We start from the raw sequence: 144,179 nt of genomic DNA on the forward strand, positions 1-144,179 counted from the left end.
ACAAAGTGAGGCGCTTTCTATTCCAATAACTTTCCACCACATTTTTAAAAACTATGTTGTTTTTTTTTGCAGATGGTGAGCTATTCGGCACCTGCGTTGAAATCATAATTATGCGGCCAAAGAATTGCTTAATTTCTGTGACAGTCTATAGGGTCCTGTAATGAAATATCAGTCTACTAGATAGAACAGCACCTCTTGCAATTGACCTCCCAATCATAAAGGCGCTAGACCCTGCTGTGGGTGTGGTGAGTGACATGCTACAAACGAACGTGCAAGCCCGGGCCGAGCCGGCGTCGAATTCTGCCGCATGTAGCATCACGCCCAGCCAGATAAGTGCTCCGCAGCGTGCCAGAAGAATGCAGCCTTCTCTTGGCTCGCACTTCCGGCCCCCCAAACACAATTTTTTTTCTGAGTGACGAAGCTGAAACATCATGTGTGCCCTGCAGCAAATCTTCAAACCACAGCTTCTCTTCCTTTTTTGTTGTCTTTCACATACATTTCCTGTGCTGCTGCTGCAGGTAACGCCACGAGCCGACCAGGCTTGACTGAACATCCTTGGAGTTTCACTTCGAAGCGGGGAACACTTTGCTTTCCTTACAAGGAGGCCTTCAGCAGTGGATCCGATTTGGGAAATCTCTTTACGGAGCCCAGGGGTCGGGCCAGAGGCACAGACATCTACTCCACTTCCTTCAAGCAACTGGTAAGATAAAAAGTCTACATTTTCTAAATTTGCAGTTCCCAAGTGAGCGAGAGAGATGGGAACCTTCGTATGTATCTTGTACAGAAGCTGTGTGAGTGATGGAATGGGGGCTATTGGACAAGGTACAGTACACTGCACTACTACCCCGACCCCCCTCCATCCACTACTTGAGTTACAGAGGTAAGAAAGCTGGAAAGATTTTCATGCAGTCCCATGGCCAATCTGTGTTCATTGTTTGCAAATGTGTGGATTCCTCCCAACAACAACCAATGTGAGTGTTGCTAATCGCCTCATTTGACACACTGTGTGCCGCTGCAGTGTTGCCAATGCAAAGTTTTACGACAAAGCTTTCACTTCACAATTCTTAGTTGTACATCCCAATAAATGTATGATAGTACCTGCACTGTCCTTACATTTTATGTCTAGTAGATAGTTGTGCGTCAGGAAAATATATTTTATTTTGTTACTTGTAGCATTATATAGTGAGGACTGGCCCCTGAGGGCATGAGAGTGCTTTGCTTGTAACAAGGTCATACATAAGGACAGTTTGCAAGATGCTCCAACACTAGATTAACAATCAAAAAAGGTAAAGTGCAGTAAATAGTTGGGCACCTATATACGAAAAGTAACAAATAATAGAGCAAAATATAGAATATACAAACGCAGAACTAGACCATGTTACATATGCACAATTTGACGACACAGAATCCAAGACTAGGAGCCGGAGAATGGCAAAGTCACAGTTGAGTTACATCAAGTGTCGTGATTGAAGATGATGTTCGGAAAAAAAGACATCAAAGTTGAATTTTTCTCATCAATGTGTCCTTAATGAAATTCACAATCCCTGCGACGGGACCGGTGTCATAGTTTGGATGACTCTGTATCAAACCAGAACGCATAGGACTGTGGTATCCAGTACCCACAGAAATTGTAAGGTGGAGTAAGACAAAGGCTTAGATCAATTTCCTGTTCTGGTTCTTAAAGTTTAAATTAGAAGGAAAAGACAAAACTGACTAAATTTGGAAATCACTCCTGATCTTGTTGCTCACATGAGATCATTTTATAGTTTACACCTATTTGGAGTTAGTTTTGTAAGCGCCATAGAACGGAGTGTGTGCATTCTTGAGTTTGAATCTGCAACTTAATGGGCTTTTGGTAGAGATGGTCCCTAAGGTGACGGGTTATTGTGCCAAATCCATACGGGTCTGGGGCAATCCTGGTATATAGATGGTCTGTTTATCTCCACCACCTGAAGTCTAAACGAAGCAGTATCTAAAGTAAAAAAGAATTGCAATACAGTGAAATGGTTCCCTTGAAAAGCATAATTGAAAATTGAAATGGACATTTCTATCAAATTCTCCTATGTTTGAATATTGACCGGTTATGTATGAGTTGACTTGAAACAAGTAACACAGTCTACAACTATGCATAAAAGTATATGTTTTTCAGATTAAAAAAATTGCTAGAGTTCATTCCCTGAAAGTGCCTAATCTCAAAATAATGCAGCCATATTTATCCTCAAGCTAACCACCTGAGTCGAGAGCATGATGACCCTTTGGGCTCATTCCTGATTTCATTTTGTCTACACTCTACTGTATTCTCTCCATTGTTTTCATATTGTCCAGCTTGTCAATTCAAACAATAATTGCGGAAATCAAATTTTTATTGGAGGGAGTTTAAAATACAGAATTGTGGTACAGTGACAAGACCAATAATCAGATATTGAGGTGTGGTGTGTCTTTAAAGGCAAGTGATCCACAAGGCAGATGATGAATAGTTGTCATCTTCTGGGCAGGCACGCCCTCTGTGAGTGCAGTACTGCACCTAGCGACCAGGCAGAGATTATCCAGTGGCTGTGATCCTGAAGATGGTCTTCACGGTGTGAGAGGATGGACTGCCATTGGTGGGGTGTCTGATGTTAGATGATGAAAACTAATGAAGAAAGCAATGTTAAGGTTGAAATTGTGCATCGTCTAGTTAAAGTTACAAATTAGGATCCTTCTTATAACCTCTTCACTGTCTCTTTCTCGGTCCTACGATGCACTGGATGCAGAATAATAGTGATGTGTGGTGACTTGCATGCACAGGACGTGATACATTAGCTAAATAGTACACCCTCCAAATATAGGTAACGGGTATAGTGTAAACGAACAAACAAACGCTTCATGGTTGCTGCGCTGCGTGATGCAGTAGTAAATTTGCCCTTTAGTGTCAGAACAGTAGTAACAGTTACTCCACTAAAACCCTGTGGCGATCATGTCCACCTGAGGTGCCTTTCAGCCTTGTGGCTGACAGCACCTTATGTGTCTAGGGCTGCAAAGGATAGTCCAAGGATGGAGGGCGGAAGGATGTGTGACGTTGCGAGTTTGAGAAGTCTGGCGACTCGCAACTTTTCAAAAGTTTTCTATTAAACCTTCACGCAAAGTGTGAAGTATGCAAAGCTTATTCTTTCTTAAGCTAACAGGGGACAGCTCCTTCCTCAGAAAGTAAAATAACACCAGACAAACATGAAGGCCTATAGTAAGCTACAACACCTTCTTTCCCCATGAATCTCTCTGTTCTCCTCAAACCCCGGCACATCTTGTCAGTGATAAAAAAAAGCTGTGCTTGTGGTTTGAGATCCTCTACTTCATGTCTACTCAGGGCTGGCTTTAGCGCTGGCGGCACCTGGAGCGACAATTATTTTTGGCGCCCCCCCCCACCATGGCCACCTCCTTGGATTCTCTCACTTCCACCAGGCAAAAGTGCCCTTCATCTGTCCAGTCATACATTATTGCTAAAAACAGCGCCCCCCTCCACAGGTCAGCGGCCAGTGCGGCCGCACCAGTCGCGCTGCCCTAAAGCCGGCCCTGTGTCTACGGCTCTCTGTTATTTCATGCATTAACTGTCTCAATTCAGAGCTATTAAGAAAATAATGTGGATTTTTTCACCTATCAATATATTTATTCCAGGACCAGCATATTTACCTCTTTATTAGATGGAAGACAAAATCAGATCACATGCTCACACCTCACACCTCCCACCACCACCACCCTTTACACCCAGGGCAGCGGCCTGACCATAAAGCTGATCTCACTAGTGTTTTCTGCCTGTGAGAGTCTTTTCTCTTACATCCTTATTATTTGCATACAGTTTGTGCAACAAAAAGGCATTTGAATATAAGTAATCACAGAGCCAACTTTCCAACAACTGCTCACTACTTCCTTTTATTCTGGCATGGTATCTTATTCCTTCTTTTGACTATTTCAAAATGGAGGCTCCTTCGGCCAGCTAATGGAATATATACCCACTGGGCTGTCACCAACACATCTTAAGTAAAATGTCGCCAGTTAACTGTTCCAAATTTGGACCCACTCATTGTGATGGCATTTATCATGCAGAGTGCCAGTACATGGTCAACAGAAGGCACCTCAGAAAACCCCCGTTCCAAGGGAGCACTCACACTCTGCCTGGTTCAGAAGTACATTCTGAAGAACCCACAGAAGAAAAGGAGTCTTTGCTGAAAAAGCAAATTGTTCTGCTAAATTGCCCAATTTTAGCCGCAGTCATTGCTACTCCCTTGCTGCAGTTATAATCACCAGACCGTTTTCGTGGCTGTAGTTGGCATGTGGAGCAACCTTTCAAAATGGCCTCTCTTTTGACATTGTTCCTTGTTCTTCTTCACAATCCACCCCTCCCTCCCCTGTGTAAGATGGCCCCAATGAGCACAGTCCTGCGGGGCTCAGCACTGAGTGCACACCCTGAGCAGGTTCATCGTGCCCCTGCCTTGCAGTCCCATTTCACTAACTCCTGTAGCCCACTTGTACGTCAGTCAGTGCGCGTGGCCAATGCCAAGCATTCAACTGCTGTAAAGCTCACTCAACTTGCAGCCGGCGGACACGTTGGTGCTACTTCCCATTGAATAGAGGATGACGGATGCTGGGGTCGCTGGTTAGCTGACAGATATTCAGAAGATACCCCAGGGTAGACCGCTCCCACCTAAATTGTTCTGCTACTTTGAAGCAACAAAGAGCAATTGCTGATGTTACAAGTGCTCCACCGCTTGCTTGGCCAGCCAGCCTTCAGTGCAGCAATTACATTCAAGCACAGGAAGTGCAGTAGAAGGGTTTCACATGGCACAGTAGTCAGAGAGTTAGCAGCACTGCCAAAACCTTGACCACGACCCACATTCTGAATTGTAGTTGTCACAGTTTTACACGTAAAGAAACCGACGAGAAACCGCTATTCTACAAGAGCCACTTTTCCATAGAACATTATTTAAGTTTATTTCTAAACTAAAACATACAGGGATAGACTTATTACATTTCATAGTTAACTTTTTTCGTATTGCTACTTTAAATGTTTTATCAGAGCTGTTCTTTTCACTTAGAAAATGCATTAATGTTTGAAGAAACTCGTGCACCACAGTTCCAATCTAGAATAATCAGCCAGCCTTTTAAGTCTTTGCACAGTCCCATGTGGGCCTAAAGTTCTTGGGTCCAGGATGAATGCAGGACCATTTTAAAGAATATATTTTTATTTAATTCATACCATTGACATAGAGATAAAACAAATTATTGCAATGCTCATGTAGGAGGTACACCGGTACAGAGCATCATAAAATAGCAAATAGAATTGTCACAAAAACTAAATCAGTGCTTTTCAACAGATAACAAAGAATTGGAAGGATACATCTTAACTATCATATTTAACATGGTGGTATGCTGTTTGTCATAATCAAAGATAGGATACAACCTTTGTATAGCCTAAATTCCTTGCTAAGAAACATCTACAACTCTGGTCTCCGGTCACGCAGTTTTTAGATACTAGTGCAAAAAATCCTTCGCTCCCACTCCCTTGGTGCAAGAAGTTGTTCAGCCTCCCTGACTTCCCTTACATTGACAACGACATCGTTTAATATGTTATTTCTGTATTATTCATAAGATTACATCTCTCTAGTATATCAAGTCCTTCTTCTTTTATTAAGACTTCCAGGAACCAGCCCTTTGTATTTCTTAAGGTATTTTGTTTCTCTCTCCCAAACAGAATATGTAATGTTTGTGTTCTTTCCTATGTCATTTTTGATGTTTAACCCTTTCGCTGCGGCGGCAATTCCCCCGCAGCGCTAAGAGGCGGGGGGGGGGGCGCGGCGCTCCGACGCTTATGACTGAACCGCTCTGTCACGCCCCTCGGGTGGGCTGTGCTTGTGACGGAGCGGTTCTGTCACGGCCCCGCCCGCTCAATAGAACGCGCAGCACAGGCAAGCGGGTCGTGACGGAACCGCTCCGTCACCAGCACAGCCCACCCGAGGGCGTGACGGAGCGGTTCCGTCATAAGCGTGGGAGAGGTTAATTGTACGAAGTATTGATGTTTACTCAATTTCTTTCAATAAACTTATTCCTTTGAAACTGAAGAACACCCAATTTCAGTGACATAATAGCAGAGAAAAGCCATTGTCTTACAACCTATCTTATTAGACATTTCTAAGATGCGGTAAAGCACGGGGCTTGTGGCCAGGGAGTTCAAGTCTCCCCTTTCAGGGGTCTGTCAGACATTTCATACCCTTCTTCTATATCATCAAGTACCATTTGAACTCGTATTTCGTCAGCTAGTAACTAATCACAGTCATCTTTATATCACAACTATAATGAGGGACCCTGCAGCTGCATCCAGTGTATCATTATTCTTAGTTTGGCTAGCAACACCAGCGCCTGGATACCATCACAGGTAACAAGTAGCGCTCTCTACAAATCTACTGGTTGATTGATTGAAAGAGATAATTGTATGGCAAATTTTACTCTTTTTAGGTTTTGGGGTGTAAGCTCAGTATACAGTGTGTCAGAGAGCAATGAACGTTTATCACCAGTATCGTAGTCAAGGCAGTTATCACCCGGCTCCAACAGTCGCCAACCACAAGGCATAACCATACCATTCGAAAAAAGTCTGCTGAAAAATTGTGGCATCTAGGAGAGTCACCTTACTGTGCTGGGTAGATCATGCTAAATCATTCGAAGGGTAAGGATGGCCTGATATAATATTTTGAAGTGGGTCAGGGGAAACCTGGTATCCATTGGCACCCATTTATGATACTCCCGTGCCCAATTCCTCTATGGGTCAGTGAACAGACTATTGATATCCTGTTCCCATCCTGGTTTTATTTTCAGGAGTTCATGCATCAGGTCTTGCAGCATTGCTTCTTAAATTAAAGAGATATGTCTTCCCCATCCTGAAGTCCCACAGTGGCATTCACTGTGAATGATTTTATGGGGTATTGCAAAAAACCACCCCAACATTTTCATGCTGCTGCAGTCATTTTAGCAAACATTAATAATTGACCCAGACCAATCAGCAAACTTTTTCTGGCTTCTTTGAATGTAATACATTCTTCCCCTTCATTTGAGATCCCTAGCTCTCGGCATCCTCCCTCTATCCATCCCGCTGCCTCTGAGGTTTGCTTCAATTCACAAAAGCCTGGGTGAGTCCATGTTTTCATAGTGTCTCACTAGGATTTACAGGGGGAGCCAATTTGTTGGAATTTAATGCCCTCCCACACCCTTGCAGGTGTAATGCTTCAGCATCACATAACTCAGTGTAGATAGTTCACTTCCTTTTGGTCCTGACGAATCGCGAGTCTATCGACATAAACGCACAAAACATGTTGACCGTCCAATAAATCTCAACAACTGACACAATAACAGGGGACATCATTCCCCAAGAAGTGTCAGTTACACTGTTTTTAATTGAGGCAGGAGACCCCCAGAATAAAAGTTTTTCCAGGTACTCCCAGCCTCATTTTTAACTTATGATCACATCTACACTTTCTCTGGCCCCATACCCGCACTTCACCAAATGGCTGTTGGAAAAAAGAACTCCGAATAAGTGCCCCTCCTTGAGGTGAGCCCGTTGGGTATTGCACCGCCGACCCAACGAGGAGCAGCCCAGATGATGAAGCATGACACCTGCAAGGGTCAAATGGACTCCCCCTGTAAATCCTAGTGAGACACAGTGGGTCCCAAACCTCTAGTGACTTTTCATGACCCCCTACCAGAGGAACAGCACCACATTCCTTTTTTTGACTTCTTGATTAGGGCATCTGGTTGTGCTGGACCTCCCACTTCTGACAAGTGGAAAAAGCCCCCAATTCCTCTCCCTACTTTGATAATAATTCCATGTTTTCATAGTTTACATAAAGGAGCACTTTCACCATGTTTTAGCCAGGACCTTTTCTAAAACTGGAGCTCTCTCTACAGGTGTGTGTATTCCTGCCTACAGGGCAGGAACTGGGGCAGTACTGGAGTGCATGGATCTTTCTCCAGTACAGTGAGCGAATCGAAAAGCCATGCTCAGATTTGACTTGGCAGGGAGGAGACGGGTGGGGGGGGGTTTGTCCAGGCTTAAGTGTAGGGACGCATTAACAAGCCTACTCGCCTGCCTTTAGCCAAGGGTATGATGACAGACTGCTGGCTGAGAGAGATTCAATCAATCAATCAATGATTTATAAAGCACTACAAATCACACTTGAGAGTCTCAAGGCACTGGAGTTGCTAGCTGCTTCGTGGTGCTCTGTTCATTCAAACTGGCAGGTCTTGAGTCCTTTCCTGAATTCCCAGAGTGATGGGGTAGTCCTGATGTGCAGGGGAAGGCCATTACAAGCTTTTGCCCCCAGGCGAGAGAAGGAGCATCCACCACTGTGCTTTGGCAAATCTGGGGGGTGTCTGCGAGGAAGAGAGACTGGTGGCAGATCATAGGTGTCTGGTCAGTTAGTGGAAGGTTATGAGTTTGTTGATGTATGCTGGACCTTCACATAGATTCCAAGGTTTGAGATTGCTATGTGTGACATTTTCATAGTTTCAGTGTAATTATGAGTGACATTTCAGCGACTACGAGTGACACTTTCTCGTGAGCAAATTGAGACAGTGCTCTAAGTCTACCCAAAACCAGTTAGACCGGCCATGTCGCAACCAACCTCTTCTAAATCCCCTTGGCAGGTCTACTCTTCCTTGTGTTTAGTGTTCCAACCTTGTTAGGCCCTGCTCTCTTTTTAGGCATTAGGTTCCAGATCCTAGGCACAATCTTACATTCCCTCTCAACTGCTTTAATGCACATAAAAACAGTCCATCATTTTTGGAAAATATTACCCCCATCTTGCATTGCACCACACGGCCCGTAACTGATTTCAATAAACACCTGGCCTGCTTGTGCCTTAAGGCAGCTGAAGTCCGTGGCGCATGCTAAGCAGAAGAGCTATAATTTATAAAGCACATTGAAGCAGAGTGAGAGATCTGTCACTCCAGGCACTGACTTACTTACCTTGTGAGGCGAGCAGCAATTCGGTATGGGCCAACTTGTGCCCGCAAAGACTCCCACAGCAAATTAACACTACCCAGGCATGAGAATCTCTCAGGTTTAGCAGAACTGCACATACAGTGGTGTGTTAGGGGCTCCATGGCCGCCGTGGTCCATGAGTTTGGGTCAGGACTGGTCTGGTCATGGGGATCATTCATTTTTTACTCTATAAATTGCAGTGCGAGCAGTGCTGTCATTGCCAGTGCAGCCTCCCACAACTTTATCTCATGAACTCAACTGCAGCCACTCTGTCACCTCGCGGCTGTCTCAGTAGTAGCCATTGGGCACTGCCTCTCCCGATGTCAGTCATGAATGTTATCAGTAATGCCGACATGGTGTTGGGAATGGTTGTTACATTGTAGCAGCTAGAGCTGCCAAGCAGCTCAGCCAGCGCCCCTAAGCCTGCCAGAAGCAGCGCACATGGCACCCGGCCACTCCAGCTTTAGCATTGGTGCATGATTAGTAGTGCTAAGTAGGGCTTGACAGCCGAGGAGGCGCTATGCCTATTATCTGGACAAGACCGAAGTCCTCATCATGAGACCCACCCCTCAGCTTGGGATGACTCCTGGTGGCCTGCTGCATTGGGAACCCCCACCCCCACGGACCATGCACGAAACCTCAGCATCATACTGGACTCCTCGCTCACAATGAACCGCCAGATTAACACTGTATCCTCATCACGCTTCCACATGCTTCGCCTGCTTTGAAAGACATTCAGATGGATCCCCACCAAATCGAGAAAGACAGTCACCCATGCACTTATCAGCAGCAGACTCGACTATGGCAACCCACTCGACGCCGGCGTCATCCAGAAACTCCTCAGGAAACTACAGAATGTTCAAAATGCCACAGCCAGACTGGTCCTCAATATCCCCCGCCGCAGCCACATCATCGAACACCTTCGAGAACTCCACTGGCTCCCAGTCACCAAAAGAATCACCTTCAAGCTCCTCACACATGCCTACAAAGCCCTCCATGATGCAGCACTGGCATATATGAACCATCGCCTCTCATTCCACTTACCCACCATAAACCTCCGCTCTGCCCAACTGGTCCTGGCCACCATCCCACGGATACACAAGACTAGAACCGGAGGAAGTTCCTTCTCCTACCTCGTCGCCAAGACCTGGAACACCCTGCCTCTCCACCTAAGGCAATCCCCATCACTGACCCAATTCAAGAAGGATCTCAAAGCCTAGCTCTTCGACTGAACCCCAGCACCCAGACAGATCAGCAGGGCCCCTCCCCCGCTAGCCGCGCATTACAAACCCTTGATCGATTATGCATGACTTTGCATTTTAGTGTGGTGATGCAGCCCATCACATCAAAATGCGCCAGTCTAGTGCCTGATGAATGGTACTTTATCAGGGCTGACTCCGTTGTGCAGGGCTTTATATGCGTGGGTCAACATCCTGAACCAGAATCTATTTAGAACTGGAGCCAGTGTAGCTTCTTGAGGTGCATTGTGATATGGGTCTATTTGGGGAGGTGGAGGATGAGTCCTGCCGCTGAGTTTTGTATTGTCTGTAGGCTCTTTAGGAGATGTGCGGTGATTCCTACATAAGGTGTGTTCCCATAGTCCAGCCTACTGGTGACGAGGGCCTGCTTGGCTGCCCTTCTGGTGTTGATTGGGAGCCACCTGAAGAGCTTGCAGAGCATACACACAGTGTGGAAGCAGGCAGTCAGACTGCATTTAACAGTTTCTTCATAGATATCTTGCAGTCCAAGATGATGCTGAGGTTGCGGGCTTGGTCTGTCGGGCAGGGGATAGGCCGAGTTCAGCAGGTCACCATGCATTGTTCCATGGCATGGTGTTATTCCCAACGTTAAGGACTTCTGTTTTGTCTTTTCTGGACTCTATCCAGTCAGTCCATCGAGACCAGAAGGCCCTGAATGCTTCAATGTATGGCCTACCTTACCGAAGTATTGCAACTTTGAGAACCTCCTATATTTCCACAGTCGGACATCGACTGAGGGTTACCCAGCTTTTTCCGATGGGAACCTTGATTGTAAGACTGTGTTTGTTTGCAGAAGTTAACGTGATACAATACTGTACCTTTCGAAACAAATGCAACTTCCACTTGAACAATGTTGTGTGTACAAAGAGCTGTGATAATCAGGCTACAAGCAATTGAATGTGACACAAGATGTCCTTTTTACACATACTTCAAACCTCTTAGTATGCTGATGGGCACTTTGCTTTGGAGTAATTTTAATTAACAAAGATTTTGTTTTACACTATAAAAAAATATATTTTTAGCACACAGTTGCATAGTTCCCCTCACGTTGCCTGGCTTCCTGAACTCATACACCAGGCATCAAAAAAGACAAAGGACACAGTGATGAGGCTAAATGAGGAAATATTCAAAAGGGAAGCAAAACATAATATTGAAACTGTGACCAAAAAGAGAATATACACAGGAAGAGGATGAACCAACACATGGGCTTCAGAATGCAGAAGTCAACAAACAAAACTTACCCTGCAGCTTTGAAGAACGGCCAGAAAATTATCTTACCACTTTGTAAGAAATAATAGAACAACTCACCATGCTCACCAGCTAACCAAAACAACACTAGTGAGTTCCAAAATGATAAACTACAAGGAAGTAAAAAGCATCGATGTAATGGAAATTGACTAACATCTATATGCCATCCATCACAGACTTAAAGGGAAAACATCAAACAAGGAGTTACAAATACAATTGTTGTTACCTTACTCACCCCTCTTTCCAAAGCATGGGCATTGACATATCTGTTCATGTGTTTACAGAGAAGATTGGCCTAGTGCCTACACCATCATACAAGTTAAATATGTTCACATGCACTTGTTTCCTCTCTTTTTTAAGCATGCTTGAACATTTTTTTTTTTTTTTAAATATATTTATTGCGGAAACATAGAGGACATGAACAGGCAAAACCTCCCGTAAGCATCAATAGGCAATATTTAGCAGTATGCAACATTCAGGATCGTACACAGCCTCGTGGCCCACATCCCGGAGGCCGGGCGGCGTAATGTCAGTGGATGGCACAGTTATAATCATAGTCGTTTGCATACTGTACACGTGCATCTCCAGTGTCCGCTGGTTTTCAGGTATGTCCCTTCCTACGTCCTCCATGGCGCGCTACCCCCATCCCTCTGGATAGATACATTTTGTAATAAAAACACAGTCCAACACAGAACAACAAACAAACCCCCCCATACGTGGCATCAGTAATAGAGTACGTGCAATAGCCAGGTCATCCATTCAAGGCCCAATAAGGTGCAGACATCACATTCAATAGCGATCCTCTGGGAATTCAGACAAATCACAGGGGTTATATAATAGGGAACATTAGTGCGCGCCCAACAGGGCATTACACCGGACCAGGTCCCTCCATCTCCCCTCCCTCCGCCTCCCCCTCGGATCCAGACCCCTCAGGGGTGAACAATTCAGCACTAGTGGCATCAGTTGTCATCTGGCAACCCCTCCGCACACATCAACCTCCAAGCCAGCAAGTCTTCCTGGAGCTTTTCATCGCGGCGCGTGCACTGCATATGCGTCTCCTCAGCCAGGGACCACTCCCTAACATCCTTAAGCCACATGGAGACCTCAGGGGCCCTCCGCCCCATCCAAGTAATGGCCATTCGCCGCCTTGCTAACACCAGTAACAGCTGTAGGAACTTGTAAGACAAATTCCTCCCTTTAGGCTTAGGTACCAGGGCCAAGAGACAATGAAGCGGATCCAGGGCAATCCGGAGGCTCGTGACAGGGCCAATATGGTCGACCACCTCGCTCCAAAAGCTATGGACCTGCGGACACTCCCAAGCCAGATGGAAGAATCCAGCTCTCTCCGCCCCACACCTGGGACAGCTGTCCCGCCTATCCACCGAGATGCGATTCAAGGAGACCGGGGTCATGTATGTGCGATGCACAAAAAAGAGGATCAACTTGAACCATGCATTACACAAGACTTTCCGGGTCAGTAGCCCAATTCGTGTGCGCAGTCCCGGCTCCAGAGTAATCCCCAGGTCCGTCTCCCAGGCCGCCCAGGACGGTGCGATCGGCGGCGTCGAGTCCCGTCGCATGGCCGAGTACAATAAAGAGATCAGCCACTTCCCTCTGCCACAGGAAAGAAGGATGTTGAGGGTGTGAGTCAGTGGGGGCGCCTCTGGGAACTGAGGCCAGGTCGTCCGTGCCACCTTCTGGAGTCCCCTGTAGTGCAGGTACTGTCCCCTGCTCAGGTCAAAGGCCTCCGTGGCACGCTAATAAGACACAAAGGAGTCGTCTGGGTACAGGTCCACCAGAGTCTCACATCCGCCGTCTCGCCATTCCCGGAAGGACATATTTGCCTCCATCCGCAGTGCCGGGGCCAAGATCCACACTGGCAGCTCCTTATGAAATGGGGCCCGCCGCAAGACTTTCTCCACAAATCGCTGCCAAACTCCCCCTGCGTGGCGCACCACATAGGGCAGGTCCTCGCCCACTCCCCTGCCTTGCATCAAAGCCACTCGTAAAGTCTTCTCGTCCGCCCTGCCTGCCAGTAGCTGCAGCTCCCAGTTGTCTGTATCTGCGAACCACCCCGCGGCGGGTAGGAGCTGCGCCGCATAATAATAGAGGTCAAATCTCGGGGCCTCCAGACCTCCCTCCTCCCAGCTTCGGACCACAGTATGTAGGGCAACTCTGCTACGCCCGCCCGCCCAGAGTAGAGATGTGAGCAGCGAGTTGAGCGTGCGAAAAATTCGCGGGGGGAGCGGGCATAAGGTATTTTGCAGGACGTACAACATCCTGGGCAACATCACCATCTTAGCTACCGCTAACCGCCCCATAAGGGAGAGAGGGAGCGTGTTCCAGAAGGACACAGACTGATGCAGGGAGTGGAGCACCCATTCAGCATTGCGGGCCAGCAGGAGTTCGTCCGACGAAGCCACCTGAATATCGAGATATCGGAACGCCTCCAGCTCCCACCTCAACCCCACGCCCGGGAGGTTCACATTCGGATCCGCAGTACAACCCGCCAGCGGGAAAATCAAAGACTTCCCAGGGTTAATGCGCAGCCCGGAGGCCGCGCCAAAGCGGTCCAGCAGCCGCATCAAGGCGGGGAGCGAGTCGCTCGGGGAGGTCAAATAGAACAGAGCATCGTCTGCATAAAGGGAGATCACATTCACAGTATCGGCCACCCTAATGCCCCATTGCGCCATCTCAGTACGAACGGAGACCGCCAGAGGTTCTATTGCCAGGGCAAATAGGAGCGGCGACAGGGGGCACCCCTGTTGGGTGCCCCTACCCAAGGACCACTCCTCTGAGCGGGCCGAACCAAGCCGAACCCTAGCTCTGGGCGCCCCGTAGAGCACTTGGATCCAATTGCAGAACACTGGCCCCAGTCCCGCCATCCGGAGCATTTCCAAGAGATACCCCCAGCTGACCGTGTCAAAGGCCTTAGCCAGGTCAATTGACACTAGTAGGTGGGGATCCTCCCTCCCCCGCACCTCGTGGAGGATATGGGTCAGGCGCCACAAATTCATCTCAGTATTGCGACCAGGGATAAACCCACACTGGTCCTGATGGACCAAGTGTGCCATGTGTGGGGCTAGGCGAGTGGCTAATAGTCTGGTGAGGATCTTAACGTCGGTATTGATCAGAGTGATAGGTCGGAACACCGCGGGATCGCAGCTGTCCCCACCCGGCTTCAAGATCATACAGACCTCCCCCTGATTCCTGGTGGACGGGAGAACACCGGTCTCCAGGGCCTCATTATAAACCTGTTGGAGGAGGGGGGCCAGGACATCGCTAAACGAATGGTAAAATTCAGGCGGGAAACCGTCTCCACCCGGCGCCTTAGCCCTCGGCAGGGCGGCCAACGCCACATTAATCTCCCGAAGCGTCAACGCAGCATCTATTTCCTCAGCCGTCTCATTCGAGAGGGCCTGGAAAGCCAATCCTTGCAGGTAAGGCCGATAGGAGGCCTCCGTGATCAAAGGGTCAGCCGCATACACCGTCTGCAAGTGGGAGCGGAGGATCTCAAGAATATCAGACTCCGAGTGCACCATATCACCAGCTGGAGCCCGTAGGGCAACTATCCGCTCCGGTGCGAATTCACGCCGAAGAATCCAGGCCAGCAGACGACCAGACTTGTCCCCCTCGCGGGGGAGACGCTGTCTATACTGGCCCAGAGTAAATTTGTCGAGGCGGTTAAGAATGTCATGGACGGACACCTGGGCCGCCTTTTCGGCTGCCCGATCCGAGTCGCCGGGGTCAGGTAGAGTCTGACAGCGCCGAAGCATATCCTCTGCACCCCGCAGGTCGCAGAGCAGTTGCTTCCGGACCCCATATGTAAGGCCCATACAGGCACCGCGTACCACCGCTTTTAGGGCCTCCCACTTGGTGGAGTAGGGTAAATCACCGCTCTCCCAGTTCAATTCTATGTAGTCCGTCAGGGCAGTCGCCACATGGTCCTTCCCCACCTGGTCCTGCAGAATGTCCGCTGGCATGCGCCAGGTGCGGGGACGCGCAGCCTGGTCAGACCATTGCGCCATGCATGTCAGTGGGGCATGATCCGACAGAAAACGGGCTTGGTGGGTTACCGTCAATGAGAGAGGCGCTGCAATATTGGCCGCAAGGACGCGGTCCAACCTACTATGGGTGTTGTGCGTTGGGGTGTAACAAGTATACAGCCTCTGCGTGGGGTGGGCTGTACGCCACACATCCACAGCCCCCAGATTCTGCATTACTTCCCTAAGGCACGCTGTCATGCGCGGCTTCGTGCCGGAGGGAGGGGGATGCCGATCCAGTTCCGGATCCAACACGCAATTAAAATCCCAAGCCAGAGGAGGGGCGCATCGAGGTCCGAGACAACAAGGTCCTGAAGGCGGGAGAAGAAACCAGGGTCGTCAACATTTGGTGCATAAGAATTTAAGAGCAGAAAATCCCTACCATCTAGCTTAACCCACAGCAGCAGGTACCTGCCCTCAATGTCCGCCTCAACATATTGAATGGCACAGGGCACCCCAGGCGCCACCCAGATTAGGACCCCCCTGGCATAGGTGGAGAAGGAGGAATGAAACATTTGGCCCCTCCATTTTTTGGACAGTCGCTGGGCACCCTCCTCGTCCAAGTGTGTCTTCTGGAGACGCGCAACGGAGACCCCATGAAGCATGTTTGAACTTTAATGTGTTTAACAGTTGTATATTCATTCCTGGGCACTATCGTACCATTGATCAACATAATATACCAGGAAATACCCCCATTAAGTAAACACCAGCATTAAGTCAACACCAGTGGTATATAACGGAGGGCATGGTCATGCCATGCCTGCCTACATGTCCTGAATTGCAATTAGCAAGCATAAGCCAGACTGAAAGCAGATTTGTATACCATGGATGCTCACAATTTAGCACAGAAAGGCCTGTGAGCGTAAGCAATGTAGAGATGAGTTGAAGGCAGGCTTAGAATGTTGAGTTTTGTCTTAAATGCACCAGACTAAAGACATGTAAAATAACTCTCCATGTGTGGTGTGGCTAAAGGCGAGTGCCTGGGCTGGCAGGATGCTACAACTGGTAACGAGATAGGGGCTATGAAGCTCATGCACAGAAAGCGCTCTTCCAGAAAGTTTGCCGTGGTCCAGTAAACTGCTTGTGCATGCCACATGTGCCGCAGTCAAAGTGCAGAATCAACACTGGCACCGGTAGAGTCTCAGAGCAATGCCAGCCTGTATAAAATGCTCACCAGAGCATTCATTCTTGTCAGCTACAAGGTGAAAAGAATTACAGCCATTGTGGCAAGCCCAGCATTTTACTGGGGTGGTCTGTTGACATGAATGCCATAGATATCCACAAAGATTCCAATAATCATCATCTTTGTAAGAGGGAGAGCACTTTACCAGGGTGGGCAGTGGACACAATGATCCATACAGACATATGCTTACACTCATACTCACAAACAGGCATGTTTGAGCATATATGTGCACATGTACACACACACCCACTACCCACCTCTGCATCAAGATCTTTTTTCCGCTATTACTACTGCTCTCTTAAGCTGCCATTCTGACACTTGTGCTGGTACACCTGACACCTCTGCTTCCTCATGTTGCAGCTTCTCACTATGTATACCCCGTGAGGATGGAGAGATTACAGGATACCTTGGGAGAGAGGGCAGTGCCTGGAATGAGGGGGCAAACTGGAGTGCCTTGAGTAAAAGGAGCCATTTAGTGTGCTTTGGGGAGCTTGGGAAGCTGGCCATCTCTGTTGCCAGGAGAGGTGGGAAAAGGAAGAGCAAGGGTGCTCTCGGGAAGTGGCCCATAGTTCCCACAGGTCGGAGAAACTCTGGGTCTACCAGAAGCTACACCTCCAGCAAAAGGATTCCTATTTTTTCCTTTACCTATAAAGACTACCATTCGTTTTCTTTTATTCTTGCAATGCAGGTAGCAATAAGATACTCAGGGGCATATTACCAACAACTAGCGATAATTATCGCTATGTTGGTTTAGCGGCGATATTTTTATCGCCGAGCTGCGGCGATTTTTATCGCTTAGGAACCTTGCTATTATCAAGGTTTATCTCCTAAGCGATAAAAATCGGCCGAAATGCATGAATATCGCTGAAAAGTCAGCGATATTCATGCATTACCGAGCTAATGCTCTTAGCCATGTTATCCACCTACCATTGGATAACATGGCTAAGAACTGCTCAGGGGCAGGTGTTAGCTTTTGGAGATATTCGCGCTTAGCGCGAATATCTCCAAAAGTTGGTAATAGGAGATAGCGATGTTAGTGACTGTTTCCAGTCGCTAACATCTTGGCACGCCCACTTTGCATGTCATTAGTGATAAATATCACTGACATGCAAAGCGGGGCCCAAGATGGTCGCTATCTCCTACTAGCTGTCGCTAACTGGTGTTAGCGACAGCTAGGTAATAGGGAGATAATTTTATCTCCGCTTTCTTGGCTTTTAAAGCCAAAAAAGCGGAGATAAACCCCCTTGATAATATGCCCCTCAGTTTTCCCATAGCAACCTCCTGAGGAGTCCCTTTTCAGGAACCTCAACATAATACTTTGCATCAAGGCACTTCTGCGTTACACCCTTGATTGCAACCTATAAGCACACATACAATAGGTTCTCCATTATTCAACCTGGACAAGGCTTTTGCAAAGTTAAGAGTGTGGCTGAAGGTCATCTTGACTTCAGGAGAAATAAGAAACATAGCAGCAAAATAGAATCAGAACATCACAAAGCCAGTATGTCAAGCCCTTTTATGAGTGAAAATGCTTTTTGATTAGCAAGTTTATTTGTGTAGGTAGATGAGTAAGTGAGTGCAAGCGTGAGTTAATGGCTGACTGGATAAGCGAGTGCATTGGGGTGTGAATGAAAGAGTGTGTGCAGGAATGAGTGACTGAGTGCATGGATATTTCGATTATTGTATGTGTGCATGAGTTCAGTTAAAAAATAAGTTTATTTTGACCGTTTGGCCTTTAAACTACATAGTCATCTTATCACAGAATAAAAATAACATTATAAAAAAATCATAAAAGCCTAAAAACCAATTTCATTATATACTCATAAAAACATATTTTGTAAAACACATTATAAATCCCGGTGAAATACCTAAAAATTACAATATATCAAATGATTACAGACATTCTATTTCTATTAATTTATCACCCCTTAGACCACCCTATTTTGTATAATTGTTCCATAAGAAATCTTTTGGCTACTTGTATAAATTTCGCCAAGGCGATTGCACTCTCTAAGCTCTGCATATCCATAAGTAGCTCAATTGCTTGCAACCTTGTGCTTGTTCCATATTTTAAAAAGAATGGCCTTAAAATCAGCCGCCGTACAGATATCAATTTTGGGCAATCCATTACAAAATGAACGCTAGTACATTTTAAAGCTAGCCCACATGTACATTTACCATAATCATCCTTTAACATATTTTTTACTTTCTAATTTTTACGGGCAGGATTAATACCTATTCTCACTTTTAATAATTCCAATCTCATCCTATGGTCTGGTACAGTATCTAAATATGGGTATGAATTTTCGATACTCCAGGTTTTTATCATAAATTGCACAGACTTTTTTTGCTTCAAATACTCCATATCAATCTGTCTGGATTTTTCATTTCCCAAGTTTTTTAGGACACTCTTCCCTTCGTCAATACACAATGATTCTGGGTCAATATTTGCTTCCAAGGTTTCACAAATAGAGTACAACTTATTTCTGGTAGCTATTGCCCACTTCAATTCACTTTGTTGGATCTCCCTCCTACACCAACTCGACACTTTCTCCTCTTCTCCACCTCCCAACCTTTTCCAAAATCTGCACAGATTTACCTGAGCTTGTATATTCCATGCTGGCCAGTCCAGCTCTAGCCAAATAGCCTGTATCATTGAGGAGCTAGGCAAGGAGAGAAGATATTTTAAGCATTTTCCTTCCTCCTTCTCCCAGGCACATTTCCCCCCCAAGCACAGGATTTCCGCCCCATACTTCATTTGCGGGGGAATCATAGCCTTAAATGCTTTCAGCACTGGTCTATGAGATATGTCTCCATAGATACCATTGAATTTTTTCAACCCACAAATACCTGCTAAACCTTTTGTTTTTTGGGCCTGAAGGTGCATATTCCAGTTTAACGCACTGTCAAACCATACACCTAAATATTTATATTCATTTACAACTTCTAATTTTGTTTGGCCCAGAGCCCAATTATAATCTTCATTTTTCTTTCCAAAGCACAATATTTTTGTTTTATCCATATTTACTATTAAGTTTTTGGATACGCAATAATTTTCAAAAACATTTAGCTTTCTTTGCAACCCTATTTCCGTTTGGTCTAGAATAACTAAGTCGTCTGCATATAGCAGGCAAGACAGATGCTTTTCCATCTACCTAGGGCTTGCTGCTCTTTCAGTTATTAATAGTTTTGGTAAATCAGCAAGGAAAATAGAAAACAATAGTGGGGCCAAAACACATACTTGCCTTAGCCCATTATTAATTCTTATCTCTTGGTTTAAGCCTCCTGCTGTATCTTTAATAACTTGTGCCCAATTTTCATTATGCAGACTTTGAATTACTTCATGTGTGCATGAATGAATGGCACAATGGGTGAGTGAGTGCATGGATATAAGAATGAGTGATGAATCAGCATGGCAAGTGAATGGTTAGGGGGTGGGAGGGACAGCAAGAAGCTCCTGTGCTAGCTAGGTTCCCGCCCCAAGTTTAACAATGTAAGGGACATTTCTTTCCCAGTCAAGACCTGTCATTTACTAATTTAGGGCTTTCAGGGAGCTGTTGTTCCAGTAGAACTGGACTACCACACACCACAACAATGTGTGGTCACAGTAAAGCTCAGTTATGGACAGGCTGTCATGTGATATGGATTCCGTGGAAATAGTACCCGACTCCTTGCCTTGCTGAGCGGAGTCCCTCTGTTTTTCATATGGAAATTCACAAAGCACCACTAAAGTTATGTGGGTCTAGTAGTCACTTGCTGTGTTAATGTGCTACAATTGGAATGTATGGCTGATTGTGTCTTAAAATGCTATTTCACATTGGAGAGGACTGTCTCTGTCATGGGTGTGTTACTCACTGAAATATTGAATGTGAGATTTCTAGGTGAAAAGGCTGCACCTTTCTGTCCTAGAGTTGAATTGTTTGGCTCCAGGGCCAGCGCAAAGAGTTTGCAGCACAAGATGTAGAGAGCATTTGCTATCTCCAAGCCGCCTGGTCCTATGTGGCACCTTCTCACGTTGTTAAGTTGCAATCAAAATTAGGTGAGTCGAATCTGGTCTTTGCCTGAAGACAGGCAGCATTGCAGAAGCTGGGAAGACTATGTGGGTCTCACAGTGAGTGTGGTTTGGCAGAGGACAGGAGACCTCAGTGGTGTCCACTCTGGTCCCTCTTCTTCTGACACTCAATGCTCAGTGTCTCATGGTCTGCTATTGAGCATCAGAGCGGTCTCCTGAAATCAAAACAGACTCTGAAGTTAGTGGATCGACCTGCTTACGTACTACTAAACGAGCTGCCTTATGAATGTTGTTGTGGTGAAGGAATTGACCCTGCTTAGCTGTGGGTGAAGGCTTTTCGATCTAGTGCTTGCACTAGAGCACCATCAGCTGCTAAAGGGGAATGAAGAGAAGGGAAATGTCCTCTCAAGAGGTCCAGCCTTCTGGTCATGTTTCTTGTTAGAGGCAGATTCCTTGGGAGCAGCATTTGTTTTTTAGAAGTCCCCCTTTCAGGAGCACTGGCTCTGTCTTGCAAGGAGCACATAAGTTTATGTGTCCAAATGAAGTGAGGTGAAATTCTGTAGTACAAGGACAGCACTTTGAACTTTTACGTACTATAATCACCTTTTTTAATTCACTTTGAAATAAAGCCTCACCTTGGTTGTGCTTTGTATTATGCCTGAACTCCTCTTTCTGTCTCTCTACACCAAAGGGTCTCCCCGTATTGGCTTAGTGGTTGAAGTTGGTCTGATGGATAGGTGTGGACTTGGGTAGCCTTGGATAAATGGTGGAGTTCATAAGATCGACAGCATACCAAAAGTGCGCTTTGCACTTTTAACGACTACGATCATCTTTTTAAAATTACTTGGAAGTAAAGCCTTACCTTGGTTGGTTAATTTGTATTTTGCATTGTCACACCTTTCTGTGTTCCAAAATCAAAGGGATTCCTGTAAACATCCAGAAAAGGAAGTGGGACTATGGTGATTCGTGTAAGTGGAAAAGTAAAGACAAACTTTAATGTCCTAAAACCAAACAAAAGGAAAATGTTGTTTAAGAATCCCTCAAGTGTAAGTGTAATAAACAAAATAGCTTAGGATGAGTAGATGTGGGTTCCATGAAATTAGTTTGTTGGTAAGCCAAGGAAGCCAGTCATATATAATTATTGGAGACTCATGTACTGGGAGTAATAGTTGCAAGAGACATACTGAGTTAATGAATACTTCTAATGTACCATCAAAGGTGTAAAAACAAAAACGGAGGACAGGATCTTGAGGAACTGGATGATATACTAGGGCAATTGTTGGATATCCAAAATCGTGTTTATTATCAAAGTCCTAAATCACAATTAGGTGTACAAATAGTTGCCATATTGGTACAGAACCATCCACTCTCCCTTCATGAGAGATCTTCTGAGGATTGTCCAGCCTTAACAACTCCTCCACATATGAGTTTAAATTATCCTATCCATTATATATTTGTATCACCAGCATTAGTCCTTAAGTGTTCACACTTAAGTGTTAGAAAGTGGGAGGAGAGTGACTAAATACATTTAGCGATATCCTTAGGGATTATTTATATTAATCTGCATTATGATCTCAACGTGATCCCCAGAGGGTAAGTATACCTGTAATTTAATGAAGAATGTTTATGAATTGCAGAAAATAATTGAGAGTTATATGGGTGGAAACAATATGAGCAAAACTGAGTGGTATATAAATGTAAAAGTGAAAAAGTTGGAAGAATGCTTTTTGTGGTCGATAGGTCACAAGTAGAAGGAATCAGTTTTTAATTGCAAATCTGGATGTGAATGGCTAATTTTCCAGTGCTTTAAATAGAAAAAGTTAATGTAAAAGGAATTCCGAATATATTAAGTGTTCCCATTAACAGGAATACATTGAAAGATATTAATAGTGAAAAGGGACTTCAAAACATAACTTTTCATAACAGTAAAAAAAACTGTTGTGTGCATATAAAAAATGAAGTAAACAAAAAGTGATTAATGGTAGAATGTTTGAATTAACCTCAGCTACTGGTAATTAGAATCAGAATCAGAAAAATGCTTTATTCGATTTTAGCAAAATCATAAAATCATAAAAGCAGCAATTACACAATGTAATTCATGCAAATACCATAGTTAAAAAAGTTACAATTATTCTGTTACAATGACAATACTATTCCCTTTCAATATTACAACTAGCAGGTTATAGTATTTCGCTTCCTCAGAATACTCTTTAAAAAGCCAGACATAATTACAGTACAGAATTCATTTGGCAATAATTGTAACGTTAAGTAAGCTGGACGACATTGCCTCCATAGTCCCTGCTTCAAGTACTGCTAAATCCACCTTTTACGTTCATTCTCATAATATTTACAAAATAAAATCACATGAAAGGTGGATTGCACTGAAAGATTGTCACAGGGGCAAAATTCCCCGACCAATCATTTTTTGATGGAAATTTTACCAGACTATGGAATGTTTCGAATCTGAACCTGGTCAATATGTATCTGTCAAAACCCTTTATACAATAAAGCAGGTACGGTTGGATGGTATAACAGACCAAGGTCATCTGGTGTTGAATCACAGTTTTTTTTAGTAATTTCCCCTGACAAGTCTAAGCAGTTCAAAATGATTCATGCATAAAATGTTCAGTTCCTTTCTGGATATCATGCAGATTGACTCAGGATTCACATACAGTTCCGGTATATTTAAATCAATTAACGTTTTTCTGACATAGTCTAGCCTTGGAATGTTTCTTGAATGGTCTAATAACATTACATCCTTAATGATTTCTCGGTTTAGGCCCAAAGTAGCTGAGGACCAGACTCTATGCCAGAGTAAAATAGGTTGTAATTTAATAAGGTCTGTAATATACTCGATTCCTATTTCTGCATGACAGTTAAAAACTGTAGTTCTTTGAGGAAGCGCTAAAATATACCTTAAAAAGTTATTTTCAACAGTTTGAATGGACCCTACATTTTGGATACCCCAGATACCCGCCCCATAATGTGCTATACTTCTGCATTTTGCTATGTATATTTTGAAGAGGATCTCGGTGGTCTATTTTCCCAGTTTTTGTGCAAAGTTTATTAGTGCTACAATTGAACGTTTGAACAGTAGAGTCCTGCTCTTAATTGCGGGGCCCCAGGAGCCTGACTCCTCAAGAAGAACCCCCAAATAGGAGAATGTCCTAGTATGTTCAATTGAGACATCACCTACTTGGAGAGTTCTACATTTGGACCGACCTTTCCCACACATCATCACAAAAGACTTATTTGCGTTGAGTTTTAGGCCCCTATTTCCCATAAACTCAATGTATTTGGAGAGTGCTCTCTGGGTACCTATCTTAGTTCTGGCCATTAGCACTGCGTTATCCGCGTAGGGAAGGGAGACGATCTGCTTGTTGTTATATTTTGGCGAGTCTACTACCCTGGCCCCTAATTCCTCCTCCAAAGCGTTCGTATATATGGAGAAGAGGAACGGGGCCAAGACGCAGCCCTGTCTGACTCCCCTCGACACGCGGAATGGCTGGGTGCGTTCTCCCTTCTGGCCATATCTCACCTTTGCGGTAGCTCCTACATATAGTTGTCTTAGATATTGCACTATACTGGGTTCCACCCTTTTGTCCTCTAAAATTTCCCATAGCTTATTGTGGTCTACACAGTCAAAAGCAGCCGTGAGGTCAACAAATATGTCGTATAGACACCCTTTCTTTGCTTGTGTGCATTTTCCTTGAAGAAGGACAACATTTAAAACTTGCTCCACAGTGCCCATCCCCTCCCTAAATCCATATTGAACAGGACTCAGAATGTTATGATCGTCTACCCAGGTTAGTAATTTATTCAAAACCACCCTACCTGCGATCTTCAATAATGAATCAAGGAGTGATATGGGCCTATAACTGGCCGTATTCTCCCGGTCCCCCTTTTTATATATGGGAATAATTATCGATTTAGACCAGGTTTTTATAAACCCTTTTGAACAGCAAGCCATTAAGACACATGTCAAAAGTGGGGCCCAGAGATCAGTTGTCAGTTTAAATATATCATTTGGTATCCCATCAAGACCTGGCGCTTTCTTTCCTTTACTCTTATTAATTGCCAGTAACACTTCCTCGACAGTGAAGTCAATTAGGATCAGAAAATGGTCCGTTTGACACACCTCCAAATCTCTATCTTCTAAATACCTTACAGTATTATCAACTTCTTTGTTGTATACCTTCAAGAAGAAGTCGATCCAGGTGTTTTCATCAGTCGCAATTTCAATTCTCGAAGTGTCAGTTTTAGAAAAGAAAGGGGCGTTCACAGCCTGCCAAAATAAAGAAGAGTCTTTACATTGGGCCGACTCATACAAATTATCCCATGCCTGTTCTTTAATTTCTTTTTTACGTTGTTTCCTGGCTGATTTATAGGCCTTCCTACAGGCTCTGATTACCTCACCATCCCTTGTTGATGTACCAAGTGCAGCCTTAAGAGTGGAATATGTTTTGGTGCACTGGCTGTCAAACCACCCATTACTCTTACTTTGTGTCTTTTTTGTGTGTAGAAAGGGAACTTTGTATAACCACAGTAATCTCCATAAAGGCATCTAAAATCTCAGCATGTGGGGTCTCTTCGTCTAGACATACTAGAATTATTGTCAAAGCCTTTGATATTATGTCAGCATTCATTGCTATTAGATCTTTTTTCCCCCCACCTTAATGAATATCCATTTTGGCGGGGCAATATAATTTTTTGAGACCATGCCAAACACTCTATGCTAGAAAGATCATTAATATCTAGTAATTTTAAGTTCAGGCTAAGGGGTAAATGATCACTAAGACCATTAGGGTGAATCATACATTTTTTCACCCGATTCGCATATCTAATAGGGAGGATAATAAAATTGATCACAGTTTTAAAACCTCGACCTATATGAGTTGGACTAAAATTAACAATCGGGGCACACAACATGTTTACAAAACTAAGATCATACATGGCCATGATATCAGTAAATGTATCCCCTTTCTGTATGGACAAAGTGTTTAGAATGACCATTTTCTTCAAATTTATTTTCCTCAAGGCCACACACATTCAAATTACAGACACTTGTATTGAAATCCCCTCCCCATATCAAAATTACATCTCTACCCTTTGGACTGATTTGATCATTTAGATCTTCAATAAGTGTTTTTATCACATCCACATAGTTAGTCTTATCTATATTATTATAGAAATGTATGACCAACAGCTTTACAGGTGAGTGTAGGTAGATGGAAGCCATTTGATAATGGACTGTGCTTTTTAACATTTTAATACTCTGCACCTTTAGTTAGATTTGTGTCTCCCGTGAGCTGACCGCACTGCAGGGATGTGAAATGTTTTAAAACCATCCAGATGTTTTTCATTTATAGCCCAGGTTTCTTGGAGGCATATTATATCACAATTCTGGATGAAACCACTCCAGACATCATTAGAGACTTTGACTTTAGACTTGAGGCCACAAACATTCCAAAAAACTATTCTAACAGGCCCAGAGACTGGTGATGGCCTGGAAACTAAGTCACAGGCCTCGTCATCAGGGATCTTCTTTGCCTCATCCTTATAGGGATCTCCGCCTGTTCGCCAGCCTCAATAGGTAAATCCCGGGAACTCCCTATTCTAGCGATGTCTTGTTCATTTAATGTTATTGCTAAAGTTGCACCTTGGTCCCCATTTCTATGGGGTTCGGCGCAATCATTGTAGGCCTTGTCACTAGTGTTACCAAGAATTACTGTTTGTGGCAATTTACCTTTGGTCCGGAGCTCTAGTTCGACCCTGTTTAGGTGCTGTATACCGGGTACATTCACTTTCCTTCCCAGGCCTCCCCTATTATGAATTGTATCCCAGAGTCAATCCACATCCTCAAGCTGTCGCAGGGAGTCAAATCGATTATTTACCGCTACATTATATATCAGATTATTGTCAGTGTGGCGGTGTCCCATCATGGATTTTTGCCTCCCTAACATGTATGGGCGATAAAAAAAGCCCAGTGGAAGGATATTTATTCTATCCGTTCTAAGATCAACTGATCCCGCGCAATTTAAAATTTCATAGACCAGTGCAGGAGAACTCAGAGTCAGAACCACACAGTCCCCCGTCCAGTTCTTTCTCTCCCAACCCACCCATGAAACCCGCCTCACTATTTTAAATGCTTCAAACATTTCCTTTGCTAGGCCAGTCTTTAGTCCCAGATGGCGAATGGACTTGTTCCGCAAGGTAACCCAAGATTCTTTATCAGGATCATTTGTCGGCGGGACATTTGCCAGTACAATAGTATAGGGGGCCGTGGCAGGTGGAAGATTTAAAATACTTAATTCTTGGGACACTGTTTCAGCGTAGGGTCTTATTAACCTCTCATGTGAGTGTACATTATTGGGTAATGCCCTGTCTTTATTACTGTTTTCTGAGCCTCCTACCCCCTCTTTTCCATCATGTCTGTTTTGCCTTGAAGGAATACCTTCTCTAATAGTTTTAACCAGGCTACTGGGGCTGTAAGCTCCCTGTGTCCGATTGCACAAGCACTGCCTACCTATTTTTTCTTGACCCTCCTCTGGCATTGATGGTCTTGGTGCTAATTCGCTAAGTTTGTCTAGTTTGTTCATTATTGCAGCTTGCTCTACTTCTAGCTGTGTTAGTCTTTTCTCTAGTGGGCCAATAAGCATTTGGATGGTGGAGGCCAATTCTGAGAAAAGGGACTTAAAATCGGGGAAACTACTATTATATTGACCTTTGATATTATATTTAGAATTACTATGATTTTTTGCCTGGATTGCCCTTTTGTTCCCTCTATTTGCCCCTATACTGAGCTTACTTTGCTCCAGCACTACACCAGGTGCCGTATCTTTGGTTATCTCAGCCATTGCATGTACCACAGGTGGTAAACTATTAAGTGGGGCTTTCTTTTTCTTCATGCAAGTTCTCTTTGGTGGTGGGAGTGTGACCACGTCTTGGTCATCTGACGAGATCTCATCCCCACCTTTAAAAATACAGCCATTATTTTGCTCAGTTAGGGTTTTACTAGTATTTTGTGTTGCAGGAAGCGTTACCCCTTGGTAACTAGCATTTCCACTTGAGTCCCCTGAAATCAGTGCTTCTTTGTCCTTAATCAGTGCATCTTCTACGCAAGATATTTGTTTGTCAATAGCCCCCGCTGCGCCCGTCAAATAGTTCATTATGTTATGTTATGTTATGTTAAAACCGCACTTTTTGAGCGCACGGCTACCCGGAAAGGGTGTCACGGCGCTTTAGCAAAGAGGCCTGAACAGAACCAAGAAGACCCAGAGGCAAATACACTAAAGGCGCACAGATTATGCAGAAAAAAGGACGGTCTTCAGCTCCTTCCTGAAGGCCAGAAGGTTATTAGCCTTGCGAAGTGAAAGAGGGATCTCATTCCAGCAACGGGCTGCCATGAACTGAAAAGACCGGCCTCCCATCCGCACTCGTTTGATCACTGGCACCTCCACTTTCGCCAAATCAGCAGATCTCAATTTCCTCCGGGGAACGTAAAAAGCAATACGCTTCCTGAGGTAAGCAGGGCCCGTAGAGTGGAGGGCTTTAAATGCCAGCGTGAGGATTTTAAACCTGATTCTGCAAGGCATTGATAGCCAATGCAACCTGCCACGCAACAGAGAAGCACTGACTCTCCGCGGAAGGCCAAAAATTGCTCTGGCCGCTGAATTTTGAACAATTTGTAATCTGGACACCAGATATTTAGGTAGTCCTGCAAAAAGTGCGTTAGCATAATCTAAACGCGATCCCACAAGCGCTTGAACAATATTCTTGCGGTATTGTAGGGAGAGCAATGGGAGAAATTTTCTCACCATCTTGAGAATGCCGAAGCATTTCCCCGCTAGACCCGTGATGTGTGGACGAAAAGAAAGATCGTCGTCAAACACCACTCCCAGATTTTTTACTTGGGAGGATGGTTTCTCCGGGGGAAACAAGTCCGGGGGCCACCATGTCCTCCAGCCAAGGTCAGGGGCACAGCCAAAAAAGAGCAACTCGGACTTGTCCGAGTTGCATTTCAGGCTCTGGTGCTGAAACCATGCAAAGACTGCACTCAGACAGTCTTTGATTCTGCCGCCGTCAAAAACCTCTCCCTTCCTGCAAGTAAACAGGAGCTGGGTGTCATCAGCGTATGAAATGACCCGGGCTCCAAATGCCTCCGCGACCTTCGCCAAAGGGGCCATGTAAATGTTAAAGATGGTGGGGCTCAGGATGGACCCTTGAGCCACCCCCACCTCTAGCGAAGGCATTTCCGCAGAGAACGGTGGAGCCCAGATCACCTGTCGACGGTCGGCTAAGAAGGATTGAAACCAATCCAACACCGTCCCCCGCAGTCCTATCTCCCTGAGTCTTAAAAGGAGACCTGCGTGTGGGACGGTGTCGAATGCCGCCGACAGGTCCAGCAGGACCAACATAGCCTTTCCCCCATGATCAAGCGTCTCCCTGATGGCGTCGGTCACCTCCACAAGAGCTGTCTCCGTGCTATAATTGGCACGGAAACCAGATTGGGAGTCATGCAGCAGTTTGTTATTCTCAATAAAGGTGGTAAGAGTATGCTGAACATGCTTCTCCGCCACCTTCGCCAAAGCAGGGAGGAGGGAGATTGGTCTATAGTTGGCCAGCTGTAAGGGGTCAAGCAGAGGTTTTTTGATCAACGGGAGAATGAGAGCATGCTTCCACTCTCTAGGGACCACTCCAGAACTCAGAGACATGTTAAGCAGGGGGTTCAGCAAGCAGTTTACAGCTGAAGCCACATTGCTCAGGCATTTAGCCGGGCATGCATCCAAGGGGGATCCTGATTTTAGACGGGAAAGCAGCTCAAGTGAGGTTTCACATGAAAGCGGGGGGAACGCCGATAACGTGGGCCCGGCCTCTGCTTCAGCAGGTGACAAGAGCTTTTGATCGCTCTCCAAGGCCGCAACAACCTTCAGAGGCCCCACCCTGCCAAATGAATCCTGAATCTTTAAGATCTTGGCAACAAAAAAATCAGCAAGCTGCCTGATCCACTCCTCCGAGTGGGAGTGTACACGGGCGCCAGCAGCAGGATCCACAAATTCCTTCACTATTCGGAATAGTTCCCGGCTCGTATTGTCAGCTTGATCTATTCTACGCTCGAAGTAAATCTTTTTGGCTTCGGCAATCTGTTTATGATATAGTTTTATAGCACCCCTGTACTTCAATTTCTCCACAGGATCGTACTTGCGCCGCCAGAGTCTTTCCGCCTTTTTACAATCATGGCGCATCTTCCGTAAAGTGGAGGTGAACCAAGGAGCAGAGTCCTGGCAGGGGGCCATCCTGGCTGGCTTCCGAGGGGCAAGCTCCTCAAATCTTGCCTGAAGCCAGTCTTGGACTAACGACAGGTCAACTTTTAGGTTCCCTGTCATAGTACAAGGATGTAAACAGAGTGCGTCAGCAAGCATATCAGCTGTCACCAGGTGGAAAGCTCTTGATTGACGAGACCCCTCCTTGTGAGTTCTATGCCTAGTCTGACACTCAGATAGTAAAACAAAATTTATTAAAAAGTGATCAGTCCATAGAACCGGAAGAGGGAGGGACACCTTAATCGGCACTGTAGAAAAGATTAGGTCGAGCGTATGACCTTTGACATGGGTGGAACTATCAATGAAAGGAACAAGCCCAAACATCTCGGTAATATCCCGTAGTTTGGACGCTTCAGCATCAGTTGTTGAATCCATATGCAGGTTTAGGTCGCCCAGCAGCACACAATGTGCTGAGCGCATACAGGGTACTGACAGCGCCGCCTGCAAATCCTCAAAAAACGAGCCAATCGGCCCTGGAGGTCTGTAGACAAGAATCCCTGTGCAGGTATGTGAGGCTGACAAATGGAGAGTAAAACCAAGGGCTTCACATCCAGCGATGTTATCCACAGGGAAAGAAGAACATTCCAAGGACTTGTCGACAACTAGGGCCACTCCGCCACCTCGGCCTCCCGTTCTGTCCTTCCTTAAAATAGAGTAATTGGGGGGAAGGGCACTCGCAATGTCCGGTTCAGAGCCGGCCCCCAACCAAGTCTCTGTCAAAAAAAGACAGGACATTTTAGAGAGTGCAAGGAGGTCCCAAATCTCCACCGAGTGACGCGCCAGAGATCTGGTATTCAGCAAGGCGCAGTGACATTCTAAGGGGGGAGAGGGCGTAATGCGGGGTGGTAGAGATACCGGACGCCATGTACACACAGGACATCCTTTGCCCAGTTGACGACCGCCAGGGAAAAGAGATTTGCAATCAAGCCCAACAGGGCGTAGCGCAAATAAAGCGGCAGCACTGTAGGTAATCATCCTAGATCACATACCCGAGATGCCAGAGTCCCGCCTCACACGCCTCCGAGACGCTGACGAGCGCAGACGGGCAGGACTCTGGCACGACTCAGGCGCAGGGAAGGCGCACCGCTGCGCTGGTCCAGCGAGCTCTAAATAGCGTCGTCCCGGCGTCCCAGGTGACCTGGACGCTCAAAGATGGCGCTCGCACTACTCCCCTCTCAAAGATGGCGCTCAACCCAAACCCTCCCGGTAACCCGGATCCGCCCGACAGCGGTGGTGTTCACCAGAATTACAGTGCAGGTAAGGGCCAGAATGATTTAAGAGCAGGGAGGCAGGCTAAAAAATAAACGAGCAAAATCCAAAAAAACCGAAGGTTTTAAAATATAGGAGCAAACAAGCGCGCGACCAGCGCGGTCCAAAGCGAGGCGCCAAGAGAGATCTTGGCCTCAGGAACCCTAAGCAGGCTCACCTTGCAGCTGGCTCGCCCTAAATAGCGTCGTCCCGGCGTCCCAGGTGACCTGGACGCTCAAAGATGGCGCTCGCACTACTCCCCTCTCAAAGATGGCGCTCAACCCAAACCCTCCCGGTAACCCGGATCCGCCCAACAGCGGTGGTGTTCACCAGAATTACAGTGCAGGTAAGGGCCAGAATGATTTAAGAGCAGGGAGGCAGGCTAAAAAATAAACGAGCAAAATCCCAAAAAAACGAAGGTTTTAAAATATAGGAGCAAACAAGCGCGCGACCAGCGCGGTCCAAAGCGAGGCGCCAAGAGAGATCTTGGCCTCAGGAACCCTAAGCAGGCTCACCTTGCAGCTGGCTCGCCCTAAATAGCGTCGTCCCGGCGTCCCAGGTGACCTGGACGCTCGAAGATGGCGCTCGCACTACTCCCCTCTCAAAGATGGCGCTCAACCCAAACCCTCCCGGTAACCCGGATCCGCCCAACAGCGGTGGTGTTCACCAGAATTACAGTGCAGGTAAGGGCCAGAATGATTTAAGAGCAGGGAGGCAGGCTAAAAAATAAACGAGCAAAATCCAAAAAAAACGAAGGTTTTAAAATATAGGAGCAAACAAGCGCGCGACCAGCGCGGTCCAAAGCGAGGCGCCAAGAGAGATCTTGGCCTCAGGAACCCTAAGCAGGCTCACCTTGCAGCTGGCTCGCCCTAAATAGCGTCGTCCCGGCGTCCCAGGTGACCTGGACGCTCAAAGATGGCGCTCGCACTACTCCCCTCTCAAAGATGGCGCTCAACCCAAACCCTCCTGGTAACCCGGATCCGCCCAACAGCGGTGGTGTTCACCAGAATTACAGTGCAGGTAAGGGCCAGAATGATTTAAGAGCAGGGAGGCAGGCTAAAAAATAAACGAGCAAAATCCAAAAAAACCGAAGGTTTTAAAATATAGGAGCAAACAAGCGCGCGACCAGCGCGATCATTAAGGACATATTGTTTGTTTTTGGCTTGTCTAGTAGCACTCCCGCATTGGATTTGTTTAATTTTCTTTTACCCATTACTTAGAAGTTAGTCCTCTCTCATAAGTTACTGGAAACAGAATATCAAATCCCAAGTGCCTTTTACCATGTATATAACCCTTACTTGAAAATTGTCCCAATGTCCCAGTGTTCTGATGTAAGGAAGCCAAGAGACAGGGCCCAGCCCAGCCTCTTCCGGGCTGTGACGGGCAAGGATGGGCCCGCCCTTGGCCTGGGCTTGGGCGAGCCTGCGTGCGTCCCGTGCAGCGGGAGCAAAAATGGCGAACCAGTCAGCAGGCGACTAGCAAACGGCAAGTAAGCATCCCGCCCCGCGGGAGCCCGCTCAGGGTTTTGTTTGGCCGGTGGCGGCTGGCGCAGCTCCTCGCGCGAGACCGCACTGCCTTCTGGGATATGAAGTCCGCGGTCAGCGCTTAGGAGCAGGTAAGGCTTCGAGTGGGGCTTCAGGTTTTCAGCTGCAGCAAGAAGGTCTCCCGACCCGATCCCAGGGAGAGCAACGATGCGGGCAAAAATGGCGAACCAGTCAGCAGGCAACCAGCAAACTGCAAGTAAGCATCCCGTGCCGCGGGAGCCCGCTCAGGGTTGTGTAGGGCGGGTGGCGCAGCTCCTCGCGCGAGACCGCACTGCCTTCTGGGATATGGAGTCCCCAGGCAGTCCGCAGTCCTTGCTTAGGAGCAGGTAAGGCTTCGAGTGGGGCTTCAGGTTTTCAGCTGCAGCAAGAAGGTCTCCCGATCCCAAGGAGAGCAACGATGCCGGCAAAAATGGTGAACCAGTCAGCAGGCAACCAGCAAATGGCAAGTAAGCATGGTAATTACTCGGGCCGTATCCTAGTCCATCTTTTTTTGTACACACATACTTGGGCATAGCTTTCACACTCAGGGTGTCGCATTGAAGTAAACAAAAAAGGGCTGGGTGGAATGCACAAATTAATCTCAGCCACACCTTTGTTTGATTAATGTTACACCTTGCTCACTGTGTCACAGGATCCAAGCTATACCTCACTGATGAGACCTAACAAGACCGAAACCAGTCTGGTAATGCTTGCATTCCTTTCTGGAGGAGGCTCTTGTCAGGCAGTCTGGGATGGACTGTTCCCATGAGGAGCAGGGTCATTTTCTGGTTTGCCTAAGTGTGCCTTTGTGTTGAGTGGCACAGTGGGTAAAAAATTGTGGTTCGGAATGCTACTAGGAGCGATTGCCAGTGGTCAGACATTTTGCAAGCATTCCTCCTGTCACCTTCTGTGTGATTAATGTTAAGTTCTAAGTGGCCAAGACTTGTTCACTGTGCCATACGATTTAAGCTATATCTCACAAACCAGGCTAAAGAAGGCTGAAACCAGTCTGGGGGTTGCTTGTTCCCTTATGGAAGGGGCCTTCATCTGGAAGTTTGGGATGGATGCTTCCCATGAGGAGCAGAGCCAGTACTGATTTGCATGAGGCGGGCCTTTGTCTATAGTGGCACAATGTGCGTAAAACAATGAACTGGAAATCTATCCAAAGCGATTGCCTGTGGTTAGACTTTTCGGAAGTATTCCTCCGATCACCTTTTGTGGGATTGTTGTGTAAAAACCGACCCCATCATTTTATAGAGCTGAGCTCCCTTGCAATTTGAGCTGAGCTCCAGCACATATGCAGCCACGTCCCTCTATACATAGTGCTGAATCCCTGCAAAGATGCAACAGAGGCCTTGCACGTACAGCTAAATCTTTTCACTGAGCCAGAGCTGAGTTCCGACATACAAAGCACTGAGACCCTGGACAGACAGAGCAGAACTTGTGCAAGTGTGTAGCTGAGCTCCATTGTAAACAGAGCTGAGACCCTGCATAGACAAAGATTGAGGTGACATAATTCACGTTCAGAGTTGAGCTCTTTCAGCATTCATTCCTATAATGTAAAAGGTGAGATCTGAGGGCATTGAGAAATGCAGGCCGGCTAATATTTTCTGGGAGTATCATACACCTCTCACCCAGATCAGTCTTGCACATGGCCTGTTTCTGGTTGGGAGTGAAGAGAAGGTGGAAGGGAGGATGACAGTGGGAGAGAGGGGATTGAGAGAATAGATTAGAGAGAGAGAGGCACGGTAGACACTAGTGAAGGAGAAGTGAGCATGTGTGAGATAATATGAAGTGAAAGGTGAGAGAGGAGAAATGGGCTGTGATGGGAATATTAGGCACTGAGGGGCCAATTACGGCCCGTAAAGGCTCCGACTATCCTGGCCGCATCGTAATCACCCTCTCGGTTTACTTTCTGACCGCCGCATTACAACGCTGGCGGTTGGAAAGTAAACCAGCTGGTCATTCAGGCTGGCTTGTGACAGGCTCATGGAGCCAGTCAGAGCCGGATTGGAATCCCAAAGGAGGACCTTTCTGCCCTTGGGATTACGATGCGTAGTTTCTGACATGAAAACCCTGTCGGAAAGCGTGTTTGGGAGCCCCCAGTAGGGTCCTCTTGTGCGTGCAACTTCCGGTTGCCTGTTGATCCCTGCACCTTGTGTCTGCCACGGGGGGCAGGGATGAACAACACATCCCATTTCTCAATGGGAACTTGTGTTACAGCCAGTTTACGGCCGCAACACGAGATGCCATTGAGAAATGGGAATATGTGAAAATTCTAACTATTCCAGGCCCCCAAAGCAATTAGAATGGCTTGGACATTGGGTATTAGTAATTTTTAATGTATATTCAATTATAAACATTTATTAATGAGTTGTTATGTTCATCTCTAAATAAAATTAACAGCACAACCATGTGGCATAGTCATAGATGCCGGTGTTGAGAATTAAGTGCTGGTGTCAAGCACCGGAAACCACAGGCTCAAATTAAGCACTGCAAAGTACTAACCATCTTGCAGACATAGGATGCTCGCAGGTCTGGTGGACACTCTCTGAACTCCCAACAGTGCTCCGTATCTCAGTAGAACGCATGACAAAGCCAAGAGATCTGGCTTTAATGTGCTACAGCATGAAAGAACAGCAGTGTATTTATGCTGTTTGCATGCGCTAACACATTAAATTCAGGCCTACTGAATTTTCTATTGTGTATTCTAATACTGGCTTTGAGGATGTCTCACCCTGACTGTGTCAAATTTTAGCCCCACCACCACTGCTTCAAGTATTAGCTGCCCAACCCCAGAAGTCGAGTCCAGTTAAAGCCCTGCTACCTCGGCATTTTCTAGTCAAGTGTATTCGAGCAACATTTCCTTCAGTAGTTAAAAGTCACCTGTGAGCCAAAGCTATACAAGGAGTAACTGGTGTGCAGCAGTTTCACCCTACTCTTGCAGAAAAGGCACATCCGGTTTCAACACAACTCGGGGAGAAAGTTTGCAAACTAAACAATGGCCAATAATGGGGGAGTGGACACCATGACGTATATGTACAAGCCCCTATCGCCACCACAACGTCACTTATATCGATGTAGTGGTGGCGATAGGGGCTGCACCATATTTACAAGGCAGCGTTAAGCCACTTAACGTGGCTTAATGCTGCCCTTGTAAATAAGGCCCCCTTTCACTCTATGGCTAGCGTGAAAAGGGTGGGCAGTGGGTGTTGGGGTGCCACCCATTCATGCCCCCTATGTTCAAGGGTGGCTTACATAGGAGGCAGCACCAAAATTAAGACCAGGTTAAACCTGGTCTTAAGTTGGCGAAATGAGGAGAAATGCATTACTTCTCCTCGTTTTTGCTTTTTCCATGTGTGCTGCCTTGTGCAGCACAAGTGCAAAAAGCAAAATGCCATGGATTGTTAGTGTACAGGAAGGTGCCCCTTCCTGTACATAAACAATCCTTTAAAAAAAATCAATTTTGTGACTTTCATGTGTGCTGCATGAAGTAGCACAAACGGCAGTGACAGAATGGCATTGTAGGATTGTTTATATGCAGGAAGGGACACCTTCCTACACATAAACAATCCTCCCCTGCACGCAGACATCCTTGCACTATGGTGCAATGGTGCCTGCGAATGCTATCGCATGGGGAAACACAAGGCTGCACCACATTCTTGTAAATATGGTGCAGCCTTGCGTTTCAGAAGTTGCAGAGAGAGACTTTAAGCCAGGAAGGCTAGCGACTCTCTCCTCCACTTCCTTGTACATATCCCCCATGAATCTTCACTTGTGGAATAAAAACTGCGAACTGGAACCTAGCCTATATTGCCATTGGCATTGAAAATACACATCAGTCTTACAAATAGGATGACATAAAATATGGCCGACTTGTGGCTTGACTTTACAAACCCTGTTACAAAAAAATCGATTCAGGAAAGTAATGTTGAAAGTATATTCCTGTATGTTTGCTTTTTACCGTCAAACACTGAAATGTTTACTTGGCAAAATTAGTTGAGAAATGGTGACTCACTTCTTGCTATTTCAGGAATGTGCTGCTACCTGAGAAGCTCTGTTCTGACTGGCAGTGACAGCTCGTCATCGCCCTGAGGGAGAGGCGAGTCTTTTCACGCTTTCTATAGCACTGCGTCACAGCCCAGAGCTCAGCTCTCCAAAGCAAAGAGAAGCCAGGGATTGTTGACAGAAGATGGAATATGGACAAAATAGATCTCTTTTAATTTATTATGATTTTATTTTACCCTTAAAATGAAAATATTTGAGCACACATAAATAGTGAAAACAAAAAAAAGAGTTTACTTGAATTCTTTATCCAGATGGGCCTCTCGATTCCAAAGACAGTTGAAATAATGTGTGTAGTGTTCAGTACCGGGTACAGCACTTTTGCTGCGTCTAAGCACTGTACATATTTACTGACCTCGGAAGGATGGAATGCTGAACTCTCCTACATACACCACTGATTTATAGGCCAATGCCAACATCAGTCACATGCATTAATTCACTGAGTAACCTCAAAGGAAGAGATCTTGGGGTTGTACCTGCTGGGTCTGTTTCCAAGGCCTGGGGTAAATGTCCAGTGAAAAATGCCTTTGTGCAGTAAAAGGGACGGCAGCATTTCTGGACGAGCCAGTCATCACCTACCGGTCCCCAAAGGTTCAATCGCCAGGCCATGGTATGATTTTGAATGTCAGTCACGAGCCCGCCGAGTTCTCCTCCTCCTCCTGGAGCACAGACACCAGGTGCATTTCCAGACCCTGTGCTGACTGTACCACTAGAAGACTACAGCCAGAGGTTACACATCTTTTGAAAGAAGAAGTGCAGAGTTGTCAGATGTTTGCAGTTTAGAGGTGGCAAAAAAGAAACAGCCCATGGACAGCACCATAGGATTTAGGCGATTCTGGGATGCAGCAATTCTTTGTAATAGTGGGTATTGCATTCAGCCTATGATCTTTGGCCACTGACTCTTGCTGACACTTTGGAACCCTTACCTGGTCTTTTGGTTCGTGCTGCCACTCTGCTTGCCCTTCAGAGCGGACTATTCCAGGATTCACGTAGCGCCTCGCCGGACCCGCTTCACGGGTCCCGCAGCGCGTTTGCTCCAGACCTTGGGAAGCTGCTGAGAGGAGCGCGGGGTAGGCGTTAGTGCCGGCGGGGCTGCGAGCAGGAAGGCAGGGACTCCAGTGACCAGGAGCCCCTGCGTGCCCAATTAGCCACACCTAGGCTGCTCTCCCCGCTGGCCACGCCCCCCGCCAACGGAGCTAAAAGCGGGCTTCTCCCTCGGCTTACTGGGACCCTCTTGCTGACACTTTGGAACCCTTACCTGGTCTTTTGGTTCGTGCTGCCACTCTGCTTGCCCTTCAGAGCGGACTATTCCAGGATTCACGTAGCGCCTCGCCGGACCCGCTTCACGGGTCCCGCAGCGCGTTTGCTCCAGACCTTGGGAAGCTGCTGAGAGGAGCGCGGGGTAGGCGTTAGTGCCGGCGGGGCTGCGAGCAGGAAGGCAGGGACTCCAGTGACCAGGAGCCCCTGCGTGCCCAATTAGCCACACCTGGGCTGCTCTCCCCGCTGGCCACGCCCCCGCCAACGGAGCTAAAAGCGGGCTTCTCCCTCGGCTTACTGGGACCCTCTTGCTGACACTTTGGAACCCTTACCTGGTCTTTTGGTTCGTGCTGCCACTCTGCTTGCCCTTCAGAGCGGACTATTCCAGGATTCACGTAGCGCCTCGCCCGCAGCGCGTTTGCTCCAGACCTTGGGAAGCTGCTGAGAGGAGCGCGGGGTAGGCGTTAGTGCCGGCGGGGCTGCGAGCAGGAAGGCAGGGACTCCAGTGACCAGGAGCCCCTGCGTGCCCAATTAGCCACACCTGGGCTGCTCTCCCCGCTGGCCACGCCCCCCGCCAACGGAGCTAAAAGCGGGCTTCTCCCTCGGCTTACTGGGACCCTCTTGCTGACACTTTGGAACCCTTACCTGGTCTTTTGGTTCGTGCTGCCACTCTGCTTGCCCTTCAGAGCGGACTATTCCAGTATTCACGTAGCGCCTCGCCGGACCCGCTTCACGGGTCCCGCAGCGCGTTTGCTCCAGACCTTGGGAAGCTGCTGAGAGGAGCGCGGGGTAGGCGTTAGTGCCGGCGGGGCTGCGAGCAGGAAGGCAGGGACTCCAGTGACCAGGAGCCCCTGCGTGCCCAATTAGCCACACCTGGGCTGCTCTCCCCGCTGGCCACGCCCACCGCCTATCAGCCTATGATCCATCAGCATCGGTGTATTTAGGTAACTCGAGCTTCCGCTTCGCGGGAGCGCGCCGGGAGAAGCCCGGGACAAGGGCGGGACCGTCTGTGGCCGTCAGGGGCCAAAGGAGGCCGGGCTGGGCCACCTCTCTTACATCCTATTGTGGACCAGCTAAGGTACTGTGTTAAACGAGGAAAACATCCTGGTCCACTGATATTTATTGTTACCGAACTTACTGATACAGAAAAAGGTCTAGACCATGCCTATCTGACCTAAAGCAGGACCTTGCGGAACAATCGAAACTGTTTATTGCTGTATGGTCTGTTTTTTCTTATTATTAGTTTTGTTAGTACTGTGACCTAGCTCTATTATATTATCCAACTTATTGAGTGCCATCCTTGACACTTGTTAGCATTTTCTATTTTATAAACATGCCTAGAAAAGCGGCCCCTGTGACTTCAGAACCACTTAATACTTTAGACTCTTTTTTAGTCCAAGTGGTTAAGAAAATAAATAACGAGAGAAGGGAATCTCTAGGCTTGAGTCAATCTCCAATCTTGTGCCCACTGAGTCCTGCCCCTGATGCACAACTGTCTGGGACCCCACCATCTGATCCCACGACTCATATACTTGACACTATTCCCCAAGACATCAGCAATAATGAAGAAAATTCTGATTTGCTAGTTGACCTTTCATTAAATGTAGTGTCTGACTCCGAGCAACAGCAAAATATCGCTGCGGAAGTCCCTTCACCTTCGTTGCCTGTTGCCCGGCCAGTGAGAAATTGCAGAAAGTCACAAGCTAAACGTGGGGGTAAACAGACAGGAAGGAAAAAGCCTTCCCCATCATTTAGACAGAAAGGGAATAATGTGGAGCGCGAAGACTCAGAAGAGTTTAGACAAATCATTGACGATGACCTATTTAACAGGATCTCGGATATGATAGATATTAAAATTAGGACTATCATTAAGCCACTTATTGGGAAAATAGATAAACTAACAGCAGAAGTAAAAAAGATGGGTGGGTCGCAAACCAAGCTGGTTAATGATTTGGATAACTTAGCTACTCATGTTATCAAACCAGTAGTCATAGCAGAGGAGGGCACGGGTCCTGATACATGCCTCATGGAAGGCCATTTACAGCCCACTCTGGCAGGGCAGCTACCACCATTTGAGCCTAGCCAGGATGTAATAAGAGAGTTGCCAACCTTACCACCCGCTGTGTCAGCACCACTGAACTTAGGGGAGGATTCAATACAATTTATCATGGCAGCCTCACCCTTAGTTCTGGTATTGGCGAACGTCCCTGTCCTATCTCATGAGCAAAAAGAATCCTCCCAAGGACTAAAAGATAAAGCTCTATATTGGCTTACCAACAATATGTATATGGCACCCCAGGGAGTTGACCAGCTAGCGGGGGAAATTGTCATGACAAGGAGGGTATCATGGATTGGGAACAAGCCAAAAAAATTTAAAGGGGACTGCGTAGTTCTGAATTTTGCCAGCGCAGAAGTACTCCCAAACATCCTTGCTAACATCTTCCCACCTCAACGCAGAAGCGGTTCCATAATCCCCCTTACCCTGAAATTCTTTTATAACAAAAATGAAATTGTGACTTCCCCTAATATCTCCAGGCCTAGAAGGAATGCAAGAGTTACTTACTGGGGTGGGGAAACTAGACCAAGATTCAATAATGACCGTCCCCACCCAATGATTGGTCTTGGGACAGGGCAATACAACTTCCCGCTTGGACCAATGGCTAGAACTCCGGGACCAAATTGGCCCAACATAAATAGGTGGGGAGCAAGTACCCCGGGATTTGATAATAGAGGACAGGGAAATGGATTTATGGCCAGGCCAGGAAATGAACAGTTTTTGATGCGCCCTAATACGCCACAGCCTATGTGGAACACAGTAGTGAACGGTTGGGGTCAGGCGGCCACCCCTTTTGATTGGGGTTTTGGAACAGGGAACAGGTATGGTGTCTTGTCCAACCTAAATGATTGTGACTGACATACAGAGGTTACTAATCTGGGAAATAATGTTATAACCCAACAATTAGATTGGAATAGCCCACACACTAATGGATTAAATCCTAATGAGCCCATCCTTCAGACGGGGCAGGAAGACCAAATTATACCTAGACATGACCATCCCCCCATGTCATATCTGTCTGAGCACTGTGTGAACCAGTGCCTTGCCAGAGACAAGCCACAGAGCCCATTGAAAGCGGGTCCCAAAGAACCAACTCAACTACCACATAATAATGCAGGGGCATCTGTGCGGTATCCTGAACCTAAGATAACCAGAGACTCCTGTAAGTTGATAAGTTGGAACATAGCAGGGCTAAATGGCAAGCGACAGGATAAGGCATGGTCAAACTTTGTTTTAGGCCACCACATCATCGCCCTCCAGGAAACCTGGGACATCTCTGCCAACCTTTGGTGGGATGGGTTTATTAGTTTTACTAAAGCAGCTGTTCCCAGTCGCATGGGGAGGGCAAAGGGAGGCCTTCTAATTTTGTTCTCACTAGACCTAAAGGGAAGCTGTAGGCAGATTAGTACCAACTCGCCAAACATTCTGATGGTAGAAAGAGTGACTAATAACATCAGCAGGACTATTTTTATAAACTTCTATAATTCAGGGAATTGCGACCATAGAGGTCGAAACATCACTGATTTAGATAATATTCTAAATTTGGTCAGTCAGAATACTAAGTCTGATATTGAATACATTTTATTAGGCGATTTTAATATCCACCCGTGTAACTTAATTTGTATGAAAAGTAGCATTGAATGGGATGATGGCCTAGAGGGACCCCACTTTGAACACACCACAGAGGGAGAGGAGCTGGAAGATCTTCTTGCAAATTTCGATTTGCATGAACCAGACGGTGGCATTAGATTGCCAACCTTCACTGGCATCCCTCAAGGCACAATTATAGATTATATATTCATATCCCTGGGAATCCTAAACCGGGCTATCTCTTATCGTACAGTACAATCACACTTTAGCGACCACAACCCGGTAGAATTAGAAGTAGTGTGGGGAGGGCATATGGGACCATCGCCGTTGACAGTAAGGCCTGCCCACCCCCTGAGGACTTCTGACCAAGGCAGACGCATGAAATGGGCAAAGGTGGTACCGGAAAATTTCTACGCAGAAAATTTTGTTAAAATCAAGGACCAGGTTGAGACTTGTAAAAATCCCTGTTCCCAGGGCCAAGAAATCGTTGAGGCATTTGAGGGAATATGCAGGCAGGTATCACAGGATCTTCTAGCAAAGACAAAAAAAGGTACCCCAGGAAATAAGCGCTGGTTTGATACAGCATGCTCCAAAGCACATAGATCATTGCTGGTAGCCCTAAAAAATACCCCTAGGGTAAAAAGTGAGATCACCAGACTTAGGAAGATCTATAAGCTAGCTGTTAAAAAACGAAAGGATATCATCAAACAAGAAGCATGGGATAGCCTCCTTTCAGTGGCAGTCCTGAAAGATAGTAAAAAATTCTGGGAGATCATTAAACAGCCTTTTTTTTCGGATGACAGCAACGAATCTATGGACTGTGTTGTCTCCGATGAAAAATGGCTGTCACACTTTAAAAATGTCTATGGGGATACTGGTGACGCGACTAATGATGTCCCGTTGAAAACCTCAGTTATCCACCCCATTTTTTTTTAACCGAAATGAGGTGGAAAAAGCCATCTTGGCCACTAAAAAGCATAAGGCACATGGCCCTGACGGTGTTCCCGCCGACTTTTTCATGTACTCACCAAAATTGTGGGCTGAAGTTTTGGCAAATGTGTTTAACGCTGTTAATGGTAATTCTGCACCCGCCTCCTGGGATACCTCTACCATTGTCCCTATTTTTAAAAAAGGTTTGCGGGATGATCCAGCCTGCTATAGGCCTATATCCCTTTTGGACTCGTCAGTAAAAATTCTAGGTAGAGTTCTTTTATCCAGGCTGAGGGAGAACGTTGAGAACTGTGGTGGGTTATCTGAAATTCAATACGGCTTTAGGGAAAGAAAGGGTACCATTGAACAGTGCGTTAATTTACATCTGCTCATCTCCAAATATACTGTGGCCAAGGAGGGGTCCATGTATCTTGCATTTATGGACCTCTCCTCGGCTTTTGACCTAGTCAACCGGACAAAGTTGTGGTCCATCTTGTTAGAGATGGGTATTGATGAGGCATTGGTCACCTTTATAGTTACCCTGCATCAAGAACTCTTTTCTAGTGTACGCGTAACAAATGAGGGCAGGTGCACCACTCCCTTTAGATCATTAAGGGGGGTGCGGCAGGGCTGTATTTTAGCCCCCTTGCTCTTCACCATCTATATCAATGGCCTGGGCGCACATCTGGGGGGCCAGGAAGCCGACGTCCCGCGTGTAGGAGCGATTAAGATCCCGGCGCTCCTATACGTGGACGACGCCGTGCTGATTGCCCGCACGGGTGTTGGCCTCCAGTGCCTTTTGAATGCCTTTGGTTCGTTTATGGAGCAACTGGATCTTAAGATAAACGTAACCAAGTCACACACAATGGTGGTGGGTCGAGAGTGTCGCAAGAAGAGAAATAAAACATTTACATGCAGGGGGGATATGGTTTCTAGGGTATCTACATTCCCCTATTTAGGCGTATTGTTCGACCAGAAAGGGTCCTGGGGTCCGCAGGTAAGAGCCAAGAGGTTGGCTGTTATTAGATCATCATCAGCGCTCCTGGGCTTTGCCGGCAGGTTAGGGGCTAGGCCTATGGAAGCTATACTAAAAATCTATAACAGTAAATCTGTAGCTATTGCACTATATGGTTCTGCATTGTGGGGATTTGTAAATGTAGAACCAATTCAGAAAGCGGAGAACAGATTTATCAGAACCCTACTCTCTGTTCCCCAGTCGACCCCAACTTATTCTATCCACAAAGAAGTGGGCCTACAGTTTCTTTCTGATAAGCTGAGTATGGCCCCCTTGATCCTTTGGCTGAAAATGTGGATGAATGAAGAACTCCCACTGAACCACAAGATCATGTCTGACGTGCTGTCCCTGGATAAATCCAACAAGATTCCTTGGTTGGCTTATCTGACCAGGGCATTTTCAGACCTAGGCCGTCCGGAGCTTTTCACCTCCCCTGAGAATATTAAGATCCAAGACATTGATTTTGTGAAAAAGTCCTTTATGGAAAGGAAGGAAGCATGCCGCGAAGAATGCGAATTGGTAAAACCGGCAGTGAGGGACCATTGTTTACTGGCTAACTCGTCATCACTTGCACCTTACCTTGGCTTTGTAACAACTCCCTTCCATAGGTTTCTTTTAACCAAATTCAGATTTAATTTGCTACATTTTTATTTAGGCTCTTTTAAAAATTGGCAGAAGCCAGAATTAGCTTTGCCCTGTAGCTGCGACCAGTTTTCAGTGCAGGATACGATGCATTTTGTTATGTTTTGCGGGTTGTTCTCAGAGCCAAGGAAAAAATATTTGCTGCCTATATTTAAAAAGGCCGGCTTCACCCAAGTGAGACCGGCTTTGCTCTACCTACAATTATTACCCAATCCCTACGTTACTTTCTGTATTGCTAGTTTTCTGGTAGCCGCCTCAAGGGTGAAAGCTGTCTGTCAAGATTAGTTTTAGAGTAAAATGTTCTTTACCATTTATACCTATGTGCAAATGTTACACTTTTTTAATTGTTTGTTATATTGTTATTCATTTAATGTTTTCTGTGTAAATAGGAAAATTTGATATGAAATGTATTTTATTTTTCCTTCTTTGTATGGCTTTTGAGTAAGCCGAATAAAGTTATTCTGACTGACTGACTGACACTGGATTTATGCAGCAGGAGAGCACCAAATCATGTGACAGGGATGAGTAAATTATGTGGCAAGAAAAGGAAAACTATGCAGCCTAGTGCATCACATTTTGTGTTGGTATTATTTCGTCATTTTTGACCATGTTAACAGTACCTTAGCAAAGGCTTCATCTCATTAGTACCAACTAAACACCAACATACAGAAATATGCTACTGAAAGATGATAAATCAACTTTGGTGAATGGCGTTCCACTGCGCAGCAACCCATGTAGTTTCTTTTCTAGTAGCTTTGATCCGTTTGAGCTGGAAACAAATTGGTTTGTTTTATATCTCCAAATTATGCAGCAGATGATTGATTATGTGGCAAATTCGGCAAATCCATAGTTATGCGGAAATCGCTTGGACCGCAGGATCACATTATTCCAATGGCCCTACATTTAATCAACTATCTGTTGCTTAGTTTGTGAATTTCTATAAAACCGTTGCTTCTAACGGATCAAATACACAATGCATCATACGTGGTGCTGTGTAGTGGCAAACCCATTGCAAAGATGAACTGGGCACCTTTCATTTGGTAAATGGTGTGCTCAAGTCTTGAAATAGTATTATTGAGGTGGCACTTTTGCCCCAACATTATTAATGCATGCTAAAATGTAAACTAGTGAAATAATTCTGCCACATAATTGGTTGTCATGTTCTGTATAAATTGCGTTTTCTTACAGAACAATTTAGTCAACTCTGACACATAATTAGTACCTCCGCTGCACATTATTCCAAGGCCCAACCTGTGAGCAAGGCATTGTATTGCAATTGTAGAAAACCAAGGGGCAGTTTTATCAATAATTTGCCCTGGTGCAAAGTCACAAAAAGTGACGGATTCTGTAAGTATTTACAGATTTGCACTGAAGAGTAGCCCTAAAAGTTACTCAAATAGAGCTCTTTGTGCCGCATTGCGTTACTTTGCACAGGATACCACCCATGGTGTTTGACACAAAGCCCTAGGTACTAGAATTGGTACAGAACTGTGCGCCAAAAATAAGTATTCTTGAGGCATGGACTAACAAGGAGAAATGCTTTTATTTCTATTAACCTTGCACACATTTCATGGGTACTTCCCCGCACAGCACACGTACAATCTGGGAGTCTTTTTGAAGTATGTCTTATCAGAGTATTTTGCACTGGAAGGGTATCACACACAAAGTTTAGCAAACCCTGAAAGAGTGCCAGTAGGCAAGAGAGCACCAGTACTATATCTCAGTGGAAATTATGCTTCTCTACTCTCCTACTAGTACAAAAACAGCAACTTTAGTTGTTTCAGTTAGTGGCGTTATGAGTTAGCAAATCTCCCCCTAAGTTCTCAACAACTCTGACTAAAATCTTTTATGTAACCAAAACTGATAGAACAATGATTTTTTTAAATGAATTATGAAAACATGTAAAGGTTATTATTTTAAGGGTTGATCGTGCTGTCCTTTTTCTCCAGTGCACTGCTTCTTTGCATACTGAGGAGCAGATTTACTAAATTGTAGCACAACGTAGAACAGCAGCCAACGTTGTTGCATTGTGTTAGGGGGAAAAGTAAATGTTTGCTAAATATGGCCTACTGCTGCTTTCTTCCTCTGCGCTGGTGCAAAGACAGGCTGTCTAGCACCACGCACACATTTTTTTGCACCATGGTTTCCTGGCTAGCCATTTACGGGGTAACTATTTGTGAGTATATAATCACATAAATATAGTGACTTGGCTAATGAAAGCGAGGGGTGTGTGAAGTTCCATAGAATTCTTTTGAAACCGTCACTAAGTTCTATGGAAAGATTGGAAACTTCATGATGGTGGCAACATTTTCTCCCTACCACTTGTGCACAGAAAAACTCTGCAAAAAGAAGGAACTTGCAGAGGAAAACATGGGAGCCTATACCAATCTTGTATAGCAAACAATTGCAAGAGGGGTCAGTTAGAGTGAAAAAAAAATCTGTGCAATGAGAGCTACCATGCAACACAGAAAAAAAAGCTTGCAAGTGCAAAGGTAAACCTGAAAACTGTGCACCCTTCAGAAAAGATGAAAATATAAAACTTTCCAAAATCTGCTGTTGAGAAAAAAAGAAAGAAATTTTTAATGAAAAGACAGCGTTTTAATGTATATTGGCCTACCAGCCATTCATCCCTGATGATGGAAAGAGAAATTCTTTCCTGGAACTGTCCCAGACTTGAACACTCCAAACAGTGACACCACTGTCAGCCTTGAGTCACAGGCCAGTGCCCACAACCATTGTGCTGTCTTCTCTGTTCTTTTTCTGTCTTTAATCTTAGGCCAGAATTTACAAAGATTTCAGCCGACCCAGCAGTACATCAAATACTGCATATCAGCATTGTGTGAAAAGACAAACGCCGCTTTTAGTGTACTATTGTGCTTACCTGAGCGATTGGAGACTATTGGGGACTTCTTTGCGTATGAGTTTGAGTTTGAGTTTAAAATATTTCTTAAGCGCACGTATACACCTAGCGGTTTCATGGCGCTGTACAGTACTGAACCCCGGAGGAATCGAAAACCAGAGCATGGGAAAGGAGGTTGAAGGGGAGAAGGCTTGTGTGAATAGGAAAGTTTTCAGTGCCTTGCGAAAGAGTGTATACAGGGGACAGGATCTCAGGTGGACCGGAAGGGAATTCCAGAAGGCAGGGCCGAGTGTGGAAAATTTGGAGCCTCCCCACTTTTTACGTTTGAAACGGGGGACTACAAGCAATTGTTGGGTGGAAGAGCGCAGCTCCCTGGGAGGGACATAGGAATGAATTTCAGACATGATAAAAGCAGGGGCTGAGCCGAACCGGGCGTTGAAGATGATGCATCCTAGTTTAAACTGGACTCGTTCACGAATGGGGAGCCAGTGTAAGGTCTTAAGGAGGGGAGTGACGTGATGTGACTTAGATAGGTTGAAGACCAGGCGAGCCGCCTGGTTCTGGACCAGCTGGAGGCGTCGCACGCTGTACGCGGGCATACCACAATAAAGGGCGTTGCCGTAATCCAGGCGGGAGATAACCATTGCCAGGACTATAAGTTTGAGGGGGGGGAGAGAGAAGAACCGAGAGACTTTGCGAATAGTGCGAAGTGAGAGGAAAGACGAAGACACAACAGTGCTAACTTGAGAGTGAAGTGAAAGTTGGTGATCCAGTTTAAACCCAAGAGTTTTTACAGAGGGGGCTGGAATTGGGGGAGAACCCAACGAGGGGGGCCAAAAGGAAGAGGACCAGGGACTGGAGCAACCACCTGTCAGCACCAACTCCGTTTTGTCGGGGTTGAGCTTCAGGTGGTTGTAATTCATCCAGTCCCGGATGAAAGTCATGACAGACTGAAAGTTAGAGATGGACTCTGGGGAGGAAGATAAGGAAAAAATTAGCTGGAGGTCATCCGCGTAGTTATAAACGGAGACCTCCAGCTGTTGGAGGGCAAAGATAAGGGGAGCAATATACAGGTTAAATAACAGCGGGGAAAGGGATGAACCCTGGGGGACCCCACATTTAACCGGCTGGAAGTCCGCTGAAAAATCACCCAAGCGCACAGCTTGGGTGCGGTCACTCAGAAAGGAGGACACCAGACCAAGGCCGATCCTCCGATTCCCGCCGCTCTGACACGGGACAATAAGATGGAATGATCAACCGTGTCAAAAGCGGCGGAGAGATCGAGGAGGACCAGGGCCTGGGGATGGTTACTGTCCAAACCCTCTCTGAGGTTGTCAAGAACCGATAATACAACGGACTCCGTGGAGTGTGAGGGACGGAACCCCGCCTGCTGGGGGGCTAATACCCTATTCTCCTCCATGAAGGTGCTGAGCGTTCTGGTTACATGACGCTCCAGCACCTTCGCCAAAAAGGGCAGGAGTGAGATGGGGCGATAGTTGACAAGTACTGAGGGGTCCGCTCCGGTTTTTTTTTAAGATGGGTAGGATGACGGCCGATTTGAGGGGTGGGATGACAATGCCCTATGATAGCGAGCTGTTGAGGAGGGTGAGAGGGGGCGAGGCACAAACAGAATAAATCTGTTTCAGAATATGTGCAGGGCAAGGGTCTAGAGGGGAACCGGATTTGACCAGCGGCAGAAGAGAAAGGAAGGATTCTTCTGTAAGGAGGGGGATGAAGTTGAGGCAAGCTGTGTTGGGGGGACAATGGGGAATGACAAAGGAAGGGGAAGGGGGGAAGCTTTGATGGTGGAAATTTTATCAAGGAAAAAAGAATTGAGGGAGTCACAAAGATACTGGGAGGGGGAAGGTTTGAGGGAGGCCCTATCAGAGTATGGTGCCTGCTTGGGGTTCCGTGTGTCTACCACTGCCTCCTGTGGCCGCCAAACCATCCCGGACTTCACCAAAGCCCTCCCAGTGGCTGCATTTAAAGTGCTTCTTGTCTGAATCTGAGCACCCGTTATTACTATTGTGCTTCCCTGAATGATTGGAAACAGCTGGGGACTTCTTGCCTCCAGACTTTGGGCTTCATCTCGGATTGGAGCGATGCCTGTGTTGGGTTCTGAGTCTCTCCTACGACGTCCTGTGGCTTCCCGCCAATCCATAGCATCACCTGAGCCCAACCCTTCTCACCGACGCGGACCACTGTTTTTTAGTGTTGTTCTTACCTGAGTAATTGACGACAGCTGACGACTTCTCGGCTCTAGAATACGGACTTTATCCAGGCCTGGTGCCGTATGTGATGTCCTGAGTCCTTCCAACTCTCACCTGCCCATAGCTGGCATCATTTGACCACGTCCATGGCTACTTGTCAAGTCCTTCTTGCCTGATGACTCGCTCGCTGAGGTCAGAATCTCTACTTTTGGCGGCTGTCCCGCGTGTGAAGAAGGCTCACCTTGGGGGCCGCTCTTTCAGTCTGTTGGCCCCACAGATGTGGAATGCACTACCGCTCCCTTTGCGGGGGGCGTCTACTCTCCTTGATTTTAGAAGAGGTCTCAAAACCTGGCTGTTTTCCCAATAGGTCTGCCAGCAGTTTCGTTTTTTTCTTTGTTTATCTTTTAACCTCTTTTAGCTGTGTTGTGTTATTCTGAAATCTGTTGCCCTTTCCTAAAAGCGCCGGGACACTCTTTTTGAGTAACCGTTGCGCTATACAAAAGAATAAATAACATAACATAACATAACATAACTGATGTGGAGCATCACCGTGCCGCCGATGGCTTGACAGGACAACATGCGAAGGTGAAAGTCCAGGAATTATACATCTTTCAGGCGAGGCATATTAATCAAACTATTTGCTGGATTTGTTAGCTACATGCTATAGAATGTATGCCTTTAAGAGCTGGTAAATTACTAAAGAGCAGGTACAGGAATCATCAAGAATTGACTATGCTTGCATCAAGTTCCATCTTGCCAAAGGATATGGGAAAAACAATGCTAATTTTAGCCCCTCTCTATTAGCTGTATCAATGGACCTCCAAAGATACAAAATCCCAAACCTCATTAACCTAATTCTGACTGTTTCATACAAAATGTTTGGGTTGGCTGAGAGGACCCTCGTTATCTGTTATCAGAGACTCGCTTCCTGTTCTAGTACGAGGTCTTGTCCCACGGTCTCACATGATGCTTGAGTGGGATCGTGAACGTCCCTCCTTCAGCTCTGATTATTCTCAAAAGCCCCATACACCATGAAGTTAAATGTTGCAGATACAGAGCTACAGTAGATTCGGGTCAAGTTCGCGCTACCTAAAAATCTGTAAAATAAAATAAAATAAAAATAATGCCCTATATATATGTGGATGGGTCGATTAAGGACATTCCTTGCACTACTTCGTTGTTAACCTGCATGCTGTTCCTCCAAAACACTGTGAAGGGTATTCTGGAGACATCAATTATTTATAATAATCAATATTCACCAAGAGCTGTCTTAGTATGTATGCATGATGATCTGCGGGCAATACATAATACATTGCCAGAGGACGGTAGTGTGATGTATTCCTATAGGTTCTGTATCGATCCCCCTATTCCTGACCCTGTTCTGGTTAACAAGTTAACTAGCAGCCATCCCATGAGGCAGAAAACCCCCATGATGAAGGAACCGTTATCTGATTAAGCCACACTACGGCACAGGAACGTGTTATCTGATTAGGTCATAACGCTTGCCATCTAATTAGACAAGCGATATTCCTCCAGCCCCTGATAAGGCATACGGAGTTCTCAAAACAAATCAAACCTATGACAACCTGGGAAAAACCCTGCGGCCATTGTTTTGATTTCACAGAGAACTTCAGCAAAAGAATGTGCTAACGACCAGGTCGTATGACATCCTTATTGACGTATCTATGTCCATCCTTACGTCAATCTCGGCACCTTAAAGGTATAAATATTACCGATATTGCCCTATGCAAACACACGCGGTGGTGACGAGATCGGAGCAGCCAGACTTGCCGAAGCCCAGAGCAGAGCAGACCCCGCTGGCGCAGCCCCGCCTTCCTGACGCGCTGAGAACGAGACGCTGCTTTCTCCTGCCGAGAAATCCAGCTCCGGCGCTTCCGGGTAGCCCTCGCAGGCAGCCTGGAATATCGAGACCAGAGACGAGAGATACCATCCCTCATTCATCCTAGACTCCAGGTACAGAACTGAATAACCCCTTGCAGAGAATTCTTGAGTCAGTCACTTGGCAAAACAAACTTAACTTAAACTGCTACTTTCTATTCCCGCCCACGTATTAGGCTTAGGTCAGGTACATCTGGGATAGGCGTAGTTAGAAACACCAGTTGAGTACGATTAGTCAAATGTATATGTGTATGTATCTATTTTATCCATTTTAACCCATCATATGGCTTAGAAACCATATCAATGTTTTTACAGTATTATTTTATACTTCTGCTTTTAATGTATGCACTTTACTTAACCATAAGTATTGCAATAATATCGATCCATTTCTCTTGTATGAGAAAAGAGACTGATCAATAAATACCATCTTTTATTGAACACGCCCGTCTCTTCCTTTTCTCTACAATCTGGTGAGACTAAGAATGCACGTACTGACTGAGTAAAATAAGTCGTCTTTTGTTTTCACACGACTCTAGAGATACACTCTTGATTAGGGGAGAGCAAAGTTGTCATGTTCTATGGTTGTCAGAAACTAAATCCCTTCTTGTCTATCCAGGGAGGTTCAACTCCTCCTTGCCTATTCGAGAAAGTTTCTAGTGAACTCTGAGCTAGCTGGCAAACCCAAAACTTTAAGTCTAATATCGACAATAGAAGACCTAGTTAACGTCTGGTCTAGGCCTATACTATTGAAGGTATTATTCCAATGCGCAGAGCCTATTGGGATAATAGGAACTACACTACATGGCGCCCAACGCGTTTGGATAGGCGATAAAACTAACGTAAGACATTTAGAGTAACTCAGTCGTGCTTTTTCACTCAGACCCCTTTTTTCCCATAATACTCCAAAGACGTCTGGAGTGGGTGAAAGGTAATATCCGCCAGACCTCGCAGGAGGAAACTCCTATGTATGGTCCTTGGTTTAGTCAACGTTGAAGGATACACTGTTCCAAAATATTGTGCATCTAATCTTTGTTTCCATAAGAACCTGATCTGCAAAACAAACTAAATAACCTTCTGGACAGTACAATGTCAGACACTGAAGGAGAAAGAGAGGCAGTTAGAATAATAACTGAACTCGCAGCAGCTGATAATGCACTGCAAGACGCTGACCCGGATATAATACTCATCGCGGTCAACATAAGAAAATCTATAACTTTAAAACTTATAGAAAATGGACTGACACCTAGAGGTGGCACAGTCATATTCGTAATTGAGGCACACGAATATCGGCAGACAGAGGTATTCTATTCATGGATACACTTTCCAGCAGCAAATGCTGTAACAAAGGTCTTCCACTATTACAAAACAGAGGAACCTCCTAATGAGTACACTCCTTTCGAGGAGGTGGAAGTACCACTTAAATTTCAAGAGCATCTGCTCTTATTTAATGGCGCCCTAAAACATAATAATCACATCACCAGGCTCGGTCCATTAGGTAGACCAGGAGCAAGGTGGCCGGTCCTAGCCGGATACACACCACATCCAGACATCGATGGGATGTCTGCAGCAGAGCTTTTAACACAGCTAAAACAATTAATAAAATTACATAGACAATTAGTCCAATATGTGATGCGGACTTCAACAATTCAACCAGCAATTAAAATTCCACAGCTGACCCCTCATCAGGGGAACACAAATAAAATTACACCACAGAACATACAATCCTGCCTAGGTAAAGTACCAGCTAAACGGGAACAAATACCATTCTGGTTAGCACAAAAAATCACCCAAATAGAAGCGGTGTTTCCAGACACCACCCCGTTAGAAAAACACAGGATTCTGACTATCTGTCTTCCAATGGGAATCGCACCACACGTGGAGGACTGTGACACTTGGGGTACAGTCTTTGCTTCCATCTACACAAAAACGCACGGTGTTCCATCCATTTCGGTAATACCAGATGTGCTAAAACAAATTCAAGACGAATACGGTCCAGAACCCGCTTTAACTCTTGGTATGAAATTACTAAAAGACTTCAAGCAGGTCTCGGCTATATTATTAGCCAACATAAAGGGAGAAGCAGCAAACGTGGCGATCCGCCAGAGGTTAAAGGAGACAGATATAGCAGACCAACCAGCTGAAATTGCCAGAATTATAGAAAAATCCTATGAGGAACTAGGTAGAGATAGTTTAGGTGGAATACCAGTAAAACCACAACTGATTGAAAGTCCTGGAAAAATATTTTTTAATAATAATTCAACATCACAAAAAAAGAGCTGGGATGGAAACAAACAATCCAATCCTAAAGAGAAGAAATTCCAGTCCAGAGGAAGGTCTCCTCGGCGGAGAGAAAAATCTCCGAACCAAAGACACAGGTCACCCCAAAGTGACCCCTCTGGGAAAAGATATAACCTTAGAAATAGGGATAATATAAAGAAGCCTTATAGATATCAAGACATTGATACACGTCCCTCTCAATCTTTTCAGACTTCCTTGCAGAAATCGGAAAGAAGAGGACGATCAGAACAAAGAGAAGAGCACGCCAAGTCCAAAGACAAGGAATCTGCTCATCTAAAAAAGAAACTACAATTTCCAAAAAAGAAGGTAGCCAGTATCAAGGTAGTTAACAATGCCGAGAATACTGAGGACACAACTGAAAAACTGAGAATGGGCTCAGACAATGCTAGACAGCGCAGCAGAAGTGAGCATAGCTCGCAAAGTCCTTATGAATCTTCTGGAGACAGTGGACACGAATGAATATCTTCAAGTGGAAACTGCAGACACCAGAGTTAGCAAACCTCATAAAATATATGAAATAACTTTACGTATAGAAGGGGATAAGACTAGAAAAATAAGGGGACTATTTTGGGATAATCTCTCCAAGGGCTATGACATCCTTCTAGCTGAAAAAGACTGGCCACCAGAGTTTGTCAGGGAGTGCCCTCATGGCGAAGAAATAATTATGCCTGCCTTCTCAAATCATATCCCAATTCATAAAAAATACACACTTGCCAGAAAGTGGGCAGTAGCTCAAGCTCCTGCTTTATATAAAAATCATGTAGGATGGGATGAGGACTCTCCTCCTCACAAAATCCAGGTAAAATCACAACCTACTGCACAAAGACAGTACCCAATTAAGCAAGAAGCTAAAAAACAGGTAAAAGAAATCCTAGATCAACTAGAATACCAGGGGGTGATTGAAACTTGCACCTCACAAATGAACAACCCTTTGTTTCCGGTCTCCAAACCAGACAATTCATATCGTCTAGTTTTGGATTACCGACACCTTAACTCATGTTGCAAAACTTTTGCAGTACAAAATTCGCATAGTGCTGCACTAATGAATAACATAGTGCGCAAAAAATACAAAACAACATTAGACATCTCTAATGGATTCTTTTGTCAAAACATAGCACCAGAAAGCAGATATTTGTCTGCGTTCTCAATAAATGGCACTCAAAAACAATTCTGTCGGTTAGCCCAGGGGTACAAGAATAGCCCAGGGGTATTCTCAGCGAGAGTAACAGAATTACTACAAACAGATGATGACTTGGATACTCACTTGAAGAGAGTGAACACCATAATACTTGGGTTCGCAGCAGAGGGTTACAAATTCAACTTTAAAAAATCTAGAATTGCCCATCTAACAGTCCTGTTCTTAGGATACGAATTATCAAGTGAAGGCAAAAGCCTGGCTGACAATTTCCTAGAGAAATGTGCCGTACTCCAAGCACCTAGAACACTAAAAAACCTACAGTCAATTCTAGGCTTCCTAAATTTCGGAAGAACATACATTGCAAATTACGCAGAAAGGGTCAAACCCCTTTATGATCTAATAAAACCAGATTTTAAAAGAACCAATTGGACTCAAATACACACAGAAATTTTGAGATCCTTACAAACAGACATGTTAATTAAAACAAAATTAGAAACACGTGATAACACACGCAATCTAGTGATTCGAGTCATCCCAGGAAGATGCGGATTCACATACCTGACCTCTAATGAGGGAGAAAAGGTACCAATTGCATTCAAATCACACTTGTACACAGAAGCTGAAAAGAAATTCAGCATTAAAGAAAACATTGTTCATGCAGTTCAAACCGCAATAGCTAGAGAAAAAGATCAAGCGGACGGTAGACTTATCACAGTCAGAACAGCAGAATCAGCCTTTGAGGCATTAACAACACCGTGTAATTTACCAACAACAACATTGAATCCGGAATGGATACAATGGGTGAATTCAATTACAACCGACAAAGTATACTACTACTTTGATCCAGAACTAAAGGAATTGAAAAATCTAGAATTTAAAAGAACATTCCCTCTGCCTATCGACATTCTGCCCTTACGACAATACGCTTGTGTAATCTATACAGACGGACATGCTCAACCCTCCGTTTGGGGAGAACAAGCATACAACCCCACATGTGAGATTACAAAAGAAGTGTGGCGCGGAGGTAATCTAAGACCTCTATTAACAAAAACACACTCAGTAGAAACTAATTCTCTTGCTGCAACAGACGTGGCATACGAATTTGATCCTAACTTAAAAACACAAGAATTTCTCCAATATGAATTTGAATGTCCTCCGCCGACCGAAATTCTGCCTCTAGAACATTACGGCTGTATAATATATACAGACGGATCAGCACAACCCGCAGTAGGGGGTAAACAAGCTTACAGTGCTGCGTGCGTGATTGTTAAAGGTCGCTGGCACGAAGGAAAATGCAAACCAGCTATCACTAAGACACAATCTCTAGGAGATTGTACAGCTCAGCGAGCTAAACTACTGGCGTTTAAGATGGCGCTTGAAAATACCGATCAAGAATTCCCCACACTCATAGTGTGCGATTCGTATTACTGCGTTCAGTCTTACAATGAATACTTGCAGATCTGGCTTCAGAATGGCTTTAAGGATGCAAAAGGAGGCACAATCAAGCATAAGATGCTCTGGGAACAAGTAGTTCTATTACAAAAAGAACTACCAAAGACTCACGTGATACATACGCTGAGTCATCAACGTGATGGCGTTCACGTTGCAGGGAATTCATTGGCTGATGAGGCCGCGAAGGCAGCTGTGCTAACGGCTTCCGTAGCTGCCATCACACGGTCAAAAACAAAAATAGACAGCGAAATATTACAGGCTGTCAGCACTACAGAAAAGGATTCGATAGAAACACTCCGAAAGGCTTTCCAGTAAAATACTCATACATAACTGATGCAAACAATGTTCCTTTTGCTCGAATCCCTGGAGTGGGGGATAGGGCAATTCCAAACATGGAACATAGGTTAGGACTGATAATAGCGGCACACGAAGGGCTTGCTTCTATACATGCTGGCGTCTCAGCCACAGTATCATTATTAAAACAGAGATACTGGTGGCCACAAATGAGAAGACAAACAAGGAACTATGTTTTAGAATGTGAAATATGTCAAAGAATGAAAGTATCAACGGTGAGACGTCCAGCGCAGACGCCCCTTCTAATCTCGGATAAACCATTAGCCTGTGTTTACCTAGACCACTGTGGTCCCTTACAAAGGGATGGTAACTATAAATATATCTTGGTTGCAGTGGACTCATGCACGAGATTCATATGGATGTGGCCCCAGCGAACGGCTGACGCCAGAACTGTTATAAAAGATTTGCGAGTCTTTATCGGCACATACGCAATTGGCATGCTGCATTCGGACCATGGTCCTGCTTTTAGCTCTAGAGCTTATAAGGAGGCCATGGTCAGCATGGGCGTTACATTGTGGTACTCTTGTCCATTTCACCCTGAGGGGAACGGAATTGTTGAAAGAAAAAACCGTGACATAAAGCAATCTATAACGGCAAAGGTATTAGGTTCGGGAGCTGGGTGGGTCAAACATCTAATAAGTGTCCAACGTAGTCTAAATAACCTGCCAAGAAATTCTCTGAAGGGATTCAGTCCGTACGAATTATTGTTTGGAACTAGGATGTTAGTCTTAGACCTCGACAGTCAGACTTCAGTGGTGAAGGAAAAAAGCTTTGATATCAAAGATCGTTTGGCTATTTTGCAGGACTTAAACGAAACAAGAAAAGACCTGAGCAACATAAAGTTGAAACAGCAGCCAACAACCACTGAAGAACCACCACCTGTCCCAGCAAGACCTGTCTGGATTCCAAAAGTCGGGGATCTAGTCAGAGAAAAGATCGCGGTAAAGAAGAAATTTGGGCCTTCTTACAGAAAAGCAGTTCCTGTCTTGTCCATCAACGGGACAAGATCAGTTGTACTACCGCCACTTGCTGGTAAAAAGGAGAACCGAGTTGTATCCATCGACCTGGTAAAACCACAATCATGTGGCCGATAACAAATAGTAGGCCAAGTGGACTCCCGATAAGTAGTAGAACACCAAGATTTGCTACAAACACAGAGGTTCAATCTAAGAGGCTAATCACATTCGAAACGCCTACAGAACTACAACAAGGACTATGCAACAATGCAATGGAACTTAGACCTCTGAAAACCCAAATAAAAACATTTAGCAGAGACACACCAATCTATAATGAAGTAACAAACGACTATGCAAGAAACAGTAATCCTGAAGCAATTGGAACAATTGACAGAACTGCATCCGGCTACTTCATAAACTTCGATGATTCCTCTGAAGGCTTCACTGAATCAAAAACACAGCCATCAACAAAAACCTTTAAAGATAAAGTTAAAGTACTTTTGAAACAACTGAAAGAAACATATCTGATTTCTCCATGGATTGAATTTTGGGTGGGTTTTGGTGCATTTATCCTCATACTTTGGCTCATCATGGTACTAACTTTGGGACGCTTCATTGAGGGAAAATATGCTAAAATGGACACAGCAAGTCAGAAAATCAACTTGATCCTCAAACCACACACATCTTCACACGTCGAGAAAAGAGAACTTTCTTCAGTCAACTTCACAGCCAATCCTATGGGGGTAGCATGGGACAACACTGACTACGAAATTTATGGTCCGGTTGAAATCCTGAAATATCCACACCAAATTAAGATCTCGTTGAGTGACTTTGTAAAACCAAGCTCATTTGCTGATGATTGGGACGTTGAAAGTATAAGTAATATGATGTCTGACTTAGTGATGTCTGCTAAATTTACCAAACATGATTATTTGCAGGGTTCGACAAATTATGATAGTATGTACTGTTATAACCACTATGGTAACCATTTTCTACATAGATCTGCACAACCTAGAAATGTTTTAAATTATAATCAATGGGAACATTGTGCAACCCCTCCAAAAGGAAGCTCAAGAACCGTTTATGACAAATATTCATACTTTTCAGGTTTTAACACAAGTAATGCTGAAACATTTTATTTCAAATTGTCAAATAAGACAGGGACAAAGACCATGATAACAAACACGAAATTGATATATTCAGACTCAATCTTTGAACAAATGAATACTTTTGGTTTTGATTATTGGGACAAAAATGTTGAAGTAAAGAGTGTTTGGGGTACAAAAGAATGGCAAGTACAGGGTATAGAATCTTTGTTTAGAGCCTGCATGATCCCAGAACAAATTATATTTTTAAATGACACTGTTCAACAAACTACCTGTCTTGGCCTAGCCAAAATCAAAGACTTAAATAAACCGTCTATTCCAAAACCAACAATGAACAGCAATAGCTCTACAGATGAAGAGATAGACGTAAATTATGTATTAAACCAAAACAGAACACATCCTGATTGGAAAAAGTGGTTGATCTGGCCCACAGATACTAATAACTGTCAAGACAGATTCCTGAACAAAACACAGGGGTTCAAAATGACCAGGCCAGACCCTAGATATTCCCAAAGACAACACCCAGGGATAATAACCACCTACAGTGTGGGCAAATTATGCCTTCAGTGGCTACAAACTTCCACACTGGCAGAAATTAAGCAACACCTAACTTTACTTACTGATGGTGCTGACTTGCGTGATTTCATTATGGGACCGCGCAAACAGCGTCAGAAACGTTTCATAGCAGCCTCTGTATATGCAGCATACAACGAGGCCTGGAAGGTGACTCAAATTGAGACAGCAGAAAGTATACGGGAAATTGACCGTATTAATTTGGAAAAATCACTTTCTGTAGTGGACAATGGGTTAATGACTCTGTCCTCCAGAATTTTTTCTTTGGACAGCATTGTGTCTTCAGCAATCGACATAATATCGCAAGACTTACTGTTGTTACAACACGGTCAGTCCCAATTGCGTTCTATTGTACAGCTTGGCTGGACGTTACAAAATCTGCGTTCAGGCTATGTGCCTTGGCGTTTAATCAACACAACGTCACTATTCAATATCTTTAACCTCACTGATAAACAAATCAGTATGGCACAAAAGGGTGCTGATTATACAATCCTGAGCATTGAGAAACTCGAGAGATTACCAGTGACAATGTCAGAACGACCTGTCAGTGAATGGATAATACATGGGATAATTAATATTCCAATATCAACCTTCAGGTTTCAATACTGCCAAAAATATATACAGGCTGGCATGTACGAAAAATTGGGAAAAGGGTACATTAAAACAACATGGAACTTGCCCTATTCACATGCATGTGTCAGTAATAAAGGACAGAAAGTGTTTCTTAGTGGCAATAATTGTGCGATGTCACTGAGCGGTACACTTCTGTGTAATGGAATTAGTTTGCATGGAGCCTGTGAAGGGAACTCAAATAACCTTTCATGTCACCAGCTAGGCGCACCTGCAACAGAGATAGAACCATTCTTTCAAAGACTCTATAATGGGAGTTACGTTCTAATTGTGGACCGCAGATGTTGTAGTCTTATGCCCGGGACTCCTTATCTCGTAACTACGACTGCGAAGGTCAAGTGCTGTGGACGCTTATTGTTCCCCAGCTCCCTTCCAGACAGGGAGGCAAGGGCATGGCCCAACTTGAAAATTACTTCTATTCGAATAGATACTTTAAGCAGAATGAAAACAGTGCTTCTTCAGACGCCGACCAGGCTCACGTCATCAAAAGAAACGTATGATCTCCTAGTCGCAAGGACGACTGCAGAGATTCACTCATTGTTATCAACTAATTCCCCCATACATTTCACAGAAATCCTGAATGAAATCTTAAATATTTCTGATACCAGTGGAGTCTCAAAAGTATTTAAGACAGTATTTTCGATGGCATTAACACCATTCAAAGCCATACTGGGTATTTTTCCAGATTTCGTCCATTCGATTTTTGGCGGACTTCCCCTCATTTTGGGACTAATTGCAGGAATACTATTCTTAGTCCTTATATTTCGTTATGGCACACAATGTCACAGACAAAACACCTGCGACAAGGGAAGAAACAATCCTAGCCATTGGATACCGGGACCGGATATCAAAAATCCTGGGACTATCCCGGCTTAGAGATCTGAACATGACTTGGTTTCTTTCATTTCGACCAATGTGGCAACGATGTGTTTTACCTGTATTAAGGTGCTTGCTATGCGGAGAAGAATGCGTGTTAGACACCTGTCTGACGCTACAATCAGATGCGCCAATGGATGCAGAAACATTGTTGAGTCCAATAAAGGCTCATGCTTTGTGCTGCCCTCAACGGCTACCAATCCTGATGACGGCATTCGTGGAAGCTTCACCACTACGATTGAGGGGTAGTGAAGTTCAAGATGAAAGCAGCATTGATCAGGTACGACCTTCTGTCAGCAATACTAATCAAAACGTCAATGGAGACAATCATGCGCACGAATGCATGGTTACATCCTTTTCCGAGTTAGTGGAACTCTCCCAGGAAGCTGTTGACAGCTTTTTCGACAGTCTAAATGATATGATGTTCTCACCAGAGCAGAAATAGAGACTTTTGAGCAAGCTCGCACACGGCGTTCCCTGAATTTGGCCTTCAACTAGAATAGCGAAATACCATGAACAATTTTCCTTCCAGTTCACGGACAGCGATTTTTTCAGCAGCCCCAAAATATTTTTACATATTTTTCGGGACACTTATCTTCTGCTTAAAGTAAGAACTATTCTTAGAGAACTAAAACTTCTAACTTTAGATAGTTTATAGACATTAGCTGCCCGCTGGTATGTTCGTAATTATTTTATTCTGTGATGGAATCGTCTCGAAACTTTTTTTCTGTATTAAGAGCCATTTCATGTGTAAATTCTCATATACAAATTAGTGATAATGTATAGATATGCGTGATTACTTTAGCATTGTTCTACAGCTTGAGTGCATATATTACATGTGACTGTTTTTTCCGTATATTTGATAATTTCAAAATGCATTTATGTATTTTGGGGTGGTAAGGTATACACGATACTCTACAGTATGTTTTCCTATGCATAGATTAGTAAATATGTCCATAGTTAGCGTGGAGTGGGTGTGATGTATTCCTATAGGTTCTGTATCGATCCCCCTATTCCTGACCCTGTTCTGGTTAACAAGTTAACTAGCAGCCATCCCATGAGGCAGAAAACCCCCATGATGCAGGAACCGTTATCTGATTAAGCCACACTACGGCACAGGAACGTGTTATCTGATTAGGTCATAACGCTTGCCATCTAATTAGACAAGCGATATTCCTCCAGCCCCTGATAAGGCATACGGAGTTCTCAAAACAAATCAAACCTATGACAACCTGGGAAAAACCCTGCGGCCATTGTTTTGATTTCACCGAGAACTTCAGCAAAAGAATGTGCTAACGACCAGGTCGTATGACATCCTTATTGACGTATCTATGTCCATCCTTACGTCAATCTCGGCACCTTAAAGGTATAAATATTACCGATATTGCCCTATGCAAACACACGCGGTGGTGAGGAGATCGGAGCAGCCAGACTTGCCGAAGCCCAGAGCAGAGCAGACCCCGCTGGCGCAGCCCCGCCTTCCTGACGCGCTGAGAACGAGACGCTGCTTTCTCCTGCCGAGAAATCCAGCTCCGGCGCTTCCGGGTAGCCCTCGCAGGCAGCCTGGAATATCGAGACCAGAGACGAGAGATACCATCCCTCATTCATCCTAGACTCCAGGTACAGAACTGAATAACCCCTTGCAGAGAATTCTTGAGTCAGTCACTTGGCAAAACAAACTTAACTTAAACTGCTACTTTCTATTCCCGCCCACGTATTAGGCTTAGGTCAGGTACATCTGGGGTAGGCGTAGTTAGAAACACCAGTTGAGTACGATTAGTCAAATGTATATGTGTATGTATCTATTTTATCCATTTTAACCCATCATATGGCTTAGAAACCATATCAATGTTTTTACAGTATTATTTTATACTTCTGCTTTTAATGTATGCACTTTACTTAACCATAAGTATTGCAATAATATCGATCCATTTCTCTTGTATGAGAAAAGAGACTGATCAATAAATACCATCTTTTATTGAACACGCCCGTCTCTTCCTTTTCTCTACAATCTGGTGAGACTAAGAATGCACGTACTGACTGAGTAAAATAAGTCGTCTTTTGTTTTCACACGACTCTAGAGATACACTCTTGATTAGGGGAGAGCAAAGTTGTCATGTTCTATGGTTGTCAGAAACTAAATCCCTTCTTGTCTATCCAGGGAGGTTCAACTCCTCCTTGCCTATTCGAGAAAGTTTCTAGTGAACTCTGAGCTAGCTGGCAAACCCAAAACTTTAAGTCTAATATCGACAATAGAAGACCTAGTTAACGTCTGGTCTAGGCCTATACTATTGAAGGTATTATTCCAATGTGCAGAGCCTATTGGGATAATAGGAACTACACTACAGTAGTGCACCAAAAATAAATATGAATCACGAAGCGAATGAGAAATCTGGGACTACTTGTGGTAATACATATAACGTGTATCTCTCCAGATGGCTTTCTAAAGTGTTAAGGATCCACCAGAGGGACAGTTATTATAATGACCGACATTTTAAATGCCTTGCTGCAGACAAAAATAAAATAATCCTATGTTCAGGAAGAGCAACACTAAAACAAAAAAACAAAAATCCAAACATTTGAAAAAACCCATCTAAATCAGAGTTAATCTTTGGTATGCCTACTCTAAAGCGTCAAAAGCTTCCAGCAGTAAGAGGTCAATGTGAGATAATAAGATACTAGTAAAAAAAGCAGAGAGTGATCAATGTACTCTAGTTAATGTCCCCTAGTTAAATTTAGGTTTTCAGGTAAAACAGAGCAGTAATGCCTGGTTTAGATCGCTTGACAAATAGTAGGATCTGCCTTGGGTAAAACTATGGTTTATGTTAACACTGAGCAAACGGGGAAGCATTCAATCATATTTTGATGCAGTTTACCCATCTTCCCAATTTAAAATCTATTGTGTTTTCCCACATCAAATGTGTAGGATTTTTGAGATCTATAGAGGGTGAAGAAATCACTAAAGTCGAATTCTATTGTCCATTAATTGCGCGAGAAGTTTGGAAGAAAAGGGTGAAACTACCAAATATGGGGCTATTCTTGGTGTGTGAAGGGAATATATAACACAAGTTTGTTCCAACTTTAGGAGGAAAAATACGCACATATTTATTCCAATTTTGGGAGCATAAATGTGCTGCCAAGGGCTTTTTTCTAATCAGATTTCTACTAACACAAATTGTTGCCAACTCCAGGAGCAAAAATACTCTTCCAAGGCATTTTTTCTAATAATATCATTGTTTATTTCGGTGAACAGAGGGTGTTATTAAAAGAAAATTGTTCAAACTGATGTAAATGTGCCCAATCCAAATAGCACGTCCGACTTGAATATCCCGCTCTGATTCTGTAAGAAGCAGCTGATTAAACCTACCCACTCCACTGATCACTTGTATTATGCTTAATTGAATATCCATGGGCTGTGCTGTATTTCTATCTAATTCAGAGTTTAGAGCCTTTCTTTAAAAAAATTAGATTATTGTGCTAGAGGTTTAAGTGTTAGTAAATCCCCTGGACTGTGAATGATACATGTGCTACCATAACCTCACATGGTGGACCATGTCTGGTCAGCCATCCGTGTCCGTGTCACATCCGTGTCTTATATCCATGTTTTCAAGAGTGTTGGCTTGTAAAATTGTCCAATTGGAGATGAGCTGCAACTGGGGGCAAGCTGTTCTGGTGGAATTCTGAAATGAATGGATTGACCTCGGTTCAACTGTGTCATTCTAATATGATTGTTAAAAGACATTTTAATTTCAAGTTTTGGATTGCTTGAATTGGAAGTATGTAGTTGAGACGTCCTTGAGAACTACACTATGCTATTGTCTGGTCAGTAGAATTCCTCTAACAAGAATTTATTGTCACCTGTCTTCTGTGCTATCCTTGTGGAGAACCATTGAATTGGATTAAATGGATGAATGTGGCCTGGTTCAAAAACTGCATTTTGTAGTTTGTAAATTAGACCTCAGTAATACTGCTTACTACTAAATGCAATTTACAAACTTACTAGTGCAAATCTCCACCTACACCTCTACTATCTATCTATGGGGAGATCCTCACTCATGCAAGTTTACTACTTAGTAGTAAATGTAGGAGGGTTGGGGGAGTGGCTGGAAAAAGGGGCATACTTACAACTAAATGTTAGGGGGAAGTTAAGACGGGTCTAGGAAGGATTATGGAGACATTTAGGGAGGGACATGCACCTGTCCACATAAGAGTAAGCCCATTTCTATTTACAAACAGCACTTCTAAATTTACTACAGCCCCAAAAGAATGCAAATCACTAGTAAATATATTCCAAATCAGAGCTGGAGAAATTCCAGCGCAACACATTGTCAATCATTGATACTGCATCAAATTCTCATAGAAAATAATGGAGGTAGGAACTTAGTGCCTGATTATTACTTTTGCGGTGTGGGAGCAGGGCCTCCACCCTCTCCCACACTGCAAGTTGCATTAATTTTTAAATGTAAAAAGTTATTAAAATATTTTATCATAACATAATATTTATTTTTAATTCTGTTCAAGTTTATATATATTCAAGAAGTTCATATTAATTAATTTAATGAAGCATTATTTCCTATGGGTTCTGTTTTAAGCCGCTGCCACTATTATTTTCTATGGGAAGAAATTACAGTTTCAGTGGTTGGTCATGTGTGGTGCTGGATTTACGCCTGCTCCTTTTTGGCAGTAGTAATTTACACTCCCACATTTGGCTCCACACTCTGTTTCAGACAATGGGGACATAAGTCTACGCTTTTGAGTAACTTTACACTTGTAAATGGTGAATGGCCAGAAGTAGTAAAGTTACTCAAAAAGTGTAAGAGTAAACATAAATGCTAACTTATTCTCAAGTGTATTTTACCTTTGTGAATGGTCTGGCTAGTGATCAACTCACTGTTACCACATTTCAATTCAGCAAAACCAAGAGTCCATTTGATTATGTAGGCCGATTTGTTTATGTGCTGTAATAATTTCGAATTAATGCAGGAGATGGAAAGTGATCATTACCCTTTTTGAGCTTAGATTCTTCACTAAAATAGAATCTACATCAACCTGGGTACTGGATCTTTTTTTAGATTATCCACAAAATCTATGCACTAGTTGTACTCAATCCTCAATTCATTTGATTGAACAGGTTTAGAATGGGTCACCCAATCCTCTATCATTACTGTTGGATTCCTCTTTGTTGAGGTACAGCACGGTGTTTTCTGTCTTTGAGTAGTTGTGTTCATACTAATATCCACAAAGGCAATTATTTTGCCTCTTCGGGCTTTATAAATAATAACTAGTTTGACCAAGAGTTCCAACGTCCGAAAATAGAGTGGAGATCACAGCATTGAATATAGAAATATTAAAGTTTAGGAACATCTATAGAAATTGATACTACAAGGAAATGTTATAAGTAATTGTGTTAAGAAAAAGAACTACTATATAGGGCTAAATGTTAGGACCTGCTTCTAGAGGTTAGTCGGGTGACAGAAGACATTTTTGGCACATAGGGCCCGATGTAGGTCGCTAATTACCGGTCGGTAACGGCCGATTTTGGCCGTTACCGACCGGTATTTGGGTTTTGCTATGTAGGGGGCTGAAAATTACAGAATCGGTATATTTACAGATTCGGTAAAATTACCGATTCGGTAAATATACCGATTCTGTAATTCCAAATATAGGTGGCACAGTTTACAGTGCCACAGGCCCTTAGAAATTCGTTATTTACCATGTAATACTGTTGCATGATAAATTACGGATTTCTGTGTACATTCACATCTGTGCATGTACACCTGTGCAATGTGGCACACATACATGCCCTAAGAGCATGTATGTGTGTCACATTGCACACAAGGCAAAAACTGGGGTGCTACAGGGTGTCAAAGTGACACCCTGTCCCCCTTGGCAATTCGGTATTTTTACTGATTCTGTAATTACAGAATCGGTATTTGCCAGTGATTCCTATGGGCTTCAAGGCCCATAGGAATCAATGGCAAATACCGATTCTGTAATTACAGAATCGGTAAATACCGAATCATACCGATTCGGTATTTTTTACCGAATGAATACCTACATCAGATTTACCGATTCATGAATACCGAATCGGTAAAATTCTGTATTTATGAAGCGGTAAATCTGATTTACCTACATCTAGCCCCAAGTGCGTAGAGGTGCCTATTACCCTCAAATGAATTTAGCCTGCTGTTGGAAATTTTCCTTTCTGCAGAGGCACCCCCACACCTTTTGCAGTCCTCTCCTTTTTGCTCAATTTGTTCCTATTGGCTTTAGGACTCCGGGGACTTAAAACACTGCTAACCAGTGCTAAAGTGCATGTGCTCTCTGCTTAAAACATTGTAACACTGTCGATTGGAGTTACCTTTCTGGGGTTCTGGATAAGGTACGCTTAGGGCCCAAGATGAAAGCTGTTATTTGTAACAACTTCCAAAAGTCCACTGCCAAATTCAAAATCAACACCTTCATCTCCCCACTAATCAGGCTTACTCAGGGCACACGACAAGGGTGCCCTTTGTCACCCTTGATTTTTGCTCTCATGACGGAGCCTTTAGTGGCCGCAATCCAATCCAACCCCGTAATATATGATGTGACAGTCAATGGCAGAGAGCATAAGCTAGCTCTTTTTGTGGACAACATCCTCAGTTTCATTATTGACCCTGACTCCTCTATCCCAGCCTTGATGGGAAAGCTAGATTCATTCTCCCAGGCGTCGGGTTTCAAATTCAACTTCTCAAAATCAGAGGGCATGGGAGTGACAGACCCCCTAGATAGCCTCAAGGATCCTGTTCAGACCAGCGGTTTCCAATGGAAATCATCGGCCAGTATATACTTGAGGATTCAACTCCCACCTCACACACAAAACATATATACACTAGTAACATCCTCTCCATCACTTCCCTCTTCAAGGATTTAGGTCGCTGGGGAAAACTGGAGATCTCTTGGCTGGGCAGGCTTAGCAGCCTGAAAATGAACTTCATGCCCCGTCTCTTATATGTACTGCAGAGCCTTCCACTGCTGATTTGTGCAAAAAATGCTCAATTTCAATTGGGGAGGTAAGTCCTCAAGAGTAGCAAAGGCATCTCTGTGTAGACCTGTAGCGGAGGGCAGGCTGGGGTTCCTAGATGTCTTAACCTACAATCTTGCTTCCCAACTTCATCACTCCCTGGACTGGAACCATGACCCCGATGGTAAGCCCTGGGTCCAGGTGGAGCAGACCTTCACCTCCTCAACCCCTGTCAGGGTTCTTGTGGCTTCCACTATCGGTGTGAACAGAGACTCCCCAACTGCTGCCCTTGACATTTAGACTGCTGGCTTATTAGAGGGAGGGACGATGGCATAGGGCATTTCCGGCCTACCCCTTTCAGCTTATGCCTTTGACACACAATTCAGACTTTCCTCCAGGCAGGGTCAACCCTGGCACATTCAAATGGATACAGGCCTGATCTCCTGACAACCACATTAAACGGGAACCTAGGTGTGAACTGTCTTGATGGGGAAGGGCAGAGCTGAGCACTGCCTTACTTACACCTTAATAAGATGTGTCCTGTACACACACAAAGGGCTTCATACCCTACACCCCCTGTAGTGAGTCTGGAGCCACTTTGCACTTTAATGGCATCTCTTTGAAGTCTCCCCACTTCAGAGGCACAACTGTGTATCAGGCACCACCAATGCAGTACTCTTCTGGACCTGAGGACATTCTGCCAGGAAGAAGGACTGCTGTGCTCCTGGCAGAAATGTAACTCTACTGGACTCCTGCTCTGCTGTGCTGACCTACTGCCTTCTTGTCTTGTTGAGAAGGACCTGACCCACATCAGTTGAACCGAGAGTCCAGAGTGTAACTCTAAGGACTTGTCTGCTAACTCCTGTTCTGAAGTCTCAAGGACATCAAAGTCTTCCAGTCACCCTGCAACAGCTCATTGACTCTGCCATATGTGGGTCTTGCCCTGCCAAATGTGGCCAATTCAGTCGTGGGCCCTTGGATATGGGTATAAAGTGCTGCTCCAGCAGAAACCTACACATCAACGCTGTTTCACCCGCCCCGAGTGTTACATCTCCATCAACGCCAATGCATCGCCACTGCTGCGAGTATTGAGGACAGCGCAGCGCTGACATTATCACCTCCATTCCCGACACATCTCCGACTTTGCACACTCTGAGCCGACGAATCGCCTACATCCTAAAGATCGATGCCGATGCATCGCTTCCTTTGCTCCTTGAATCTCGTCCTTGATGCAACCGCAAACCAAGGTATTGTTTCAGCAGGCCAAAACTGGTCCCTGTATCCGTCCCACGGTCCATCGCAGTCAGCCCGAACTTTTGTATTTGACCTGGTCTAACACGACCATATAACCCCAGTTGCACTTTATGCTTTTAAGCACTACATTTCAGATCATTCTTTAAAATTTCATAACTCCGGTTAAACTTGTTGGATTTTGGTTGTTGGTATTATTTTGTTAATTAAATTAAGCTCTGTTTTTGTAACCAGGTGTGGTATATTTTTGAGTGGTGTTTTCACTATTTTCCCTAATTTGAAGTTGTGCACAAATACTTTACACATTGCTTCTTAAGTTTAGACTGACTGCTCTGTGCCAAGCTACCAGAGGGTGAGGACAGGTTCGTTTAGGGTGTGTATCTGACTTACCCTGACTAGGTATGTGGTTCCTGCTTGGACAGGGTGCCCACCTCTACTGACCAAAACCCAATTATTAACAACTACAAATAGTAAAAGCCAAAATGGGAGAATAATATTCTGGATCTAGGGAATATTCTGGATCTACAATGGTCTGGATCTAGGGACACAAAGTTCGAATTGTGCGGTTGACTTACTCCTGTAGGAATCTATCACATCCTGAAGCATCCACATTCTTATTAAACATGGACATTTAACTCATGACATCTGTCCCGATAACTTACCAGGGATTATAGTGGCGCTGTAGTGCCCGGTTACGTCCCTTTTTAAGACGGGTTCTGAAAATGTGTCAGTTTCGTCTAGTGCCCGGGCGAAGCTGTCAGAAATCTGACCTTTTTCCTGTGAGCCATTGTGTGTCCGCATTCTCTGACCCTTGCCCAGCTTCTCTTCCATCACTTTCAGAGATGCCGGCACTTCTGTTACCTACACAGCATTTATTCTGCGGCTGCACAGAAGATTGCACTGCTGTTTCTAGAGGTATGCCTGTGTTTTTGTGTGAAGCTGATGCTGCTCCTATTCTGTGTTTAAGGGAAGCTTGCACTGCGGTTTCTAGAGTTATGCCTGTGTTTTTGTGTGAGGCTGATGCTGCTCCTGTTCTGTCTTTAAGGGAAGCTTGCACTGCGGTTTCTAGAGTTATGCCTGTGTTTTTTTGTGTGAAGCTGATGCTGCTCTGCTGTACCTGTTCTGGGTTGAAGGGAAACTTGCACTGCGGTTTCTAGAGTTATGCCTGTGTTTTTTTGTGTGAAGCTGACGCTGGTCTGCTGTACCTGTTCTGTGTTGAAGGGAAGCTTGCACTGCGGTTTCTAGAGTTATGCCAGTGTTTTTTGTGTGAAGCTGACGTTGCTCTGCTGTACCTTTTCTGTATTGAAGGGAAGCTTGCACTGCGGTTTCTAGAGTTATGCCTGTGTTTTTGTGTGCAGCTGATGCTGCTCCCATTCTGTGTTTAAGGGAAGCTTGCAATGCGGTTTCTAGAGTTATGCCTGTGTTTTTGTGTGAAGCTGACGCTGCTCTGCTGTACCTGGTCTGTGTTGAAAGGAAGCTCGCACTGCGGTTTCTAGAGTTAGGCCTGTGTTTTTTTGTGTGAAACTGACTCTGCTCTGCTGTACCTGTTCTGTGTTAAAGGGAAGCTTGCACTGCGGTTTCTAGAGTTATGCCTGTGTTTTTGTGTGAAGCTGATGCTGCTCCTATTCTGTGTTTAAGGGAAGCTTGCACTGCGGTTTCTAGAGTTATGCCTGTGTTTTTGTGTGAGGCTGATGCTGCTCCTGCTCTGTGTTTAAGGGAAGCCTGTACTGCGGTTTCCAGAGTTATGCCTGTGTTTTTGGTGTGAAGTATGACGCTGCTCTGCTGTACCTGTTCTGTGATGAAGGGAAGCTTGCACTGCGGTTTCTAGAGCTATGCCTGTCTTTTTTTGTGCGAAGCTGACGCTGCTCTGCTGTACCTGTTCAGTGTTGAAGGGAAGCTTGCACTGCGGTTTCTAGAGTTATGCCTGTGTTTTTTTGTGTGAAGCTGACGCTGCTCTGCTGTACCTGTTCTCTGTTGAAGGGAAGCTTGCACTGCGGTTTCTAGAGTTATGCCTGTGTTTTTGTGTGTAGCTGATGATGCTCCTGTTCTGTGTTTAAGGGAGGCTTGCACTGGGGTTTCTAGAGTTAAGCCTGTGTTTTTGTGTGAAGCTGACGCTGCTCTGCTGTACCTGGTCTGTGTTGAAAGGAAACTCGCACTGCGGTTTCTAGAGTTATGCCTGTGTTTTTTTGTGTGAAGCTGACGCTGCTCTGCTGTACCTGTTCTCTGTTGAAGGTAAGCTTGCACTGCGGTTTCTAGAGTTATGCCTGTGTTTTTGTGTGTAGCTGATGATGCTCCTGTTCTGTGTTTAAGGGAGGCTTGCACTGGGGTTTCTAGAGTTATGTTTGTGTTTTTTGTGTGTAGCTGACGCTGCTCTGCTGTACCTGTTCTGTGTTTAAGGGAAGCTTGCCCTGCGGTTTCTAGAGTTATGCCTGTGTTTTGTGTGTGGCTGATGCTGCTCCTGTTCTGTGTTTAAGGGAAGCTTACACTGCGGTTTCTAGAGTTATGCCTGTGTTTTTTGTGTGAAGCTGACACTTCTCTGCTGTACCTGTTCTGTGTTGAAGGGAAGCTTGCACTGCGGTTTCTAGAGTTATGCCTGTGTTTTTTGTGTGAAGCTGACGCTGCTCTGCTGTACCTGTTCTGTGTTGAAGGGAAGCTTGCATTGCGGTTTCTAGAGTTATGCCTGTGTTTTTTTGTGTGTAGCTGATGCTGCTCCTGTTCTGTGTTTAAGGGAAGCTTGCATTGTTGTTTCTAGAGTTATGTTTGTGTTTTTTGTGTGTAGCTGACGCTGCTCTGCTGTACCTGTTCTGTGTTCTAGGGAAGCTTGCACTGCGGTTTCTAGAGTTATGCCTGTGTTTTTTTGTGTGTTGCTGACGCTGCTCTGCTGTACCTGTTCTGTGTTGAAGGGAAGCTTGCACTGCGGTTTCTAGAGTTATGCCTGTGTTTTTTGTGTGTAGCTGATGCTGCTCCTGTTCTGTGTTTAAGGGAAGCTTGCATTGTTGTTTCTAGAGTTATGTTTGTGTTTTTTGTGTGTAGCTGACGCTGCTCTGCTGTACCTGTTCTGTGTTCTAGGGAAGCTTGCACTGCGGTTTCTAGAGTTATGCCTGTGTTTTTTGTATGTAGCTGATGCTGCTCCTGTTCTGTGTTTAAGGGAAGCTTGCATTGTTGTTTCTAGAGTTATGTTTGTGTTTTTTGTGTGTAGCTGACGCTGCTCTGCTGTACCTGTTCTGTGTTCTAGGGAAGCTTGCACTGCGGTTTCTAGAGTTATGCCTGTGTTTTTTTGTGTGTTGCTGACGCTGCTCTGCTGTACCTGTTCTGTGTTTAAGAGAAGCTTGCACTGGGGTTTCTAGAGTTATGTTTGTGTATTTTGTGTGTAGCTGACGCTGCTCTGCTGTACCTGTTCTGTGTTTAAGGGAAGCTTGCACTGGGGTTTCTAGAGTTATGTTTGTGTTTTTTGTGTGTAGCTGATGCTGCTCTGCTGTACCTGTTCTGTGTTTAAGGGAAGCTTGTGCTGCTGCTATGGTGTTGCGCGCATTTTGTGAGAGAAGTGCGCACTTCATTTGGCATAGCCGTGCCATTTCAGAGCTTGTTGAAAAAGCCTTGTTACTATACACAAGCCAAATTATTGGTTTTGTCAATTACTGCATTTCAAAAGGCACGGGCTGCGTATTTCTCTCTGTATCGTGGGATTATCTTTGACGTCGGTTTGTGTTCCTTTCTCCCCCCTGTTCCGGGCACAATAAATCAGCCGGGCGAGCGTTGGAAACAGGAAATCAGCAAATAACTTGAAGCTTTCTTGATTATCTCTAAAAACAGCAAAACTGTTACCTAGATAAGAAATCATTCGTAGAAGTGCCTTCAGATGTCACACCCAGATCGTTTGCACTGTGGTGATGGGAGAGGGCCTATCCGAGTCTCATGCTTCCGGCCATATTGTCACCATTACCAGATGCCTCGTTAACCTAAAACTACTAGCCTTTGAAGGCACCCATAAATCATACACAATGTAACATAGATAAACATGGTGTTCATGGGCTTTTTAAAGCTTCAGTGAGCGCGAACATACATGTGCAACCAGGGGCACTGGAAATATGCAACAGAAGACCAAATTGTGCAGCAGGGTAGACTAAATTATGCTGGCAGCATAGTTTCACAACACACCTGGACACATTTCACAGCTCATTAGTACCAGTTTTACTCCTAAACTGAGTGCTTAGAAACTAAATGACTACTAGTTAACCGTTGCAAAAGAAGCATTAAAAGGCCAATATGTATGGCGTTGGCTAAGAGCCTTTTTTTTGTGTTTGTCAATACTTCTTTTATTTTGTCAGGTTTTGAGTAAAACTTTCACCAATATAAAAGAAAACCTGGTTAAATGCACAAATATATTTTAATGCCAAAAACCGCACATTGCCATAGCAGCTCCTGGCATTGAGGAAAATATTTTGAGTGCTGATGTGGTCCTTGGGAAAGGGAAAAATGCTGTCACTCACAGGGAAGTTAGCCAATGGCTGAAGTGGGCTGACCTACTGCCCCATAGGGTATGCTGTATTGGTGGATGGGAAATGCGAGTGACGCAACAAACAACAAATCAAAGACTTCTGGCTGACAGCCCTAGACATAATTGTGTCTTATGCATCATTTAGGTAAAATCGAAAAGTCGTGGCTAACGCTAGACCTAAAAGAGGTCAGCAATTGAGGAACTCCATCCGCGGCTTCTTTTTTAGAAACCTTTTTTTTTATTTGGGCAATAACGTTTTTGTTATAATTTGCAAATTGTGCAGCTGATGGTTGACTATCTTGTATGTACTTTAAATTCGTACCTATCCGGGAGTAGCCGTGGCTGTAGAATCACGTCATTCTGGAGGCACTGTGTTTAACTCAGTTGGTTAATCGCCTAATCTCGGTCTGGAAACAGAAAGTCACCTGTTCAAATCTTGTCCAGGCAGTGGCAGTTGGTGATCCGTTAGTGATAGGGTGCTAAATAGCTGTACTTAAATTTAGTGAGAAAGGCAGATTTCTTCTATGGTGGTACAGTTTGGGAGGGATGTCGAAGAAAGGTAAGCATCTCTACCTGGGAAAACATTTGAAATTACTAACTGCGCCAAATTGTACATGATAGCATAGTATACATATAAATCTTCTAAAAAAAATCAAAGCCACACGTTTTGCAGGTGGTTCTCAAAGGCACTCAATGAAGGGAAATGCTGTGCCACATTTAGGTATGAATTTAGACCCATGAACATACTACTCTGCTACTCTGACAGTACTTCCAAAGCGGCTTGAGTCACACTGCCACTGACCCAGGTCGCTGCAGTGATGGGCACCACTTACATGCCAGTGTTCACTGAATCCAAGGACTTGCTCTGAATATGGAAGCATGCTCATTTTTAAGTAATGTCTGACTGGTTATACCTTCAGGCCTCCAGATTTTGGCAAATTGGATAAATCCTTAGACTGGCTGAAAGTGTCACACAACACACTGCTTCAATCCAGTAATGATGTAAATGGATGAAAGCACAGGAGGAATTTAGGCATCAGATCCAAGCTGCTCTTTTAACAAGCACTGGCAATGCCAATTGGCCCCAGTTTGCCAATGCTTGTTTACTGCCAGCATTGACTTTGCCAGTGATTAAAGTATTGCAGTGCAAGCACTGGCAAAGCCAATACCAGTAGACATCCATCTTTGTTTGTTATTGTGTATAGTTTCAAGATGACTGTCACATTGAGTATAGACTCAGCAAAATGGCCATGATGCTACATCTAGATGCAATGTGGCAGCCTTCTTGAAAGTATAGAACATAATATAAAAAAATGACTAAACATTATTTTCAATGCTTTCACAACAACTGCCACGTTGTATCTAGATGCAACACAGCCGCCATCTTGAAAAATAATGTTTCAAGATGCTTCTAATGCCACTGTTGGTTTTGCAGATGCTTGTAAAATCCTATTGCAAGCACTAGCAAACTCAAGAACAGTGGGGAATGATCTTTGAAAGATTAGTTTCTATAGTTTCAAGATGGCTGCCACGTTGTGTCTATGAGAGGACTTGTCTTCTCAACAGGTTTGAAATAATCAATCTGATCTACACATATTTCACAATTTCACAATTTCACTATCAGCCCGAAAGGAAACTGGTGAGACTCGTTTTTAGGTCATCAGGGATTTTAAATACTTTTATGCAACAGCCAGGTCTCTGTTTATATTATCTACTGTGACTTCGGTGTTTTAAAGATTAGTTAGCTGCTAATTGCACTATTTGCACTTTCTTACTCCGCTCCATCACCCACTTACCTTGTGTGTCCTGGTGTCCCCCTGGTCCGTCACGGCTTGTGCCGATTGAACGGAGGGGCCATACACCATTTTGGAACACCAAGGCTGTCCTCACTTCCTGTGTGGAACGCAAGGTCAGCGTTCCACACACTGCTGCACGGTCCCGCCCACTCCCTCTCAAAAGGGATTGTGCCGAGCGGACGCGCGCAGCGGCATGCCGGCGGCACGCCAAAGGCAAGCCCGTCTGCGCCCGTCCATGCCAGACCGCCGCCAGCCGCCAGGTACCCTGTCCATTTGCCTTTTCTCTTTACTCCCCTATTAGCTTAGACTTTATGGTGCTCTCTCATCTCCCACAGATGGCCAATTTACAATATACGAGTCAGGAGCTACACTCGTTAAACACTGCGCCCCATCCCCCTATATGTTATCTCCCAGGCCAGGTTCACCACCATTCGAGCCGGAATTCCCTAATTAAACCCTACAAACTCAACCACTATAATAGCAAACCCTTATCACTACCTCACCTGACATCGCAGTAGCCATGCCTCCTGACTACAGGATATTCACACTGGACCGAGTTGGAAAAAGAGGTGGGGGCACCGCAATTATCTACAGAACAAACATGTCACTACACGTTATTGATACCTTCTTGGCGAACTGGGGCGAACTGGGGCGAACTGTGTATTGTCTCCCTTGTGACAGGAAACAATGAGCCATGGAAAGTTGCTCTTCTCTACAGGCCCCCCTGTGCCAAAACCAATATCGTCAACAATCTCATGGAGACAATAGCCCCACATACCCTAGCCTCTAGCAATTTTATCTTGGTTGGGGACTTTAACTATCACGCTGAATTAACCCTGGACCCTCACACCTGCGAACTTGTCTCCAGTATCAACTCATTAGGCCTAAACTTGTTAGTCACTGGCCCCACTCATAAGGTAGGCCACACATTAGATCTCCTATTCACTAACTCTCCCAAAGTGGTGGTTGATCAAACCTTCCCCGTTCTATGGTCAGATCACTTTGTCATCCGGTTTTATATCTCCACTAACGCTACACAACCGGCCAAAAACCAAGTGAAATGGAGCAGGCCATGGAACAAGATCAACATCGAATCCTCCACCACCCACTTTTCTCCCCCGCCCGTCACAGAGTGCAGTGACCTTAATTATATAGCTTCTGCCCTAGAAAACGCAATCACCTCTACCTTAGACTTCATTGCCCCCAAAATATTATTCAGAGGTTCCAACAAACTCTCCCCATGGTTCACTTCCGACTTAGATATCACCAAACAGTCGGCTAGGACAGCCGAACGTAAATGGCGACATACTAAGGATCCAATGGACAGACAACTTTATAAAATTGCACACAGACATTATATGAATGAGATTGCCGCAGCAAAAAGAACATATTTGGGGAACAGGATAAATTCGGCAGCCAACTCAAACAAAGAGCTATATAAAATAGTTAAAGATTTTACCAACCCTCCGGCCTGCCAGCCCCCTCCTGTTGAATCCCAGGACTGGGTTAACACCCTCTCTTCATACTTCCAGGAAAAAATTAATACTATCCATGCATCCTTCCCCAAGTCAACCAACCTCTGGGCCACCAACCTAGCCCATAACCAAGCGGATACATCCCCTCATCCGCATGTTGCTGTCCTCAAAGAATTCCAACCTTTCTCAGAAACTGAAGTAGCTCACTCATTGAATTCAATTAAATCCGGATCCCCCACAGACCCTGCCTCCTATCATAATCTCGCTAAAATTGCACCTGCTTTGATTACAGATCTCACGAAAATCCTCAATCTCTCACTATCCCACTCCTCTGTCCCCTCTCACTGGAAACAGGCCATCATAAGACCCATCCTAAAAAAAAACTCAGCTGACCCCAAAATACTCTCCAACTACCGCCCTATCTCCCTCCTACCAATATTTGGGAAAATTATGGAATCCCTAATCACCAAGCAACTATATAAACACCTAGAGACCAACCAGCTGCTTGACCCATCCCAGTCAGGTTTCAGGGCTCACCACGGCACTGAAACGGATCTGCTAAAGATAGTGGATAACATCAGGCTGACACTCGACGCAGGACAATCTGCCATCCTGGTCCTGCTTGATCTGTCGGCGGCTTTCGACACTATCTGCCACAGCATTCCCTTAGAGCGTCTGTCGGAGATGGGTGTGGAAGGCCCTGTCCTACTCTGGATTCAAAGCTACCTAACTGAACGGTGCTCAAAGGTGCAAATTGGGTCTTTCACCTCAAACAGCCAACATAACGACAAGGGGGTACCCCAGGGATCAATTTTGAGCCCCACACTGTTCAATCTATATGTATCCCCCCCTCGCACGAGTAATAAGGGCACACAGCTTTGATACTGTGTCCTACGCTGACGATACGCAGCTACTGATCACCCTAGGCCCTGACCCTAATGATACCAAAAAATGCATGATCTCAATCAAGGCCTGGATGACTAATAACTTCCTGATGCTCAACGCTGGTAAAACGGAGATCGTGCTTTTTGGAAATGCCCACAAACATTGGTATGAAGAATGGTGGCCGACATCACTAGGGCCCTGTCCCCCTCCCAAGTCCGCTGTCCGAAACCTGGGCGTAACAATAGACGACAAGCTGTCTATGGCCAGCCATGTCAACAAGATAGTGTACACGAGCTTCGGGCTGATGCGCAACCTCAGGACATTTTTTTAATGGATCCCCCTTTCCTCGCGCATGCCCCTAGTCCAAGGCCTTATTATCAGCCGGTTGGATTATGGTAACTCTCTACTTGCTTCCATCAATGAGAGCCTCTAAGCTAAACTCCAGGTTCTACAGAATACCGCAGCCAGGATTGTCCTTGATCTACCCCCTCCGCTCCCCATCTTTGCCCAATCTTAGAACTCTTCACTGGCTCTCCATTAGCAAGCGCATAAACTTCAAAATCTGCTGCCTAGTCCACAAAACTATCAATGGACAAGGCCCCAAATACCTAGAGAAGAAGCTTGTCAACCACTGTCCGATCAGAACCCTTCGGTCCGCCAACAAGTCGCTCCTAACCGTTCCCAAAGTCCGCACTGTCAGGAATGGTGATAGATCCTTCTCTAAGTTAGCCCCCGAGGCATGGAATGCCCTTCTCATAAACATCAGGACCGAACCCAACATAATGAGATTCCGAAGACTTCTAAAAACCTGGCTTTTCTAGCTACCTGGCTTCCGGTAACCCCTTTCTAGCATCTGCAAGCACTCTGAGACCTACGGGTGATTTATGCGCTATATAAACACAATTACAAATTACAAATTAAAGGCTCCTGTGACCCATTTGGAAAAATACTGAAAAAACATTTTATTCATCCTTTTAAACTGAAAAAAGACACCATACTCTGATTATGATATTAAGCTAATGCAAAGTGTAATGAGAATCAGCTTGCTTGTTAAGGCTAAAGGGAAAACTCAAGATTTTTATGTCCATATTTCTTTAAGAGATTTAGAACCATCAGCACAACTCACATCTGAGAAGGTCACCTGTGCCAGAGAATGATGTAATGAAGCTGATCACTAGGGGACATTGACCTATAAAAGAAACTCTAACATTAATTAAAAATAGGGCAAACAGGCAGCTATTTTTTTTACAGGATCACAGAAATTCACATGGCAGAGCAGGGATCTTTACTATGTTCTGTCAAAGACTGACTGCTGACTCCCAAGTTTCAATGAGGCAACCTACTCCCAGTGGATCACCGTGATCTCACTCAGGCACTCGGTTAACATTATGTTGTGTTAAGATAACTTATATGGCGCATGAACCGCCCCCGAAGGGGCATCTTGGCGCTAAAGAAAAGTACAGTCGAAACACAGAACACCTTACTTAAAATAGTGCAGTTTTAGAGATTTCCTGAAACAGACAAAGTCAAAACAAGTTTGGACATGGAGTGGTACATTGTTCCAGTAAAATGGCACAAGTAGGTCAAAGACCTTCCCCCACATCTAGTCAAGCGAATTTGGGAGACTGACAGTAGGACTTTATCTTTATAACAAAAGTTTCAGGAGGGCAGTAGAGTTTCTGGGCTAAGTAAGCAGGGCAAGTGCACATTGGGGATTTATAGGTCAGACAACAGATTTTAACAAACATTGGCATAGCCAATAGGTCTTGCCTTTGGGACCTTATAGGTGTTCAGCCATGCACCACTTGATGTTGTTGCACCAAGGATATTGTGCTGGATAACTAAACACTTATAAGATCCCAAAGGCGAGACCTATTGGCAATGCCAATGCTTGTTCAGAATGCTTTTGACACACTTGATAACATTGACGTGGGTGGGTAAACAACCCAGGATCCGATGGGATATGCTCACTTTACCTTACATGCAAGAGGACTTTAGTGTTCCTAAGTTGGAACTCTGTTACTTATGTGCACAGGCTCATTTTGCACATTATTGGTACCTCCTTCATGATTTCATCCCACACCTAGTGATTGAACATAATGATGCTTGCCCTCTCGCTGAATTCTATTCTGCCACACACACACACACTCATGTTGCTAGGACTGAATTCGACACCAATCAATGCACCATGAAGGCATTGTACTCACTTGGGGAACAGGCTTTCAAAGAACCCTTATACTTTCCAGTACTCCCTCTGCTATTCCACCCGACCATATCCATCACACAGGAGCCACGAACTTTGAACATATTAGGCAAGGTGGGGTTGAAAACCTTGGGAGACGTATATTTTGGGGGCAAATTCATCTCACACACACAGCGAATACCCCCGGAACAAAAAAAATCAGACTCACGGCAAGCACCACGGTATCACTGTCGAAATGCCCAAAAAACACTGGCAGCATGTTTAAAAGGTATATAAATGTACTTCTCTTTGGGATTCATCTAAAATTAGATTCTTTACTTATGCACACCAGCAACACATTGAAGTCTCTTTTGTATTGCGCCATTTAAAGGAGCAGCTGAACTGTAACTCAGGCCTATTTTAACACATTGGAGATCAAAAGGGGATGCACATAAACACAAGCAGTCGACCCACGCCATGGCTGGAGGAGACAGTTCCATGTAAACGAAATGTGACATTTAGGAGACGTGTACATACTTTGTGCCTGGAAATTGAATGGACTGGGGTTCATGACTCGCTTCTGTGTGGGTATACTTGTCTGTGCAATATCTCTAGTTGAAAGGGAGGTTAATGAAATGTGTTCATTCACAAGACAACGTGCTTAGTTAAAAGTTTGTTATTAAAATGTCACTGACATTGCCTCTGGCCTGGAAAGTAATATTACCCAGCTGATGCTCGCTAGGGTAGCACACAGCCACGATGTACAGAGTTTGAACACAATAAGAAATGTCCACAATCCAGCGTCTTTGGACACAAGTCATATTTAGCGCTACAAAAGGAAAGCGCAGATCTTCCAAGGTCTTCTGACTCTGCACCAAAGACCACAGTGCCCTAAAGTAGAAGGGGAGTTTGTGCACCTAGGAGAGCTGGGATTTGTTTTTGGGGAAAAGGAAGGCTAACTAACTTTTTTAATGGAAGGGGAGTGACTAACTGGCCAAGTGTCTGATTTCTTGGGAGAGGGATGTGTTTGTTGGAAAGAAGCCGTGCTAGTCTGCGAGTTTCTCATGGCTCCTCGCCGCTCTTCTGCCAACAGCGCTGCATTTCCCAGCCATGCATCAAAGATCAACGCGGGGCTTCTTGTTGCAGGCAAAAGCATCTTTGTAGCACAGAGGGCAAGTATAAGCACGAGCATGGGCTCTGCACGGGGGGGCAAATAAACACCTATTACTTTGCTGCTGTGTTCGTGCAGTACAATTGCGACCTCTATTTGCATTAGGGGAAACCATATTAATTTTCTTGCTAATGTAAAAAGAGAAAAGTGGTTTCATGGTCTGGTCTCTGCTGCAGCAATCTCTGTGCTCAGTTACGGACTCTGCGAGGCCAATTACCTACCAGAGGCGCGTTACTGATGGCGTTTGATCTGCATCATGGGAAATGTACTGTCATATTTAGGTGGCTGAGCACAATGCTCATTCTGTGAAAATAAGTCTCATGCGTGATAGAAGCGCCTCTTTACACATGCGAGAAGCAGTAAAATGGTGAGAAAATGATCCAAGCGGCGTGTCTTGCCTTGAATGAGTGAGGATTTCTGAGTCCTGTTCGCATTGCACAGACTTAATGTGAAGTTATTCTGGGGCAGCAGCGTGAAGTGCTCTGCTGCCCCAAGAAGCACTGCACTCACGATGAGGATGTCCAGGGTCAAAGCTGTGGCGGACGTGGGAGCGCCTGGCAAAGAAACCACGGCATCATCAGCGATCTGTCACCCATTAAAAAAAATAAACGTAGTCCCTAAACATTGGATTGTAATGACTGCTGCGTATCTCTGGCAATAGTTGGTCGCTTCACTCATGGGAGGGCCAAAGCCGGGAAGAGGCATGACTCATACATGCCGTGACAAATGGGGAGAAGGAATAACGAGCGACTTTGGAGTTGAGTGCATAATAAGCTATTGTAATGACGGGAGTTGTGTGCGCGCTAAAGAGAAATTTAAAAAACACGCGAGTGGTGCACGCGCGCCTGACACGGCAAAAGTGAGGCAAAAGTGAAAGCAGCTGTGGCAAATGGTGTGCGCGCACCATGACGAGAGAGGAAAGCCAGATGGTGCCTCTGCTCGTCATTGTGCGCGTGACCGCACGCTCTATGCCACCTGGTCGGACTTTCACAATCCCACTCACCAAATGTCTTGGCAGAGCAGCGCATGCGCTGGCTTAGGCAAGACCTAAAAATCGACCTTTTCCTAATGGGTGACCAATGTAGTGATCTCAATAAAGGTTCAGGGGCGGAGTCGGCAAGAAGATTGCAAACAAGCTGGGCGGCCGTGTTGTGGACCACTTCCAGTTCCGCTAATAAAGCATGCGCAGCCGCAAACAAAGCATTGCTGTAGTCCAATTTGCTAATTATCATGGCCTGGACTAATGTTTTCCTAGATAAGGGTGGAAGAAAAAGGAAAGACTTCTTCAGCAGACGCAGTTTGTTAAAACAGATGCCTCTAATGGCAGCAACATAGTCCTTCATAGTAGGAGACTAGTCAGTTTTTATGCCAAGGTTTTTGGCTATCTCCTTAGGCGTAGGGGCCAAGCCAAGATCCTCAACTGTATATCATTGGCATATGATATAATATAGAAAACAAAGGATCTGGCGATGGCTGAAAGGAGGGTATATAGATGTTAAATAAAGTAGGGCTTAAATAAGAGCCCTGTGGCACCCCCTTATCAATTAACACTTATACGAGACATAAAGGTGCCTAACGAAATAGTCTGTGGTCTGTTGTTAAGAACATCTTAAAGCCACTTGAAATGTCTATCACAGGGATTACTTATACCCAACATACACTCGCAGGCAAATATATCACAGAACTATAAAGAGTACAGCCAACTTATAAAATTGCTGTCAAGAATATTAATTGTGTATAAAAAATGATATCCTACCAAAAAAAAAATCTTACAGAAAATATATCAAATCTGTCCTTGAAATAGCCAAAAGGGATTCAGACCGCATCTACTGTACCAGTTGGACCACCTCAACTGGCTGTCGAGTCATCCTTCTGAGTTCTAGGTGTCAAAGAACCACTGACAATGGTAACCACACTATGCAAACGTTTAAGGTCCTCTTAAAATCCCCTGAAATCCTCCAGGCTGCCTGGAACAATAACATGTAATAGTTTTGTGCACGTTCTCCATGAGGGGCAGTTGATGTTGAATAACAGTTATATGATAGAGCCACACATGGCTAAACTACACATGACTCTACCATGCATCCCAAACCACGAATGCGTCTTAAACACACATTCCTTTACCATGCATGCCTTTACCATGCAATTTCATTGTAAAGGCATGAATGGTAAGGGGGTATGTGTGGCTAAGCTCGCCACTACTCCGACCACCCTTGCCCCGCCCTAAGCCCGAAATTACAAACTCCCTACCTTCCCCCCTCCCTCCTGCCCTGAGGCCCAAAGTCCTGCCTTAACATACACTACCCCGACCCACTCTTGCACTGTCCCTAAAACTACCCCGACCCCTTCCACTGCCCTAAGGCCTAAAACTCTAACTCCTAATTAAGAAAGCTACCCTGACCACTCGAGCTCTAAAAACTACCCGTCATCCTTCATCCCTAAAAACTACTGTGCCTACCCATTCCCCTTCCCCTGAGGGATAAAACCCTGCCCCATAACATACACTACCCCACCCCACGCTGTCCCAATAAAGCTACCCGAAACCCCTTCCACTGCCCTGAGGCCTAAAACTCTAACCCCTGATATAAAAAACGACCAGACGAACCGCTACCCCTAAAAACTACCCACCCTCCCAAAAGCCCTAAAAACTACCCCGACCCCTCCCCCGTATCCTATAAACTACCCCGATCCCCATGCCTGAAAACCACCCCCAAACCTTACAAACTACCCCCACCCTTGCAAACTACCCCCAAAAGCCCTGCCTCAGGTCAACTTACCTCACCATGTCCTCTCCCGATCCTTCCTGCTTCTGCCCAGCAGCAGCTAAACCGCGCACTGCCTTAACCACGCATATGTGTGGTTATCCATGGTAAAGGCAAGCGTGGTAATGCTTGCGTTGTCGGAACACACGTGGCTCTGGCCGCATTGTTCCAACTGTTTCCCTTGAATAACAGATTATTTTTTTAGTACACAATCCAATGGTACTCATTTTATTGACTTCTGGTGTAAATACGAGGGGGATATTTACAACTAAAGTGGCGGAGCAGGTGGTTAAGCCAAGACAACAAACATCGCGCTCCGTCACTTTAGAAACTCAGGGCTGCACAGTATTTACAACAATAAAATGCAGCCCTGCGTTTCTCCCTGTGTTGGTGCTAAATGTAGCTGCCTAGTGCCAACGCAGGCACCCTTGTGCGATAGTGCATGCTTGTGCAGCACACATAGAAGTTATAACTCGTAATTTTTAAAAGGATTGTTTATGTGCAGGAAGGGACATCTTATTGCACACAAACAATTATACATGGCGTTTTACTGTTTTTATGTTTGCTGCACAAAGCAGCACATATAGAACAGCAAAAATAAGGAGAGATATTACATTTCTCCTCGTTTTGCCTGTTTAAGACTAGGTTTCCCCTGGTCTTACTTTTGGCGCTGCCCCATATTTACGCCACTCTTGTAAATATGGAGCAGCATCAAAATCAATAGGTGTTGTGGCGGAACGCCCACCGAAACATCCATGGCCCTCCGCTTTCATGCTAAGTGTTGTAAAAAAATAACAAGTGCCTGGGATCGAATTTCGAACATGGACTGTTTTTTATTTCATAGCAGCCATCAGGTTTTGTTTCATCAATTCACAAAACACATGTATTAATTCATACAATTCCTTATTGTTTGTTTACATTCATAAATCAATTGTGCGTCACAGGTTTCAACACACCTATACTGAGAAGACAACTGTCTCAACAAACATTACAGCAATTTTAACGACAAATCAGAAAAACAAATTAATGATAAACACATTGTTTAAAAAACCAATTTGAGAGAAGGTACACCAGAATGTGATATCAATATGGTCCTGGTTTTTAGTTTGTCACAAAGGGCTCATTTAGTTTGTCTCAATATATAGTCCTGACTTGTAACTGGTTGCTTGGAGGTTAAAGTCAGACTTGACAGGCCCTAGTGTGTGTAGTATAATTCATTTCCAAAGCCAGCCAAGGTATATTTTCCTTGGAACAGCCGACGCGTTTCTGAACCCTTGTCTGTGTTGACCGGGTTCGTCTTCAGGGCTGGGCTGGGTACCTGAAGGGTAAAGTTGGGAATATTTTAAGCTCTGCTCCTTTTTATCTTTAACAAAACCTTACTTGATTCGAACTTGAGGTGTATGGCAGGAGAGGTTACCTTGGTCTGTAGGAATAACACCCTCTAGGATTTTTCTTGCGCGTTGCGTCTTTTTCTTTCTGTCAGTAGGAGTGCCTAAATGAAATGTAAGAAAGGGCGACTATTCTTATCGCATTTATCTTATTGACTGCGGTCTACATATGGGAGTCATTGGTCTGTTGCATGCACTTACTTGTAATTTTTATCGTTGCTCCCTATCTGGATTCTGTGGCGCATTTTATTCTTTGTTTGGAAAGTGTCTGTTGGTTTAAAAGGAAACGTATCAGTTTTTTGATCTGCACGAGGCTTATGGCCTCATACCTTTAACCCAGGGCAATAGTCGATATGCTTACTTAGAATCTCGGCGGAGGGGTCTTACACGGTGCGAGTGCGTCTTTCATTCTATTCATTGCGGGACACTGGTGCCTGTAAAGTTAAACATAGTGGCATGAGGATTTTGGTCCTAGTTTTTCCAAAAGGACGGGGGTGGAATATGAAGCGAGGGGGAGGCGTGGGGGATCGTTCCTCACCTTGCTTTCCTTGTAAAGCTCTGTCGGTGTCTCCCTCGCCAAGCTGGGCTACCGGCTTCCTAGTGCGCGCTTTCTCTGTCGGGTCCCGCCGTGACCCGGAAGTGAGCTGTTGTTGGCCCGGGGTATTGAAGGCTGATGGGATTTGTGGTGTGAATGAGTGTGGGAGCTAGATTCGCAGGCTTAGGCATATACCGTAAATGAGTGTGGGAGCTGTATTTATGGGATCAGGCATTTGAATAGTATTATGTAAGACATTTGGATAAAGGATTGTGTATGTGCAGGAAGGGACATCTTATTGCACACAAACAATTATACATGGCGTTTTACTGTTTTTATGTTTGCTGCACAAAGCAGCACATATAGAACAGCAAAAATGAGGAGAGATATTACATTTCTCCTCGTTTTGCCTGTTTAAGACTAGGTTTCCCCTGGTCTTACTTTTGGCGCTGCCCCATATTTACGCCACTCTTGTAAATATGGAGCAGCATCAAAATCAATAGGTGTTGTGGCGGAACGCCCACCGCAACATCCATTGCCCACCGCTTTCATGCTAAGTGTAGCATGAAAGGGTGCTCCACGGGAACATCGATACAAGTGGCATTCTTGTGGCAATAGGGGCTTGTAAATATGCCCCTAAGTGTCCCCACAGGGATCAAACTGTGACCATTAAGTCAAACGGATTCCTAACACATATGTATTAAGACTGCTGAGTCACCAGACCAGGCTTAATAAGCTTTCCAGAAGCACTAAATATGGAAAACTATGCTTGTTTGGCTGAAGGTTGAGGGCAGAGGTAAAACTTTATCGATCCATATGAGGAGTGGAAAAAGCCATTGATACGTAGACAGACCCAACCACTGGCATATCAGGACTAAAAACATACTGGGCCTCATTTACAAGAGATGTGTGCCAATATAAAAAAATAAAATATGAAATAATAGTTACCAAAGCTGATGTGTGGGAGTAATATGTGAATATTCCCCAGGTTTTGAGCTTTTATAAGCCAGCTGTAAAGCAATAGAGGTCGAGTGGGAGTTTGCTTTCGCAATTATATTTATAAAGAGATGTGTGCCGCCAGAGCGCCACTTCTTTTGATGCTCCCGTGGCCCAGGTCTCTCAATTATATCTGTGAGACGACTCAAAGCCACCCTGCGTGGCTTTGCATGGCCTCGTAGATATGGAGTAAGGCACTGCAACACAAATCACTGCATTGCCTTACTCTGCATCAAGGAGGCATTCCATGGGTGTTGCAGGGGTTTTTTCCACGCAACACCTATGGATTTTGAAGTTGCCCCAGATTTACAAAATCATGTAAACCTGGAGCAGCGCCAAATCCTTACGCCTCTCCAGAGCAGCCGTAACGAGCAGAAATATTTTAATTTCTCCTCGTTTTTTCCTCTTTCCAAGTATGCTGCATTCTGCAGCTCACATAGACCGAGGAAAACTCCTCTCATGATTGTTTTTGTGCAAGGAGATGCTCCTACCTGCACAAAAACAATCTTGTCAACAATGTAGACACCCTTGTACCATGGTGCAAGTGTGCCTGCATTGGCCCTAGGCAGCCAAAACGGCGCCCGCACAGTGGGAAAGCACAGGAATGCACTGTATACAATGTATACAGTGCATTCCTGCCCTTTCCTTTTGATGCAGGGCTGCACAGCAAAGTGACTTGCTGCACTGCCCTGTGCCAAAAACTCATAAGTGAGGCTCACTGTGTTTAAAGATGTATGCCAAGGGGTGTGAAATCATTTCAAAACGAGAAAGGGCATAATGTATCTCTGCCTTCTTTCCTGGATCCACCATGTATTTGTAGATAGATATAGTTGGATGTTCAGCTGGCCTTGCACAGAAGCATTTTACAGGTTTGGTGGGGGATGGGGTTAATGAGGTTGAATGTATTGACTACAATTGCCAATTTCTCACGTTTCAGAGGTCTGTCAAAAAAATCCACGGCTGCAGTGCTAGTTCTAGCAATAAGAGCTGCTAGTATTGATATCTCTTTAGACCTGGACTGGGGAAACATGCCTAGTAATGCCTCACAGGTGGTTATTGTAATGCACCACTAAAAGAAATTGGGATATTAGTTGAGAGGGGTGAGCTCTCCACTCAAGTAATCACAATTCTTGCCAAGGTGAACAAGTTACTAAATTAACGTGCACTTAACCTCTGGTAGCTTAGTACAAAAGCAGTCAGGGTTAAGTAGAAGGCAAGGTTTAAAGTATTTATGCAGCACTCAATAATTTTCACTTTAGTAATAGAGTGAAAACACAGCACAAGAAAAATCCCTCACCATTTAGAAAGCTAGAGAAAATGTTAATACATGAAATGACACCAAAATTACAAAAATCCAATCAGTAGAACTGGAGATATAAATTTTAAAAGTTTTCTGTGGAAATAGCACCGAAAGACACAAAGCAGCAATCAGTTATCTGGTCACTCTGGACCGGTGAAAGTAATAAGTTAAGGCTGAATGTAATGGAGCATTGGCCGTATACATGGACTAGGTTTGTCCCAGTGGAAAGTTTATCCAGTTTCACGCGAGAAAGTCGTCGGCGATCAGGCTGCTGGCTGCAACCAAGGTGGGGCTTATCGGGACCAGGTTGCTGAAGTCCTAAGCCTCGGTCAGAACTTCGCCTTGGCAGGAAATGCGGGGCAGTCATTGTCTATACATGCAGGTGAAATCCCAGGTCTGTATCCAGGAAGGTTTTCTTTACAGTCAGATGCAACTCCTGTGTTGGCCCTGAAATGTCCATTCGCGAGGAGACCGGGGATGATTCTTTTCAACACGAAGTGCCCAGAGCCTCTGGTTTTTCACCTGGAGTACTGTGCCTGCAGTTTTTATGTTGTAGGAATGCACTCTAATACCAGCCAAAGGTCCAGGACCTGGGAGTGCAGCTCTTGGGGGGGGGGTTAGAATTCATTCCAGCAGAGGCCAGCAACAGGGTCCAGGCAGGTCCAGATGTTGCTGATCAGCTGGACAGTTGTAGGGACGGTCTCTGGGAGCTAGTTGTGTCCCTGTAGCTCACATAGGAAGTCAGCCAACTGACACATGGAGTCACTTCTGGGGTGCTGGGTTCAAGACAAGCAGGCCCAGTCTTCCTTCAGGCTTCAGACAGCAGGGCAGTCCTTCTTCAGAGTCTACACAGGTTGAGGAGGAGTGTTCTGATGAGAGGTCACTTTATACCCAGTGCCAGTCTGTGTGCGGGGTTTTCTATTCCTAATCTTGTTCTGCTCAGTTCTTCCCTTCCCCAGGGGTCTGACTCCAGCTTGGCTAGTGCAACAAAGGGCAGCCAGGCCCAAATGTGAACTGCATTTGCCAGTGACAGGGCAGGCCTCTTCTGAAGGCAGGAAGGGGTGGAGCTCAACCCTCAGGCTACCCTTTGAAGTCCAGGAAGGAGAGGTACAATCCCCAGGCCATCCTTCTCAGGAGAGGAACACCTTCTCTAAACCCAAGGCCCATTTGTCCCCTTTCTGGGAGGAATACACATCATACCACAGGAGAGTCATTGACAGTCCTATGACCCTGGACAATGGCAGAAAGACCTGTTTAGTTTAGACTGAAAAATGCCAGATTTCTTAAAGGAGAATTTTTGCAATAGCAATTTAAAATCCGACTATACCATTAAGGAGGATTTTAAATTATAATTCAAATGAGTGGAAGAAGTATTTCTATAGCTGTTCCCTAACTTAAGTTATCAATTATTAATGGTGATAAGGTACCCAGTGTTAGTCTATGGGAGGCTAGCCTTGCCACCGTGAAAACGGACTTTGGGAGTTTTTCACTGGTAGGACATGGAAAACATAAGTACACATGTTGCAGGTTTTAAATACCATGCACCCTGACCTGTGGAGTTCTGAGGTGACTTGAAAAATCCTTTTAGTATACAGCCCAGGGTATTTTACTCCTCATAATAAATAGTCACACTATCACTCTTCCCAAAAAAAGATTAAATCCTTGTTGTCTTGCTCTTTCATGTTTATTGTCGCCCAGAAGAATAAAAGCAGAACCTATCCTGGGAAATTTAACACAGCAAAATCCAGCTAGCAATTTCTGCAAACAGATTTTAGAATTAGTTTGATGTAAAACAGGTTACAAAATGTTGTGGCTGAGATTGTGGAGAAAAATGCAAAGATGCTAGCCATCCTGAAGGGACCTATAGCATGGAAAAATTAACATAGTATCATAATAAACATGCCCTTTCTGCTGATCACTATTTTTCAGTTTTACCTGTTTATAAAAATATATCAGAAGAAGAAAAAGTTAATTCTCATTTTTCTTGTTTACACTGCATCTATAATTACGGTCGGTGACCTGCATTTCACCCTCGCTGCTAGGTCTGGCAGTAGGCATTATGTCATCAAAAGTCAATTTCCTATCTAACCTATTACAGTTACGCTGCTATACCATTTCTTTTTTACGGCTGACTATGGATGTCAGAACTGGGCTGTAATAAGGAAATTAGAGATAGGGTTTGCTCATGGATTGCAACTCCCATGTACTATACAGAAATATTATTTCATTTAGTATACAGGAATTACGTATTACATTAGTAAAACATACAATTGCTCGACCGTAGGTTAATGATAAAGTGAATCAGTGGTGAAAAAAATGTCTTAAAAAATACAGTTAGTGTGATGTCTTTGCAGAGATTTAAGCAAGACAACTATCTGAGGCTAAAATGAGCAGGTATAGATCCTGGCTAGCTAGTGGCAGAAAAATGATCACAGTTACCTTAGGAGGAGATTGTTCAATGCTTTGAACGGTCACTGAGCAGGAGGCTGAGGGCATACAGTGTAGGTACCATGTATTAGGTTCAGTTCTGGCTCAGTCAATTTTAGATTATATTGTTTATGTTCCTCTGAGCTGGTTTTGAGGCTGAAGGTGTCCGATGATGATCTTACAGATAATTTTATCCAATCAATTGAGCTTTTAAGAATTGCCTACAGGAGAAAAAATACCTTCTTTTTTTGGAATATATTTTATTAGTTTGCATTTGAGCGCGCCCATACTTACATGATCCCTCCACCTCCCTGTAATGTCCTGACTTCTTCAGTTCTTCGGAGTTGGCTTATCCGATGGACCGGTGCCAGTTCTATTCCCCTGTACTTCACCCACCACCTTTGTATTTTTGGGGGCCTTATATAATGCCATCTTCAGCCCCATGCAGTAGTCCATTCTCTTTTTCCATACCGTCAGCGACGGGAGGGTACCGCCTTACAATCTTTGGTTATATCACGTTTGGCAAGGGTCAGTCCCAAGGTGTGCAAGGGTAATTTACATCTTTTCCCTCCCACCTCTTCTGTAAGGTAGAGAAGAGCTCAGACTTGGATCTCGTGGGATCTGCCAGGAGAGGACCTCACCCAAACAAGTGATCACCCCCACCAAAAATTGACTAGTGCTTGACAACTTCATACTATATAGATGAAAGTACCCTCCTCCGCAGCACAGTGGAGACAGGCCGGGGAGGTAATCACTCCATTGCGCGAGAGCCAATGATGTGTAATGTAAACCCTGTGTACGTACCTGAAGTGAATCAAATAAAGTCTGGCTGCGATGGCCGCTTCTAATGGGGAACATAAAATCTCCGTCCAGTCCTTGGTTTCCAACTCACCCACATGGGCATCCCAGGCCGTGCGAAAGGTGTCAAAGCTGTCCGGTTGGTTAGATATAAGCGTCGGGTCGATTTTTACGACTTTATCCTCTAAGTCCCCAATGAGTTCGTTATTCTCTACGGAATTACATTCGGGGAGGTCTGATAGTGTTCACATAGGGGATCAAGGCATGGCAGAGCTGGAGATACCTATAAATTTGGCTATGAAGTAGTTGGAATTCCTTCTGGAGGTCCTGGAAAGATTTAAGAGCTGTGCCCTGCATAACATCCCCTAGGGTGGAGATCCCATTTCTGAAATCCTGACAACGTTACCATCTGTGGTAGCAGATCCCCATACCATTGTGGTGTCTTCTCCGTTAATCTGCCCCACCTTTTCATTCATTGAAGCGCTGACCACCATAATTTAAGTACAGTTTTTGTCACTGGAGAATTAGTGTATTGACATGTACTGTGTAGATAGGTGATCAGTGGGGTAGTACCCATTGCCCATTTGTCTAGTGCATACGCCGAGTCACCCTGCATATCATACCACCAGTCATTTACAATCTGGAGATGGGCAGCTAAATGATAGGATTCAACATCTGCGGCTGCAATGCCATCACAATAGGTGGATTGGAAACATTTGTTGAGGGCAACCCTGGGGTTCCTTCGTCACATGAGAAGGCATTAAGGATGAAATTCAGCTTACAAACCCATTGTTGAGGGATGTCATATGGGAATTTCTGTAGTTGATAAAGCAATCTGGAGAGAGAGACCATTTTGAAGATCGCAGACCATCCCATTAGGTACAACGGGAGCACTACTACCCAGATCTTTATATCATCTTTAAGGCAGGGGAGTACTGGCTCAACATTTGCAATCAATGCTACTGCTACAGCTAGGGACAGAAACAGCCAAATATCTGAACCCACTAGTGGCAAGTCGCATAGACCTTAGATTTTGATGTGTTCATATATAGGCCCGAAGTTTCTCCAAATATACTCAAGATTTGCAGCAGTCTGGGACCCATCATGTCTGGTGACGTCAGAAAGAAGAAACCGTCGTCAGCAGATAAGACAATCCTATCTGACAATCTATTCCCCATTCATACCCCGCACCTGTGCATCCATCCTCACTTACACCGCCACCGGCTCCATGATGAGAGCAAACAGTCAGGGGGAAAGTGGACAACTCTGCTGTGTCCCCCGCTGTATAGGCAAGGAGCCTGACCGGGCCCCCAGCACCATCATTGATGCCCTCAAGTCTGTGAATAACAATTGGACATATGAAGTAAACCATGGACCAAAACTGAGGCACCAAAGAAGGATGAATTGGTACTTCCAGCTCACGAATTCGAAAGCCTTGTCGAGATCAGCTAGAAAGAGCACTGCTGGCTCCCCTAGTCTATTGGCCAATGCATGTGCATTATACATGCAACGGATATTGTGGTGGGACACCCGGTGGGGCATAAAACCAGACTGCTCTGGGTGAACCAGATCCGGCATGTGTGTAATAAGTCCATTCACCAGTGCCTTAGCAAATATCTTAACCTCCAAGTTTAATGAGAAGATAGGGTGGTACGGCGTGAGATTGTCTGCCGGACAACCTGTTTTTGGAAAAAAGCACGATCTCTGCATGACACAAGTCCGGCGGCATTGCTTCTACATCTGAGGTGGACAGAACTGTTCCCAAAATATGGTCCCGGAGCCTGGGCATGTAAGCTTTGAAGAACTCACTGGGGACCCTGTTTTGCCCAAATTCATGCCGGCCACGGCTGAGTCAAGTTCCTCCCTTGTGAGTTTCACGTCAGGCAACTTGCAGTCCACCGTAGAGAGAGTCCGGAGCGGGAGATCCCTCACACACTCCTCAATTTGTGCATTGGACACCACCAATCTTTTGGCATGGACTGCCTTGAAATGGGAAGTGAAACGATGCACTATCTCTTCCGGGCTGTAAGTAGTGTGCCCAAGGGATGTACGATGTTACAACGGGATCAAAATGATCGCGGTACATCACAACGCATCTTTTACAACACAAGTTGTTACCATGACTTGCGCTGTAGGGTGCTGGACTTAGAAATAGTAAGATTTACTATTCCAACTCCAGCCTACGTACAGTATGGAAGGTGTTGGAATAGTGAATCTACTATTCCTTAGTCTAGAGCGCCCTCCAGCGCAAGTCGTGGTAACGACTTGCGTTGTAAAAGACGTGTCGTAATGGCACCGCGGTGTTTTGACCGCGGTGTAAAGGTTGTAGACCGTGCCCAAGTCCTCTTTAACCAAAGGAAAAGGAGATGTCTTGTGGATACACTGGCATAATCTATGGAGTATCTGACTGAGAAATACCTTCTTAGCGCTCACCGGGATGGGAATCCATCAGCAATACTGGAAGAGTCATACTAATTGATAAAATCAAATATAACAAGTGGAAAAAGAAAGAAAAGAAAAATAATATTATTTAAATATGTGGTGGAATGGAACATATTCATACACTATATGAGAACACATCCTAGAATCACAATTCTTTAACCAAAAGTGCATAAGGAATATTTGTATTTTCAGTATGCTCTATGTTGTCCTCTAATATGTTACATATTAATATGCTAATATATTAGGTGTAAAACACTCTGCTGTCCCTTAGTAGTGTGAGTGCTAAATACCACAACCACATAAAAATTACTTGAGACAAAGCACCCAAAAGGGGTAGGATATACCACAAATAGAAAACACAAACATGCTCATATTGATGGGCAAAGATTTATCAAATGGGCTAAATTAGTTTGATAAAATGAGCAGATAGAATACCATAAGCAACAAATGCAAAAAGTAATTGGAGATATACAGATTTATTTCAAAATAATTTTGCATATTAGAGAACTTCAATATTCGCTAATATTCTGGCATCTCTTAGACTGAGGGCCTGATTCACAAAGGTAAACTTACACTTTTGTGTAAGTTCACTTTTATTTTGGAATTCACAAAACTGTATTTTAATAGTAAGTTTACAAGTGTGGAGACTTCGCAGTCAGAGCAGAGAATTCTGCACATAAAAAGATAGGCATGTCTTATGACTGCAGAGTCTCTGCACTTGTAAACTTGCTATTAAAATGCTGTTTTGTGAATTCCTAAACTAACGTAAACTTACACAAAAGTGTAAGTTTACCTTTGTGGCCTGAGTAATTTTATTTTTATTTAACGTGATGAGTTGAACGGAGTAGTCCAAACTGCCACTACCTTCCTTAATTTCTACTGCCAAAAGGCAACGTTTATCACTGGAGTTGGTCTCGAGACAACAAAAGTTGATACAAGTAGAACATCAGCTGTCTCCTGCCCAGCACATGGATCGAAACAATCTGAGCCGTTTTGCCATATCTACCTGTAACACTGAAAGGTATTCAATCCATGGCAAAACCACCCTCTTCGATGAAAATTATGGCCCTTGGCAAAACATGGAAATTCAGTGAACAAATGATTCAAACAAACACTCCCTTGGTTGAAATGCATGGAATATTAATATTGAGCAAAATATTTTAGAATGGTGAATTGAACTAATATGATGGAATATGATCTTCTTTGATCCTTGATGCTCAGGTATACTTGTATATTATAGAAGAATAAATGATTACTGTTCATTATGTGACACTGCAAGATGTACTTACCATGATTAACATACATGCTTTTTTTCCTTTATCAGCCATTAAACATTATCCGGAACATCAATAAAATGTTTTCGGGCAGTTAGAGAAATATAGATTTACTGAAAAAGAATTTTGCAATTGTTTCTCAGATGTTTTAATATCAACTGAAGACCAAATACCCATATATCTATTTTTTTAATAATTGTTTATTGGTGTTTTGAAGGCCACATGGTACCACACATGGTTACAGAGCCACTTTAACAGCATGGCTTAAACAACTGAATAAGCAAAAACAACAATGGGGTTGCGGAAATAGGGGACATTTCTTTTCAGGGCCAAACCGCCACTGCATTGTTTACAAATTATTGGGCACATGGCAAAACACAAAATTATGGGTACAAATTACGCACAATATCAAATCAATAGTATAGGTAGTAATGGTGGTCTTGGCGGCTTCCGCCGCCTATAACTCTTAGAGCTCAGGGTGATCACATATTATGGAACAAGCAGTGCTTCAGGGTCACTTAGTCTGGTGGTACATTGTCCAGATAGCCCTCCAGTGCTTACAGGCGGGGTGGAAGTGGCTGTTTCTCTCCGTCTGAGCCAGGCTAGAAATGGAGCCCAAATTTCTTTGGTCCTAGACGGGGGGGGGGGGGGGGGGGGCATGAGTTCCCATAATGTGGACAGTTGTTCTTGACAAAAACCAGGAGTCAGTGGAGGGGCCGGTATGTTTTTCCCATGTCAAAGATTTGCAAAGGCATTCTGTACATTTGTTTAGGAACTTGAAATTGATATGTTGTCTGTAGTATGGAGACAGAAACTCCAACTGACCACAGCAGTAGAGCCACTGTTCGGCTGTTACAGGGGTTATAGGATCAGAGTTCCAGGCATCCAATGCCAGTGGAGGAATTATTGAGTGTGCTCTTTGCGTAACAGTGTACAGTTGTGTGATTAATGTGCGTGGTGATGACTCTGCCAGTATATGTCCTAATGTGGTGAGGGTGGGAGGGAGGGAAGGGGGGGGCGTGGAACCGGGAATGTGTTATGTAATTTACGGCAAGTGTCCCGCATTTTGTTAGTAAAGAAGAGTATTAGATATTTTGAGAGGTGCACCTTCTGCGGATTGAGGGAGGGACATAAATTCTTCATCTGGGTAGAGATCTGCAAGTTTGGTGATGTTAAGGTTGCTTGCCCGCCTGATTGCACCATTATCATGTAGCATGGGGCATTGGTCATTTCATGCGCGTGGGATGGATGGGGCGTGTAAACTGGGGAGTCCCGCTCTTTTCCTCAAGCCATTCCACGCCCATCTCAAAGTCTCCACCATGTTTACCTGCCTTCCCGGGTGCTTGTGTTCCTGTTATAGTGCAGTGGAAAGTGGGAGTGAGGCAGCACTATCCCATTCTATAGCAACGTGGGGTTGAAATGGGGTTGGGTACAGCCAATGGTGCAAGACCTGGGCTTGTGCATAATAAGCGTAGAGGGTGTAGTTTGGTGCTTCCAGCCCCCCTTGATGAAGTGGTAGGGTAGTGTCAGAACTTCCAAGGCTATTCTAGATTGCTTTCCCGCCCAGACCAAGTTGATCATGTTAGATCTGAGTCGCTTAAAAAATGCCAAAGTTAAGGGTATGGGCAAATTACCAAACAAATACAACAGCTTGGGTAGAACAATAATTTTTGTAATCGCTATTCGACCGGCCATTGAGATGGGCAGTTTTGTCTATATGGGTATTCTCTCCTCTAACCATGTGATCACGTGACCGTAGTTTGACTCTCATAGTTCTTTTGTGTCTCTGCCAATCCAGACACACAGGTAATTCACTGGGCCGTTGGCCCACTGCAGTAGCTGCGTTGTGTCTGTGAGGAGGAGTAATATAGACTTGGACCAGTTGATTTGTATCCCTGAGAACTGACCAAATGTTAACAGTTCGCGTATCATGGGATTTAAGTTGTCTTTTGGATTACTAACATATAGTGTAATGTCGTCTGCATATAGGGATTCCACCAACCCTCAAGTTTCAAATCCCCGGCCTCGGTGTTTGTGGTGTTGATGGAGTCTTGCAGCAAGGGGTTCCATTGCTATAGATAACATCAGGGGTGACAATGGGCACCCCTGAAGTGTACCGGAAGAGATTGCGAATGATGTAGATTCAACATTGTTGAACCTAGTCCGTGCCATAGGGGCCTGTGTACAGCAGTTTTTTTTGTGAGCTGAGCCCTATTCGAGCCAATCGTGCAAATAAATATGACCACTCCAAGGTGTCGAAGACCTCTGTAGCATCTAGCAGGTCAGCGTGTGCAGACACCTGAGGGTGCAAGTAATGTAACACTGCAAATATTGTGTGGAGGTTGTGACAAGTAGACCGCTCAGGAATAACACCAGATTGGTCAGGCCAAATTATTAGGGGTATAAATAGCTGTAGTCTAGAAGAAAGCAGCTTTGCATATATTTTATTATCTACGTTTATCAAGGATGGTGGGCGTTATGAATCACATTTATTTTCAGGCTTGCCGGGCTTGAGACGTGTGATTATTAATGCCTCACACATAGACGGAGGCAGCGTGCCTTTCTGGAGAGCTTCCTGATAGTCTTTAAGCAAGTGTGGTGGCAGCAGCGGAGCGTATGTCTTATAGAAAGAGGTTGTAAGGCCATCCGACTCAGGGGCTTTCTCGCCTGGCATACCTTGAATCACTTGAATAATATCGCCTGCTGTAAAGCATTCACCCAGATAAGCTCTATGTACCCTGTCTATTCAGACAAGTTGTATTGTGTCCCAATATTCATTTAGCGTGTTTGCTTTATATGAGGAGCAAGAGGTGTATAATTTTGTATAGAAATCATATGTCTGGGAGAGTGGACGGGTCCCTTATCGAATTTGAGTCAATGTCTAATATCTCTGCGAAGTATGTAGAGGAATAAGGGGTTTTAAGCATGGTGGCTAGAGTTTTACCCGGTCTATTCCCTTCACCGTATCTGTGGGCTAACGTGAATCTACCCAAGAAGCGCGTCTCTCTGTCTGCTTCTTTATTAAAGTCCATTATCTTTCCCTGAGGGTGGTGAGAAAGTTAGGTTCATTAGTCTAATAGTATGTTATTTCCGTATCGCGTATTTCTTTCTCAATGTTTTGTAGAGTGCGTCATATATTATTTAGTACCCCAGCCTGTTTGGCTAATCACTCCCCTCTGATCGCCACCTTGAATGCCTCCCATAAATTACTGGGGAGTGCACTGAGTGTTCATTAACTGTGAAGTAGTCAATTATTTCTTTGCGGATTTCTTCTTTAAAAGCCATGTCTAATAGGGCCTCCGGAGGGCAGCCACCAAATAAAAGCTCTCTAGGTTGTCTGGGGTAGCAATATCCGGAGCATGATTGCTGCATGATCTGACAGTGTGTGTGACAAGTGTTTAATATCTATAGTCCAGGAGGCCACGTCCCTAGTCATTAACCAACAATCTAATCTAGACCATGCCTTGTGATGTGTGGAAAGGCAAGGACCTTCACGAGTGTCTGGATGCATTGCCTCCAGATGCCTACCAAGCATCGTCTGCAGCTTAGCCATGGCTCTGGGATGCAGACAATGGGCGGCACCTAGTCTATCCATCGTGTAGGTCCAGCTTTGCATTGAAATCACCTCCCCAGATCACTGTATCTCCTCCCACACTTGTAACCCTTGCCCAGTCCATACAGAAAACTCAGGGTGGTCTTTGTTGGGACCATATATAGCCACCAGCATTATGCGCCCTCCCTTGATGTGCCCACCCAATATGACATATCTGCCTTCTGGGTCTGACAGGAATCTATGACATAATATCGACAGACAGAATATAGACATACAAAAATATTGACACAAAAATATCGAAATCAAAAACATCGGAGTTCTATCTACATAAAGGTAAGTACAAAAATATCGAAAAAAATATATAGTAGTACAAAAATATCGAAGTTAAAAATATCGTTTTTTTAAATGTATTAATAATAATGTAAAATAATTTAAAAACACATATAATTTAGCAAATTATAAATATAAACATTAAAACATTAAAAAAATAATAAATAATACATACACATTTAATATAAAATAAAAACTACATATAAATTAATATATATACTTACTCTACATATTGCAACAGTAGGAAAAGCGTTGGATAGCGTAGGGGTAAAAATTACTATTCCCACTCCAGAGAGTGCAACAGTAGGGAAAGCGTTGGATAGCGTAGGGGTAAAATTACTATTCCCACTCCAGAGGGTGCAACAGTAGGGAAAGTGTTGGATAGCGTAGGGGTAAAAATTACTATTCCCACTCCTGAGAGTGCAACAGTAGGGTAAGCGTTGGATAGCGTAGGGGTAAAAATTACTATTCCCACTCCAGAGAGTGCAACAGTAGGGAAAGCGTTGGATAGCGTAGGGGTAAAAATGACTATTCCCACTCCAAAGGGTGCAACAGTAGGGAAAGCGTTGGATAGCGTAGAGGTAAAAATTACTATTCCCACTCCAAAGGGTGCAACAGTAGGGAAAGCGTTGGATAGTGTAGGGGTAAAAATTACTATTCCCACTCCAGAGGGTGCAACAGTAGGGAAAGCGTTGGATAACGTAGAGGTAAAAATTACTATTCCCACTCCAGAGGGTGCAACAGTAGGGAAAGCGTTGGATAGCGTAGGGGTAAAAATTACTATTCCCACTCCAAAGGGTGCAACAGTAGGGAAAGCGTTGAATAGCGTAGGGGTAAAAATTACTATTCCCACTCCAAAGGGTGCAACAGTAGGGAAAGCGTTGGATAGCGTAGGGGTAAAAATTACTATTCCCACTCCAGAGGATGCGACAGTAGGGAAAGCGTTGGATAGCATGGGGGTAAAAATTACTTCCCACACTACTCCCCCTTTAACACACAACACACTACACATACAAAAAACCACAATTAATATAAATATCAATTAATCAATTAATAACAATTATTATTATATTGATGTAATTATAAATTAGCTAATTAACACATATTAATTACTAATGAATAATTAATTACCAATTAATAATTAATTAACACAATATTTACAAGAATAAACAATATTTATTAATAAATTATTGATAAATAATATCAAATAATTAAAAAAACGAATTACCGATTAATTAATTAACAATTAATTTACAATAAATACCAATAAATAAATAAAATCTCTTTAATTAATTTAATTTATTTATGTCACACCCTATTCCCCTATAAACACACAACCCACTACACATAAATAAATCACATAAAAAATGTAATTGTGATTTAATCACTTAATAATAATTAATTACCAATTAATTATTAATTAGCAATAACAAAACATTAAAAATATTAGTATATTAACTCTAATTAATTTAATTAACTAATTAATAATAATTAATTACCAATTAATTATTAATTAACAATAAGAAAAAATAATAAACATCACTACATTAACTCTAATAATTTAATTAACTAATTAATAATAATTAATTACCAATTAATTATTAATTAACAATAAAAAAAAATACTACTACATTAACTCTAATTAATTTAATTAACTAATTAATAATAATTAATTACCAATTAATTATTAATTAACAATAACAAAAAATAATAAATACTACTACATTAACTCTAATTCATTTAATTAACTAATCAATAATAATTAATTACCAAATAATTATTAATTAATAATTATTTATTAATCAAAAATATTTTTTAAAAATATATTAATCAATTAATTAGAATTAAATTACTTCCCACCCTATTCCCCTATAAACCCACAACCCGCTCTGATACTAAAACGCAAAATGTAAACAAAATTACTAATTTCTAAACATACATTAAAAAACATGTTTAACAAACATATAAACAACATAATAAAATACATAACACTAAACACAATTTCGATATTAGTAACATACATACCTTAATATCGATATTCTGTCTATCGATATTATTGCACATCGATATTCTATACCATCGAAATTAAAACATCGATATTATTGTATATCGATATTTTAATTTCGATTTTTGTCTCTCTACCGTCTGACAGAGATTGTGCAGTGGTCTAACCGAAGCCTTGCGGATCAGCACCGTCACCCCTCGGGAGTAGTTTGAGTATGTTGCTGCATAAGTATGGCCCCAGTGCCTAGAGTGTAGCCTGGACATTGACTCAACGGTAAGATGTGTTTCCTGTAGGAGGCATATGTTTATTTTGTGTCTGAATAAATATGTCTGTACCAGTCATTCTTTCCTGTGGTCATTTAGACCGCAAATATTCCAAGTTAGGCATGTGATTTATGTCATCTTACGACATTGATGCATGCTCCCCCTGAACAGTACCAATAGCATGTTTGAGGCCATTGTGCATGTATATTAGATAAGACCATGGCACCCACATCCTGGCTAACATGTATGTTGAATGTGCATGATGCATGGTCAGGCCCGCAATCTTCCTTGAGTACCAACAAGTTCTTCATTTCACGCATAGCCCCATAACCATCTTCTGGAACGTTCCCCCCACCCAACCTCCCACACCAACCCCTCAATTAAGTTGTACCCTTTTCACCACCCCTCCCAAACAACATAACTGTATACATACTCTAATGTGCAAACAGGAGTTCTCCCTGAAGGTACTAGGTGTCACCGGCAAACTACCTCACAGTAGCCTGTGAGGTGGCTGAGAGATTTGGGTACCTGGTGGGAACCCTGTAGTGGCCATAGCCAGTACAATATCATTGAGAAAGGGAGACACCACCCAAGTAACGTATGCTTTAACAACCGACAACAGGACTGGGCCTCATGATCTCTAACTTACAGTATTAGCAAGTTTCTCAGAGCGCCTGTGGTAATAAGGATCTACATAATAAAAGTTCAGTCATTGTCACTCATGCTGGCACTTGCCACGGCTCTGGGTGAAGCTGAGGTAGAGTGCTTTGGACCATTAATTTGTTTGGCAAATTTCAACGCTGATTTAGCATCTGTGAAGTAGTGCGATTTCCCCTCATAGGTAATACGTATTTTTGCTGGGTAAAGAAGAGCAAGGGAGTACGTCACACTGGGCGGCCTGCACCATGGGGGGAAGTCTGGGTAAAAGCACAAAGTGATAACTTGGTGTTGTATGGTACCTCGTTCCCTTGCCAGCTGTAGAAAGACGTCTTGTCTCTATAATTAAGTACCCATGCAATAATGGGCCAAGGAAATGGTGAGCTCTCTCTACTATGAATACAGTGGACAAATGTGCGCCAAACAGGTCTCTTAGTAGGGACTCCACAAAGTCCTCCATTTTTTATATAGCAGTAGTTTCTGGCACTCAGGTAATGCACAGGTTGTTCAGGGTGTTTCGGGGGGATCGTGCTTCAAGGTCTTCATTCTTGGCCCTTATAACGGACAAAACTTTCTCCATTTGCAGCATTTGTTCCTTGGAGTCCACCTGGCAGACATGTGCGTCCAATGTTCTATTGTCAAGCACATCCAGACTGGTTTCATAAACATCCACTCTTTTTTTAACTTGATCCAGACGGGCAGTTAAGGCATCCAGCTTCCCGACTTTGGTTTTGAGACTGGACTGGTCCTCAAGTAGAATAGCGCAGAGGTCTATATCTGGTTGCCCTGTGTACTTTCTAGAGGATGCTTCATTCTCCTGCACCGCTTCAGTGTCTGTGTGCCAGGTCAGGCTTTTGTTGTCAAAGCAGAGTTTGGATTGTTTAACTTCCATTTTCCCCATCCTGCACAAGGTGTGACAGTATGAATAGCAGACACAGCCTTGTTTATGCTCTTGTTCTCTGGTAGGTTGCAATCAGGTAGACTGAGGCGGCGGCCAGCCCCGCCGTTCCTCCAAGGCCGGGCGGGCATGAGCTGTACAGAAGTCCTGTGGTCCACTTCCCAGGAATCACTCCACGCGGCTGACCTGCAGCCAGGAGTACCGATGTGCGGAGTGTTATTGTGCAGGTGTTTCTCGCTGCTGGGCAGGGATTACAGGATGTTGGAATTCAGCACGTTATTCGGCCAGTGCAGGCAGTTCTATGGACTTATTTGTTAAATGACAATTGTCCATGCGTGACAGCAGGGTGAGCACGTACAAAATGCACTAATCTCCTGCAACTCCAAGGTTAGAGCTTTGCCTGGCATTATGCCGCTGGGCCCCCGGCATCCACCACTCAACCCCAAAGCCCAACACAGTTATGGCACCAGCACTCCACACCCCAGTCTGCTTGTGGCCTGACACTGTGCAGCCCGGTTCTCCGCTCAAGCGCGGCTCCAGCGGGGCCTGCGGCCTGATCCGGGGCCAGAGACTTCAGCCCTGGTTTATGGGCATCGTAATGGCGGTGGTGCCCAGCACAGCGATTGCAGCACAGGCCCTAGGCTGGGGGTGAAGGGCTTACCACCGCAGCCACAGTTCAGCAGGTATGTGGCATAGGTAACCTCCTCCGCGAGCCGCTTGGACACCGGGCCGTCACTCAGCTCCAGCTGTCGCTGGTCGGCAGGATTTCCCGCATGCCTCCTGTTAAAACTGGGATTTCTCGTTGGCTAAGGCTTGCGCCAAAGCCAGGCAGAACCACCACTCTAGTCAGGGCAAGGGAGTTACATGCCAAAGAAAGCCCCTGCCCACCCCCTTGGTAGATTGGCACGAGCAGACAGGCTTATCCCGGAGGCAATGTGTAAAGCACTTTTACACGCACACAGCAACAACATCCCAGGCACACTACAAAAGGAACTCCACACAATGTTATATAAAAATAACTTTTGTATTCTTCAAACACATCAGATAGTAATCACACAATATACATTGTGCCAACTGGCATGGGCAATATTCACAAGGGATTATTTGCACAGGACAGGGCCACGTGGGCCACTGTCAGGATCAGCACTTAGTAGAAATAGCACTTAGAGTAACTCTAGCTCACAATAACAATTGTAGAACACAACCAGTAACCACTGGTAAAAGGTAGGCCCACACTACGCAATACTAATCACCATAGGCATAGATCACGCAGGGACACATAAACTCACTAGTATAAACTATACTAGGCAAAACAACCTCCTAAGCATGAAAGCACATCTAGAGGTATCACAGGCATAAAGGCATTGCACATTACCCATAAATCACATTAGGCCTAACCAGTATATATACAGTAGGCAATCTCCTCACTAGTCTAAACACATTAGGCCCTACCTCCTAAGTATAACTTACATTTTAGGGGCGTAAATCACAGTGAAGCACAATCTCACTAACACGAACCTCCATAGATGAAACCATCTCTAGAGGTATCAACACAGGGTGCGTAAAACATACTAGATGCATTACATTTCCTAGCACCACATTTAAAGGACATAAATCACAATAGGGCCTTGCGCCCTATCCACATGCCAGTCCCCTGGCAAACGGGCCATCTCAAGAAGGGGCTCAAATGCCCTGTGTCCAGAATGTCAGGGCGCGCTGCCAACGCAGCGCCAGTCAGGGGTGCGCCACCGGGGGGAACCTAAACGTTGCAGCTGCCCACTACTTGCTGGGCAGCTGAGAACAATAACCGGGCCTAAACGCTGCAGCTGGCACTAAGTGCTGCGCAGCTGTGGAGGCCAAAGTAGGGGTGATGGGAGTACGACTCACTCCTAGGTTCACCAAGAACAGGTCCCCCGAAAGACAAGCCTAAACGGTGCAGCTGCCCACTACTTGCTGGGCAGCTGAGAACAATAGCCGGGCCTGAACGCTGCAGCAGGCACTAAGTGCTGCGCAGCTGTGGAGGCCAAAGTAGGGGTGACGGGAGTGCGACTCACTCCTAGGTTCCCCAAGAACAGGTCCCCCGAAAGACAAGCCTAAACGGTGCAGCTGTGAACTCAAAACTGCGACAGGGGCTCTCACTAGCCCATCAGAACATTGCGCCAAAATGTTGGAGCCACACGGGGCTCAGAAAATACATATTGCGCAAACGATGGAGCCCTCTAGGCTCTGAACACACATGTGCCCTCTGGAGCGCTCTGACTCCTCAAAAGCATAATGCCCCCAAAGTAAATATGTCCCAAGGTGGAGCGATAGGGGCTTTAAGCAACACATGCCCCCCAAGTCCCTCATGGGGACTCTAAAATAACTGTGGTCCTCGTTGGAGTCCGCAGGCTCTGGAAATAACCATGTAAGCAACACATGCCCCCCAAGTCCCTCATGGAGACTCTAAAATAACTGTGGGCCTCGTTGGAGCCCACAGGCTCTGAAAATAATCATGTCCCCAATTGTTGGAGCCATCTGGCTCTGTAAAAATGGTGGGGCGGCCCACTGCCATCCGGGGCCACCCTAAAGGCACAATCACACGGGCCTAAATCAGGCACCAACCCTCGGCCACACGGAGCTCCCCCCCAGCACTTGCTCACTCACCGTACAGCCCCTCTTGGGCGGGCGCTCTTCTCGGGCGCTGGGTGCCGGCCGGTGGGGCTTCCCTTCTCTTCACGGGAACCCTGTGCAGCCAGGCGGTGCCCCAAGTTCACCGGCTTCTCTACTCCGGCCGCTACCACGGGGCTCTCCCTCCACCACGGGAGGCCCGCATCAGAGCGTCCGGTCGGTCTCTTCTGCACCTGCAGCGTGGGGAAGCCCTCAGGGATGGGCCACTCCCCGCACTGCATACTGATGACGCTACGGGAGTCTCGGCCTGCTGGGCCAATCCCAGCGCGGCATCAGGATGACAACAGCGACTCTCCCCTCGGCGCGAACCTGGCCTCGGTGCCACGGCGGTGATCTTCTCTCGGGGTCAGAAAACAAGGGGTGGGCACTCTCGAAGTACAAAATAAAAGTAGAAACGGGGTGGGCATCCGTTAAGGCCCATATAAAAAGGGGTGGCACCCTTAACATTTTCTACAAGGAAATGAAGACGCAGGGTGGGCACCTGCGCACTCGGGGCATTAAAATCAGCGGGGTGGCACCCGCGCTGCCAGCAAAAGGGCAGGAGCGCTTCCCCCCCGAGGGAGAACGACAGCGCTCTGCCCAGAAACCATGATAAACCGCCCACGAGGCGCTGGGGGCCCAGAAATCACCAAGGGCCCCAGAAATGATCCCCACAGCAAGGAGTGTCCCAGCAACAAAGTCCTCCCAGGTGAAGAGGGCAGGAGGGTGTTCAGAAGAAGCCCTCCAGCAATCCAGGGGCTGGGCAGGGCCCAGGGAGGCAAGCCTTCCCCTGGGCCCCAGCAGGAGCACGCCCCTGGTAGATTCAAGTCAGAAAACAAGAACATTTTACATGAGGTCACAGCCTCTTTTTATACACACATTTCCTTTGTTGTCAAAGGTGCAGGCAAGGGGCGAACCAGATGCAACTGGTTCTTGAGCACTTTGGTTTGCTCAGCCCCTCTCCCTATTCACAGGATGGGTCAGGGACATCAGACACACCACAGGGGGTGGAACCAGCATTGTGGAGGGAAGGCACAGCCCTATTCAGGTCCCAGGTGCACTCCTCCCTGCCATCAACATGCATATCTCTCCATTCACCACCGGGGCAGACCCATCCTGACTACTGGAGCCAGGCGCACCAGCCAGCTCCAGCCAATCACAAGCCAGACAGTCAATTCACATTCACTGCACAGACAGGCCAACTTCTAGAAGTGGCACTTTCACACTAGACACAATAAATCTGCACACATCATCGCGCAGCATTCAATCTCACGAGTCCGCACATACCAAACTCGACCCTGCACTCCCCACACATCAGGAACTACCATGGACACACATATTCCCCATGCATTCCTATGGAAGGGCAGGCCACTCACCACACATACACAGAGAGCGCACGCACTTTACACTGGACCACAGTGAAAAAGTGCGCAGAGGCCTATAATCACCAACACCAGGTTACAGAAACAGGCTAGGCAAAAGCAAAAAGTTTCGGGGTGAACCTGCCAAAACGGCCAAGTCCAACACCTCCGCCTCGCCTCGCGTATACCTATGAGGCTCAAATAATGTGCCCTAGGACTGGCGCTGTCAGCTGTCTCTGCACAGCCTCCTCTGAACCTTCACCTGGATCAGCAGCACCAGGGTCAGTGTGTCCTGTTGTAGCATTTTAGTGGCTTGGGTGCCACCGGGTGATGCAGATTATTGTACGCTTTGCCTCGGTTGGCAGGGCCCTCTCAATGAGCAGCCATCTTGCTGCTCAGCTAAGCCATGCCCCCCAATATACGTAGATATTTAATCTTGACAGGGTTGAAAGTAAAATCAGACCCTTCAAACATCACATTTATAATGTATTGATTGATGGGCAAGTGTTCAGTTTTGTTTAATTAAAGTTTATAAAATGAAACTTGAGCATAAATTTGGCCCTCATTCAAAAATGGCCTTATTGAATAAGTAGGATTTGACAAACAATAAAATGTCAGCTGCATTTGCTGAGGCTTTACATTCCAAATCCCTATGATTAAAACCCTCAATAGCAGTTGTACGTTATCTATTTGAGGAAGGGTTCCATACACAATATTAATAATAATGGAGAATGTGAACATTCCTGTTAGTTCCGCTTTTTAAATTGAAATAAGAGAAGAAACAATTATTAACAAATATGCCTGCTTTAGGTAATGAGAAGAAAAATTGTATATAAGATATAAACGGAGGAACAAAACCAAACCAATGAAGGGTTTCAAACAAAACGTTCCAATCAATGAGATCAGATGCTTTTTCCGCATGCATGCAAAGCAAAGCAATAGGTATCCTAAATTTGGAGCCTGAAGATATATCATTATTAGAAAATATTTGTGCATTATCAGCAGCTAATCTGCCCTTGATAAATCCTGACTGGTCTGTTTTAGTAAGATAGTTAATTACAGACTCTAAACTTGAAGCAGGAATGTTTGCATATATTTTAAAATCATAATTTATTAATGATTTTGCCCTTTAATTCTACAATATGTTGGATCCTTGTTCTGTTTAGGAATAATAGTGATAAGTGCCCAAAAGAAAGAGCTATTAGGATGAACATTATGGAGTAACAAAATATAAAGTTCTAGAAATTTAGGGCTGAAAAAGAGGAAACATTATCAGTAGGTTCAAAGGAGATATCATCAAACCTTGGAGCTTTACCCTTCTTTAAAAATGTTATGCTTGTAATGCCTCCTGAAAAAAATATGCTATTTCAAAATTATTATTATAATCTGTTAGAAATACCTGGAAACAAATGTATGAAAAAGATGTTCATATGGATCTATGTCCTCTACGTAAAAGGAATCATAAATCTTTCAAAAGAAACACAAATATTTGATGTAGAGAGTGAACCATCCACTTTATTAAGAATGCTACCAATTAACTTGCACTCACTGCCGGAGTTTTAAACAAATAGCCAATATTTTCTCTGCCTTATTTTGACCCCCATCAAATTTGGACTTAATGAGCAATAATGTATAACAAGGTTCATTTGTACCAATGGTATAAGTGTTCCTTTTGATGGAATTAGCTCTCGTAGATATAATGAGGCATGGTTTGGTTTGCATATCAACAGAACATTTATCCAGCACATAAAAAGATTGGGTCTTATTTAGTCCCAGATGGGCCCTCGTAGACTACAGCTCACCACATTTAAACTCCCCACCTGCCTGGTGGGGTGCTGTGCCTTCAGAGCAGCTGCCACCATGATGCCTTAGCAAAGGAAGTCACAGCAAATCAGGAGTTTATTTTTGTAAAACAAAAAGTAAGTCTCCCTAACATGATGGGGGTTCTTGCCCACTGTGTATGGGTCATTTCTATTTTTTTTATGTTTGAGTCCCTCAGGTATTCCCTATTAATCTCAAACAGGAAAGAGGTACCTCACAACTAAATAGGACAGAGAGTTTGAGATAACTTTAACCAGCAGTCCGATATCAGTTGGGCAGTTGGTCAAAGGTGTCCACCGGCATAACGGCAAACATAACTGTTTGCCTGCCCCTAAATACAGCAGGAGAAGAAGTTTGGCAATCTGATTTGATAGTATGCCCGTTAACGCATGTTCAGGGTAAATCGTGAAAATGTAATGTTTTGGCACATAGAAACGATTATTAAGTGCTTATTCAAAGAGTAAAGTAGAAAAGCAAAGTCTTATCACTGAAATGAACAGCACAATTATACATTGCCTGGGCACTACTGGACACAACTCAGTGGCACAGAAAATGCATCATTGAAAAAAGCTGCCACTGCAAATCTGAAGTTGTTCTGCAATGTGCTATGAGGTCACTTGGTGTTATGGAGATTATGTATAATGGGTACCAACACCTATTTTTAATATTAATGCAATGCACATGAAATGATTATTTAGCTGTAATGTACTATATGTTAATTTAGTGATATTTAAGTATATCCTAATATAAACATTTAATGCATGTTTACCCTCTTCACAGTTTGCTTAGTTATATATTTGCTTTTAACGATAAATCGAAGAGTCCAATGCCTTATGGAATATCAGTGCTAAAATTAATTGCTACTACTTACAACGATTCAAGTGAAGCATGTTCAACACTTGCTGAGCAGCAGCCTAAAATCGCCCAACATCTGTTCAGAAACTTCAGCTGCCCTTTGATTACTTCACATATTTTGTGCAAACCTATAAGAACCTTTCCAAATTGAGAGACAGCAAATTACGAATGTGTATCCGTATCCCATTTTCTTGTAATTTTAGTATTAAACATCGAATAGTAAAGAAACAATTGGCCCAATTAATTATTTTGTTCTCCGCAATGTAAGAATAAAGGCAATGCACCTTAATTTCCGTCCATTCATTGATCTGTTCATCCAACATTTAACATCCAGTTATCTTTTTCTGACTGTTTCTAGATTAAGCAATTGGTGTTGGATGAACTGATGAATGAACGGCAAAAATGTAAGTGGGATTTTAGAGGGTTGGATGGGGTATCTATAAAGGGGTGAGTCATAAGAAGTATATCTAAGTAACCTCCACGAGAGGCCTGATTATGTATGTAACGGTGCGGCCTAAAACATATATCATGTGCATTACGTAATTCATAAATAGAGTTTTACTGGAGAATGTATATCCAAAATCATTAGGAAGCAAGATGTTTATTTAACATTTTATAGAACCCTATTTTCCTGGATCATATGCAATAAAATGCTTGATGAGGTAAAATTAAGCAGCAATAACTTATTCAACATGAATGGAATACTATTTTAGGCCCTGGGACAAAAGTCTTAAGTAACAATACTGACTGGATTGGAGAGGTGTGGCTCAATGGTTAGAGGAGGCAGACCCTGATGCAGAGGTCAGACCCGGACCAGGGTTCAATTCCAGACGCGGCAGGGTCTTGAGCACAAATGTCCACGGACTCGATAATTCTTGCCTCGGTGCCTACTCGAATCATGGGTTCACACTCTGCAGCTCTGGGCAATAGCTTGCTTAATCTCCACTACGGCCCCCACGCGGCGGGATGCCTGGTCTTCACCTTGGGGATGCCCAGTAGGGGTATTCTTGCAGGGAAAGCCAGGATGGGTTCCCAAAGCAAGCGCTAAGAGACCAGTCGGTGATTTGGCGCTATATAAATCGAAATTAACGTAACATAACTGTGTTGCTTTGTTCCTATGTCACAAAGAGGACTTCTAATGTCAGTCGCAGAGTTGTAGCTCTGGCATTTGACAGTCAGGAAGTTACATTTTTATTCTTTAAAAGACAGAAATACAGGGTCCCATAGGGCGGTGGGTAGACGTATTTATTTTTCTTTGTTAGGATTCAGCTCTGGCAAGCCATGGCAGGTGCTGGCCCACTTAAAGTAAGGAGTCAGGTCCATCACAAAGGAAATGATGCAGGATGGTGGTAAAATGCAATCTGTCAGGTTATTGCCGGTTGTAAATACATAACCACAGGTGATAGAGCCATTTCGAAAAGTGATAAATGCAGTTCTCAACACAATAATGCCAGAAAAACTCTTTTGAGTAAGGGAGTGCAAAATTCACAAAATTTGTTTACACATAATTCTATAGCATTTTTTACAAATCGTGAAAAAACACATAATTACATAAAATCCACCATTTAGTACTATATTTGGATGAGAGGACACATTTTGCGCTTAAAAAATTGTGTGAAAAACACAAGTATGATGAATTATATTTACTCACATTCCTGATGTATGCGTTACTCTCGCGATCCTCCACCATAATTGTGCCACAAATGTAGCGTAAGTGCACAATAATGGCATATTTTCAGGAATTCAGTGTAACAAGCGTAATGCAAAATTCACAAAATTATGCAGATTACGGCCGCACATGTAATTTCGCTAAGGCCTACTTTAGAGGGAAATATTATGCCCAAAAAGTTGTAAATTATTTTATTGAAAATATGAACAGCTGCCAGTTGGGTCTAAATGGGCAGAAATCAGATAAAGTTGCCGTTACCTAAACTATAAATATAGATATGATCAAGAAGCTGTCAAATCAGGCCCACGTACATAGGACAATCTGGAGACATTACTGCTTGGTGGAGCACACACATTTTGGAAGAGTAGTGATATATCATTGATGATATTGGATACACAATGTGACCCACTTGGCATTACCGACAACATAATCAACAAGCATTACACTTTTCCCTTCTCTGGGTTTGCCTTTCAGTCCAACTTTGTGTAACAATTCCCTGTACAGTGTCACCAGAATAGAAAGTCTATGTTGGACTTTTTTGTTGCATAGTTCCAATCAAATTTTTTTTCTCTCCTCTAGGAAAGATGAATATAATTTGGATTGCCCTACCATTGGCTATTTTGAATATTTCATACAGCTACAAAATCCCAGGAGCAGAGCTGAGAGCCAGCAATAATAAAGAAAAAGACCTACTGCAAAGAGAAGAGTCCTTGATTTCCACCTCTCTGCCTGTCATCTTGTTTCAATGGATATCAGAGCCGCCTTCCAGTAATCGAACGGTCTTGAACCTGAAACCTTCCAAGGTGCTGCGGGTAAAAAGAGACGCTGCTGATGATAATACATCACTAGACGAACTGACTAATGATGAAAATTTGGAAGAAGAGATCACAACTGAAGCAGTAACCAACAACACTGAAGTGCCAAGTGGTAATATTTTGACCACTCCTGAACTTACACATCAACCAGCCATTTCAACAAATCAAACAGAACCAATTCAGGAAACAACTCCAGAAATAGTCACAGTTCATGCCGCCCCTTCAAGCACTAATCATGACCCAACAACCAGTTCAATGGCTATTTCAGAGACTGTTAATGAAACTGCTTCTGCCCAGACCTCTGTACCCACTCTTGTCACTGACCATCCTCTAACTATTGCTACCGAGTACAATACAACCACCTCTTTCAGAAACCTCATAGACCCTGAAATCGGGCCATCAATTACACAAACGTCGGTCCCAGTAGAAACAATAGCATCTTCTGTAAGTACCCTGAATCACACAGATGTATTAGAATCCACCCATGCACCAGACAATCCAGATGTGACCAACCGAGACAACACTCAGCCTGAGAAACAAAACATCATGCATACACTCATGGGGCAATGCTTGCTGGCCATCTCCATTCTAGCATTCATAGCAACTGTCTTCATCATCAGCACTATAGTCCTTGCAGCTAAGCTCTCAAACCTAAAGAGCAGGTACAGGCTGCTAAACAAGAACAGCACAGAGATGGTGTGCATCTCTTCTCTGCTACCAGACAATGAGCAGGTGAATGGAAAGAGCAAAGTCAGGGCCAACAAACTGAAGACATTTGCGGCAAACGTGGAAGACAGCGATGGGGACAATTTGACGCTAAACAGCTTTTTACCAGATCACTAACAGTGACCATTAATTGGCATATTGTTAACCCACCCAAGATGTGTAATTTATCAGTGACCTTTCATTGTTTAGAAGTTCATGTGAATAGAAAGATTATTAGATGGCATAAATATACGTTCTTTTTGACTTAAAGTTAGTTGGTTATGGACATCAGTATATTGAGATTCTTTCATATCACAAACAAGACTTCACTGGTTTGAATTGTTCATCTATGTGCTTTACAGTCGAAGGTCAAAGTGAGCATGTGTATTACTGTATGTAATGAACCATTAACAGAATATTAACACCATTGGGTATTATTTCTTTTATTTCAGCTATTGTGAAGTGTCAATTTCACAGTACAATCTCAAATTGTGCAAAGTCCACGATTTCCAGGTTATCCATATGAGATATATTTATATAAATTAATTTCAATGGGAATTATTTACATGGTCAAGCCTATCTAAAAATCAGGAAATTAGTCTAGTCATCGTGAACCAACACTGGAAACCCCACCCATGCTGTACGGACTTGTTATTACCCATAATAATATGCAGCGGGATCACACTTTACCTCCATCCTTCATCATAGTGTTTTGATTTTGCATTTGTTTTCCTTTGAGGTTGCAGGGGATCAGTCATCTCTCATGCTTCATTATTCTCAAAGCATTTAAAGTGCATCACGCTAATGAGACCCAATAAAAAGCGTTTATCATTTGCGAAGATCTTACATTTAAAGTGATACTGTCGATAGATTATACTATCCACCTGATTAGAAACGTTTTCATTCATTCTAGAAATAGAAACTCTATTGTTCAAAATATGCAAACCATTCTACTGATTTCGGTTGGCCTTCATCCTAGGATTAAATGCCCAAGTGGCAAGGAGAAGGAGTGAAAAGTCAAGTATGAAAAATGTGAAGTGGAATTATTATATTTAATGTACATTACAGTGGATGGCTTTCCAATTGTCCCTAAAATGTATTAATAACATCAGTGAACCTACCTGACATTCTTTACAAACACAGTTGTCTCAACGTATTAACAACAGATGTTACTGTTATACCACACATATTTATTCAACACCTACCCTGGAGTGCTGGCCAAGTCATTGATCCAAAATTTCAACTTGTGTCCTACAGACTGCACCAAGAGCACTTCGGCAGCTGTATCAACACACTGAGATATCTTACCAGTTTTAGTTTGATATGGTGTCCTGCTGAACTGAAATGTCAATTTCCTCATTATAGAAGAAGAAATATTTATGATCAAAGCATGTTGTCCTTACCAAAATGATGCTCAGACCCCTTTCCTTGCACAAGTTCGAACTTTACAGAAGAAACACAACTTAGGACACAATGAGTGGCATCTGACTGATTGTTTAGCTAGCTATGCAGTAAGTCTCACAACATTCTAAGGACAATTGCATTTCCTGCAAATGCTGTTCGTGTTTTTCTTTTGGTTGGATAATTTAAATATGTTTTATCAAACTGTATCATTTTGTTTATCCATACTGTTACTTTGTGGCAAATGCCGAATATGAGAAAACTCTCTATGTTTAAACATGATTTCAATATGTTTGTACTGTAAATAATTTAACCGGTTTGATCTATGGGCTATGTTTGTATGATAGAATTGCAAAATTAAGGTGTAAATATTTTCTAGCTTATAGACTGGCCTTTGAATTCCACAAGGGGGGACGTGGTTTGGCAAACAACAATCCGAAACGCAAATTTGCACTGGAATTTATCTTTCAATATCTTTCAAAATCACAGTTCAACGTGATATATTGCAATACTAGTATGAAAATCTAAATCCCACAAACAAAACTGTTGGCAAAACATGGTATGTTTAGAAGAAAAAAATAACTGTTTATTGGCTATTTTTTGTGACCAACATGCTTTCTTATGAAAAATGAAGAAGAAAAGCAAAATGAACATTTAAGAAACGGTGGCCTTATCACATTGTAGTACAACCGAACCTCAGCCAAACCCCGAAATTACAGTTGACACTCCTAAGATATGTGGATTTGTATTGGCTAACAAATGTATACTTCGTTCCCACACTGCAGTTGTACTTTCATGAGACAAATTTACATTGGATTACGAGGCGATGAATGACAGAAAAAATAAAAGAGAGACATACATTCCCCAGGCCCAGATTCACAAAGAAGAATGGATATGAAAGCAAGCGGTGCAAAGGACTGAAACACATTGTGTTATAGAAGTTGAGACAAAAAAAGAGTAATTGGCTCCTGGAGCGAAATGAGTTAAAAAAAATTGTTATGAGTTATCCAAATTAAAATGCACTAGCTGTTAGGTGTGGCCACATGTACTCAATACAGAATATTTTTGTTAACAAATCTCATGTTTAAAGGATCCCTCTGCCACCAACGTGACAGGAAGGTGGAGAAAGTGTCCCCCCACACTGGAAAAAAATAAAATAATAAAATATATGTTTTTTTTACACCTTTGCCTCTGAGGAATACCTGACATATCATGTTCACATTATTTACTCTTCTTTTGTGAATCACCAAGTATCTTTGTGGTTGTTTGTTTGCCAATTCAATTTGCATATTATTGTACAGCTGTGTCATCTTAAGGATTTTTGGTAACCCGGTCAAGGCATATTTTGAGGCTACCCTAATTTAATTTTGTTACACCTTTTCTGCTAAATCAAGCCGGCATGATGCTTACAGAAATAGGGTGATACAAAAACAATTGAAATATATATTTCCAGGGGCCCCTGTTCAGGAGAAAAGGACTTCAGCTGTACAAAACAACAAAAACAGATAATAGAGGGCAAAGAGAGACACAGACAGAGTAAGAGATAGGCAAAGAGGAGAGGGTAAGATATAGAAATAGACAAAGGTGAGAGGTAAATGAAATGTGTCTGTGCTCTAGCCCCACACCACCTCCGAGCTTGTCATCATAACATTTTTTTTTTTTTAAAAACAGAACTAAAGCGAGACCAAGGGTAGATTTACCATAATATTGCGCAACGCAACAGGCAAAAAAATCTGTGCTGCGTTGCGCGAGAAGGGAGAAGGAGAGCGCCGTATTTACAGAAATTTGGCACTTTCCTTCCCTCTCCCTAGTGCCGGTGCTGTAATTAATTGATGTGCGCCATGGGCACACCTTTGCCCCATAGTGCAAGGGTGTCTGCGTGAGTCTAGCATAGGTTTTGTAGTGGAAGGATAGCCTTCCAGAACAAAATACTACATTCAGACTAACTTTAAATGTTTTCCCACTTTGCATGTGTGCAGTACAGTGCAGCACACATACCAAGTCGGAAAATTAAAGAGAAATGAAAGCATTTCTCCTTCATAGCTCCTATTTGAAATGGGTGCTATTATCTCTCGCTAAACCGGGTCTACTTTTTTAAGTAAATAGGGGTTTGCGTCAGAAACCTTGGGTGTTTGCATGGGAATGCCCACGCATGGCAGGCCCTGTTGGCGCTTAGTAATTAAAGCAGTGCTGTCCACTGCTCTGCCTACCTTTGAGTGTTTTCCAGAGCTAGCCAAGTTTAAAGCTGGAATGTAAATTTGTAAAAAAAAGATTTAGCATCATTTTGCATCACTTTTGTGACGCAAACACGGCGTTAAATCTTAGTAAATAGACCACAAGTGTTTTAGACTGATTGCATGTTTGTGGTGTTCTCATCTTTCAGTGTGGAATTTATTTCTGACTGCATCAATTAGCCTGTTTCCATCATTTGATACACCACTTGGATCTATTTTCTTACCCTTCAGTGCACAACAATGTGCAGTGTCTCTTCTAAGGGTAAAGCTATCCTTTCAGTTGAGCAGTAATGCAGGGGCGGATGCTGACGATGAAGGAAAAACCATCTTTGAGAAGAGTACAATCAGACAACAAAGGCTGCTTTGCTCATGAAGTCAAGACATCCATGATACCGCCATCTGATCTAGAACTGAGTTAGGGCAGCATTCACATTTTGATGTGTAAATTACTGGACCAAGATGTCAAAGTCCAGATCTTCCTTGGCGAGAACACTCCACTGCCAACCATCTCATATAACTCTGGCTAAATAGAGTCCCCCTCTCCAAGCTGATTGACAATGTAAGGATGGAAATTTTCAACTGAGATGGTCTTGGAGCGCCTGGAAACACAGAAGCCCAGATTTACTATAGGATTGCTCTGTTGCTTTTAAGATGCTAAATGGCACAAACTTTAGTGTTGATCAATTTTCCTGCACTAAAGGTTGACCCGCACCTGGGGCCAACATTAGTTTGCTCTTCAAAGTGACAAGTTCCCATTAATTTATGCGCAGAAGGTGTGTCCAGGACAACCCAGAGCAAACCCGTGGATCTGACGTAAGGACAGGTAATCTACAATACACAAACCAGGCTTTTCATCAGATCCACATGCCACAGTCAAACATTGCGCAAACAAGCAGTATATTGGTATACCGACCTATGCATTACGTGTGACTTATGGGCAATCACAGAACGTACATAACTAATCCTTGTACAGGTGTCTGCATGGCTGAGTTTTAACTGAAGGGAGTACCTCGATTACAAATCCGCTGCTATAGACTCTAGTGTGCCTTTACACATGAGCACAGGGCTGAGTGTCGTGCAAAACAAGCTTTTTTGTGTAAGTGCCACCAATATCCTCATCTACATATAACTCTTTGTAAATCTGTTGCAGTGCAACATTTTATCATTCATGAAGCAAAGCGATTTTTCTGTGTCCATGGCTTTAAGGATAAAAATCCAAGTCAGAAAATGCAGCAAATTATCAGATTTTTCTCTTCAAGTTTTTGCTTGCAAGCACTTATTTAATAATGAGATAAATGTACCATTTGTAGTCCAATTTGGGTGAGAATTAATCCGAATAGTGTGCCTTTTTCAGCACATTCTGGAAATTCCAGAATATACAATGCAGTTTTGTGCAACAGTAGTCAACCCAAGTTTAAAGTGTTCAATACAATCTGGCATACCCATGAGCGAGTGCTTAATTTGGGGACCGGAATTCATTTTTCATCATCAGACTTTGACCTGGAGCAAGAGAGACAGAAGTGCATAAACTGGATAAAAACAAAGGTCGTGAGCCCTGTGCATATTCAGGATTGTTCAACAGAGGCAGGTGACAAGTAATTTCTAACCTGTGGGTTGGAAGTGATTTTTCAAGAGATGCATTTTCAATTTTTTTCTAAATAATGAAAGGTTGGAGCAATTGTGTTGTCGATTGAGATAGTGTTCCAGGTCATAGGTGCATCTTTGTAGGATTGAGCTTTAGACATCCAGTGCTGGACCAGCTTGAGGCAGGTTCTGAGAAGATGAATGTCAAACATTGAAAAGATCTAGATCTAAAGATAGAAAGAGTTAAATGTCATTGTATCCCTAAGTATTATCCTGAGGGGTGCATTTTAAAGGTTGAAGATGATAAGAGAGAGACTACATCCATGGGGCACACTACTGCAGAAGAGGAGTTTCTGCAGTCCTGAGGTTCCCATTTGTTTGCACTGGTGGTTGTTGGTGATGTTAGAGGAAAGCCATTGCAGGACTGTGTTTCCAGGGTGTGGATTAGTGCCTCATGGCTTACCATGTCAAAGGCTGAAGAGAGGTCAAGTAATACAGGAGAAAATTATTGTTTTTGTCATTGATGAGTAGGGCATTATTGACTACTTGAAGAGTAGTGCTATAGGGTTGGTCTGAAGCCAGACTGGTACCTTGAAGTGGAGTTTTGTTGTAGCTCTGCTCCTGTATTTGGGTGAAGACTGCTTTCCTAATTATATTTCTCTCACAGGCTGCCTAAGGCATAATCGCATCAACAGCAGCAGTGAGATTGGTTCCGATTAGCGTGCAGATGCCTTCCATTGCAGCGCTCTTTGCTGCCAGATTGTCTACTATGGATTCCTATTTCCAAATGAAGAATGTAGATGAACAGTGTAAGGTACTGTGCACCACCTCCATACCAGTCAGGTGGAATTATTCACTATGTCTACATGCACATGTGGGTGTGCTTCAGCATACCTCCTCTGCTGCTGGTTCTGTATGTTCTGTATGTTCTTGCTTCTTGACACTGGGGAGTGAGTTACACAATGCCTTCGGCACCTGCTTTTAGATAAGCTGCCAGCCAGTAGCTAGCCAATTGGAGAACAGCAAAGTGGAGGGCCACTACTGAGTAGCGACAAATCAGGACTGCTGATGTCATAGAGCCCTTTATGCTATTGCCCTCTTTCTACCTCACTCTCCCTGTGTCACTGCACCGCAGCTAGTTACCAACTCCATTTTAGTGAACGCTTTCCTGCAGCTCACATTCTTCGGCTTTATGTTTTTTTTTGTCTCCCCAATCCTATTGCTGCCACTTCTAGTCTGGTGCCATCTTAGCCCTAGTTTAAGTGACTTGCAATGGCTGGGGTAGGTCAGGGCGGAACGACACGCTGGTCCACTGGTTGTCCAGTTCTCTGCAGCCTGTAAGATGAGCGCATTGTGTGCGGGTGAATATACACAGTGTTGTCAGAGCATACGTGGTCTGGCATTTTGTGCTCTATGTTGGCTCAATCAGAGCCATAGTACAAAAATTACAAAAATTAACATGCAGATCAGTAGAATTATTGGATAGTACGGCACATACATCACAAGATAACAAGATGTAATTCACAATCTCCCTACTATAGTAAGTGTGGCAAGCATTTAAAATAGAACCAGCAGGCATCCAAGGAAAGGTAAGTAAGGCAACTACAATTTAAATTCCGCAGTCCACACAAGGTATACCGGATGAAGACTTACTGATTAATTTATCTGAGCGTCCCTCTCCTATAATGTCAAAAGATATCTCTTTTAAAATTAGAAATGACCAAGGAAATGAATCAACATTCTAGTGCATATTGAATGCTGCACTTAATGTAATGATATCTGCCTTGTTAAAAGATTCCCCCGCAATGGATAAGCAAGCATCTTTCTAGGTAAACATTGAAGGTTATCTATCTTCAATTTATGATAAAATGAATAAGCCTAATTCAATAATAATTTGGGCCCAAGAAGATGTAAAGAAAATTAACGGTGCATGTGTGTGCACATATATACTTAACACATTGCCTCAGGAACAAGCCTGACTGCTGTGTGCCAAGCTACCAATGGGGTGAGAAGGGGTTATCTTATGTGTGTAAATTACTTACCCTGACTGGAGGGAGTGTCCCTACAGGATGCAAACCATTTCCAACTACAGACCCCATTTCTAACATTGGTGATCAGCGATGAGGATGAGGATAGAACTCGAGTTTGTACATTATGTGCAGTGATTGGTGTACACTACTTCCATATCCCAAGCCATTACACCCAACATACTGTTTTCCTCTTTGTGTTACTCTTGAGTTTTGCCGCAATCATGTCTTAGTCTGGAGAGCCTTGAGCAGTAACTGCAGAGTTGGTGTTTGAACAGGGGAGGTTGGAAACCCATAAGGTGCCTCAACTCAACTCAACTCAAAATGTTTTGCAAGGAGCTCAAATGTCCTCTTAAAGGCCTCACTAAAAAAGAGGAGCTGCAAAAGGCTCTGAGCCCATGATTGGCAGCCAGGGAGGCTGGTGAGCACACAGAGAATGAGAATTATATTGTGGATATGGAGTAACAAAGCCTGCATGGTGATTTTGTGAATCAGGATCTGCCTGGGGGGAAGCACCGTTCAGGGCAAGCAGGAGTGTGTCATCTACAGGTCTTTCCCTGCAGGATATGGAGGACAGACGGGAAGCTAGAAAGCACAAGCTGGAGCTGGAAAAGCCCAAAATAAAGCATGAAAGGGAGCTACAGTTGGAACTAGCTAATCTCAAAAGAGAGGCAGAAAAGGATAAATTGGCCATAGAGAAAGATAAGTTGGCCATGGAGGAGAAGGAAATTATTTTAGCTCAGGAGCTGAGCTTGAAGACGCTGGATTTGGAAGCCAGGTCCAGCACAGACGGTGGCAGCATAGCTCCAGTTCAGTCTGAAGAGAAGGTGCACATACCCAGGAGCCTAGTGAAGGATTATACCAAGGAGAATGGCATGGATCTGTGGTTTAAGGGTTATCAGGCAGATTTACACATTAACAGGGTCCCTGATAGAGATTGTGGGGCAGGTGTGTGGAAGGTCTTTGGAGGGGAGGGACATTCCGTTGGCTTTAGGTGCCCCAGAGCAACTCACCTACCACAACAGGAAGGCAGCCCTGATCAAGAAGTATGGTCCTACCCCAGAGAGGTACAGGGACAAGTTTAGGAAGAGTGCCAAACTTGATTCACAAACATGACTTGGATGTGTTGATTCTTTCTGCAGAACACTGTATGGTTAGCTGAAGGGCAGGGAGGTAACATATTATCAAGGGCTGTACAATTTGATTGCATGGGAGCACTTGTCTAGCCTTTGTTTTTAGAGCTTCGCCAGCACTTGATTTCCAGTAAGCTTACTGACCACAGGAATGTTGCTCAGGAGGTGTACCATTGGCCCAGCACCAGGGTCCACAAGTGATTGGTTACAGGAGACTCAGCTAAGGGTGGGCAGGGTCCCCGGCATTCCCACCTTCTCCACCAATTCCCTTGTTATGACTGTCAGGGAGTTAATTATCTGTTGTAGGGCTGCGACTGAGTCTTCATGCTGGACACATTTCATAAGTCTTTTTTTTTTTGTCCTCATACATGCCTTAAGGGATGCTCTTGATGGGATCCCGCCAACATTTCCACACAGGCCAGTTCTGTCTCAACCCTTATGTGCAGCCTATGGAAAGAGAAAAGGAGTTCTCCCTCAAGATAAGACTATTTCTTATCCCGCTCCCGTTCACAGCTCCTGGAAGACCGTATGTTACTGGGGAGGACAGGTCCAACAGTACACTGGCATAATCATAGGACCAGATTTACTTCTCCCTCCAGGCCACTAGGGGCGCCCAAATCTTGAGTATACTTGTATCATGGCATGCCATGTAAGATTGACTGATCAAAATAATATGCTTCAGACAGTCCGCAAAGGAAGGAGGAGTTTCAGATTTCCAAGTCCCACAGATTTCCCTCCTTGCAAGAATTATTACATAAAACACATGTTTAGAGGCAGGAGTATTCATCCGATAATCCAACAGAAGACTAAAAAAAGATTAACCTGGGGCTAACTTCCACCTGCTGGAGCAGCACATTCTCTAAAAAGCCACGTACCTCAGTCCAAAAAAGCTTGATTCTTGGGCAGTCTGCAAACATATGGAAATCGTCTGCTGCTGGATACTTACACCTGGGGCAGTTATAAACCCTCCGGGTCACTTTGGATAGTTTCCTTGGAGTCCAAAAAACTCTGTAGGCAGCATAGAGATGGTTCCTCCTAAGTGTAGCTGGTTTAACTACTGCCTGCAACATAGAAAAAAAGTCACACCAAAGGTTCCACATTTCCTCGTCGTTAACTCCAAAGACACTACCCCAGAGCTTTCCGGCTTCCGCTTCCACAGCTTCCCCTGCTTCCAAAAGGGCTCGATACCAAAAAGAGACTTCTCGTTTCCAACTACCCGTTCTAGAAACTGCATAACATTTCAGACTTGCATCCTCATTGCCCCAGGACTGGGTTGCTCACCATGCAGATAGCTGATAAAACTTAAATCTTGTCAGTGTCCCGCAGGTCATGCTGGAAAGTGACTCCCAGCTAATCAGCTTCGAATCCTCCTGGAGATCCCCCAAAAATGTTATACCAGCTAGCTTAAGTGGTTGACAGAGTTGGTCCTGAAGACATTCTGGGGTGCCGGGAGAATCCCAGATTGGAGCCTGCACAGTGTAGTATGGAATTTTTAAGACCCTTCTAATATGGATCCAGTTGTTTAGTGCTGCTCCCAAGATCTTAAGTCTAACCTTCTTGTAAAACTCCGAACCTATAGAGAAAAAACTCCTGTCCCAGCGGAACATCATGTAACATAGCCTGAAATAATAAACCTAGAGTGGAAGAATCAGTTTTATTGGCCAGAATTCTAAAATTCTTAAAATGAAATGCAAGACAATAAGTAAGTAAATCGGGAAGAGCAAGTCCTCCCACATTGAGGCCCCTCCTAAGCTTTTTCCAAGCAATTCTGGGAGTTTTAGTGGCCCATATAAATGATCCAATTTTGCCTTGGAGTTTAGCGATGTCCTTTGTGCTGAAGGATAATGGAATCGAGTTATACAAGAAAGTTAATTTGGGCAAAATTATCATTTTAACGAGGTTGACCCTCCCGTAGATGTTCAAAGGGAGGTTTGCCCAGCGCATTAATAGACTACCAACCTCTTTAGACACCCTCTTCCAGCTGATCTTTGGTATGTCTACCAGATTCTGGGCTAGATGGATCCCAAGGTATCTCATTTGACACTTTGCCCCCTGTGTTATATTAGCTCGGTTCCATTCCATTATTTCGGACTTATCCTTATTGATTTTATAGCCAGAAACGTCACCAAATTTCTCAGCCATCTCAAACAGCCTAGGAATAGCTTCTGCAGGATTAGAAGCGTACATGAGGAGGTTGTCAGCATAAAGAGCAAGCTTTAACTCTAGTTCTGCAATTATAAAGGGCTTAATGAGAGGATCCGCCCTGAGGCAGCAGACAAGGGGTTCGATATATAAATTAAATAATAATGGTGACAGAGGACACCTTTGCCTAGTGCCTCTTGAGATACTGAACCAGTCCGTATGAGCACCATTAACTAAAACGTTTGCTTGGGGGTTAAAATAGAGGGATTTGACAGCCTGCACAAAATTACTTGGAAAACCGAAACTTTGTCTCCCAGAGATAAAACCAATTCACCTGATCAAAAGCCTTAGCGGCATCTATTGAAACTATCTTGAGTGGAAGCTTTTTATCCATCGCAACATCTATTGCCCCTATGACTTGAAAGGTGAGCTCATTTAGCTGTCTCCCGGGTATGAACTCCCTCTGGTCTGGGTGCGCAATGGCTTTAATAATTTTCGCCACCCTCGGTGCGAATATCCTTGCAAAGATCTTATGATCAGAGTTTAACAATGATATAGGTCTGTATGACTCAATTTTCTGCGGATCTTTATTCTGTTTTAAAATTAAGGTCACTGTTGCTTCAGACCATGATTTAGGGGTGCATTCTCCCTGCATGCATATTTTATTCAACAGGTTTTTTAAGACCGGCATCACCTTATCCAGTATCCCAAGATAAACCTCTATTGGGAGCCCATCAGGGCTGGCTGCTTTGCCCCTAGCCATTTTCTTAAGTTGTTTGCTAATCTCACCCTCAGTGATACTTGTATGCAACAACCACCTGTCTACTTCGGACAACTGGGGGAGATCTATTGAATTTAACCACTCCCTAGCTCTCTCTGGTCCGGGTTCAATAACTTCCTCATACAGGTTATGCATGAATGATCTAGAGGCCAGAGGGGGAGGAACATGGAGGCGGGCTGACGCCGATCGCGGGAGCTCCGGGAGCAGCGAGGCAAAATACCATTATGCAGCGATTTTAAAGGCGCTTTGAAGCAGTACCCAGGGTAAGAATGTGGTGCACTGATAGTAAACGTTTGAGATATTCAATCTTTTTTTTTATTTTTATTTTTTTATTTGTTTTTATTGCAGATTCACTGTAAATCAGTGACTAACACTCAGATATTTCTGACGTGAGACACACGTACTGCCTCTCCCTATCATCATGTGGACACACGGCCATTCAGCCCACATCCCGGAGGTTGGGCGGCAAAGTTTGATAAGGTGTCATCGACATGTCCCACATACATTTCTGAGCAATCAAAGAGCATTCCAAGCCTCTGCTTTTGCGTGAACTAAACTCCCCCCTCCCCCCCTAAAACAGTCAAAAAAACACGTTTTTACCTTCCATTAGATTATGAACCAAGAACCTTGCAGCAGCCGCCCCTTCCCACCCGCCCCCCCTCTCACCCACGCCATCGGCACACTACATTGTTCCGCGTGACAAGTCTACTTTGCCCCATGCCGGCCCATTAGCACAATAATGAATTACAACTTGTCAATGTCGACGTCCTGTTTACCCCGATGGCCCGTCCCGCTTCCGGCAAAGAAAGCCCACCCTCACAACCCCCCATCCAGCCCGTGGTATTGTCTCCATTTGGACCAAACTCTGCGGAATTTTTTGGGACAGCCCCTGGCTTTATAAGTCACCCTTTCAGCTGCCATGTAGAGGTCTAGCCCTCTCCTCCATTCCTCAAGGGTCGGTGAGTCCGGCGCCCCCCAGTGTTTTGCAATGTCCCTTTTCGCCACCACCAATGCTAGGACCAGGAAAATGAGGAGGGGACGCGTCAGGTCTACCTCATTGGTCATGCCCAATAACGCTATCTTGGGGTCTTGTAAGATCGAGGCCTCTAGGACCTCCTCCAGTTCTTTGAATATCTGGGTCCAATATGTTTGTATGACACTACAGGACCATATCGTGTGAAAGAAATCGCCCACCTCGCTATGACACCTAAGACACCCTGGGTCCTCTATTTTCCCCATTCTACAAAGCCGTTGCCTGTCATAGTAAGTTCTATGGAGTACATTGAACTGAATCAAACGTAACCGGGACTTGACCGCCACCTCCCGGGGATGCATCAGAACTGTGTCCCAGTCCAGATCCTCCATCACTCCTACATCTGCCTCCCAAGTAGCCCTCAACTTTGCCAAGTCACCCAACATATGGTTAGTTAGTGTTTTATATGTCAGAGAGACCGCCTTTTCCGCCATCTGTTCCTGAAGGAGCCGCCCCTCCAGAGGGGCATACTCGGGAATGTCTGTGAGTGTAATGTGTTGGGCATTCCATGCGTGGCGTAGTTGTATATATTTAAAGTGTTGCGTGTTATGGAGCCCAAATTCCGACTTAAGTACCTGGAACGATTTGAGCTCTCCCTTGGCAATTACGTCCCCTATCGTGGAAATGCCTATGTCGTCCCACCTCTGAAAGCCCCGTAATTTGTGGAGTTCCACAAGCCATTGGCAGTGCCACAGTGGAGTCTGTCGTGTAGGCCTTTTATCCCATCCCATACGACCGGTGGCCTTCGTCCAGGCAGCTATAGTTAAGGCCGTCGCCGGGAGGAGTGAAGTACTACGAGAGGATCCATATAGATAGGATAGTACGTTTTTGGATGACATTTTCGCTCTTTCCAGAGCGTAGGTTGGGTGATCTGCCGGGGCATGGAGCCAATCATTTATCGGTATGAGATGTTCAGCCCAATAGTATGCCTCTAGATTGGGAAGTGAGATCCCCCCACTGTATTAATGCCTCTGGAGCGTCAACAGGGCCACTCTAGCATGCTTGCCCAGCCAGAGGAAGGAGCGCATGTCCGCATGGATCCCACGGAAGACCGATGCCGGTATCGGGTAATACTCATTTTGCAGAGCATATAGGTATTTCGGCAGTGTGACCATTTTAAACATGGCCGCCCTGCCTAGGAGTGTCAACGGTAGCTGTCTCCACCGATTCATATCTGCCACCGCAGCGAATATGATCCGTTCTAAATTCTTACCGAAGGAAAGAGTCTCATCCGCGGTTATATAGATCCCGAGATATTGGAAACCCTCCGAGGTTGTCTGGAGATCGGCAGGTATAGTGCCCCAATGGTTCTGGCCGCTTGGGTGAGATATTCAATCTTAATTATCCCCTCTCTCTTTTCGTTTCTTACCGGTTGATGGCTGCCTCTTGAGCCGGGAGCTGATTCCTTTTTCCCCCCGCTGCAGCTGAAGTGCGTATGGGGCTGGAGGCGGAGCCGAGGGCGTACGGCGGCTACGGAGGTCACCGCACTAGGTTGTGGGTGCGGTTTCAGGCTGCAGCCGCGAGGTTCAACTTCCGAGCCTCGGAAGGGAGAGGCTACAGGCTATTTCAGCGTGCGGTCCCCGTATTGAATGGCACTACAGTTCGATACCGCCCTGGTCCGCGCTGTGACTTGGTAAGATGGGTGTCTGAAGGGAGCAAATGCCAGCGCATGGATTGTGACTCTGTCGCCCCCGATTTGGTACCTACCTGTGGCCCTTTGGTCAGCAGAGCAGTGGGTGAGCCAGTTCTTAAGAGCAAGATAGACCCCCCTGGAAAATTACCTGGCAGGGGGTGTGCCTGAGCCTGGGGTTCAAGGGGGGGAGGGGGTGGCGGTTCCTCGCACAAAAAAGCCTAAGAACAAAGATGGCCAAGTGGTTGCAGAGTTGAGCTCAGGAGGAGTGGTTCCTACAACTCCACGAAAAAGAAAGACTACCAAATCTGGGGATACTAAAAAATCAAGGGTGTCCAAAGCAATCCGTCCCTCTTTTAAAACTACCCCCTTACTCAAATCCTACTTTAAGATAATGGAGCAGGCAGTAATCTCCAAGGAACCAACTCCCGCCCCCTTGCAGAGTTCTCCTTTGATATTGCTCGAGAATCGCTTCTATCCTCTTATGAAGATTACTGAATTGGAGAAAGGGGCCGGTGTTGTCACTAAGGTTAAACAATTTAAACACTCTTCTGTCGATACCTCCTTAATGCTAGAACAGTCTTATGTTCGGGCCACTGCTCCTGCCACCATTATTGCTGCCGCTGTCACCACTACTCCTCACCCGCTAGTTTCATCAGCATCTTCGCCTATGATGGTCAGTAGTTGTGCCCCAGTATAGAGAAATGGAGTAAATGAAGACAATTCAACTGAGGCATTGGGGAACTAGAGGGCTGGCGGTAGTCAGTCACAGCTTGAGTCCATGCTTCAATACTTAAGGGGTGATCTGCTCTCTAAATTTGAGATCTCAGAGACAAACCAGAAAGGGATCCATGAGAATCGGAAGTTAAGTCTCTTTCAGAAGTTGTGCAGGGGAATACAAAGGACCTAGAGTCCCTAAAAGCTCAAAACAGATCTTTGCAGGCGGATATGGAGAGGCTTGAGATGCATCTGAGAAGGAACAACCTGAGAATCCTTAAAATACCGGAGAGAAGGGGGACATTAAGGCATTAAGGCATTTGTCTGTAAACTCCTCAGGGAGGGGATGTTGAAAGACAGAGGAGATATTGATCTTGAGTAAGAAATTCAGAGCGTACACAGAGATCCCTTTAAGCTGCATCCCAACAGGAAAGCTCCAAGCAAAATATTAGTTAATTTTCAAACATGCTATTAAGGAGCTGATTCTGGGGAGAGCTTTGACTGGGAAGGCGCTTCATTTTGACTCTGGGCATTACCAAATCCGCTCTGATCTTGGAAAAAGAACTGCGCAGAGGCAATGGGAGCTTGGCTCCAGAATGCCGGAGCTAAGGAGTCTGGGGGCACACGTCCAAATGTAATTTCCTGCATTACTGAAAGTAATGTGGAAGAATAAGATGTATAACTTTAGCTCCCCAGAAGAAGTGGATTCTCTCTTGGCCCAAATGAAGGGGTAGTTAAAGCTAATCAGGGATTCGATACGCTCCCATGCCGATAAGGACTGAAGGGGAAAAAAACCCAAAAACCACATATAAAGTACAGGGGGCCACGACTTACTGATTATTAGTTATACCTTTATATTTTAGTGGGTGAAGTGCCTTTGCTGCTCCGGGGGGTCCCAAATAGGCGGTTTTTCATTGCCAAGGGATGGAAGGAGGGTTTCTCACGGGAGGGCGAGAGGGGGGTGCACAGGGTGTTGGGAGCAAGGGGGAAAAAATAGAAAAATTAGTCCTCATACAAGTCAAAGTTAAATATGTTAGGTCAAGCTGGGAAGTCCTCTGGGAGCCTTGAAAATGAGTAGGTTTAATCAAATTAAATTCATTACCGGGAATGTGAATGGATTGAGAAACAGGAGGAAGTTGTCCCGGGTTTGTGAGTTTTTAAATAATAGTGAGGTCCATATCTGCTTGCTAGAGGAAACCCATCTAGAGGCCCATGAATGTAAGCAGGGGTTCTGTAAGCTTAGTTGGGTTCAGGATGTGCTTTGTTCTAAACAAACTGGGTGTACAAGGGGAGTAGCACTGATTATTAGATGCAACGCGGGGATCAAGGTAGAACATTTTGATACAGACGAGTCAGGGAGATGGCTGGTGGCTACCTTGACAGTCTGGGGGTCCCCTTTAGGCTGTGCAGTTTATAATGGGCCAGACGAAGATAATTCGGGGGCTCTGTAAACCTAGAGGCTAGTTTGCTAAATACATCTTCACCCGTTATAATTGGGGGTGATTTTAATCTGGTACTGGATAAGCAGCTAGATTGGACCTCTAAAGCAAAATACACTATTCCACCTAGAACGTTTTCTGTGCTCAAAAATGTGATTAAAGAGTTCAATCTATTGGACATTTGGAGAGTTAAGAATGGAAATGTAAGGGATTTTTCTTTTTACAGTAAAAAATATAAACACCATTCTAGAATTGATTATTTTTTGATGGATCAGATTATGTTTTCGGAACTCGAGTCTATAGCGCATATCCCTGTGACTGTATCAGATCATTCAGCTGTCGAGCTGATACATAACTTCAAACATAAAGGATGCCAGAGGAGGTGTACTCTGGATAGGACCTTGCTACTGAATGAGGGGGTGAGGTCGGAGTTAGAAGTAAAAACCAATGAATATTTCAGGTTTAACATAGGTTCCGCTGAGGACCAGATAGTGTGGGAGGCCTTTAAGGACTATCTAAGAGGACTCTTAAGCTCCATAATGATTAATAAAAGAAAATCTATGAAAAAGGCTGAAGCTGATAGGCTTAATAAGATCAAGGAAAAAGAGAATGAATTACAGAGGGCCTCTCTGGTTTCTCAGAATATTGTGCCGCAGTTGGAAAGGGAGTTAGTGGGTCTTCAGGCGGACTTTCAGGCCAACTTAGATAGGACCCTGAAGGACAGATGGGATGCCAGCAAGTTACAACATTTCGCCTACGGCGGGAAATGCGGTTCTCTTCTGGCCTGGAAGACCAGGGCAGACAGGGTTAGAAATCAGATAAAGAGCTTAAGTCAAAGTGGGTTTATTATATGATGATGGTGACATTTCATAAGTCTTGATGGAGCTGCCTCACATCAGAGCCCGCTGCTCCAATTTTAGCACCTAACATATCTCTGGACTGCATAATTGCTGCCAGTAGCGCAGTGTTATCTGGGCCAGCACCGACCGACCCTCCTGACTTGGGGGCTGCGACACCAACGCTGGCATATAAGTTCATGGTACTCTCTTTGACAGTCGTAGAGGTTAGTTTATCCTTAGTCATGGTGGGTTGCAATCTTATCTGCCTGTCCCAAATCGTTGTTTAACTTTGCCTGTGTGCATAACCCACCAGACCCCCCGTATATGGTCCCAGGGGGTGGCACGAGCAATCTGCCATTGTGCAACATTCCGTCCATCATCTTGTGTGTTTTACGAGCAATCGGCAGCTAGCAGTCCCACAGCACAACCCCCAAAAGACAGAAGGGGAACTTGTCCAAGTTGTGTGGCTATGTTGGATGTGTTTTCTAAGTTCCTACCAGTCCCCCATCACAAGCAGCACTAGGACCGGGCCTAGCTGCTTCCGCGACTACAGCACTAGCCTCAGCTAGGGCCCCTCCCGGGGCTACGCTAGGGTGCCACAAATATTAGTGCCACGTCAGTTGTGCAGGGCGAGCAGTGCAGAGACAGCAATCCGCAGCGAAGGGCACATAAAGAAATATATATATTAAATATACATTAAATGTATATTTAAAAATGGCGCCCATATTGTATGGTCCATAGGAGCCCATGTATTTTGGTTAGTCCTTCCTCCTTGTTTACTGCATGCTAGCCTTGGCGCCAGATTGCTGATTTAAACGAATGTGCCTCGCTTGCCGATTATCAGTGAGCAAGGGCACGGACGTGCCCGAAACGCGTCTGATGGCATTTTGTACCCACTTGTTGTGATGAAATAAAGGACAGCAACTTTACACCATCTGCCTCGAAGTGCTGATGTGGTTGTCTGCGTGCCTTTCCGTGCGGCAAGCACGCTTGTGAAAAGCTGGATTGTCATATATATATATATATCTATATATATATATACCAGCTCCGAATTCCCAAAAATACCCAGCCGGGTTTCAGGAAACAGCACTCTCAAGCACGGCAGTAAATTAGCAGGGGGTTTTATTATTCAGAATAGACGCGTTTCAGGAGAGCACTCCCTTCGTCGGTATTCACATCTGAAAAACTGTATGCAGCGCCATTATCTATGTTCGTCATGACATTAAACACAAACAAGGGACTAAACCATAAGGGCGTCATTATGTGCCTTCTTTGAATGTGCAAATACATAGGCGACAAAACATTGCTGACAGATTGATTACACCACAAATCAAGCCGTGTATCGGCACTCCAGCCCCTAAATCAGGTCACATTTTGGACATGAAAGCATCGGGCAAATCTTGCCGTGGATCGGCAATGGCAGCCACTTAGGACTGCCACAATGAAGGTGTAACAAACTATACCGCAATACACAGAGCAAATATCGCTAGGGGCAGCATCTTCAGCCCTAAACCCAACGTCTCTAAAATACATTTCATCTCAAAAACATGATTTCAAATTTCTTTCATTATCAAAACACTGCAATCCATCTTAACAACCCAAGTGAGAGGCCAGTTCTTCTCCCATATTCAAGCCTTTGGGCGCCCTCGTTTCTAGGTCTATGATATATCGGGACTATGATATATCGGGACTCGAGTCTCCTTAATGCGAGCAATCTATGGTTACCTTAATGGTATATTGATCGCGGACACCATCGCGGTTTGAAGCACCCGCTTTCAGAGTGACTCGTTTCTTTGGTGTAAGAGGAGCGTCCATATATATATATATATATATATACATATATATATATATTCAAAAATAGAAAATAATAGTAGGAAATAATCATCCAGCACTCCCAGATGGGTTAGATCACTTGTTTTTTTTATTGTAAATGAAAAAACATCAACTCGTTTCAGCAGTCTCAGCTGCCTTGTTCAATATATATATATATATATATATATATATATACTAGCAGCCCGTCCCGACGTTGTCCGGGTATGAATTGCTGCCGGCCAGTAGTATATTGTTTTGTAGGATTACGTTTTTATAGCACTCCCAGATGGGTTAGATCACTTGTTTTTTTTATTGTAAATGAAAAAACATCAATTCGTTTCAGCAGTCTCAGCTGCCTTGTTCAATATATATATATATATATATATATATATATACTAGCAGCCCGTCCCGACGTTGTCCGGGTATGAATTGCTGCCGGCCAGTAGTATATTGTTTTGTAGGATTACGTTTTTATAGCATTTCTTATCTGTGACAGGCCTGTGAAACGCTCCGATTCACAGTGCACTGCTGATGTACTTAAGAGTGCGCGTTCAGTAGTGTGTGAACTCGAGTTTCCATACTTTATTTTTCCTTGCAATATTATATAGCGCGAACTCGACAACATGGCATGAGCACAATTTACATTACAGAAGAACACATTCATTTGTGGCAGGCACGGGGAGACAAAGCGATTTGCTTGGAATCACAGGATGTTGAGCTGATGCCGAGATTCGAACGTAGCTCCCCAGCTCTAAAGTTTGCAATTCTAGAACTTGTGGCGGGAGGCGTGTCTAAAAGTGTATGTCGGCGCTGGCCATCAATGAGAGAGACCTGTGCATTTTTGAAATGGGTGGTGAAAAAATATGAGTATGTTGCTGGAGATGTGGGCCGCCGTGCCACCAATGTACTTACCGGGGGAAGGTAAACACCCATTATTCTGCAACTTTCTTTCCGCATACCATCACTCCGCATACTTTCATTACGAAAGTACCATGACTCCGCAATGCCATTATAACGCATGGCATTACATTTTATATGCTTTTACCACGCATACATTTACAACGAAATTCGCTGTAAATGCATGAATGAAAAAAGCATGTTTTTTTTAATGTTTGGATAAGGTAAGTATGGGTATAGGGGTATATGTTTTGGGGTACTGAGGTATATGTTTTGGGGTGTTTGGGTATTTTAAGGGTTCAGATATAGTTTTGGGTTATGGGGTACAGGGGTAGTTTTAGGGTTTAGGGATAGGTATGGGTTTTGGGGTACAGGGGTATTTTTAGGGTTCAGGGCTAGGTTTGGGTTTTGGGGTATAGGGGTATTTTTAGGGTTCAGGGGTAGGTTTGGGTTTTGGGGTAAAGGGGTATTTTAAAGGTTCAGGGCTAGGTTTGGGTTTTGGGGTACAGGGGTATTTTTACGGTTCAGAGCCAGGTTTGGGTTTTGGGGTACAGGGGTATTTTAGGGTTCAGGAGTAGGTTTGGGTTTTGGGGTACAGGGTTATTTTTAGAGGTCAGGGCTAGGTTTGGGTTTTGGGGTACAGGGGTATTTTTAGGGTTCAGGGGTAGGTTTGGGTTTTGGAGTACAGGGGTATTTTAAGGGTTCAGGGCTAGGTTTGGGTTTGGGGTACAGGGGTATTTTAGGGTTCAGGTGTGGTTTTGGGGTACAGGGGTATTTTTAGGGTTCAGGGCTAGGTTTGGGTTTTGGGGTACAGGGGTATTTTTAGGGTTTAGGGATAGGTTTGGGTTTTGGGGTACATGGTATATTTATAGGGTTAAGATGGGTTAGTGTTTAAGGGTGTTGGGATATTTTAAGGAGTAAGGGTGGGTTATGATTATGGGGTGCAGGGGTATTTAAGGGAAGCAGGGTGGGATTAGCACACGATATGAGACATGGCATGAAGGGCGGAACGTACCACACGCCCCCCAGCGTTTGTCACGCCCCCAGCACAACGCAGACACGCCCACAAGGGACTACTTTGCTGGCACGGTTCTTTTACCTTTTAAATGTATATGGTGGGCGTCTGCATAGCCTATGTCCTTCTGCTGCATCTGCCCTTTCCAACGCTGTATTGGGTGTTGTTATTGGTGCTGTGGTTCCTGAGATTACCCGCCTCAAAGGTTTGGGCTCTCTCTTTATTATATTAGTATATATATATTCACTGAAAAAAACATAGGTTTCACATTTGTTATAGTTAGGAATTAGCATTTAAAAAACCTTTGAAATTCACTGAAAAAACCATAGGTTTCACACCAGTTATAGTTAGCTGAACATTTTACTCATACAAAACCATTGAAATTCCCACATTATAGTTAGTTGGACTCACTATAACTCGCGCGCCCCGCAATCCACTGCTGATGATGTCACATATTACATCATTCATGACATGGTCACTGACATCACTGATGACATCACTGATGACATCTCAAATGACATCACTGATGACATCACTGATGACATCATTCATGTGATAATACGATGCACCTCCTCACACTCTAATCTAACCTTTGATACATCCAGTGTTGAATACAGACTACCATTCCTGAAACCATTGACACACCAATACCAGTTACTACATACGCACTCACTGATTCCTAAGTCTACACACACATCCACTCATTAACCCATACAATCACTCATACATACAGTCACTCATCAATACAACACTATAATATGCACTCATACACCTATACAGATACTCCCACACTGCCACTCATCCATGGAGTTACACACACACCTAGTCAGTCAGTCAGTCATGCAAAGAATCAATCACACTCCCATTTCCTCATCTATACAGTTATACACACAAAACCTTACTTAGTCAAACATAGACTAACATAGACTAACACATACTTACTCTCTTTTACAATCACTGATACAAGTACACAATGATCCATACAGTCACTTATGCAATCACGGGCTCTCATGTATAGTCATTTATATATGCCAACTCTCATATGCACTGTATTTTACATATGTACTTACTTGGACATGTAGCACTGAGATATCCATTCACTCACCAACACACCCATGCACACAGTCAACCGCCCATACAGTTGTTTTCACATGCACTCTTGAACCGATACATCAAGTGAATCAACTGCTCACACATGTATGCACAGAGTCACACACCTCCTAGCCACTCACACACACACGCAGCCCCACATACAAATACTTGGGCAACCAATAACTCATATAGCCACTCATATAGCTACTGATCAACACATGCAGCAGCTTACACAACAACAGACATAATGATGCACACATTCAGACAGTTTAGTCACTAACCCATGCATTCAGTAAGACACATTTAATCACTCACTCATACAGTCAGTCACGCACCTACTAAATCCTTCATCCAGACACTTATACATCCACTCATTCTTCAATATGTAAAACATATTTAAACTTTACAGAAACACACAGACACTGGATGATGTCATCAGTGATGTCATCAGTGATGTCATCAGTGATGTCATTTGAGATGTCATCAGTGATGTCATCAGTGATGTCACTAACCATGTCATGAATGATGTAATATGTGACATCATCAGCAGTGGATTGCGGGCGCGCGAGTTATAGTGAGTCCAACTAACTATAACGTGGGAATTTCAATGGTTTTGTATGAGTAAAATGTTCAGCTAACTATAACTGGTGTGAAACCTATGGTTTTTTCAGTGAATTTCAAAGGTTTTTTAAAAGCTAATTCCTTTCTATATCGAGTTTGTAACCTACGATTTGTAGTGGTTTTTTTTTTTATTAGCTGTTTTGTATAACTATTAATTATTATTAATTTATTAAAAAAAATATTTTTTCAATGTATTTTTCTTTTTTTTAATCATTTTTCCTGAGGCGCTCACGGTGCGCGCACCTGTAAGCTTACCCGTATCATTTTGACTTGGAGCGCTCAGGGTGCGCGCACCGGTAAGCTCTCCCGAGAGCGCAGCGAGAGCGCTATTTCTGCGTTCGTAAAAAAAATATGTATGAAAAGTAAATAATAATGCAAGACATTCAGTACCATGCTTATAAAAGTAGTATTTTTGATTTTCCGAATGAAAAGGATTTTGCATTTCCGTAAAGCTACCAAAACGTCACTCAGGCGTGCCTCGTAAGTGCCCCCGGAAGCGCCTACGTTCGCGTCGCGTAAGCGCCCCCGGAAGCGCTCCGGTGCGCGCAGCGTAAGCGCGTCAAGTCATGTGACCTTAAATTAACACTTTTCATTGGTTGCTAACAGTTTTTTTTACAAAGAATGAGAACCTCACCCATTTCCTTCACTTCTTCTTTCACTTTTGTGACTGAAAGACCTGTTTTTTGCTGCTCTACATTTTTGGGATTATAATGGCTGCTAGACCCACCAGTAGCAGTGAGGACTCAGATGGGTTCATAGAGGAAGAGGCTCCTCAGCCTAGAGTGAAGGAGCACTTCATTTGGAAGTTTTTCTCAATACCAGCAGATAAAAAAAAAGTGAATGTTCCAAAGGTGGAGTGCCGAATTTGTCATACTGTCCTTTCACGGGGTGACCCTACCAGGAAATACTCTTTTGGAAATTCAACCATGATTCGGCACGTTCAGAGGAGGCACCCCCAGAACTATGCCCGGGAGAGTGTCAGGGCTCAGGCACGAGAGGTTCCAAGGGATGGTGCTTCTACTTCGACTGGAGGACCAACTGTATCAACGGTGAGGGGGCGACCAGAACAGCTGATTCCAAATATTCAGCCTGTTTTTGATGGCATCACAATCAAATGCAAAGATTGTGATGAACTACTTTGTTATGGTGAACAAAGTATTATGAACATTGTCCGAATAAGAGAGAACCACCGCTGCCGTCTCCATCCCTAATTTGATTCTTTTTTTTGCTCCTGTTGAGCAGTTTGCCATTCCCTGTTTTTGTTTTTGTTCAAAAAAAGGAAAAAAGAAGAAAAAAAAAGTTCTTTTTAGAACTACCTCCAATTCTCAAAAAAGAGCTGTATTCTTAAAAAAATGAAAAAGAGTAACTGAAGTGGAGTGCAGTGAGAGAGGAGAGGAAAATGAGTGAGAAAGCAAAGAAAGGAACGAGAGGGGAAGGGAAGAGAAGTAGGGGGACTGAAAGAAGGTGAGTGTGGGGAAGGAGAGTGAGGAGAAGGAGAGTGAACATGGGAAATGAGGATAAGTGAAGAAAATGTAGTAAAGAAACGGGGGTGTGGAAGGGTAAGAAAGAGTGGAGATACAGGCTGGATAAAGACAAGTGAGTGTGAGACAAGGTGAGTAAGGGAGTGAAGAGACAGAGAAAGTGAAAGAAAAAGTGAGAGTCGAAGACTGAAGGCCTCATTTATGAGGCCATGCGTCACTTTTACGCCGCCGGTGCGTCACTTTTTGTGACGCACAAGTGCTGTAAAAAATGCACCTTGTTGAGTCATATTTACAAAGTGACGCATCTAGGTAGAAGCGTCACTTTGTAAACCCCTGCGCCACATTATACCAGCGCCAGGTGTAATGTATGCAAAGGGGGCGTATTGACGCAAGGAAGGGTCGTAGAAGTGACGCAGTGAAATCTATGAGATTTCACTGCGTCACTTTTAGGACACCGTTGCGTCAAAATCTTGCGCCTGCCTCACAGCAGGCGTAAGACTGACGCAGGCCCTTTCACATGGGGCTGGCCCCATGTGAAAGGATGCATTGCTGGAGTTGCGTCACTTGTGACACACTCCAGCAATGCATCACTTTTGCGCTTACAGATACGTCAGAAATACTGACGTATCTGTAACTCCTTGCGACATAATGCGTCATACATTAAATATGACGCATCAGGAATGTTGCAAGGAGAGCGCACTGAGAAGTGATGCATCGCTGCTTTCACGCAGCGATGCGTCATTTCTCATAAATTAGGCCCTGACTGAGAGAGGAAAGAAACATAAGTGAGGGAGTGTGGCTGTGATTTAGGGAGTGAGTGTGATAGAAGAGGAGTGACAGACTAGGGGGTCAGAGAGAATGAGGCTAACAGAGAGAGAATGAGGTAAGAGGAGTGTAGAAGTAAGAGGACAGAGGGAGTAAGAGAAGGAAATAGTGAAGTGGAGTAAGGAGAGTAAGGGAAGGGAAAACAGTGAAGGTGTAAAGAAAGAGAAGTGAGAGGAAGGAAAGTGAAGGAGAAGGTCTGAAAGAAGGTGAGTGAGGGAGTATGGCTGAGTTATAGGGAGTGAGCGTGACAGAAGAGGAGTGAGAGACTAAGAGGACGGAAAGAATGAGGCTAACAGAGAGAGAATGAGGTAAGAGGAGTGTAGAAGTAAGAGGACAGAGGGAGTAAGAGAAGGAAATAGTGAAGTGGAGTAAGGAGAGTAAGGGAAGGGAAAACAGTGAAGGTGTAAAGAAAGAGAAGTGAGAGGAAGGAAAGTGAAGGAGAAGGTCTGAAAGAAGGTGAGTGTGGGAGTATGGCTGAGTTATAGGGAGTGAGCGTGACAGAAGAGGAGTGAGAGACTAAGAGGACGGAAAGAATGTGGGTAACAGAGAGAGAGTGAGGGAAGGGGAGTGAGTAAGTTAGAGGACAGAGGGAGAAACAGAAGGAGTTAGTGAAGTGGAGTTAGGAGAGTAAGAGAAGAGAAAAGAGTGAAGGAGCAAAAGAAGGAAAGTAAAGGTTAAGGTCTGAAAGAAGGTGAGTGTGGGAGTATGGCTGAGTTATAGGGAGTGAACGTGACAGAAGAGGAGTGAGAGACTAAAGGGACGGAGAGAATGAGGCTAACAGAGAGAGAATGAGGGAAGGGAAGTGTAGAAGTAAGACGACAAAGGGATTCAGAGAAGGAGTTACTGAAGTGGAGTAAGGTGAGTAAGGGAAGGGAAAAGAGTGAAGGAGCGAAGGATGGGAAGAGAGAGGAAGGGAAGTAAAGGAGAAGGTTTGAAAGAAGGTGAGTGTGGGAGTATGGCTGAGTTATAGGGAGTGAGTGTGACAGAAGAGGAGTGAGAGACTAAAGGGACGGAGAGAATGAGGCTAACAGAGAGAGAATGAGGGAAGGGAAGTGTAGAAGTAAGAGGACAGAGGGAGTAAGAGAAGGAGTTAACGAAGTGGAGTAAGAAACTGCACATTTTAATTGGTTGTACTTTTGAACACTTTGAAAGTGTGGGAGTATGGCTCAGTTATAGGGAGAGAGTGTGATAGAAGAGGAGTGAGAGACTAAGAGGACGGAGAGAATGGGGGTAACAGAAAGAGTGAGAGAAGGAGATTGAGTAAGTTAGAGAGGACAGAGGGATTGAGAGAAGGAGTTACTGAAGTGGAGTAAGGGGAGTAAGGGAAGGGAAAAGAGTGAAGGAGTGAAGGATGGGAAGAGAGAGGAAGGAAAGTAAAGGAAAAGGTCTGAAAGAAGGCGAGTGTAGGAGTATGGCTGAGTTATAGCCAGTGAGCGTGACAGAAGAGGAGTGAGAGACTAAGGGGACGGAGAGAATGAGACAAACAGAGAGAGATTGAGGGAAGGGGAGTGTAGAAAAAAGAGGACAGAGGAAGAAAGAGAAGGAGTTAATGAAGTGGAGTAAGAAACTGCACATTTTAATTGGTTGTACTTTTGAACACTTTGAAAGTCACATAACAATCACCCATCCCCCCAGTGCTCATTCCCCTGTTACCATGGTAACTCCCTACTCACCCAGCACACAGTTCAGAAGTTCATCATACTATGTTGCAAATAAATGCAGCAAGGGTGTTTGACCACTCAATGTACCAGCTAATCATGTGCAATGTTTTTTTAAATGACTTTTCCTCAACCATTGAAATGACTTCTTTCAAAAAACAAAAGCATGCACCCTAGTTTTCAGTGGAGAATGTTAAGAAAGCACCAATCATTTTTTGTTTTTCAAGTGCACTGATTCTCAACCACTTTTTTTCATAATCAAACTGCCATTTCATTTCCACAACTCATCTGACTAGAAGCACATCTACCTTCAAGATGACAAAAGTCTGGTTTGTGGGTCATAGCTACGTCCACTGGAGTCAAAAATACGCAGCTAATAGAGGTAATTACAACCTTGATTTACCAAATGTGGACATTGTATGGATTGGACAGAGAGGATTGAGCAGTCACCAATTGATACCATTGGTAAAATCCTTTATGCATTTACCACGCCCTGACCTTATAATTGTGCACTGTGGTGGCAATGACTTGGGCACTTTGACTGAGGTAGGTCTGGAAATGCTTTTAAAGGACATCTTTGGACAATTGATGTCCATTTTTCCAAAAATTGCCTTGGTATTTTCTAATATATGCCAAAGGCAAAAATGGAACTGGTCCAACCAATTTTGTCCACAGATTGAGAAAGCAAGGAAACATGTAAATACATCTGTTTCTGCTTACATGAGAGACTATGGAATGGGTAGTATATACCACAACAACTTGCGTTACAACATGCAAGGCATCTATAGGAGAGATGGTGTGCATTTTACAGATGAGGGGAATAGAGTTTTCCTCTTGAATATAAGACTCTGCATTGGTACCTACTTGTAGGTACAAAAAACACCCACATAACACAACAGCTCTTTTCAGAGCTACCCTACCTCTAAGCACTCTAAATTAAAACACCCACATAACACAACAGCTCTTTTCAGAGCTACCCTACCTCTAAGCACTCTAAATTATTTTTTTACTATAATTTTTTACACTGTTTTTCCCTGTGGTGCGCTCAGGGTGCGGGTACCGGAGCGCGCACCTGGGAACGCACCCAGCGCTTACCCCGCAATTTTTTTAAAAAACACAACGTTTTTTGCCCTTCAGGGTCCTTCTAGACCCCCCTCAGAAAACCTAGAGGGTCAAGGGGTGTCTACTCTGCCCCCTTTTAATTATTTCCCCCTTTCTTTTTCACCTCTTGTGTCTCGATTCTACCGAGACACAAGATGGCGGACTCTCCGGACTGTTTAGAATGTTGACAGACACCCGACAGCCAATCAGCTTTCCGCTCACGCACTCCCGTAGCGCGCCGGGAGCGCTCCCCGGTACGCGCACCTGTGAGCGCTCAGAGAGCGCCTATAGATGTATATGTGTTTTTGAAGTTAATTTTCAAAAATACCACTGGAGCAATTTTCACCAAATATAGCAAAGGCACATCTGCATACCAGTCCCTACAATTTTGCCAAGTTTGGCATAATTCCGTTCAGCGGTTCGGGCTGTAGACTTGTCAGACCGTCCTATGGAAATTAACATGGGGAAAACACGTTTTGGGACCCCCTTTTTTCTCAGCCCCCACTCCACGAATCCCCCCGAAACTTCCTGGGAAGGAGCGGAGCGGAGCTGGCCACAATTATGGAAAATTACACGCAAATTCCTCAACCGGCACCAGAGTTATTCCCAATAGAATGTTGCGGATTTCCTATGGTAGCCAATCCTAACTATAATAACTACCTACTGGCGACCGCCAGTAGGTAATATATATATATATATACAGCACTATTCCCCATGCTGAGGTGTAATTTTTCACCCTTTTGCAGCATCTTACTCTCTTTTTTGTTCTTACGACACATGGACATTAAAAGCATATGGGGCTCCATATCGTTACCATTTTTAGAAATATATGTGCAACTAATATCTGCAAAGAAAGCACATAACGTAATATCTCGAACATCAGCAGTAGCTTTGCACTTTAAGTTTTCCACATTACTTGAAATTTTGAATTTAGCACAAATTTATACTTTTTTTCTTTTATATCACCACCACTATTACTCTTAGACAAAAGGTTTTACTTTTCACACAACGAACTACAACGATATCCTTTGCCTTAATTAAATTGTCAAATTCAAAGCGCAAAGCATACCAAAATGTTTAGACATCGTGTGTAGTTTTTTGACGTTATAATTCTTTTATGTCTTTTCCATTTGTAGGCTTTTATGTCATGTGATTAATGTATATAAACCTATGTCTGGTGACCAACTGTGTCATGTGATCAAGCGCTCTGTGAAGAGCGAAACGCGTCGTGATGACTGGGAGCACCGAAGCCTAATAAATCACTTTTCGCACTGAATCTGGGTCGTGTCCGTACTTGCAGCCTGGAAAAAGCATGCGCCGTGCCGGATTATCCCTGGAATGTAAAAAGCCGATTGGAGTCTCTTGACGGCTTTCAATGGACCCCCTCTCGTTTTGGGCCACAGCTTTGTTTGAGAGACAAGTTTTCCCGCGAAAACCGCCAGGATCTCCGGAAGGAGTAAAGCTGTGGAACCCCCTCGACCTATTGCTACACGAAGTGCCAGAAGACGGACCGAGACGTGACTGTATCGGAGGAGAAAGCGGGTCTTGTTGACTGCCTGAGGTACGTGTGTTTACGAATAAGGTCGGTTATCAGGGGTGAGAGGTGTGCAAGGCTGAAGGATAATACGGGAAACACAATTTGTAATACCGTTATTCCTAAGCTACATATTACGGCATAATCATCGGTGAAGTCCCAATATGCCGTCTGACACAGTACAAGAGAGAGAGAGTGCAGCGCTACGGATGTTTGATGGGAAAAGGTCGGAACCAGCCAAAGAGAGTGGTGCGACAAACAAAGCAATTGAACCTAATAATGCCATCAGAGAGAAATTCAAACTATTGGAGAAAAAAAGTCGCGCAGAGCAAAGCAAATGGTGGGAGGCAAGATCACTGAAAATGTATTTAGATGTAAATCGAGTCCCTCATGGCCTCCGTATTCTTTTAGCACCAACGTACGACAAACCGAACCCCACATTAATGCGCGAATGGGCTGACTGCAATTTGGACAATTCCAAAAGGCTAATGCAAATTCTAGTCAAACATGCGGAGTTGGACAGAACAGAACTGTTGGAAGAAATCAACAAGATCAATGATGAAATTGAAACTCTGAACAACGTGGAAGAAGCAACTAAACTTAGAAAGGAAATGTGCACAAGACTGAAAAAAGAAGAGGAAATTATAAAAAATCGAAAAGCCTACAAATTCTTCCACTTCATTGTGGAATTTATCACTCCTCTTCAGACACCAAACCTCTCATATCCCAGCACCTTGCCCTGTATCCGGAGACAGTGGCACAAAGTCACCCACTCTACCTTTAGAGAAAAGTTTATCCCTCCTATTTTACTACCTTCGGATGATATTGAAATTGCCCTTGCTAAATTTGAAGGAGAAACTAGGAAAGTCATTGACAAAATTGCTCCTCTAAAGCTTTTTAAATCTAGGCCTGCAAAAAAACAAGAAGTTTGGTTCTCCGATCACTTGAGAACTCTGAAACAAGGGGCTAGAAAATTAGAAAAGAGATGGAGAACCTCTCATCTTTTGGAGGATAAGAAAAAATATTGGTGTGCACTGTCCTCATACCATAAAGAAATTCGTAGTGCTAGGAAATCATACATTGCATCCCAAATACAAGAGGCTGGAAACTCTCCGAGAGTTCTTTTTCAAATTTTACAGACTTTTGTTAAACCCCCAGCATGTGAAGCCCCTGACATGGCATCTCAACAGTTATGTGAAGATATTTCCTGTTTTTTCACTAACAAGATCGATAACATTTATGAAAAAATAATTCTGACAAATCATGTCCCATTGACCAATACAGAATCCTTTCCTGATCCTACAGAATGCATATCTGTTGTACATTCGCTGGACGTTTTCCCTCCCATATCTTTACAAGAAACATCTAATCTTTTAAAACTAATTAAAAGCGGGAGCCCAGAGGATACAATCCCTGCCAGACTAATGCCCACACTTGATGAACATCTGTGTCCAATGATCAGTGAACTAGTAAATATTTCACTTATCTCAGGTGTTGTCCCCAAAGAATGGAAAAGGGCTCTTGTCAGACCCATAAGGAAGAACACCGCCATATCGTGGTCTGACCTGACGAATCTTAGGCCCATCTCCCTGTTACCTTTTGTGGGAAAAATCATAGAAAAGCATGTTAACCACCATTTATCTGCACATGTGGAACTGGTAAAGGCCTTGGATGAATCCCAATCGGGATTCCGCCCCAAATACAGTACAGAATCCACTCTTTTGTCTGTTACTGATGATCTCCATGCCTACCAGGACAAGGGCCTCTCAGTCATCTTGGTTCTATTAGACCTATCAGCAGCGTTCGACACCGTGTCTCATACCATCCTGACGCAACGGTTGTCGAACGCTGGCATTCAGAACAAAGCTCTTGACTGGCTAAAGAGTTTCCTGACTGACCGCACCCAGAGAGTCACCATGGGTGCATATCGCTCGGTGGAAATAGAGATTTCTAAAGGGGTGCCACAGGGCTCATGTCTGAGCCCTACTCTTTTTAATATCTACGTGGCACCCCTGGCAGGAGTTCTGCGTAGATATGGCTTTATCCCCATATCATACGCAGATGATACACAGCTCCTCTTCCCCTTTAAAACTCTCACCACGGAGGTCAGGAACTCTTTTTCGACAGGCATGAAAGAAGTGGCAAAATGGATGCCTACCAACTATCTCCTATGCAATGTCACCAAAACAGAGATCATGCTATTTGGAGGGGCTAAAATACTCTGGACCCCTGAATGGTGGCCATTAGAGCTTGGAGCAGTCCCTGAACCCAAACAGGTTGTGAAGAATCTGGGAGTCAGGTTTGATCACGACCTGTCATTTTAACAGCATACCAGCTACATATCGGGGATCTGCTTCCACACCATTGGACTCCTCCGTAAGGTCTTTCCACTTCTACCTGACTCAGTAAGGAAAACGCTTGTTCAAGCGTTGATCCTCAGCCGGATTGATTATTGTAACGGTTTGTTACTATCAGCCAATGAAGGAGTGCTGGATAAACTGCAGGTGATCCAGAACACGGCGGCTCGCCTGGTTCTGAATGCCCCTCCGAGAACCGCTTCCAAACCTCTGCTGAATCGCCTACATTGGCTTCCAATCCGACAGAGGGTCAAATTTAAAATATGCTGCCTGATCCACAAGTGTCTGAATTCAGAGGGACCAATATATCTA

General features: G+C 44.2%; 1 protein-coding gene across 1 annotated transcript; it reads left to right on the forward strand.

Annotated features, from left to right (window-relative positions):
* The first annotated feature begins 307 nt into the window (after positions 1-307).
* Positions 308-115,094, forward strand: SELPLG (selectin P ligand). The gene is made up of 2 exons (XM_078667407.1): positions 308-700; positions 111,574-115,094. The coding sequence occupies exon 2, from the start codon at positions 111,579-111,581 to the stop codon at positions 112,650-112,652; it is 1,074 nt and encodes a 357-aa protein (XP_078523533.1). The 5' UTR covers positions 308-700; positions 111,574-111,578; the 3' UTR covers positions 112,653-115,094.
* The last annotated feature ends 29,085 nt before the right edge of the window (positions 115,095-144,179 follow it).

The sequence above is a fragment of the Lissotriton helveticus genome, chromosome 11 (assembly GCF_964261635.1).
Source record: "Lissotriton helveticus chromosome 11, aLisHel1.1, whole genome shotgun sequence".
Lineage (NCBI taxonomy): Eukaryota > Metazoa > Chordata > Amphibia > Caudata > Salamandridae > Lissotriton > Lissotriton helveticus.

What these genes read in the sequence shown, in the direction of transcription:
- SELPLG (XM_078667407.1), top strand. Translation starts at nt 111,579, where the DNA reads ATGAATATAATTTGGATTGCCCTACCATTGGCTATTTTGAATATTTCA.